This window comes from Peromyscus californicus, unplaced genomic scaffold (genome assembly GCF_007827085.1).
Source record: "Peromyscus californicus insignis strain IS unplaced genomic scaffold, ASM782708v3 Scaffold_13__1_contigs__length_99412109, whole genome shotgun sequence".
Taxonomy (NCBI): domain Eukaryota; kingdom Metazoa; phylum Chordata; class Mammalia; order Rodentia; family Cricetidae; genus Peromyscus; species Peromyscus californicus.
In genome coordinates, this window is record NW_026294424.1 from 51,883,155 (window position 1) to 52,027,333 (window position 144,179).

The window sequence follows — 144,179 nt, forward strand, 5'->3', positions numbered from 1 at the left end:
GCTTCTGGTTATGTGTAAACTTATAATTCTTTTTTTTTGCCTTTTTTGACTTTGTTTTCCACAGGTTTCAGCCATCTGTGTCCCTTCCAGCCTCCTTCCATATGTTCTGTATAACAAATCAAATACAACACAAAATAGATTCATGATATAGCATTGAGAAAACTATATTGTAAGTGATAACACAGAGAAACTACCAAAGTAAACTGTTCCATGAACAGAAAGATTTATTAGGGATCAAACTGCCAAAACCAATAGAGGAGGGGTGTCAGGAGCAGGGGACAGATGTCAGAAAAGCAAGCTAATTTTATAGACAGTTGGGAGGTGGGGATATGAGCAAGTTGTCCTATATTGATCTGATAGTAGGTACCCTTGCCAGAGGTAATTGACCTTAGGTGGAAGGTTAAGGAAGATACTTGGAGGATTATGGGGCTTCCTGATAAACAGAAACTGCCATAAGAGATCTGCTTTTCTAGTAAAGAGAAATCTTTTAATTTCTTTACCCAATCACAGTCCTTCTGTTTATCCAGCCCAAGTCCTTCTGTCTAGGACAGTGTCACCCACACTGCAATTTTGGAGGGAGGGGTTGGGCATGACAACTAGGTTTCTCCTATTTTCTTCTAAAAATATGTTTTACTGAAATACTATACATGCATACAAACACACGCAACACACAGAGAATACATATCTTATGTATTAAGGCTGTTTAGTTTTTATTTAAGGCTGAACCAGATATAAATCACCTCAAGGTTAAGAAATATGTTTCCATGTTCTTGTGCAAAGGTTTTGTGACTGGTCTTATTGTATGCTGTGTTCAGTTGATGTCCCTGAGAAGCCTACTTTTGGGGGTGGGTAGGAGGTAAGGAGGTAGATCTGCAGAAGAGGGGAGGTGGCGTGGGTACTGGAAGAAATCGAAGGAAAGGAAGTTGTGGTCAGGATGTAGTGTATGAAAGAAAAAGATAACAATTTTTAAAAGGTCTTCCCTGGGTCTCCTTGTCAGGAATCCATCCACAAGTACTAATAACTATTTCAAGTCCAAGCAATGCAGATTAGTTTCACTTAATATTTTTAAATATAATAAGAATTCTTTTTTCAATTTAAGAATATTTTTTTAATTCATTTTACATACCAACCACAGATCTCTCTCATCCTTCCTCTCTGCTGTGGGATGGTCTATGTCAAATTGCTCTCATTGGTCAATAAATAAAATACTGATTGGCCAGTGGCCAGGCAGGAAGTATAGGCGGGACTAACAGAGAGAAGAATTGAGAGAACAGGAAGGAGGGAGGAGTCACTGCCAGCTGCCACCATGACAAGCAGCATGTGAAGATGCCGGTAAGCCACGAGCCACGTGGCAAGGTATAGATTTATGGAAATGGATGAATTTAAGCTATAAGAACAGTTAGCAAGAAGCCTGCCACGGCCATACAGTTTGTAAGCAATATAAGTCTCTGTGTTTACTTGGTTGGGTCTGAGCGGCTGTGGGACTGTCAGGTGATAGAGATTTGTCCTGACTGTGGGCAAGGCAGGAAAACTCTAGTTACACCTCCCCATTTCCCCAAGCCTTCCCTCCCGACCCACCCCACTTCCCTTCCTATCTATTCTCCTCTGGGCTTGGCTTGTTTTCTTCATTACTAAATCTATAAGAGGTACACATTTTCCCTTACAGACTGGTATTTATTTTATTTAGATGGCTGTGTGAAATGTTCTTGCATAAATATTTATAACATAGCTCTCCCATTGGTGGATATTTGCAATGTATATGAGTCAGCAATTGCTATGCAGAGTATTAGTACAATAAGAAGCATTTTGCAGCCTCTTTTGTTACCTCAGTTTCAGTGGGCTAGTATTGTGGGAGTGTTTCAAAGATCTGTTATCACTCCAGGTTTCTCACATTGCCAGTCAAAACTCTGTCTCAAGATCCAATGGAGACTGAAAGTTCCACAACTCAATCTCTACTTCATGACTTTTGACAGGCCTAATTTTCTAGCCAGCTGTTAGAGATTCTGTTTACTTATCACATGGTTTCTCCATGAGATTGTTAATGTATATAAATTTGCTTCTTCTAGACATAAAAATAGGAGAATAGGCACAAGAATATAGATGAATTTCTAAACAGTCTTATTAAATAAGAAACACAGAGCCAAATACTGAGGTAATAGCCAAAGAGATCAGAGCAAATAGCCATGACTAGCCTTACCTTACCACCAACAGTAGCTTCCACAGAGAGAGCTTCTTCCTTACTGACCTGTGTTTTTATTGCCTTCTGGGCTTGCCTTCTCATTGACTGCAAGCCTAGACACATCACTTCCTTGTCACTGCCTGTCTATACAGACCTCCAGGTCTTTATGGTTGGTACTGGTATTAAAAGCTATGTCACCACACTTGGCTGTGTCCTTGACCACACAGAGACTCTGCCTGCATTGTGATCGGATTAAGGGTGTGGGCTACCACTGCCTGACTTCTGTTTTTGGATCGCTGGCCTCTGATGTAAAAGCAAATTTATTTATTAACATACAAATAAAATATCACATTTTAGCACAAATAAAATATCACCACATTTCCCCCTTTTATTCTAATAAAAAGAAAAAAGTTATAACTAATATAAGAAAAACTACATGTAATAAGTACAATAACTATACAATATATACAAGCAATAAATATCTCAACAATATCTAGTACACTGGACTTGACAAACTCAGAGAAAATATTCCATTATCTATCCTATTTTGGTAAGTAATGTACCTAAATCACTTTCTATCCTAACTTATATTACTAACAGAGAACTATCTTATAATGTCTTTCAAATTTATACGCTTATACCTCTTTTGTGAGTTTCTTTTCAAGGAAAACTATAACTGTCTAATCACAACCCCCTCAGAGAACCAAGAAGGAAATAATATTACCTAATAAAACAAGAAGTGCAAACAAGTGACTTTCAAAAAATTGTGAGTTGCCAGAAACAGCCAGCTGCCTGGACAGTCACCCAAAGTTTCTCCTCAGCATTGTGGCATCATCTTCAGCCTACAGGCTTAGCGTACCTGACAGACTCATTTGTGAAGTAGGATGTACACAAGGCCTACAGTTCAACCTCACATTTGGTGCGAGTAGTCCATATACCAGATAAACCTGAATTCCACTAGTGTCCTGTCATGATTCAGGATTTTAAATTCTGGAAATTGCTGATGTTTTTGAAATTTGGTTGTCCATTCTTCTCGGCCTGTGTGTGTGGCTTCATCTCAGCATCCTGTTTTTCTCTGCATCCCATTCTTCTCATCTTGTTGGTGGCTTCATCTCATTTATTAAATGTCAGTCTATCGTTGAGCGGTTAGACTCCGTCAACCTAGTTACTCTTTCAAGTTTAACTGTTTCAGCTACTGTTTCCCTGCACACCACAAACCATTGGTCCACTGCCTGTTCATCTGCCTTCAAAGAAAGAGGCTCTGTACCTTTTCTGGATTGCAAAGGCCACCTCAGCAATGGTGCCATGTTGTCCTAGCCTCAGAGAATACCTGCTGCTAAACTTGTCTTGGCAAGGATCAGTAGTCCTTTGTTTTGTGTTCTGTCTGTCCATTTTGTCCTGTTTGTCAGCAGTTGATTTGAGGACACTTTGTTGTCCAGTGGCTAACTTTAGCCACAATGAAAGTTAGCTCTGTATGCAGTTTCTTCAAAGACCTTACCTTCTCTAAAGTAAATTGGTGCTGCAAAGAGCCAATGTATCTCATAGTCATAAAAAAATAAAAGAAATCTAAGTTATTAAAACATTTTAAATTCCGTATTCTGTAGATCTCAGTCTATTTAAAATATATCTCTGCTTATCCATGAAAACCTAATATGACTACAAGTTCGATTATAATGTCTGACTACTAACTTTCTTTCTTTTTTTTTTTTTTTTGGTTTTTCGAGACAGGGTTTCTTTGTGTAGCTTTGTGCCTTTCCTGGAACTCACTTGGTAGCCCAGGCTGGCCTCGAACTCACAGAGATCCGCCTGGCTCTGCCTCCCGAGTGCTGGGATTAAAGGCGTGCGCCACCACTGCCCGGCTGACTACTAACTTTCATTTCTTTATGTCCTAATAGTTGGTAATAATAACATTCAAGGATTAGTAAATTGCATTACATTGTTAAATGAACTGTCTAAGTACAACATCCTGAACAAGATTAGAAAAAAATACATACAGCATTTTCTAACAATATCAATCTCAATATATATAATTTGTATATAGTATGTAAAAATCCAATCCAATGTAAAGTATTTAAAACTAGTAATTATCTTTTTTAAAGTAGATTCAATAATCTATCTTTTTTATCTATATCATATCTATATCCTCTCTTTACTTTTGAGTGTAGATTCAATAATCTACTCTCTATTCTATCATTTCTATATATCTTTTTTTCAAACAAGAAACTTAAATCTAATCTCCTTTGTTTAGCCCTTTTCCTAACTATTAACAACAACTTGTAACCAACCCTCCTAAACAATGAAAATTATCCCAGACCTGAAACCCATTGAAAGACCAAAAACTATTCACCCCACACCACCTCTTGGGGAATGTGGGTATCATGTTCTTAAAATTGCTTCTTGCTGGTTGTGGGTGAAGGCATCTTTAGGGGATTATGAAAAGAAAAATTTTGGATTAATTGTCAAATTCTAGTAAAGGTAGCTATATCATTTGTTATCCAGTCTCTGCTAATGCCAAAATTCAAGGCTTATTTCAAGTCTTTGTTCAAGTAGTCTGTGAAACTGGATCATCTCAGCTAGCCATCTCAAAAATTTTTGAGCAGTATGTAGTCCAAACCTTATCTGTGGGTGATGTTTGTCAGCTTAGTGGAATTATTATTATCCATGTGGAATTGTTGTTGGGGGGGGCCATCATTTTTCTGCAAACTTCAAATTTGATGTTTGGCTTGGTCGTGATTCCCTGCAGAAAAGTGATAGAGACTCGAACACAAAAACATGTATAGACAGCTAATTGAAGCCTTTTTTTCTAGAATTAGTTAGTACTCTATATGACCATTAATATCATAACAAAAATTAAATATATATATATATATATATATATATAAATCTTGTAAATTTTATATAGAATTCATACTTTAAGAAAAGTTTAAAGAATCAGAATAGAATCACATGCATTTTCTTTTAATCAGATATAGCACCAAAAGGGAACCTCCCAAAGTTAGTCTTGGGAAAAGATTTTTGTTTTTGTCTTTCAGGGGAATGAAGGCTAAAGAATCTGAAGAACACTCATCAAACGAGACATCTGAAGAAAAAGGACAAATCATCTAGAAAAAAATGTGCCTAGAAAAGGAGTAAATTGGCCTGTTGGTACATCATCTATAACATTTCATAAGTCTTCCTAAATGTTTGTTTCTTTGTTTCTGCTCTTCTCTAAAGACACTTAACATAAATGGTATATATATATATATATATATATATATATATATATATATATATATATATATAAACTTTGTTAAGCACATTGTAGTGCTTGTGCCCTAAGCTCCTGACACAATTAAATAAATATTATAAAAAGTCAATAGATATTAGATTAAGAGTATACACATTTAAACTGAACATAAAAAACACATATAACAAATGTCTTTGTTCTCTAGCTCATGAGAGTTTAATTTTATACACTTGATCTATTTTCTGTTCTGTTTTTGAAAATTATTTGCTAACAACAGACTTTCTTTATTTGTATTTTATTATGTTGTCCCTTATATAAATTTAAAGACTGGAAAATGTGGTAATAAAACTGATTGATGGTAGGCAGATAAGTTGGGTAGGTTAATGATACATTTAGTTGATTTTGCACATCTTCAGAATACCTCACCCCATTTGAATGACATCCTTCTAGCAGCAGCCTGAAAAGGGAAAAAAAATGAGGCTCTTCTGGTTAGAGAACAGTTTGTCTCAGGACAGAAAATATAAGAGAAATATGTGATAACATCACTTAGCATTTGAATGTCTCATTATTTTTCCATAAGTAATGATTGAATAAAGGCATATAGAAATAATAAATGGTACAAATCTTGATAAAGTTTGCTGTTCCTATAGATGATTTCATTGTATCACAATAATGAAGTATTTAAATGAAGTCAGGAAACATTATCTTGATTAAGTACCTATTCCTTTAAATTTAAATATGAAACTAAATATACTGTGAGACTTACTAACATAGCTGTTTGACTAAATCAACCTAAATAATCACTTCTACATGCTCAGAAGCAATTTTTGTGTAACTCACATATTTCATAGCAGATTTTGCATTAGGTTTATCTTTATTCTTACAGTGAAAGATGAGAGATGTGGTGGAAATTTAGAGATGATTCCATAGAATTTTTATTGAAATTGAAATGTACACAAATACACACACACAAATTGTTTTTCTATATTCCTTACAGTTTCTAAGTCCCAGACGGATTCATAGGCAATTAATTTTATTGTTCAGTATATTTTAATAGTTTGAAATTGTCTAAAAAGACTGATCAAATATCTGTCTTATAGTAAATGGTTTATTGTTGATTATAAAATGTGTATTGATGAAAGAAATGAGAATAAAATCTCTCTTCCCCATGAGAAAGCCCTGAACACTTAGACAGTGACCTTTGCCTTGTTTCTTTTTTTTTTGGGTGGGGGGTAAAAAATCATCATTTCCAATACTTGTTATAAACAAAGTATGATCTGTGAATTGAGTGTTATTAATGAGACCTAAAAGCTTGATTAAAAGTGAAGAAAGATACTGTTCCCTTAACAATGAATCATAATATGAAAAATGAAGTTGCCTGGTTATTCATATATACATTATAGTTTGAAAAGGAGTCATAAATGTCTTCTTATTATGTATTTCAGAGTCCTGAAACTTCTTAATATTGGTTATACACTCACAGAGTCTTTGATTATTTTTCTGCTTAGATATAATTTATGTCTACTTAAGAGCATAGATCTTAAGTGAATAACATAATCACTTTTGATAAGTCCATAATCATTCATATTACCAATATTATTAGAAAAGTTATTAATTTTCTCATTAACTGATACAAATACTCTGAACTTCAAGCAAACTCTTCAATGCTTTGTATCACTAATAGTTTATTTTGAATATTCTATATCATTATAACACTGAGATAATTTGGTATATATTAATTTTTGTTAGTTTTTTTCATCTAACATAAATATTTTTAGATTTTTCTATGTTGTTGAATATATGAACAATTGGTTAGCTTCCATTGCTCAGTACCATCCTGTTATGTAAATATAACACCATTTATTTACCCATTCAGTCTGTTGTAGGGTATTCAGTGTTTTCACAGTTATTGGTTGCCATAAATATTCTTGACTAGTGAGCTCTGCTAACATATGTTTTCAATTCTCTTAGGTACACACCTAGAAATAGAATTATTTCATGAATATAGATGCAGGATTAATATTATCAGTGTATTATCCTAAAAATATTAAAACACACAGACAATTAAAATGAACTGTACAGTGACCATCCCTACCTCTCAGGATCACCTGGAACTTGCACTAATATTTGATTTTCCTTTATTTGTTACATATCAATCAATTGGCTATTTTGGGTCTATGGGTCCAGCTAAGTTGTTTTTTTTTTTTTTTATAAATTACAAAGGTAATTATAATTTCCCTTTAATACTTCAAGGAGCATATAACTAGTGTCTTAGTTAATGTTCTACTGATGCAAAAAGATACCATAACAACAGCAACTCTTATAAAGGAAAACATTTGAGACTGGCTTACAGTTCAAGGTTCAGTCCATTATCATCATGGTAGGAAGCATGGTAGCATACAGACAAACATGGCACTGGATAGCTGAGAGTTCTACATCTTGATCATCAGGTAGCAAGAAAAGACATGAGCCACTGGGCCTTTCTTGAGCTTCTGAAACCTCAAAGGCTACCCCAGTGACATATTTCCTCCAACAAGGCCAAACCTCCTAATGGTACCACTCCCTATGAGTCTGTGGGAGTCATTTTTACTCAAACCACCGAACTCTACTCCCTAGCCCCCAAAGGCTTGTAGATATATCATAATGCAAAACTACATTCAGGCCAATTTCAATAGTTCCTGTCTTAGTTAGGATTTCTATTGCTGTGAAGAAACACCATGACCATACAACCCTTATAAAGGAAAACATTTAATTGGGGTGCCCCACTCACAGTTCGTTATCATCATGCAGGACATGGTGGCATGGGGACAGATACAGTGCTAGAGAAGGAGATGAGAGTTAATACATCTTGATCTAGAGTCAACAGGAAGTGGTGTGAGATATTACATGGCTTGAGCATATATGAGACCTCAAAGCCTGACTCAACAGTGACTCACTTCTTCCAACAAGGCCATACTTACTCTAATAAAGCCACACATCCCTATAGTGCCACTCCCTATGAAATTATGGGGGATGTGAGAGCTATTCTTGGCTGTTAACTTCATAATAAATGGAATTAACTGTAATACAAGAATGGAGGGCATATATGTGATCCAGATCTTGAGGCAGAAAGACAACAAGCATCCTAATCTTGAGTCTGGAAGACACAGACTTTTGATATGGTTCTTGAGGTGGGATGACACAGGCCTTTAATCCAGATCTTGAGGTGAGAAGGTACAACTTTAATCTGGGCCACCATTCTGCTAAAAGCCTTGATAAGGAATTAGAAGAAGATAGGTTTCGGTCATTCTTCATCTATTTGCTCTTGTATTGTCAGAACATCCATTCCTTCACTGGCACTGGATGCTTAATGAGCTGTACTAGTAAGAGCATGGAAAACAGTGGTGCTGAGAGTGATTTGAATGGTGAGGACCAACCAACTCAAGTGGTATCAGAGGAGAAGATTTTAGTATGTGCCCTAGTAACCATTCTTGTGATATTTTGACATCCCTTAGACCATTCTAATCTGCAGTCCCAAAGTCTGCATTTCTCCAAACAAAGGCATGTTCAGGATTATAAGAAAAATACTCTACTCCCTGGTATCAACATTCAGTTGAGGCAGGACCAAGCCCCTCCCCACTGCATCAAAGTTGAGCAAGGTGTCTGATCATAGGTAATGGTATCCAGAAAGCCAGTTTATGTATCAGGGATAGATCCTGATTACACTGCCAGAGGCCCCTCAAACAGACCCAGCTACACAACTGTCTCCTGTACACAGAGGTTCTAGTTCAGTCCCTTGCAGCTTAATACCTCAAAGCCCACCCACAGTGATACACTTCCTCCAACAAAGCCACACCTCCTAATAGAGCAACTCCCTCTAGTTTATGGGGGTCATTCTCATTCAAACCACTACAACTAGCAAATGTTATCTTTTTTTTTTTCCTGGTTTTTGCAGGGTTGCTTTGTGTAGCTCTGGCTGTCCTGGAATTAGCTCTGAAGACCAGGTTGGCCTTGAACTCACACACATATGATTGCCTCTGCCTCCTGAGTGCTAGGATTAAAGGAATGTGCCACCTGACTGCAAATGGTATTTTTACATTTATACTTTCTTATGAAATAAAATGTACACAGAATAAAATGAATACATTGGTCATGTTAGGTATAAACATATACCCATTTAATTTAAGCTTATTTTTTCCTTACTGAACATTGGTATTGTCTAGAAAATCTCTATGCTTTTATTTCTCCCAAATTGCTTTTGAGTCTTGTGGAAGTAAAATGTTCTAGAGATTTCTCTCCATCAGTCAGGTTTTTTTTTTTTGGCCTGAAAAATCCATATAAAATGGAATATAAATGTTTATTTATACAACTGTCTTACCAGTTTCTAACTTTTCTATTATTTCATTTACCTCACATTGCTCAATATTATTGTGTTTGTTAGTAATGGCTCCCTTTTCATGACTGAAGAATGTTGTCACATAACTAAATTATAAATTGACTTAGCCTTTTCACTAGTGATGCAAACTTGGGATGATCCCTCTTCTGACTATTTTTAAATAAAATAACTCAAAGTATAAACTTATTGAGACTATCTACATGATTCTTTTTACATAATTTTATTTTCATTTCTCTTTATGATATATCTAGAAATGGAATTTTTAGTCTAGAGTGGATGCATGTTTGTTTCTGACAGAACTTATTCTAAAATGATGCACTCTTACTTACATTTGGTGTTGTCAGTCTGCTTTATTTTAGTCATGCATGTGGGAGAGTAGCTATATAACACTGTAGTTTCCATTTTTCTTTATCCTGATGACTCATGATATAGAGAATTTCTTATGGGTACACTGACCATTCATGCATTCTTTATGAAGTGATTAAACAAATACACTCCCATTTAAAAATCTGGGTTCATTTTGATGACTTATTTTTTAATTATGTGGAAGACTTCCTTTGTGCATTCTGGTACATATTCTAGAAGTAATAATATAATCATTCTAGAAGTAATTTGTATCAATCACCCACTTATTTTGTTTAGACTGTCTTTCGTTAGTATTTTCAAAATTTATCTAACATAATTAAAGCTTTTATTTACATGCCTTCCAGTCAGAAGACATTGCTTTCACATTTGTTGGTTTGTTTTGTTTTATTTTTCAAGATAATGTCTTATGTAGCTTAGTTTGTCCTCAAATTATCTTGCAGTGGGAGTAGATCCTTCACTCTCATTCCTCTTGGGTCTACTTGCCAAGTTCATGGTTTTCATTCTTACAGAAGTATCACACCTAGCAACCTTAAGCCTTTTAGACTTCCTTCATGCTTTGTTCTGTGATCTATGACAGGGTGCATTGTGCACCTAATCTACAATATGAGAAAAATTCCTTTTTTGTTCCAAGTCATTATCAAGTTTTTTAGGAAACAATTTTCAGAAAATTGATGTATCTGCTTTTTGAAGTACTTTGATTTCTGTGCTAAAAATAGCTGCTTAAATAAGACCTGAACAGAAGGACCAATAGGCATGCTAATGTGGAACCAGGAAATCTTTTGGGACCTCAACCCTAGGCAAAAAAATACATGCAAGCAAGAAATGTTGAGAGCAGGAGAAATGATCCTCCCAAAGAAAGAATGCCCAAATTTGTTATCCAATACCAAGTGGTCACTCCTAAAATCATACTCTTACAAGGAACATAAATATATACATATAATAGACTGAGCAGATAGGATTTATATATTTAGGAATATATATGTATAAATAGATAGTATTTAGGCATATATTTGTATTTATAATATTTCTAGATATATAAATTTAACCAGTCCGTATACTCTATTTACATATTATATATTCCTAATTATATAATATATTGCAACAATACTTATTTATATATATACATTTTTGTAACTAGTTAAAGAAATAAATCTTCTAAATATCAGAGATAGCAAATAGAAGGCTACATGTGAAGGGTTAGAAGGAGGAAAATTAGGGGAGTAAAGATCTAATTATAGTTAATTTAAAAAATAATTTTAAAAATCGATTGATAGCATATTTGCACTGCCTTACTCTACTAAATTTACAGACATTTTAAATTTTTCATTGTTGTTAACAGCATAAGAGAACATAGCTAAACTGCTTATAATGGAAGAACCAGAAAATAACATAGAAACTCTTCCTATAGGACTTTATTTTTAATTAATCTTACTACATGCACATGAGGTAGGTGTACATTTAAGGTTATTTTTTAAAAAATAGTGAGTATATTTATGAAATATAAATTCTCAAAATGAAATTTTTATCAAATAGCCCAAAGGAAAGAATATTATAAATATATACATATATATAAATTATATAAGCATTATTTAACTTGAAATGTTCTTAACAATTCTCTGATTGCATTAACTAAAAGTATAATTTCTTGTATTTTATTTTATATATTTTTTTTTTTAAAGATTTATTTATTTATTATGTATACAGAGAAGGGTGCCAGATCTCATTACAGATGGTTGTGAGCCACCATGTGGTTGCTGGGACTTGAACTCAGGACCTCTGGAAGAGCAGACGGTGCTCTTAACCTCTGAGCCATCTCTCCAGTTTTTATTACAGTCATTATATTCAATTATCTTCACTTGTAATCAAAACAACTAAATAAATGAAAAACAGGTCTTCTTGAAATCCGATTGTGATTTTTCAGATAATGTAGAAATTATCTTGAGTGTGATATTGGAGACAGGGAGTCATGCTCAAACAATGTAAATATTAAAAAAGCTGATATAAATCAGAGCTAGTCATTCTCCTCCCACATTCTACTTTTAAAGTTAGTAATGCAGGGATTCTGTAAATTTGTACATACATGCTATGCTTAGTGTTTTTATAATCATGAAGTGGTTATCAAAGGACATTTAACCTCTAGTATTCAATGTTTTTTTGTTTTTGTTTGGTTTGGTGTAGTTTTTAGGGTATTGGAACTCAAGAACAAGGACTTTGTTCATGCTCAGCACATGGTCACTACTAAGCTATGTACCTAGAATTCAATGAATTTACTTTTGATCAGCAAAATTATTTGTATCAAAAAAGTAAAGCATTTTACTCAGAGTTATAAAATTAATAATAATGAATGGAAATTCAGATCCAAAGAACTTCCTCAGCTTAAGAGGAAAACTATAGGAACATGTATACTTTACATACATGGCTAACTTGAAGGACTTGCTTATAAATACTTTTCATGCCTCTGTATGTTTGCATGGCTGTTGTGAACCATGGAAAGCAAAAACAACCTTTTGAATTTAGAAACAAATTTCATAATTAGGTGTTATTGTTAGCTTCTGCATGAGGAAACATGAATTTCCTCCTATGGAGTGATGGTAGACTGCACTCTAAGGTAAGCCCTAGGCTTTGGAGGGGTTGGTCAAGAAAATAGACTGCATTACTTTGTGTTTGATGGTTTGGTTTGTTGTGATTTTGTATGTTTTCTGGCATAGAGAGAAAAATAAGCAGTTTAGTTGGGGGGAGTATCTGGGAGTAAAAGAATATGACCTGAATGTAGTATATGGATATGTTTAAAACTTAAGAAAAGAAAGAGAGGTTGAAAAATGATGGAAGGAGGAAAGGAGGAAACAAGGTAAGAAGGAAGAAGAAAGAAAATGGAGGAAAGGAAATAAGGGAGGAAGAAAGAAAGACAAGAACTAGGCACAAAGAAGAGGATAGATAAACAGAAGTGTGGGGTGACAGAATCAAAATAAATTATACATATGAAAATACCATAATGAAATCTATGATTTTGCATGACAATGTGTGATAATACAAAACTTTTACTTAAAAAATCTGTATTTTATGGAGCTTATTTCTATGTGTTTTATATAATTTTAAAGGTTCTATTATCTTCTGTATTTTAAAAATTATTTTTAGATAAAGCTACACTGAAACACATAGAATCATTTTCTAGCTAGTCACTAAATAATGAAAGGATTTATTTTCCTGAGATTGTCTGTAGAGATGACAATATGGTCATCACTGTTTCTGTTTTTGTTCCTGTATGAATATGATTTCTTCCTTTTATCTTATATTGCCACATTAGCCATATACAAATAATTATTCTAGGTTGATAAGCAATCATACTTAAATATTTAAATTGATATTTCATGTGATTTGTACCTTTTCATTATCAAAATATTTTCTTTCTTTTAAAATAATATTTTAATAAAATATTATTCTCTAAATTATTTACTTCCTACAAGTAATTTTGAAAATCAGAAATAATTTTTGCCACTTGAAATATAACTAGGTATCACTTAAAATAATATACTTTCATAATTTACAGAACTACTTATATTTGAGGAATGGAAAAGAAGCTGTGAATTAGAGATATTAATTTTTAATAGATTTGGTTTGAGAAATGTGTCATTAACAGAACTTTTGTGGAAAGATTTATCCATCTATACTGTCTAGCTGTGAATATTTTAATCAAATCATAAATTCAACAATGTTCCTACTTTGTTCAATAATCTGAAAACTATCTTTCATGACTTTTTTCTTTTACTCTCACAAGGATTCAAATGAAATGATTGTCAAAATTGTCTGATCCTACAGAAATCTGTCAGAGAAAAAAACTGATAAATTATCACTTGCTATTTTTTGTAAATTTTACTTATTTACTCATGTTTTATGGAAGAATGTTTGTGTTGAATGATTTTCCATTAAATGAGCAATCATATACATTGATGTTTTTAAATCTTTGATTGCAATGCATTTTTATACATTGTACATTTAATATGTGTTCATTTATCTTCTATTTCAGTTATTATTTTTGCAGAAACAACTTTCTAATTTGCTTATTTGTGAAAGGATTAGCACTTGTTTATTTTTTGTTTTCATTTAAATATGTTAGTTTCAGATTTTTCTTAATTATGTTTCTATTTTTAAGTTAAGTGCTGATGAATTTTATGGAGTTAATTATTTATTTGCTATGATATTCCCTTACTTTGCTCAATTTTTCATCTTCTTCTAGTACCCCATGATTTAACCTTACTTATAGTGTTGATATCACTCATTTCATATTTGTCAGGATTGCTTCGGCTTATGCTCAACAGTTTAAAAATGTATATTTCTTCCGATCTATTCCATTTTATAATATTTTTAATTTTTAAACATAGTTCTTTATTGATTCTTTGAAATTTCACATGATGCCCCCCAATTCTGCTCACCTCCAAGTCCTACCATATCTACTCATTACCCCTGCAGCATGCCACCCTAAATTAGTTAAAAACAAAACAATCAAAAAAAAAACCCACCTTGCTCCTCCATTTTTCTAACACCTCTTCATTCATGCTAGTGGCATTGCAATGCTGTGGTGTGTCATGCAGTATACACCTTTTGTCCAGTTAGCCCCATCCACAAAATGTCTACTGCAATGAGTCATTGGTCTGGTTCAAGGTCTCATCTCTGGGCCTCATTCTGTAGCTAAGGTTTTCTGCAAACTCATGGTTATCCACCCTGTCTCAATTCTTTTGTTACCTGGATTACAAGCTAGGCATGAACTATCACAATTGCATAAATTCTTTTCTAATGTTCAGATCACAGCACAGTTACTTATCCCATCTTGGCCTTGTATTGCTTATTCTATCTTTAAAATGTAGATGATCACTGGGTTCTCTATTTGACAAGTAAACTAACATTAATTCTTCAAGTCTTTCGTCATCAATAACCCCCTTCTTCAAATCACAAAGACCACTCTTATACAACATTTCATTCAACACTAATTTATATATGAGCAATGTTAGATGGATTAAATAGATTTTATAAGCATGTGTGCATATAAATACCAAGACACATGCATGTACATATTCAGGGCAGTAATTTAGGAGAGAGGGGCAAGCAGGCAGAGTTGAAGGAAAGGAGAAGGGATAAATATAATGGAGGTACAGTGCTCATATTTGAAGTTCTGAAAATTAGTAACTATTTTAAAAAATAAGTCTTCAAAAATATTGCCCAGCATTAAATTGACTTAGTGTTGTTTGAAATTTCAGAAAATTAGTGGCACATTAAAGAAAAAAATTTAGTCTTGTTCAACTGAAAGGGTCCATAAGCAAGCAGAGTTCATGATTTAAGTAAAGTTCATAGCTAGTATAGTTTGTGATAGGCATATCGGGATCTGAAAAGATTTGTATCTTCATAAATAAAAGAAAGGAGAAATCTATGTGTGTGTAGGATAGAGACACAATTCCATTGCAGTGTTCTGGATGATGAGTCAGAATTTGTAGGACTAGACATGGTATCCTGTGTTTCTACTTCAGGCAATATAGAAAAAAAGAGTTGTATGAAAAACTCAACTGAAATTCTCTTCATAAACACCTGCACATTTCTCCACAAGATTCTAAAATCACACATGCTCTTCTTTCATTGTGTTTTTTCCCTCGATAATAGCAGGAAGAAACTTTTCTTATTTGACTTCATTTTCTGAGTGCAGAGCAGAATAGACAAAGGGCTTTGGAACTCTGGGAAAAATAAATTCAAGTATCATCACTTCACACCATTATATTAGGAGTCATTTGTGATAGAAGCAATAGAAACAGGTCTTCCATTTATGAATATACAATGCATGCACATTTCTTGTTAATGTTAAATTAATTATTCACAACAACATTTAAAAATAATATTATGACAGGTATTGCAAATGTACCAACTTGTGAACTGTGGAGAGTTTATTTCAATTTTCATAACTACTCTAATTAGAATTATTACAATGGAGCTAAATCCTGGAAGAATCAGAAGTGAAATCTTGCCAAAACTGAATCAATCATAATTTTAACTTTAAGCCTCATAAAGTTCTATTTAAAATATGTAACAAAGAGAATTTTATAGGTATTGGGTTGGAAATGAACTCTGACTGCAATGTCATCCAGCTTAAATTAAGAACAAGGTTTAATCATAATTAGCAGATTCCAGATTTGTTTCAAAGATTTTTTTTTTTGCATGACTCACAGAAAGAACCATTGTATGGTTGCTCTATTTTCCTATCCAGATTGATTGCATGATTATTCTGCCCCTACTTGATTGGGTCCTTGCAGTCACTGAACAATCAATTAAGGACAAAAGCAACCCAGCTGTTTTCACTAGGACTTATTTTTAGGAGAAAGGATGTCTAGGAAACAATAGATAAAATAAAATTATTTCCATAACCTGTGGGGGAAAATGTATTTTAGCAAGTGAAGAAAATTCATGTAGTGGTATTTTCGCAATTAGTGATCAATGGAAGAAGACTTGCCTATGGTAGGTGGTGCCATCCTTGAGCTGGACCTGGGTTCTCTAAGAAAGCAAGCTAAGCAAACCAGAGAAATCAAGCCAGTAAGAAGCTCCCTCCCCATGACCTCTGCATCTGCTCTTGCCTCCAGGATCCTGCCGTGTTTGAATTCCTGTTCTGACTCCTTTCAGTGGTGAACAGCAATGTTGAAGTGCAAGCCAAATAAACCATTTCCTCCCCAACTTGTTTTAGGTCATGGTGTTTCGTCACAGCAAGAGAAGCCCTAACTAAGACAAGTTGGTACCAGAACTAGGGTATTGCAGTGACAGACCTGTTTTGGGGGAGAATTGTAAAAGGACTTTAGGACTTTGGGCTAGAAGATACAGTGATTTTTGACAGCTCAGTGGGATGATCTTTAGGAGCTTGGAAGACAGGAATGTTGAGAACCATTCACAAAATGGAGACTTGGCTTGTGAAGTTTCAGAGGGAAATTTAAAGACTCTATCAGGGCCACTTTTTATTTTGAATTAAGATTCTGTGGTTCTGATTAGTTGGGGCTGAAAAGTAAGCTGTGACTAACAAGACACCAGAACTATTAAAGCAAAATTTTGCTTTGATGGGATATTTGACACTGGTTGGCTGGAGGAGGTAAGAAATTAGCTATGATTAAAGGAGACCATCATCACTGAGGTGAAATCTGAGAAGTCTTTCCTGAGAGCACAGAGATGTTATGTTGCAGAAGTGGCCAGGGTTGTACCTTGTGCTGGCAGCCAGATTTGCAAAATCATGTTCCTATGTATGATTAAGGAGATGTTTATTGTAGATAAGGGGAAAAGAACAGCCAGAGGCATCTGGAAAGATCTAGACCGAATTTGCCCTGAAAGGGACAAGGTAGTGGGGAGAGTGAACGAGGAAGAGAAGAGAGAGGGGTTGGAAAGTGGACCAAGAGAAGAATTGTGAACCAAGAGGCCAAGAGAGAAGAACCAAGAGGTTAAGAGAGCACATGCAAACCAAGAGGACACACAGCCAAAAGGGATGAGTTAAATAGGAATCAGAAGCCGAGGGAAAGCAGTGAAGCCTAGCCCCTGGTGGGGGAGGTTTAGGCTACTGGGCAGGTGAGAAGTGCAGGGAAGAGCCAAGGGGAACTTGTTCCAAGTTTCTTTGGGAGCCGACCACTCTTAGCCTGCTAATTGAAAATTCAGCTTCTCTCTGCTCTTTGGAGATTATGGGATGAGACAGAAAGTTCCAGTCCTAAAACCAAATGGTTGACTGTCCAAGTATTAACTGCTGTATTAACTAGTTTTTGTCCTGACTTGACACAAAGTCAGATCTTTTTAAAAAAATGGAACCTCACTTGAGAGAATTCCCTAACCGAGTTGGCCTATAAGCAAATCTATAGTATAAGTTCTTTTCTTTTTAATTAAAATTTTTATTTATTTTACATCCCAACCGCAGTTTCCCCTCCCTCTTCTCCTCTCATCCCCTTTCCCTCAGCCTGCCCTCTGCCATGTCATCTACTCCTCCTGTTTCTGTTCAGAAAGGCACAGGCCACCCACAGGTGCCAACAAAACACAGCATATCAACTTGAGGTAGGACTAAGCTCCTCCCTTTGTATTAAGGCTGGGCAAAGCATCCCAATGTGGGGAATAGGTTCCAAAAGCCAGTTCAAGCATTAAGGACAAACCCTAATACCACTGCTAGGAGTCTCAGAAATAGACCACACTACACAACTGTCACACATATGTAGAGGACCTAGGTGGGTCCCATGCAGGTTCCTTAGCTGTTGATCCGGAGTCTGTGAGCGCCTATGAGCCCAGATTAGTTGTTTCAGTGGGTTCCCTTGTGATGACCTTGACCTCTCTGGCTCCAAGAATCCTTCCTCTCTTTCTTCAACAGGATTCCTGGAACTCAGTCCAGTGCTTGGCTGTGGATCTCTGCATTTGTCTATCAGTTACTGGATGAAGGCTCTCTGATGACAATTAGGGTAGTCAACCATCTCACTACAGGAGATAGCCAGTTCAGGTACACTCTCCACTATTGCTAGGAGTCTTAGCTAGGGTCATCCTTGTGGATTCCTGGGAGATTTCCTGGCACCAGGTTTCTCCCTAACCCCAATATACCACTCCCCATCAAGATATCTCCTTCATTACTCTCCCCCTCCACCCCACCCCCAACTCTCCCAACCTGATCCTTCATATTCTCATCCTCACTCCAACTCAAACCCAGTTTACCTAAGAGATCTCTTCTATTTCCCAGTAAAAGTTTTTAATTGATGATTGATATAGAAGGGCTCAATTCACTGAATTTACTGTAGGTTGTGCTATATATCTAGACTGTTAATCCAAAGTGCTATCTGAAAGCAGGATGAGAAAGCCATGAAAACAAAGCTAACAAGCATCATTCCTTTATAGTCTGTTTCTCTTCCTGCCTCAAAGATCTTGCCTTGAATTCCTTCCCTAACTTCTTTGTTGGAAGATGATAAAATAGAAGTGGAAGTGGACATAAATCCTTTCTTCTCCAAGTTGCTATTACTCATGGTGTTTTATCACACCAATAGAAACACAAAGTAAGACTATCTCCAACACAAGCTATCTTGCTTCTAGCCCCTCCCTAAGCAGTACCCTAGTATATAAAAAAGAAACTCTTAATTCTGGAAATTCCATGGGCTTTAGGGTCTTTATGTCAGGAAATTGGGTTTAAAAAAATGAATGTTTCACAATCCATAAATATCTATACATCTACATTCATATCTATCTATATCTACCTTTATCTATACCTATCTACATCTACCACCTACCTATACACCAGCCACAAAACTTTAAACCTACAATTTCTCCTACCTACAAGATGTGCTGGTGTAAAGGTGATGCATAAATTGGGAGAGTGGCCAACCAATGATGAATCTAGCTTGAGACCCATCCTAGGACAGAGGGCCCACCCCTGACACTACTTGGAGGGCCAGGATCCATAGGCTAGATAGCCCAGAGACATAGGATAGAACCAAATACAACTGGTGGGAAAGAAAAAAAAACGTTAATAAAATGATTCCTAATGATACTCTGTTATATTTATAGATTGGTGCCTAGTCCAATTGTCATCAGAGAGGCTTCATCCAGAAACTGATGGAAACATGCAAAGACCCCAGCCAAACATTAGGCAGAGCTCAGGGAATTCTGCTAAAGAGACTGGGAAGAGAGGAGGGAGGAGAAACTTTTTCAAAATTAGTCCTTTAGATTAAACTAAATTCTTTCAAACTAAGTGGAAAATATTTATGTTATTTTGGACACTGCTAAATGTTCATTGACACTTTGTAGTATTTTTAACTATTTCTGAGAAAGCACCCAAACTGAAGCTTAAAACCATAAATCAGAAAATAATTTCAAGTGTTATGTAGCAGAAGATAATGAATTTTATTGTTTTAGTTCATATGTAATACTTTCTTCAAAATGGGTAGTTCACTGTTATTCTTCAATGATTTTTTTAAAGATGAATTGAAAGAATGATTGAAATTGCTTTAAAATTATAGCTCCTTTTGAAATTTAATACCTATAGTATTATTAAAATATTTGCATGTACATTTTAAGTCAAAATTTTACCATTATGAACAGTTATTTTAGTTTTGAATCTAAACAAGTGGTACGTATTTTAAAGTATGACATTCTTCAGGCCTGACAAACACAGATATGTTTATATGGTACTAAATTTAGTGTTATCAAACTATGTGATAAATGGATGTTATTGCCAGTAACTACAATTCAAACATGAGTGGCATGTAAAATGTTTTCAAATAATTCAAATGACCAGCAACTGAATTTATCCTTCTTACATAATTTTAGAAACTGTATATTTATGCCTATGAAAAATGCTTATAAAAAAAGGTATTATTATAGATTCTGAGATGATATTTGAAAGATTAAAAACAAGTATGTTTTACTATTAAAAATATCCAAGTATATATTTATATTTCAACCTAGCTAATTTCCTAGATTCTTAGTATTTGAATGTTGAGTATTAAATTTCAATATAGAGATGGCAATTATATCTTGTGAAGAGAGCTTTCCATGGGGAAAATACCATGTTTGTGTGAAATATTATAAAAGAAAGATTGACTGACAATAAGACAAATGGAGTACTGCAAATCCAGAACCAAATTATCTTGGGCTTTATTTTGCCCCTTTAATAGTGTGATGGCTATTCTTGGTCTTCAACTTGACTACATCTGAAACTAACCAAAATCCAAAAATGAAGGGCAAAGTTGTGAGAGATTTTAGCTTAATTTGCAGTAGGTAGATTCACTCCTAATCCATATCTTTGAGGTAAGAAGATATAGTTTTTTAATACGGATCACAGATAACACTTTCTGCAAGGGGCTTTTATAGACCATCCCTTAGCATGGTATGTAGAAGCATAAAATCATAACATTTTCCTCTCATAATGTTTCTCTTCAAATTTCTCTGTTATTTAGATTAATGTTCAGGTACATTACAGGGTAGAGCAGCCTTTCTTTTTTCTTTCATTGAAAAACCAAATCACTTTAAGAGATATCAGTTGAAGTGACTCAAGAGGTTGCTCATCAGGTAAGAGCACTGGCTGCTCTTCCAGGACCGAGTTTGGTTCCCAGCATCCACGGGGTGACTAAAAACCATCTGCAACTCCTATTCCAAGGGATCCAACATTCCTGTGGATTCTCTGTGTTCAAGTATATGAACGGTATCCAGACAGGCATGCAGACAAAATAAAGCACACAAAATCCACACACATAAAATCAAAGTGAAGTATCAGATAAGTCACATTTTTATGTCTTGTTAGACTAAGATTTAATTCAAGACAGTGCATTCAGATTTCTTCAGGATACAAAAAAAGTGACTGTTAATTTAAGTGGAATGAAACAAGAATGTGCTATCTTCTAACATTGCAATATGTATAATTCTGAAGAGATTAAAGAATGAATGTATACGTTTTATTAATATTCTCTGTGTGGGCATGTTTGTATGGTCTATGGTTGTGTAATATGGAGGACAGGGTGTGTGTGCATATGTGTGCCTGTGAATGCCAGAGGTAAGTGTAATATGTCTTCCTCAATCACTCTCTAGCTTATTTTGTGATACAAGATGTCTCACTGAAACAAGATCTCATCAATTCAGCTGAGCTATCTGGCTTGAATGCACAGGTCCCTCTCTGTTTGTGTCTTCCCAGTTCTAGGATTACAGGTGTGTGCTGGCACACTAGGTTCATGATACGTGAGCTAAAGTTCTAAAGTCAAATCTTCAAGCTGACACTTCAACCATTTTAACAACCGAGTCATCTCACTGGCACCTGTTTCAATTAAGCTAACTACAATTAACTAGAATGTAATAGTTTTCGAATTCAATCCTGTAGTTTAACCTACAAGAAACACACACGAGACTACACTGCTTTAAATAATTGAATATTTTATGATATATAGTGTTTTTCTAGTCCAGAAGTAACTGTTAATGGACTAGACATTGTTAATGTAATTCTTGACTCTATGGATTATATATACTTATTGTATATACTTTATCTTCTATTAGTTATAAGCTTCTTTTATTATTTAGACAAAAAAGGGTAATTGTGGTGATATTGTGTCCCCCAATATATTGTGCACCCTAATAAACTTATCTGGGGTCAGAGAACAGAACAGCCACTAGAGAGACATAGAGGCCAGAAAATGGTGACATACACCCAGGAAGTGATGGCAGGAAGCAGAAATGTATATAAGGCATGAAGACCAGGAACTAGAGTCTTTTTAAGCTCTTAGGCTTTTAGCAGCAGTTCAGTTGAAATCCATTCGGATGAGAGCACAGAGGTTTCCAGTTTGAGGAAACAGGATCAGCTGAGAAGCTGGTGAGGTGAAGTTAGCTGTGGCTTGTTCTGTTTCTCTGATCTTTCAACATTCACCTCAGTACCTGGATCTGGGTTTATTTTATTGATAAGACCTTCTAAGAGTCATGTTATAAGTAATTACAGTGTTTATTAAAAATGACAGACCTTCAGCCTCTAAGTGCTTCTGTTGTTTTAAGACTAAATATTGCCATAGAAAAACATATTTATACTCAAGACTTTTAAGAAATCTTTTCCTAAAAAAAAATCATGGAAAATTTGCCTAAAATTTAACATTTATAAAGTCAAGTGACATTTTAGATTATGCTACTTGAGAAGGTCTACTTTTGACTATTGTTTAAATCTATAAAATTGCATTGAATGATATAGCAATGACTTTAATGAGAAAAATTAAATTTAGTGATAAATTATTTTGAAATAATTTCTCTGCAAACTCTTCTCAGTCAAATTCTTAGCCTGTAAACTATTAAATTAGAAAAATAATGTTTTGATACGGTGTTTAAAAGTAATTTGGCTATAATATATACCAAACACTATTCTATTTTATTAATGAAATGAAAAGATTGTATGTTGATATACTGCCCCTTTAAATGTAGATCAATCATATTATTCACATTTTCAAAATTAAATAATTATTACATAATATTCCAAAACAATGACAATTTAAGTAAATTATAAAATTATGAGGAAATAGATTCCACAGTGATTCTTATGCTGTAAAAATTGTATAGAACTCGGTTTTAATATAATTCAGTAAATTTTTGTATATCAACAGTAGATTTTAAATTAGAAGGTTCCGAGTAAAATTCTTTCTTATTGATATATAAGAATGAAACACATTAAGAAAAATGCAAATATAATATAGAATTCATGGCAATAAACAATACAGTATATATTTATAGCAGTTTTAGTATTTGTTTTACGGAGCTCCAGCCAAGAAAGAGTTACTATGAGTTGGCAAAAATATAGTTTTGAAATTAAAGATAAATTTGGCTTGCCATTTTTTTTACTACAACACCAACACATTTTGCTCTGAATTTATTATAAGAGTGCAGCCTATTTGTTTTCAGGTTCATTTCCCCTGGGATACTATGGCAGTAAGTGGATAATCCATAACTTGATTTCACACAATTAGGCATCCCAGTATGCACTGGGAATAGAGCAAATGAAAGAGTCAGGGCATTTGCAACAAAGCTCCCTGCAGGCTCATTATTGGCAGTGCCCTGAACCATTACAAGCCTTCAGACCAGAGGGCTCAGAAATGCATGCTGTGGTATACCACATTCATTGAAATACAGCATAATGCATTTTCTAATGTTCTAATCTATATTAACCTTTCCTTTTACAAAGCCATTACAATTATGTTTCACATATAGACAAGTACTAATTTACAGTATTTTCAAGAGTGAAACACCGTTGGAAATAGGAAGATGCAAATATTTGAGTAATTGAAGCTTTTAAGATCTTTTGATTCCTGATAATGTCATAACAAGTTCTATTCTCCAAATTCAAACTCAACTTAATATGAGATTTCATGTATTATTTAAGAAAAATGTAATGAAATTTACATAATGACATTATATTAGAATTTATGCCTTTGTGAGAAAATTCAACTATTAGCAATATAAAGAAATTCAATGTAGAACATTATCTTTATTCTTGTCATTCTGGCAAATAGTATACAAACAATGAATTCACAGTTCAGAAAGAAAATAAAATAAAGAAAAAAAGGTGAGAACACCAAAAGTATGGTGTCCATGATGATGCCTAAAAGTCATAAATATCATGGATATACATAGTCAATTATGAGAGGTCAATTTAACTTTAAGATAAATTTTAGCTGTGTGCACATGCATACATGTGTATGCAATTGCCACTGTAGAGCAGAAGGGGGCATCAGATACGCTGGTGCAGGAGTTAGGCATGACTATGATGGCCTGATATGAATTTAGGGGTTAAGAACTGACCTCTGGTCTTCTGCAAGAGCACAAGTATCCTTGACCATGGAACCATCTCTCCAAACACAGGACTAACCATTTTATAATGTGGATCAGAACAGTTACTTATTTACACTATCAAATTCAGGTTTGGTATGTTTAATAATGAATTTGTAAATGTCCTTTAATTAAATTAAGAAGTCTACATGAAACCAATGACATATTTATTGTAAGAAAAAACAATACAAAATGCCGTAGTAAACCACAATGTAAGTTTGTTATCAAAGGTGAAATATAGATTATGGTTCATCTACATAAAGTGACTAAATTTGTACTGACTTTTGTAACTTTTGCTTATATGTATGCTATATATACATATATATATAGATATATGTATATGTATATATACTATATGTGTCTGTGTAAGTAAATGCTATATATGTGCAGTTATCCACAGAGTCTAGAAGAGTGCATTGTCAGATCCCTTGGAACTAGACTTACTAATGAATACTGAGAACCACACTTGGGCTCTCTGGAAAACTAATACGTGCTCTTAATCACTGAGCTATCCTTCTTTTGTCCTGGTGGATAGTTATCTATTTTTACAACTATAACTTCAGCATCAGTAAATTCTATGCACCATACCTAATTTTATACCTATAAAATCTTACACACAAATATGTAGTATGCAATTAGTAAATGTGTTAACTAAATTCATATGAATTTAAAATAACCATGAACCTAAATACACAGTCTATAATTTTTCATATTATTGTATAAACTGGATCTAAAAGCACTAGAATAATGCACTGGTTTTTTTTGACGTACTGTGTAGTTTCAAACACTTGTATTGATGACTTAAATATTATCATAACAATATATACTTTACAATAGTTATGTAAAATATTGAAGGACAGAAACTGCATGCTTCATATAACCAGAAAATAATTTAATATAAATCAAGATAATTTTAGTTTTTACAATTTATATCACTTAAAACTCAAATAGTTTATAAAAGATAACAATTTTTATCTTCGACTGATTCTGTTAAGAAGGTTAGGATAGTTTTGATTCATAAAGGAAAACAGAGGGACATGCTAACAGATGCAGACTCATTGCCTAGAAGGTATTTTAAACATTATGCATCTCACACCATGGTAAATGTGTGAAGAAGCATATTCAACACTGAAAACAGTCTTAGATATTTTGTCCCAGAGTCTAGAACATCAGTTGATAGCATATGGCAAGCTCACCATATATAACTAGGAAATAATTTTTAGTAAAGACTTTGAGGAACTATGTAAGGATAAATGCAAGTATTATTTTTAAGCAAAATAATAATCAGCAAGTAGGACTGGATTTTGATATTTCTCATTTCTACTAGTCATGCCCCATTTCTGGAATTTCTTGTGTGAACAAAATTTTCCATGTACTCTCCTGAAGCTCTTAATACACTCTTGAAACAGTTATTTACTATCTTTAGAGTGACTCTCAGGCCACTAACCAAACACTAAAAGTTCACTAACATCAACTCACCATTTGTATCTATTAAAAATGTGTTATATATTGAATAAAAAAAGGCTAAACAGGATTTGGAATGCAGATAAGTGGTGGAAGTCTTATCAAGAATACATATAGCTCTAGTCTTGATCCAGAGTACTGAAACGCCAACAAAAAAGCCATATTGTATGAATGTGTATATAAATATATATGTATATATTTCAATATCATAATATGTATTAATTCAGTGTCAGGAATCTATAATGTATAGAAGATACAAATTTTCATTCTTATTTATTACACAATAAGCTGAATTATCTTCTGATAGAAGTGAAAGTGGCTGTTTTCTCTAAGTTCACCTTTAATCCTCAAGCATAATTTGATGAAATTTTGGTATCTCTGGAATAATGCATTTTAGCATTCCATCTTCACCACATGCTTAACAAGATCTATGTGTTCCGGAGCCAAAACAGAGAAACCTGCCAGAATTACTAAGTATTTGAAGTATATTGGGGGACAAGAGCCAAGTTACAAGGCAGAAATAAACACTAACCTCCCACTGTGCCAAAGAGACAACCAGGCCTATTTGCTGCACTAGTGGACTTCATAGCTATTGGGGATGAAATATTAATGAAGAAGTGCTGCCGACAACAATGCAGTGGATCTAAAGGAGGCAGTGAGTGAAAGAAAACAAAATCAAGAGAATTCATTTCATATAACGACGATTTTATGTAGTTCAAAAAAAGCAAATCTCATTGCGTGGTGATAGAAATCATAAGCAGAGTTATTTTAGGGTCTAGAGACTGGCTGGTGGCTTCCTGATGCTGGTAGTTTTCTACTTATTGACCTTCATGGTAATTAAATAGGTGTGTTTGCTTAGAGGGAATCATTTTGTCATTCATCTATAATAGCTATAATTTACAATGTATATGTTATATTCGATTTTAAAAAGAAACAAGAAAAAGAAGTAGTTCCTTTACGAGAAATGTTTTGAAGGAAAGCATTAAGCCAGCTAGTGCACACAATTACATTCAGACCTATAGCATTAGCAGCCATTAAAAAAGGATTTTCATGGAAAAGAGAAAAAAGTTCCAACAATGGAGAGTATCCATGAACTAATTCCAGAAAGAAGATATGATTTTTTTTAAATTACCAAAATTAAACATGAATAATCATATTTCACATGAAAAATTGAAACAATTTTATCTCATATTTAATATAATTTTTCAAATCATGAGATGGATATTGTGATCCTGATTGTCTAATTTTCTTCTACAATCAAAAACTTCAAGTCTGTTAGTATTCAATTCCACAGAAAAATGGGTTTTGTTTAATGTTTTTTCTCTTACTTTTGAGAACATATTATTATATACACATTTCTCCCTTCCATTTCTCCCCTCCTAACTCCTCTTTTCCTTCCTTGCTCTCTTACAAATTCATGACTTCTTTTTTCATTATTATTACACTCATATTCATATATACTATACTTAGGAATATATGTGTATACTCTACAACCTGTTTGATCTATGTAATGTTACTCGTGTGTATGTTTCCAGAGCTGACCTACTGGTATTGTCTGGTCAATTGGTGATACTATTTATACTACTGTCTCTTTAGTTGCCTGTGATTCTTTGTATAGGTTTGAGAACTTATGGACTTCCCAGCATCGTCTTTGGTACGTCCAGTGTTGTCATATTTGTTCAGTTCATGCCTAAACAGTCATGTTGGTGACACTTTATGAGTGCATCCTGTAACATGAAATTTCTAATGTTAGTAAATGCACATGGAATAAAAACAATCTAAAATAAGAATCTAGTGAAATAGTATGCATTATTTCGTGCAATTTTTTCTCCTTACATAAATTAAGAAATAAATAATACTACAAAATCACTGACTTGAGGTGATGAATTCACAGTACCCTCTCTATACCTACACAGTAGGGGACCCCACACAGTCACTGGCATGGGAAAGCACTAATGAAAAAAAAAAAAGAAAGAAAGAAATTCAAGGTTTCTATTAACAGAAGTTCATCATAGTTAATTAAGAACAATGTGTTTTATACTGAAAATCACTATGTAGATAATGACACATATAAAGTACCAAATATGTTAATTAGACAAAATTCCTAATTGCATGACATATATCAAGACAGTATGTTACATGATATATGCAAAATATTTTGGTTTTGTAAATAAATACAAAACAAAAATTAAAAAAAAGACAAACCACTTATTGGAGTTAAAAATATTTATAAAATTTTCATTTCTCTTTAAAGAATTTAAAATATAATTGCATTACTTCTTCCTCTCCCTCTAACTCCTCATGTTTCCTCTCCCGCCAACCATAACCCCTAAATCCTTCTCAAACTGATGGATTTTTCCTTAATGATTATTGTTATATATGTCTATAAATTTAAGAATATATAAAAAAATACACAAAGGAATCAAGATTGGAAAGGTAGATATGAGCCATCTGGGAAGAAAGAGAAGGAAGTAAAGAGCAGGTGTGATACAATATATTGTGAACATGCATGAAATGAACAATTTTTAAAGTATAAGTTGATGATCCAACTTCCACTCCAAGCATCTGGGACCATTTCAGAGGATACATATGTTAACAGAACAAGCATTTCATCTTCCTTTTCCTAAGCTAAGCCCCCTAATGTATTCTCAGCTCACCTGACATCTTACAGCATTTGATTTCTATGGTGTGACTGGCAGTCATTCTTATGACCTTGCCTCTGTCAGTGATTTGACCTTTTCCTCTTTCAGCTTTCAATATTCTTCCTTTATACTGTGCATTTAGGACTTCAATTAAGCTCTGTTGAAGGGGAGTTTCTTTTCCAGTCCTATCAATTTGGAATTCTGTAGGTGACCACATGAGAATAGGAAGAAGCAAAGTGCTAGAGAGGCCCACAGAAATCCACAAAGATACCCACACAACAGACTGCTGGCAGTGGTCGAGAGACAGCCGGAACTGACCTACTCTGGTGATGGGATGGCCAAACACCCTAATTGTTGTGCTAGAAACCTCATCCAACTACTGAGGGATCTGGATGCAGAGATCCATGAGGAGGGTTTATATGAGCGAGAATTGTTGAGACCAAGGTTGGATAAAGCACAGGGACAAATAGCCAAATGAATGGAAACACATGAACTGTGAACCAATGGCTGAGGGGTCCTCATTGGATCAGGCCCTCTGAATGGGTGAGACAGTTGATTGGCTTGATCTGTTTGGGAGGCATCCAGGCAGTGGGACCAGGTCCTGTGCTCATTGCATGAGTTGGCTGTTTGAAACCTGGGGCCTATGCAGGATTGCTTGGCCCGGCCTGGGAGGAGGGGACTGGACCTACCTGGACTGAGTCTACCAGGTTGATCTCAGTCCATGGGGAAGGCTTTGCCCTGGAGGAGATGGGAATGGGGGGGGGCTGGGGGGAAGGTGAGGGGTACGGGAGGGGGGAGAACAAGGGAATCTGTGGCTGATATGGAGAACGGAATTGTATTGCAAAATAAATAAATAAATAAATAAATAAATAAATAAGTATGATAAATATATACATATATAATAGGACAACTTAAAAAATCTTTTGAACATTTTCTCTAGAATATTTAACAATTTGCTAGACAAAGAATACTTCAGTAAGCCCTCTGATATCTCTGGGAATGTATTCATGAATCAAGGGAGATAGAGCATTTTCCTTCTCTGGAAAACTGTAGCTTAAAAACACAGAAGGCAAGCATTTACTGAGCTGTGTAACTGAAAACTTTACTTTCTGATGAGTTGAGTAACCAGGTTCAAGATGTGGATTTTGCCAGCAGTATTACAGTCTCTTGAACTGCAACTGGCTAAGCTTTTATAACCCCAGGCCAAATACCATGTCTCTGGCATTATCAGGCTTCCATTTGAAAAACAGTGTCAGAGGGTTCATGGAGACAGATGGATAAATGAACAAAAGCAAAATACCATCCTAATTTGTCCCTTCTTTCTTGGTCTGCTGCCAAATAGGACTATATTTCTGTAGGAAACTGGAAAAAAAAATAATGCTGGCAGAAATTTGTTTGCCCATGTCAGTTTTCCCTTTGAATTATACCTTCTCGATCTCACAGACTGTGGATTTTAGGAACTTCTTCACAGCAAGATTTTAGTATGCTTTCTCCTATTATGAATTAGTCCCTGGATGAAAGTTAATCTACATATCAACAGTTAAAATGTCTCCTGTTATAGGGTGTCTTTTGTGGGCTAAAAGGGTCATTTGTGTGAGCCCTAGCTCAGTAGACTATGTGCCTGGAAGAACAGGCTGGCTCAGAGATGCAATCAGGCAGAAGAGACCATAAAGTTCCAGGAAGACATGGACATCCACAGCAAGGGTTTTCTGAAGAAACCCCTTGTCAACATCTTGATCTCAGGTTTTAACCTTGAAAAATGTAAAAAATGAATTTTTGTTTATGCCTCCAATCTGAGGAAGTTTGTTATAGAAATCCTACAAAACACACACACACACACACACACACACACACACACACACACACACACACACACACACCTGTGATAAATTCAATTTTATATTTTGAACCTTAGTGACAGTTCTTTTTAGCATCGAATTATCTGTGTTTGTTGTCAATGACAAATTTCAAATTATTATGCCAACAGCATACCCAAAGAAGCCTCTAGTCACAAGAATGAGTTAAGAATTGTAACAGGGCATACAAGACATATTAATTTCTTGGAAGACACGAGATTGTTCAGTGATCTAAAAGTGTAATACTGCTCTTTTGTCAAAAAACATTTTTTTCTCATCTGAGATGCAAAATGTACTATCTTTTGTTAATAACAGAGACATTTACTTCAAGGGGTTGCTATGATAAAATCATGTCTGTGAAAAATACCCAAATTACTAATGATATGCCAATAATCTATATTATATTGAGTTGATCTGAAAAAGATACCTTCATAGTTACTTAACATGTTACTTTAAAAATGAAATGTGAGAAGGAAAGGAAGGTAGAGGATTTCTATTAGCATAAAAGATGCACGTGATACCAGAAAATAATCATGGTAAAAGTAACACAATAAACTTATTTATAAATGATAGGAATACAAAGAGAAGGTCTAGCATTATGTCTGAGGAACACTGAGTGGATGTGACTTCTTAGATGGAGAGGAGGGTGTTAGAAAATATTAGGATAGAGTCAGCAGCTGGAATTGGGAAGGAGAAGCAGAAGGATTTAGAAGTAATATGGAAAAGGCAGCAAAGCTTTCACAGAGGAGGATTTCATGATGAAATTAGTGTTTAAAACAGATTTGTCAGACAGTGAAGGCAATTCATTTTCTTGGTATTTTAGCTTTATGATTGTAAATCAAAGATAATGAAATATGACTTATAGGGAAATTGGGAGGATTAATTACAAAAGCTAATGTTTGTAAAGAGCTTTAAGAAATGCTGAATTTGGAGTTTTCTTGCCTCTGAGTTCATAACATTTGAATTTTCCCTCTGGTGAATGTCTGCCCATATTTTGTGCAGTTACTTCAGACTGGGCTGTAATAAAAGGGGTCTCTGGGGAGCATTTCTGAAGAAAGCATTACCCTAGCAGAGCAATGGGTGCTTTCGAGCCCCTTGGCAATAAAAGAAAGGGCAAGTTCTCATGATTGGCAAGGTCACATGGAAGAGTTTCAAAGAGAAACAGACAATCACAGTCCATTTCTCTAACTACTCATTCATCTCTCTTGTTCATTTTCATATTTCAGAGTAAAGCTTCAGGTTACCAATAGGAAAAACAGCAAGATTCAAATGGCTAATATGAAAATGATTAAAATTAGAACTAAAATTTGTTCTTAAATGTTTTTAATACATTTTATTCTTAGTAAAATAAATCAATGCTCAGGAATGGCAAATCAATTTTAAAGTGATTTAGTAACATAAAATACAATTAACGTGTTCATATACAAAGTATACTGTCTGCTAAAGTATTTATTACTCTTGCATGGAGTTTTATTTCACAGTCTTAGATCAAATATATGAAGAAAACCTTCATCAGTTTTACAAATCAATTTGCTTTCAGTGATTATCACAGCTCAAAGAAATAAAATTCTGAGAACTTTTGTAACACAAGATGATTTCAAAGTTGTCTACAAATATACACCATAGTAGCCAAAGGAAAGAGTCTGAAATCATTGTTTCATGAGGTACATTTGATCTTTTCAGTCATCTTCTCTGTACTTTGAACTTGTGACATTAGAGTAAAAACAAATTATTTCCCTCCTAATAAAGCCCTTACAAATGCAGAAAGTTACTTGGATCAAAAACTTACTAAACTATTCATCCATCTCTCCATCTACTTATTCAAAACAGAAAGTAGCTTTGCAGTCACAATGGAGAAACACATATATAAGTTTGTTATTTGTAAGAAATATGTATGAGCCCATCTATCATAATTTATAATATAAATACTGGTAAATCACAATAGATTAGAACAAACAAGATCATTGTTTATGACTGTTATTAATAATAGACTGGGGAGATAGAGAACAGGCCCTAAGAGTGAACCTACTTTTATTTCTATGCAGTCACATTGTCAAGCTTCATTTCAAATACTCATGTTTAGACTTGTAGATTTGTACTGTTCTTAACTTTAATTGCTTTCATTTTGGTTTGGGTTGTGTTTTAGTTTTAGAGTGGGAAATAGTTAATACAGAGACTTATGACTGGTCAAAGTGTTTAATATAAATGAGTTCGAGTGATCAGCTGTGGGTGGGCCATCTATATTAACATTTCACCATACAAAGCTCAGGGAACTCATGAACTGGGACAGAATGAAGGTAAGAGACACAGAAGGGGAGAAGAGCTCTTCAATGCCAACATCTGGACATGACATAATTGTTGCATGTCTCAACTCACAACACCTGTGTTATATACACAAGACTCACAAGACTGCAAAAAAAAAAATTCGAGCCAGTTGTGGGTGTGAGATAAGTCTCCAAAACTCAACTTCTATTGGAAGAGCTACTGGCAGTTGATGGCCACTGAAGGAGGAAGAGTAATTCTCTATGGGGATGTGGCAATGGATAGGTTGCTCAAGCCACTGGATGGTCGTACACCAAGATGACTATGAGCAACTTGATTTAAGGAGTTTATTAACAAGAAAAAATAAATAAAAGGGGGCACAAAACTTGAAGAAAATGTGGTAGCAGATGTTAGGTAGAATTGGAGAGAAGGAAAATTTTTCTGCTTTCCTACTTTCATAAATCTATGCATATGCATTACATCAGGAATATATTTGAGATATCAGCTCACCCAAATGGGCCTGATATCATTAAGCAGCTTAAATTAAATGGTGGAAGCCCTGTGTAATAAAATAAATGTGTTTCTCTTTCTTATTCATTATATTAAGTACAATCCTCTCTTGGGACTAAGTCATTAAATTTATTCTCTCAACCTAGAAAATAGAGTCATTAGATATTCAAGCTGATCAATACAAATTAACACAATCAGTCCTAGATAATATTCCTGTTCAAAGGATGTTCTGTTTAGTTGATATAGCAAGGCAGATTTAACAGACAGGAAATGACATTTTCTAGATTTTAAAATATATATTTATATGTAAATACATATTCAAATGTGTCCACTGTCACCAAATGATGACTGGCAAAGACACAATCAAAGTAGGTAGGATATGAGATTAGACTAGCATTGAATGAATCAAAGACAATGGAAATCAAAGAAAACAATGTTCAAATTCTTCAAAATATCATACACAAACAAAACACTGTCAGGTTTAGATACTAAAACATGCCCCTAGTACCTATAACCAAATAATCTCCAGTATTTTGTTTATCTCAGTAAATATCTGAGTAAAGATTACCCTAAAATACAGAAATCAGATTAAGGAAATCTCATGCAGTTTGATAATGAGGGTCTTGCCTAGTCTTATTCTAACTTGTTATGTTGTGTATGGTTAATATTTCTTGGAGGCATGCTTTTTTATGAAGGGAAATGGAGGAGGAGTCAATGTGGGGGAGAGGGGAGGTGGGAAGGGTTACTGAGAAGATTGGAGGGAGGGGAAACTGCCATCAGGATGGATTAAGAAAGAAAAAGAAAACTCTCTTTCAGACAGGAAGAACTTCAGGAAGGCTTCCAGGAACACAGGAAGCCTGGAAGGAGGGATGGACTTAATGGACTTCCAAGAATCACTCAAAATGCTTAAATAAACTACTTAATGTTAATCCACTTCATATGTATGAACTCTGCAAGAGAATGCATTTGTCCCCATGTATTGTTCTTGACAACGATGCTTTGTCTACAAAAATATCATTAAGATCTACCATAGAATTCAAACTGCTTTATTTATTTAATTTTTATTGTTCTTTTTGTATTTATATATTTGTGTATTTGTGTCACCATATGTGTATACACAGCTACTCAGTATGTGTGTATGTATGTGGAGGCAGAGATATTGATACTAAAAGCACAATATATTCATATATGAAGTCCTCAAACAATAAATTAAAAATCGAATAAATTTGAGGCTACTTGAGTAGTAATGCTCAAGATAAACACAGTGTACATAGCATTATTTTAGTGACAGGCAAAGGGATACATTCTAAATATTATCATAGTTTATATTATTCATATTCTTTGAATCTGTTTACATTCCTACTTTTTTAGCTGTCAGTATACCTATAAATGCATTCAACCTTAGTGTTTTCTTATAAACCTGTTACTATAATGCCTCTACAACTTTTTATGTTATGGTGTTGATTAACTTGTTACTTTTGCTGTCAATCTGGAATTTCTGGCAGTTATAAAGATTTATGAAAAGTAGGAGAGTTTTTCCAAAGGAAAGTATAATGGCATAAAAATGATTTGAAGAGTGCTGGAGACATGGCTTAGAGTTTAACAGCACTTCTGGTCTTCCAGAGGACCTGAGTTCATATGACTGTAACTGAAGCCCCAGAGAATACCACACCTTCTGGCCTCCATGGACAACCACACACAAATGGCATGCATGCCCATAAACACACACACACACACACACACACACACACACACACACACACACACACACACAAATGAAAGACTCTAAAGCGATGTTAGATTGTACCAAATAGTTCTGCTTCCATATCTCTGAAACCAATGACTACTGTTTTACTAAATTAATATGCAATATTTTTCTCTGAGATTTAAATATTCAGAAATTGTATATTCTTTGAAATACTGATACTGATAATATAATTGAAAATATTATAATTTCTGCAAACTATCTCGTTATAGAATTGAAGTGGTCAATCAGACAATTAGGGGCAAAAGGCTTAAACATATTATATGTTGTTAAATAAAATTAGCCAGACTCAAAAAGACACCATTTTGTAAAATTGACTAGAGACAAAAAGAGAGCAATTTATAATCAATTAGTTTAAAATACAGTTTTCTTGAAGGTGTCAAAGTGAATCAGATTACTTTGTACAAATAATGCATACTGATAAATAAAGAAAAGAAAACTATGAGGCTGGAGAGATATTTCCATGGTTAAGAGAATTGACCATTCTTCCAAAAGACTCAAGTTGGTTCCCAGCAGGTCACAACCACCTCTAATCCAGCTCCAGGAGATCAAATGCCCGCTTCCAGGCTCTACAGGTCCTATATACATGCGGCACACAAACATGCATGCAAGCAAAACACCTATACACGTAAAGTAAACATTATTTTTACTAAAATAAAAAAAAATTGGAGCACTAATGAAATAGAAAAACATTTCATACAGTTTATAAAGGAAAATCAGTTGTTTTTATGTTAAAATGTGTGAAGTTGCATTGTAAGATTCTCTGTTCTGCAGGAGAACCATACTACTATAGAATTTGAAATTAGGAGGTCGGGGTACTGCAGGAGTCAGAGGGGATGGAGGATACCAGAAGTTGACCTACTGAATTAACAAAGCAGGGCACAATATGAAATGCAGTAATCACTACCCATGAGCAAGGTAGTTTTGCACAGTAGCACTGACCTTATATAACATAATGATTTAGGATTAGAAATCCTCATTTCTGGCTGGGTGTCATGCCTCACATCCCAGCAATCCCTTTTAAGGGTTTGAGACAGGAGGATTGTCTCACGGGCTCACAGTGACTGACACTGAAAACACTGGGATACATGGGTCTGCACTAGGTCCGCTGTATACATTATGACTGTTTGCTTGATGTTTTGTGAGACTCCTAAGAGTGGGAACAGATGTATCTCTGACCCTTTTGCCTGCTCTTGAGATAGTTTTTCTCCTGTTGGGTTGTCTTGTTCAGCCTCCACAGGAGGGTGTCTGCCTTGGCTCATTGTATCTTGTTTTGCCCTGATTGGCTGTCATCTCTGGGAGGCCTGTTCATTTCTGAGGAGGAAGTGGAGGGAGGGTGGATCTGGAGGAGATGTGAAGTGTGTGGGAGTGAGGAGGATTGGCAGGAGGAGAAACTTGTTGGGATTTATTGTATGAGGGAAGAATCTATTTTCAATAAAAGAGAGAGAGAGAGAAATCTGAAAATAAACGAGAGAGAACGAAAGATAAAGTACATACAATCGTGATGATTTGAGTTTAGCCTCTGTTCCTATTAGGAGAGTGGTTGCACATAAGAACATAAGCAGCAAGGTGCAGTGTTGGAAATTTGTGCAAATCAGAAGAGGATTTCAGGGTTTGAGCCTGGAGGCTTTGCCAGCTAAACTGTACTGAAAATGTTCAGTTTATGGGATCCACTCCTACTACCTTTTATATTCCTTTCTGTACTATGGGGGAAGGAGATAAAGACTTTCTTTCATGTTATCTTGAAAGTATTGGTTGCAAATGACATCTAATAGGTTAGATGCATTCACTGGAGACATTAAAAGGGAAATTTAAGAGCTATTGGACTTCTCACTATATTTTGCTGCTTTTGACCAAAAGTCAGTTTTAAGGCTGTGATTTTGTTTTGGTGGCTCTTTTTTAGAGTTCAAACTTTGACTAGGCTGATATACATATATATCTCTACTGCATCAGCCACCTTCAGACTCATTAAGAAGTATGTCACACTCAGTGATTCAGTGGTGGCCTCCTGATTTCCACTCTCCACATCATGTCAGAGGTTGTATCTCCTTTGACTGGTCAATTCACCCTGCAATGCCCTGAAGTCTACTTTTCCAATAAAGGTCTCCATTAAATCCTCTTCTGTTTATACATAGTGTCATTGCTCAGTGTTAGAGAAAACAAGATGGAATTTAAAATTCCCTGTACTGCTGTACATTAAGAGAGCCTCAGAGGCATCTAAATGCATTGGTGTTTCATTCCCAAAATAAAACTGTTCCTTTGGAATAAATTAAGTAAGAGGGAATTCCATTCTGAGAGATAGTATGAAAACCTAAAGGTACAATAGAAGCTTCCTAAAATTGATACATATATGAAGGTGACCTAAATGAAATCCTCAAATAATGGGGAATCCAGAGCCCCAACTGGACTTCTCTTGTCACCAAATAAAGCTACCAGTCCAGGATGGGGTACATCTAATTTAGTTGTTGGATTAAAGTATCCCATGGGAATCCCCAAACAACCCAAACTGTTGCCAAGACGATAGGATGCCTTCCACAAACTCATGGCAAGGTCCCATTTCTGAAAGCAACACCTACATAGTTCACTGAACATGGAGCAGTCAAGCTGTTGCCTTCCTAGAGCCTTCATTTCTATGGGCTCAAGTGCTTGGTACTGGAAGGTACTCTACCCCTACCTCCTAAAGGGGAAAGAGAAACACCACCCCCCCCCCCAAACCCTTTGATCTATAACGGTGTCCTGCCTGCAAGATATGCTAGTGCAATGGTGTCACAAAACTTGTGGGTAGAACCAACCAATATTTGATTTGACTTAAGGCCCACTCTACAAACCGGGACCCATACCCCATACTGTTTGAGTAATCAAGAACTTTAGACTAGATAACCCAGGGACCTTGAGTAAAACCACATACGACTAATTCTACTAAAGGAACATAGCAATCAATTGACTTGTAAAGACATTCTAATCTATTCATCTACCAGGCCTTGCATAGCCATCATCAGAGCATCTTCCTCCTGTAGCAGATGGGAACAAATACAGTGACCCAGAGCCAGACCTGCAAAGAGTGAAAGACATTATAATAGTCATCCCTACATGGGATGTCTTCATCAAAGCTCTCTCCTCCAGGATCAGGGAACCTGGAGAGGAAGTAGAAGAGAATAAGAGGCAGAGGGAGTTGTGAGTGCCAGTGAAATAAGCCCTTCTAAACCCAACAGGTCCAAGGCATTTATGAAACTCTCAGAGACTGAGGCAGTATACACATGGCCTGCAGCAGATGGAGTCCTAGAGCAAAAAAGAGAGGTGTATACATGCCCCAACTCATAACCTAGAAGCTATTTCTAACTAAAAACCACTTGCAAATGAAAATTTAATTGTCCCCAAGAGAATCTCACTGGAGAAACAAACTACTCTTAAGGGTAGGCTGCTGGCCATGGACTTCCTTTTCTTTTCTTTCTTTTTTGAAATATTTATCTTTTTAAAATTTTAATTCCTTATATTGTCAGATTTTTTTCTTTTTAATTTCTTTATTTTTACCCATACAGGTTCTTTGCATATGTGTGTGTGTGTGTGTGTGCGTGTGTGTGTGTGTGTGTGTGTGTGTATGTATATATACATAGTGGGTTCCAGTTTTGTGGTTTTATGGGATTTATGAGTGTGCTAAAAAGTGTGTCTTTGCCTCTGTATCTGTTTCTTATGCCTTTTGGGGGGCTTTTTTCCTTCTCTTTCTTTTCTCCTACTCTTTTGTTTTTGTGTTATTTTATTATTTTTTTATTATCCCTTTAGATGCCTGCTTGTTTTCTTATGAGAGACAGAAGGGGGTTATATCTGAATGAGATGGGAGGTGGGGAGGATTTGGGAAGAGTAGAGAGAAGGAAAACCATTATCAAGATATACTATGTGAGAGAAGAATCGATTTCCAGTAAAATAAATAAATAGATTATTTCATACTTCAAACATCTTTCCTTACCATTTATCTCCATGACTCTAATCACCCTGCCTGGTCTTTTGTTGCACATTGCATTTACTGAGTTGATGATAACAACTTCATTGGTTGGGAGAAAAGTATCTTGTATGAAAAACAAAACAAAACAAAACAAAAAAAACAAAACCTCTTTCCATGATCAGTCACAAAGTTGATTGAAAACATAAATATTCATTTCCAAAGACAGTCACAATCCTCATCTGATAATTTCCAGTCACAGCAGGAAGGGTTTATTAGAAACCAGGTCTACAGTTTTGCTTCAGTCTTTTGTGCAAATGTTTCTGCTAATTACAAGACAGAAACTGTTTTGATATGGAAACCTTTCCTATTTCTTTCTTAGAATATTTAAACTGAAGAGAACTTTAAACAGTATTTCTTTAGACTGTTTATTTAATATAAAGGATTCCTTATAGAAGGAAAGGGAGTTGGGATGTGTACATATGTGCAGCCATTCATTAATAGGAGGCACCTAATCCAACTAGGGCATAGGTTCTACCACAACTGAATATCAAACTATGTGGTCTAATCACCAAACATGCATTCTGGCTACACTATGACAGAAAAAAAATATTTAAAAAGATCATTTATATAATCTATTAGCTTATGAATGTAAATGTTAAACTAGAACCTCTCAATTACAGATGTATAGAAATTAGGGAGAACTAAGGCATTTCCTAAGTGAACACACACAATTAAATGTAGATTCTGTATATTAGGAAAAGTAATCTTATACGTGTCTTGTTACTCTCCTCAGGGGAAATGCTGTCACAGAACTTGTTAAGTCTTTAAAACAGACTTATCTACACTGCTCCATGTATGTGAAGTTTTTCTCTGTTTAATATTAAACAAAATAACTGAAAGTCATCATTTCTAAGGTGATTTTTCAGAGAAGCATGATATTGAGGAGATTCCAGCTGTTCAAAGGATATGATGTTGTAAAAGCAAATTACCCCCAGGATATTTACTTTTACTAATACTCGTGGATTCACTTTCTTAATATCTTCAAGGATAAGACTGCTTAGATATTAGGAAGATAGCTGTGCGACAACATTTTAGAATTCCTCATAATTATATCTAAAATGTCAGTGCTTCCCTTGAATTCATTATCTACATGAAAAGATAGAGAAGGGTCCATGAGAAAAGCGTTAGCGTTTCAATTTCATTATAAAATGTACAAACTATTTTAATCACCTTCGTGTACCCTACAGTGTGGTTATCTCAAGTTTGTGATGAAAGTGCATTATCAAATGCATGGCATTTTTCAATTTTCTATGATAAATTTTTCATAAACAAGAACAAATATTTAGAATCTCAAGACAGATTTACAAATGTTGAAAATTTGAATAAATGTTCTCTGAGCACTATTGACATGGGACAATTTGGTCATTTGCCAAAATATACTAGTCAACAAATTCATGCATTAAGTTCACCATCTGTGTGGATAAGCTACCCAAATCAAGTGATCCTTTTAATGTGAAGGGTGTGCAGAGTAACTGCCAGGTAATTCACTAATTCTATTACTTTGACCATGTTCTGAGAACTTTCTGACCTCTGATATGAGAGAAATCATGCTCAGATGCATATGCTATGACTACAGAAAGCTCACATATCTAAATCATCCTCAGTGCAAAACCTACTTAAAAGAGTTAGCACTAATGAATCCAGCTTTTACTTTAACTTTCTCCTCTGAAAACTGGGGAACTTCCAAGAAAATGCAAAAACACCTTGTATGATAATGATTTAGGGTTAATTATTTTCTTTGGGAAAATACCATTGATATAAAATGAGAAATTTTCAATGTTATTTAAAAAGACAGTTGACAAGCTAAAAGGGGTTTATATACCAGATTATGAACTAGGTAGCCTCGTTATTAATTATGTTGTGCACATTGTAGACAGATAACACAGTACACACACACACACACACACACACACACACACACACACATACATACACATGCACACACACACGCACACAAACCACTCTATATCAAACTAAAAGGAACATAGACTTCGAGTCTGACGGAAACAGTCATCACATGTCAGATGCATTAATTTCGTCTGACTCTAAGAAAGTGTTGGAAAGTATAGCAGTCATGTGCCTGTCTTACCAGAGATGGAGAAACTCATACTCAGAATTAAAGATGTACTTGCCAAAGATAAAATAGAAATAAATAATTGGAAGAGCTAATACCCAGATATGTTTATATTCAATCTCTGTTTTCCTTCCCATGTCAATTTGGAATAAAGTAAACCCATTTTAAAACTAAGTAAATAGAAAGGTGGTGGTGTTGTTATTTATGGTATGAAAGTAAAGATGTGAAGATAAAATTTTGTGCTTCTCATCCCCAAAATTCAAACAATAGGCAGCTAAACTGGGCAAATGCTCCTGCCCTCTATCAGGACACAAGCCTGCCTTCACTTCCTCCCTTTTCTTTGCTCGGCTTTGCTCCATCTGTTGGCTTCATTCTTTATTCTTCGAGACAAAGCTCAGCTTTCTGAACTTGCCAGAAGTGATGACTACTTCACAGTCTTGTTTCACACAGTTAGTTCTCTTGTTTCCAGACTTGCCTGGATACCTGCCCACACTGCACCTTCCAACATTCTTCCAACTTCCCTTTCTTTTTTTGTTTGCCTTCTGCTTGTTTTCTTTCTTTCATTCTAGACTAGAACACAGATCAATTTGCAGATTCATCAATGGCTCCAGGGCTCTAAGCTGCCTTCCTTTCAATACAATAGTTATGTTTACCTTGACCACAAAGATTATTAGACTAGTAATCTTACAAAAATCACATGAAGAGATGTGCTTTGCTCAAATTCAAACACTTGTTAATTATATCATGTTGTCCTATAAATAATAATTACAAGAATTTGAAAGTTATGACAGTATGTTAGTACCACAATGTCTGGAAGTACATTTTTGTCTGAAAAGAGATGAAACAGCCAAAGCATCATGATTAAAGTACTATGGACAGAGAGATGTCGTCCTTCTGAGGAATAATTGTGGATCTGTATCTTACTTAAACAGAGATATTCTGGTTTAAGTCAATAGTACAATTCTATTTGCGGCATCAAGCTACAAGTTATCTGAAGAAAGCTGATACTGTAAGTTCTGTTCTCTATATAAATATTTTTGCTCTAGATCTAGGAGAACAAAGTAGTATCCTGTTATTCATTAGACTCCTGCAGACACCATAATTCACTATCGAATAGGAAGTCACAGAAACATGATTGAGATCTAGTTCTTTGTACTGCTTGTTCAATTTTACTTTCTTTATTAAGTTCCACAGTAATATCTGAAAATTTTCTTTTCTTCCATATATAAACTATAATTGTTTTCTCCTTTTAAGAGGGATATCTAAGAACTAGGAAAGACAAAGTATTTCAACTTGCAGTAACTGTTCATAACGTTGCTGTGAGTTTCACCAGCCTGTTCTTGGACAGAAGAAAGATGCCTCAGTTCATAATTTGTGCCATGTCTCTAAAGACTTAGGCAAAATAAACTACATTTTCAAGCATGAAAGAAATAATTTTTATTCCCAAAAGACACAGTCTATTTCTGATCCCTAGAGAAACCTACCTGTTAATCACAGTGCTCACGGATTGGGAACATGAAATTTCATAGGTAAACCCTTAACAATAGCAGAGTCTTAAACATTGCTAAATTTATGTGGTCATTTATGCTATTCTCATACTGGGAGAAACATCCATGCTGGAAATAGCCCTTAAGGGTAGGCAACATGCCCGCCAGTAGATGTCCAAAAGAAAATGAATTCAATGGTACCATTGGAGAATCCTTGTATCAAAGGCCATGTCAAGATTTTTCTCCTTTTAATTTTCTCTATTTTTTATTTTCATTTCTCTCTCTCTCAATCTCTCTCTCTCTACCCTATACATCTTTGGTGCATATGACATAACTTCCAGTTTTGTGTTTTGTTTTGTTTTTTTTTTTTTTTTTTTTTTTTTTTTTTTTTTTTTTTTTTTGAGACAGGGTTTCTCTGTGTAGCTTTGGGCCTTTCCTGTAACTCACTTGGTAGCCCAGGCTGGCCTCGAACTCACAGAGATCCACCTGGCTCTGCCTCCCGAGTGCTGGGATTAAAGGCATGCGCCACCACCGCCCGGCCCAGTTTTGTGTTTTTATAGTATTCTTGAGTGTGTAAACAAGTGAGTCTCTGTGTCTAGATCTGTTTCTTGTATTTTTTCTTGGGTCTTCTACTTCTATTTGTTTGTTCTGTCCTATTATGATATATTTCTTTTGTTTTATCTTATTATCTTATATTTTATTATTATCTCTTAGATGCCTGTTTACTTTCTAATGAGAGGCAGAAAGAGGGTGGATCCAGATGGGAGGAGAGTGGAGGAGGGACTGGGAGAAGTAGAGGAAGGGAAAACTGTATTCAAGATGAAAAAGTTTCTTATCTTTCTTTCTTTCTTTTTTGATAGCCTACAGAATGGGAAAAGATCTTCACCAACCCCACATCTGACAGAGGACTGGTCTCCAAAATACATAAAGAATTCAAGAAACTAGACATCAAAATACAAAACAATCCAATTAAAAAATGGCCTACACAGTTAAACAGAAAATTCTCAACAGAAGAATCTCAAATGGCTGAAAGACATTTAAGGAATTGCTCAACATCCTTAGTCATCAGGGAAATGCAAATCAAAACAACGCTGAGATACCATCTTACATTGTCAGAATGGCTAAGATCAAAAACACTGATAACAACTAATGTTGGAGAGGATGTGGAACAAGGGGAATACTCCTCCACTGTTGGTGGGAGTGTAAATTTAAACAGCCACTTTGGAAATAATATGGCAGTTTCTCAGAAAATTAGAAATCAATCTACCTAAAGACCCAGCTACAGAATTTTTGAACATATACCCAAGGAGTGTGCAATTATACCACAAGGATACTTGCTCAACTATGTTCATAACAGCATTATTCATAATAGCCAGAACCTGGAAACGACTTAGATGACCTTCAATTGAAGAATGGATAAAGAAAATGTGGCACATATACACAATGGAATACTACTCAGCTTTAAAAACAATGATAAATGAAGACCCCATGGGAATAGGAAGAAGCAGAGTGCTAGAGAGGTCCCCAGAATTCCACTATAGACTACTAGCAATGGTCGAGAGTACCTGAGTGGACCTACTCTGGTGATCAGATGGACAAACACCCTAACTGTCATGATAGAACTCTCATCCCGTGACTGATGGAAGCAGATGCAGACATCCACAGACAAGTCCCATGCAGAGCTCTAGGAGTCCAATCGCTAGAGAAAGGAGGGATTATATGAGCAAGAGATATGGAGACCATGACTGGAAAAAGCACAGGGACAAATAGCCAAACTAGTGGAAACACATGAACTGTGAACCAATAGCTGAGGAGCCACCATGGAACTGGACCAAGCCCTCTGGATAGGTGAGACAGTTTATTAGCTTGAAGTGTTTAGGAGGCCCCCAGGCAGTGGAACCAGGACCTGTCCTTGGTGCATGAGCTGGCTTTTTGGAACCTAGGGCCTATGCTGAGACACTTTGCTCAGCCTTGGTGTAGGGAGGAGGGGACTGGACCTGCCCCAACTAAATCTACCAGGCTGGGTGGACTACCCAGGGGAGACCTTGCCTTGGAGGAGGTGGGAATGGGGATTGGATTGGAGGGGAAGGTTTGGGGGTGGGAGGAGGGAGGACAGGGCAATCCGTGGCTGATATGTAAAATTAAATTAATTATAAAAAAAAATATGTTTTAAAAAAAGATTTTGAACACAAATAAACTTGTACATATTTCCAAGAAAAAGAAAAAAAATGACATCATGAAATATGTAGGCAAACAGATGGTAGAAAATATCATCCTGAGTGAGTTAACTCAGACTCAGAAGGACAAACTTGGTATGTTTTCACTCAGAAGGGGAGACTAGATGTAAAACAAGGATAAACAGACTACAACCCACAGCTCCAGAGAAGCTAGCTGACAAAGAGGACCCTAAGAGGGATGAATGGATCACCCTGGGAAGGGGAAATTGATGAGATCTCATGAGTAAACTGGGGGTGGGGGGTGACAATAGAGGGTAGAGGATAGGGGATGAGAACATATGGAAATGGGATGGTCAAGCTGGAACAGGGATGGAGTGGGAGAGCAATGAAAGAGTTACCATGATAGAGGGAGACATCATGGAGATAGGGAGAAACTGGGTAGTGAGGAAGTTCCCAGGAATCCATAAGGATGACCACAGCTTAGACTACTAGCAATAGTGGTGAGGGTGCCTGAACTGGCCTCCCCAGTAATCAGATCAGTGAATACCCTAACTGTCATCATAGAGCCTTCACCCAGTAACTGATGGAAGCAGATGCAGAGATCCACAGCCAAGCACTAGGCTGAGCTCCAGGAGTCCAGTCAAAGAGAGAGAAGAGGGATTCTATGAGCAAGGGGCATCAAGATCATGATAAGGAAACCTACAGAGACAACCAAACCAAACTAGTGGGAACTCATGAACCTTACACCAACAGCTGTGGAACCTCCACAGGACTGAACTAGGCCCTTTGCATAATCAAGACAGTTGTATAACTTGATATGCTTAAAGTGTCCCCTGGTAGTAGGATCAGGATCCATCCCTGATGCATGAGTTGGCTTTTTGGAGCCCACTGCCAATGGTGGGAAACCTTGCATAGCCTTGATGTAGGCGGAGGGTCTTGGACCTGCCTCTACTGAATGTACCAGGCTCTGCTGACTCTCCATGGGAGGCCTTACCTTGTCTAAGGAGACAACGCAGGGTGGGTTGAGGGAGGAAGGCTTGGGGGCAGGAGGAGGGAAGAGAGGGGGAATCTTTGGTGCATATGTAAAATGAATAAAAAATTTCTTAATTAAAATAAAGGAAAAATCTGTTTTCAATACAAGAAAAGAAAGCATCTCTGTTGTCAATGTGGATCAATATTTCCAAAGGATATGTCCATCATAAAAGACATTAATTGTTTTAGGTATAAATTTGAAGAAATACTACTGACACAATTATTTTGATAAACTAAACCATAAATAATAATAAATAACAAACCTTAATTTATTGTTTATCTATACATATTAAATTGACAAGTATTTGAAAAGAAGCCAGAGATTAATTTCCTTCATTGTGTTTGGTACTGTTGACTCAAGGTGGTTACTGAAAACCATACTTGGCATATGAACATCCTTGTGTTCTAAATCACTTAGGACATATTCAAATATGGACATGTTTGTGCTCCATTAGGAATATGATGGCAAATTACCATATCACCAGAATTACCATATTATTAAGTGATCCATATTTACCAGCTATTTTCTTTCATGTATTTCTAACTCTACTGTACACAGAATATGCAGATACTATGTGTTAACCTTAAAACGTCTGGAACAGGGAGCACAGCTGGTCACATTCCCTGCCTCGTAAAGTAGTCATCACAGCAAACGCACAGTTGTTTGGGATATAGACAGTACACAGAGAACTGGGTGCTGTGTAATTTTGTTTTTATACAGCCTGTGTATTTAGGTTATTAGCAGAGCAATAGTCTTTTATTCCCTGCATAGATTTCCAATTTTGATCAGTTCTTCTTTCTTCTCCTGGAAGCCCTGTGTTTATATCTAGATATCAAACTTTATCACTGTGGCTATGAGTTTTAGGAGGAAACACACGCATGTAATCCTTCCTGAGTTGTCCCTTACTTATTTTATGTGTATGGCTATTTTGCCTGTGTATATGTCTGTATGCCTCATGTATACAGTGTTTACAGAGGCCAAAAGAGGACACCAGATTCCCTGGGAATGAAGTTATAAAGAGTTGTGAGCTTCTAAGTAGGGACTGAGAATCAATCCTTGGTCCTCAAGGAGCCAGTGTTGCTAACTGGTGTGCCATTAATACCCCAGATTACCATTTCTTAAGTCACAATGTGTGTGTGTGTGTGTGTGTGTGTGTGTGTGTGTGTGTGTGTGTTGTGCTGTATGCATGCATATCTATGCAACCATCTGTGCTTATCAAGTTACTTTAATACAATGAGAAATTGATCAATATTTATTAATTGTTCTCCATAAGCTAAGCCTTTAGTTGCATGGTTAAGATAGAGTATGTGAGCAATTCCTTAAATGTCTTTCAGCCATTTGAGTTTCCTCTGTTGAGAATTCTCTGTTTAGTTCTATAGCCCATTTCTTAATTGGACTGTTGGGCATTTTGATGTCTAATTTCTTGAATTCCTTATATATTCTGGATATCAGTCCTCTGTCAGATGTGGGGTTGGTGAAGATCTTTTCCCATTCTGTAGGCTGTCGCTTTGCCTTGTTGACCATATCCTTTGCTCTACAAAAGCTTCTCAGTTTCAAGAGGTCCCATTGATTGATAGTTTCTCTCAGTGTCTGTGCTACTGGAGTTATATTTAGGAAGTGATCTCCAATGCGTTCAAGACTACTTCCTATGACGGAGAAATGGAAGAGATCTACATGAACAGCCTGGACATGAGTGGGGGTAATGAAGGGCGAGGGTCCAGGGAAAGAGAGCTTGGGGGAGCGGGAGATCCCAGCTGGATCAACAACAGAGAGGGAGAACAAGGAATAGGAGACCATGGTAAATGAAGACTACATGAGAATAGGAAGAAGCAAAGTTCTAGAGAGGCCCACAGAAATCCACAAAGATACCCCCACAACAGACTGCTGGCAATGGTCGAGATACAGCCCGAACTGACCTACTCTGGTGATGGGATGGCCAAACACCCTAACTGTCATACTAGAAACCCCATCCAATGACTGAGGGATCTGGATGCAGAGATCCATGGCTAGGTCCCAGGTGGATCTCTGGGAGTCCAATTAGCGAGAAAGAGGAGGGTTTATATGAGCGAGAATTGTTGAGACCAAGGTTGGATAAAGCACAGGGACAAATAGCCAAACAAATGGAAACACATGAACTATGAACCAATGGTTGAGGGGCCCCCAACTGGATCAGGCCCTCTGAATGGGTGAGACAGTTGATTGGCTTGATCTGTTTGGGAGGCATCCAGGCAGTGGGACCGGATCCTGTGCTCATTGCATGAGTTGGCTGTTTGAAACCTGGGGCCTATGCAGGGTCGCTTGGCTCAGCCTGGGAGGAGGGGACTGGACCTGCCTGGACTGAGTCTACCAGGTTGATCTCAGTCCTCCGGGGGAGGTTTTGCCCTGGAGGAGGGGGAATGGGGGGTGGGCTGGGGGGAAGGTGAGGGGCGCGGGAGGGGGGAGAACAAGGGAATCCGTGGCTGATATGTAGAACTGAATTGTATTGCAAAATAAAAAAAAATAAATAAAAATAAAAAATAAAGAAAAAAGAAAAAAGAAACACAGAGCCAAATACAGAGGTAATAGCCAAAGAGATCAGAGAGTCACGACTACCTAATCTTACCACCTTGCCGCCGTTGCTTCCCCAGAGAAAGAGTTTATAATGTCTGACTTGTCTTTTTATTGCCCTTCTGTTCTGCCTTCTCATTGGCTCTAAGCCCAAACACATGACTTCCTCGTCACTGCCTGTCTATACAGACCTTCAGGTCTCTATGGTTGGCACTGGGATTGAAGGTTCATATCACCATGCTTGGCTGTGTCCTTGACCACACAGAGACTCTGCCCACCATGTGATTGGATTAAGGGCATGTGCTACCACCACCTGACTCTGCTTATGGCTTGCTATGACCTCTGATCTTCAGGCAAAACTTTATTTATTAACATACAAATAAAATCACATTTCAGCACAAATAAAATATCACCATAGAACTTGTTTGCATCAAAATGGAAACTGAAGATTATATAAAGGAGTATAACTAGAAAGTTGCATTTATGCAAACTCTGAGCTTATAAGATTTATTGATTGTAAATTGACACATAACTCATATTTGGGATGCACAAAATGGAATTCTATAAAAACTTACACATTTGAATAATTTTAGTAGAAACATATAACAGGGTCAGAATTAATGGCTTAGTCTTCTGGCAAATGAAGTTAGCATCTTAAGAACTGCTGTGCACCCTTCTGTAGGTCTTTGGAGTCAGAGAATCCAATTGACTACTGCTTCACAAAGTAACTATGTCATCTTATGGTATATTGCTCTTAGGCAGCCAAGTAGCTTCATATGTTATATTTCAGATGATCATTTGCTACTTTGTTTTTCTGTTGGGTAGTATGGCTTGTGAAAAAAATGCATGTTAACAGAACTAATTGTCCAATGGTTTGATAGAATGATGAGGCATTTTTTTTTCCACAAAAAAACAACTTTCTTTGCCAGGTATCTCTGAACACATATATACTAGGTGACTTGAAAGGTGAGTTTTATTGCTTTCTGTCAACATCTAGTATGTGACCTCTCAGAATGGATATGTGTGAGATACAGGAGAGAGAGAAAGTGGGATGTGGGTGAAAAAGGAAGAGAAAGAGAAAACAGAGAGAAAGAGAGCCAGAGAGGGAATGAAAAGTAGCAATGTCTTGGACATCAGGGTATCCTATGAGGAAATATACTTCAAAATTTATGTCATTCTCTCTTTGCTTTTTCAAGAATGTTTTCTAATTACATTATTTCCCTCTTTTTTTTCCTCCCTCCAATCCCTCTCATATACCCCTCCCTTCTCTTTTTCGAATTCATGGCCTTTTATGTTCCTTTTTTAAAATTTTTTTTATTCATTTTGCATACCAACCACAGATCCCCCTCTCATCCCTCCTCCTGCTCTCCCTCAGGCTCTTCCCCCTGCCCCACTCCATCCCCTCCTCAAAAATGGTAAGGTCTCCCATGGGGAGTCAGCAAAGTCTGGTACATTCAGTTGAGGCAGGACCAAGCCCCTCCCTCTTGCATCAGGGGTGAGCAAGGCATCTCACCATAGGTAATGGGCTCCAGAAAGCCAGCTTATGCATCAGGGATATATCCTCATCCCACTGCCAGGGCCCCTCAAATAGACCAAGCTACATAACTCTCTCCCCTATGCGGAGGGCCTAGTCTGTTCCCATGCAGGTTCCACAGTTGTCAGTCTAAAGTTTGTGAGTTCCTATGAGCTTGGTTCATTTGTCTCTGTATATTTCCCCATCATGATCTTCACCCCCATTGAAAGGGAGACATTGTGGGGTAAGGGAGAAACCTGGTGCTAGGGAAATTTCCAGGAATACACAAGGATGACCCCAGGTTAGACTACTAGTAATAATGGAGAGGGTGCCTGAACTGGCCTACCCCGGTAATCAGGTTGGTGAATAACCTAACTGTCATCATAAAGACTTCATCCAGTAAATGATGGAAGCAGATGTAGGGATCCACAACCATGCACCAGACTGAGGTCTGAGAGTCCAGCCGAAGACAGAGAAGAAGGATTACATGAACAAGGGGGCTCTTATTCTTATTTTTTGTGTCCTCAAGTACAATATGCTATGGTTTCATTGCTTATTCTTCCTCCCTTCCTTTCTTCTCTCTTTCTCTCTCTCTCTCTCTCTCTCTCTCTCTCTCTCTCTCTCTCTCTCTCTCTCTCTCTCTCTTTTTCCTAATTCCTTCATGTGTGTGTGCAGTATATTAGTACTTATATATACATATATTTAAATATGTGTGTGTTCACATGAGTGCTTGCAAGGGGGAGGTCTCACTCAAAATGAACAAATATTATAGCATGATTTAGTTTCTTTTGTTTTTCAAGAATATTTACTTTAAGTTTGGTGCCCAGTTCTTCCTATTAAACCTTCTGTGACACTAATAAATACCCCAGTCCTGAAACTAAATGGTGACATTCAAACATTTTAGTTGCTAAAAATGACTAATTTTGAATATAAAATTCATGATAAGAAAACAATATATCAATTTTGTTACTTTCTGGAACTGATATGCAAATTTTTTCAGGAGAATAAAATTTCATATTCAGGAAAGAATGGAGCATTTTTACAAATACCTGGTAACTCTGACTGACATGAATATGTTTTTACCACGCTGGCACTTAGTGTTCCTTTTCCCTCGACTCAAATGCAGTCCCTCAACCTACTGGTTGTGATCCATGCTGGGTTTAAAATTTTGATACATTTTTATCATGATGATTTTGGCTTAATTTACCCATTTTTAAATATTTAGCTGAGTATTGGTTATTCGAGTTATAGATTTTTGGGCACTATCCTTTGCATTTCACATCTTAGACAAAATTATGGTTCACTGGTTACGCAGACTCTACAGTACAGTCCTGTGCACTCCCTATTTTAGCACTTGTTATAGTAAATTTACAGTTAGTCATAACAAAATCCCTAGTGGAAATCTAACATAGATACTAATGTAAATATATATACATATGCCAGACTGAGAAGAAATAGCAATAGCATAGTCCATAACATTTATTCTCCTAGTAATTTATAACTCTTGGGAATATGTTAAAACATCAAAACATATTTGAGTCAAATTCCTGCCACAACAGCAAATAGCAAAATAATAGTATTCCAAATCCAATAAAGAGTATAAAAGAAAATTTACAAGGTTTTTATAACAGTTGACAGAAACATATGAGAATTCTATTATAGAATGAGGATGTTAATTATAGATTTCTTGTCAGGAGAGATGAATGCATGTCTAACCATGATGCAACTGAGTCTCTGCATCAGCTGCATCTCTCATCCTATCTGGCAGGGTTTTTTCTTTCAAGTTTTATATTATTAATGATAAAACAAATGCAGGCCCCTGACTGTTGGTTTGCTAAATCTCATTTTAACTATTCCACAGATGTTTTGAAACAGCAAGCGACTTATGATTAATAATTCTCTCATATACCATAAATTAAGATATTGCTATTGATCCATTCTTCTTCTTGCTATCTCATCTTCTTTCTTCATGATACAACACTGTTCAATAAAAATATTAGTTTGCTGTATTCAGTTGGTTATTTCAAAATATCTGAAAGAAAATAAACACTACCTAGTCATGCTGTGAATTCAAGATTGTGGATCTGGGACAGTACTTCCCTAAATGCTTGGATTCCAATATTTAAGTATTCCAATTGATACTGCTCTATCAAAGAAGATGCCAGATTAGAAAGTGCTTGCAGTTTCCCTCACTAATACACCCACTGGCTTTATAAGAACACTCTGAGCAACTATTTCTGAACTCTGGGACCACCTGAATACTTGAAACATCATGGAATATTTTTCTTGAAGAACCATCCTTATGTCTAGCATCACTCAAAGATGTCTAATGCAGTTTTAGGCCACAATCTTAATATGAGTTACTACTGGAGGCCTGTTCCACAGGGGTTTGAGGACCTGGGATGGATGCATAGAGACAGAGCCAAGAAGAGTCTGTGACCACCTGTTGTCATTCAAACAAGTGGCCAAACTAGCTTGAGCCATCTTTATTTATACAGTTTCAATCATTGGCATGAGAAGTTTTACAAATAGTTTTTACTTCCTAAATTTCTAAAAATGGTAACAATTTTTATCATTCTGTTCCTAGTCTCTTTCCCCTTCAGCTTCCCTATTCTCTCATAGGTAGCCATTACTATTTTTTTATCTATATCTCTATTGTCAAAAGCATGAGTAGTTTCGCAAGCTACAATGGAAATTTTCTATCTATGCACACATGTAAGTAGAACAAGTGTGCCCAGTTTGGCAGCACATGTGGTTAGAGCATCACGCAAGGTGAGAGACAGTTTTGTACCTTGTGATTAATATTTACACCTGATAGAGTCTCTGTTCTCACCATCAACTCACCAGCCAGAGCCAGATCAATCCATTCTATGTTTTGTACCGCTCTATCCCCTCTAAGGGCATACCAGGTTTCTCCTCTTATCCTGAAGGCCACATGCCTAAGAATAGCAAGAGTGACTCTCCACATGGTAAGAATCTCTGGAGAGCCTGACCCAAATGGCAAGGACCACGGACAGTTCACTGTATAATTCTGTGAATGATCATATGTCCTAAGTGCTAAGTTAAGGGAGATGGATATAAAGACAAGGGACAAGGGATAGCAACTATTAAGAGTAAGTTTCCAAGTTATATTGCCTGTAGGATAAGAAGGGAGGGAGGGAGGGAGGGAGGGAGGGAGGGAGGGAGGGAGGGAGGCAGGGAGGAATGTGGTAATGAAGAGGAAGGAAGTTTGAGGACAATAAGGGAGGAACACAGCAATAACTTTTAGTCTAGAGAAGTACAGTACAGAACTCTTGTCAGAATGTTTCTGGTAGTGTAAAAGTGTGTAAGATTGGTTTTCTGGGCTTGGTGCTTACTCATTGTGCCCTCTGCTTTTTCTTCCTTAAACATATCTTGTGGTATCTTTAATGGACTTTGATCTCATCTGAGAAAAGATGATGGAGGAGGCAGCATTTTCCTCAGTTCTAGTCAGCACTTGACAGCAAGCACCATCAATTTCTCACATAAAGTGTTGGAGTATCCTTTTCTTGGAAGCTTAACAATTGACTGGTCAAATTGTAAGAAAATATTGTAAGAAAAATTGCAAGAAACAGTTTGTGGTGCCTTTGGGAAATAGACTGACTGCAGCGACAGACCTTTGAGGTTTATTACATTCTTTGTTTTAGTAGTGTGGCAATTTTTAGCACACTTTTTTCTTCTTAAAAAAATGTGTATCACATTTTGAAATAATTTGAAAGAAACAGCATCTGTTACTTTCCTCAGAAATCCATCCTTCTGAATTTATCACTCACACTGTGATACATTTTCTTTATGAACAGCCACTTTTCTAAGATTCTTACAAGCTCTTACATGCACCACAAATTCAGTCTCCTTTGGGCTCCTACCTAAATTTCCTCTCTTTTTTTGCTGTAGTGAATTCTACAAATTCTTTTTTCTATATTGTGGGAAGTATATGTGTGTGTGTGTGTGTGTGTGTGTGTGTGTGTGTGTGTGTGTGTGTGTGTGATACAACTGTGCTAAGCACAAGTTCTATGCATTTATCATGCCAAATATTTATACAACTTAATTGAATGCTTTGCATATTTTAACATTATTCTAAAATCAATAGTTTGAAAGGATGACTGAAGAATGTGAAGTTCATATTTTATATAAAAACATAATTCATTGTTTTGTAGCCCCAAAAACTTCATATGTCTTCTTGGGCAAAATTAAAACTTTTCTTCAGCTTAACTGTGAATAAATGAAGAAAAGAAAATTCACAAGACTCTTCATATTTTTGACGCTATTTTCATGAATACCTTCTCCTAATTATAGCGTCAAAATGATTAAAGGTAAAACCTGTGTGGTGTCATGGAAAAATGAAAAACTCATTGGAAGTATGGTAAATTTCTAAAGAAATTAGTTCCTGTGAAAAATATAGCCTGGGAGGAAAAGTACTAAAGGTACTTAATGCATTTTAATATTTTGAATATACAAATCTAAAATATTTCTGAGCATTTGTTTTTTAAATATAAAGACTTTAAATAACAAAATTTTGATTATTTAAGGATATTATAAAATTGATGTATTAATCTTTTAATGAATTATTTCATAAGGGGTCCTGTTTTCTACTTAAATTATTGGACTTGAATTTTGTGCACTAGAAGTCACATGTAGAAACTAAGAAACACTATAATAAAAACGTATATTTTCTGATTTTTGGAGACAATGTCTCATTCTAGAATCCAAGATAGTCTTGAATATCTAATGTAAAATGGGCTGGCCTCAAACTCAAAGAAATCCTTCTTCCTCAGCCTCCAGGAACTAGGATTACAAGTATGAAAATCTTCAAATTATATTTCTAAATTATAAAAATATCAATTTAAAAATAAAATTTCAAATATATAACCATGAATGTCAATGCATATAAAAATAATTGGTCACAATATTTTAATAGAGTATAATAAATAGTAGGGTCATCTATATCAGTAAATGATTAAGGCCTGCCAATCCCACATATGTAGTATTTTATACTTAGAATGAATCAATCATACATTATTCTGCAGAATTAGGCTTGTTAAGTGTTATATATTGATTTGAATGATGCATTTGGATGAAGTTAAATTTGAAATTGGTGAACACAGAGTCAAGTTATTACCCTCCAATGAAAGTGGGCCTTGTGCAATCAGACGAAGACTGGAATGTTAGAAAAGTGACCTGCTTCTCCAAGCAAACAAGATTACACAGTGGATTCCCACAGGAGACTGCTTCTTAAATATAACACCAGTAGCATGGACACTGTGAGCAACAATTAATAAATGGGACCTCCTGAAAATGTGTGTCTTTTTATATATACATCTTATGATACTGTTTCCCTAGAGAACTCTGACTGATATAGTCTATGAGTTTATTTAACAATATTTAATGTGCTAACAGTTTTGTAAAAGATTGATCAGGGGGAACCTTGGTAAGCACTATGATGATGTTCTTTAAATAAAATACACAGTGTTGTGATAAGTTAGGAAATAAAAATTTGGTTGGAGATGTAGATCAAATAATGTACCAGAGAAAGTAACTACTAGAAACATTCAACACTGGGGCCTGTTCCAATCACAGATATCTCCATCTTCTACCAATGAACAGAATGGTCTCTTACAGCTCTCCTTCCCATACTTTCCTCCCAGAGGCATGGTACTTCAAACACACTGAGCACATGAAAAACACCTTAGCTTTTTTATGTGTTTGATTTTAAATGATTGATTGTTGCACACTGAGAAAATTTCAGCATTGCTAAATATTTTGGAATGTCTGCCTTAAGTTATACAACCACAGGCGGCATCATGAACCACAGTTTAACAAGCACTATCACTGATTACACTTCTTCCACGTAGGGTATTGCTAGTATTAAAAAAAAAAATGCTTCCCTTTTTACAAAATAGTGCTATTCATAATTTCAGCAATGTATGTGAGCAATATATTCTGTTGTTAAAACAATATAATGAAGATGAAGTTATAATAAATGTGGTTTTCAGCCTCAAAGGTTTGGAATCATCTTTTTATTTCAAACCTCTAAGGTATGCACAGTATATATAACATTAGAATGAATACCAAGTTGTTTTTCCCTTAGAACTCTGATGCTATTTGAAATAACCCCTGGTGCATATTGTGTCAAGCCACTGTGGTGTTCCTTGATGGTGTCTCCAAATGTCAACGTTCACTATTTGAGAGTTTGTGTAATATTCACACTGAATTAGGTTCTAAATGACATCATATGTAACTCACTAGAGTTATCACATAACTAATCAATAGAAAGGGAAAATTGTCTTGAACTACTCGAGTTATTTATTTTCCTCTAGTTACAGAGGAAAACACTGGTAGCCAGATTAATTGATTTTTGTCTGTGTTATGGTTTCCTGTGTTTGTTTTCTTTTATTGTTGTTTTCTTGTAGAATATAAAACTTGGACAAAATTGTAATAAAAAGAGGAAGATATGAAATGAGAACTGAAGAAATAAACTTTGAAAATGGATTAAATGTACCAAATAGGAGGGAAAGGGATTTTATAAGTATTGCTTCAGCCATCATCACATGTATGACCCACAATTGCATTCAGCCTGCATCACATTGCATTCAGCCTGATCACACATGTATGACCCACTCCTTTCTCTCTCTCCCTTCCCCTTTCAAAAAAAAAGTCAAAATATAACACACACACAAAAATTAATATAAAACAACAAATTATCTAAGGCTTAAAAATTATAAATCAATAAGACAACAAAACAACCTGAAAAGTACATATACACACATGCAAAATGAAGTCTGTATTGTGTGAGCTAACTACTCCTGGGCACGGGTCCTGCCCTGGAGTGGTATTGAATGCCTTGTGATACCTGATGGAAGATAACTTATTTTCCTTTTTCCAGAAGTTACCAACTGCAAATACCTCCTTGGTAATGGGTAGAAGTTTGTGTCCACTTCTAGGAATATTTGTAAATTTAGTGGCAAGTAGCGTTTTCTTTGTTTATTCCTTTTTTTCTCTCTCTCTTTTATGTGTGGCATTATTATCATTGTTTCTAGTTTATCACTGCAGGGTTTAATTCTTACTCATAGAAATATATTAGCTTGCTTCTCTTAACTTTTATTAAAATATCTTCATGTATTTAACTGTTAATTCTCTGTATGTCAGGGATTGTCTAACTACATGGTAAAGTGCATGTTAAAAAAGCAAGCGAATACTTCAGCCATCATGGAACTTACAAAATTGGAAGAGATACCAGAAGACAATCAATCTTAGTAATGCTATTGTAACTATGTAGTTGGTTGATCTTCAGATACCAGATATGAATGTTCATACTTATGTATATGCATGTGTATATGTAAAGATATATAATCTACTCATTTGTGTTCCTATTGTGATAACTGGAATTAAACAAATAAAAAATAAATAAATAATAAATAAGGGAAAATATTTGAACAAAAAAGACATCTCTGGTAGAAAAAAAAAAATCACAGAAACTTCGGCAAAGGAATTCTTAAGGAAATGAGTTTCTGGAAAACATAGGCATTAAAGCACAGACAGGAGTCTGTTTGGGGCATCAGGAGCATAGGCTGTGAGTAATTTTACAAACACAAAGGAAAAGGTGCTAGTGAGAGGTGTGATGTGGAAGCATTAGCATCAACACCTCAGAAATAGAATGTCTTTATATACTTACTTGTTGCTTATTTGGTGAGTCACTTTCAAAAAGTCATAGTCTTTAGAATCTATGATGATCATAGGTATCTGGTGATTGATTAAAGTTAGAATAATAAAACTAAACACATGTAAAAGAAAAACAGGGGAGATCTACTTAAAGTCTTGATATAGGAACAGTTCCTTTGTTAAGGATCACAGAAAATGTTTGTTTTGGCATGGACTATATTGACAATGAAGGCAAGGAAACCTAAAAAAATAGTAAACACACAGGAGACAAAACCATTGCATCAATCCTAATCATTTCACCTAGCTTAGGACATAAATTGTTAACAGAAGTGCAGACAACTGTGCTAGTTTGGTTTCGTGAACTTCACACAAAGTAGAGCCATCAGGGAAGAAAGAACCTCAAATGAGAAATCACATCTAGCATACTGTCCTGTGGGCAGTTCTATAGGTACATTTCTGATTAATGTTGATGTGGGAAGGCCCAGCCTACTGTGGCAGTGTCCTGCAGATGGTACTGGGTTGGCTAAAAAAGCAAGCCGAGCAAGCCCTGGAGAGCAAGCCTGTAAAGAGTGTTCCTCTGTGACCCCTGCGACCTCTGCTTCAGTGCCTGACTTGAGTTGCTGCTTTGGCTTCCCGTGGTGATGGACTATAACCTGTAAGCTGGAATAAACCTTTTCCTTCCCTCGCTTTGTTTTCAACGGTTTTTGATCACAGAAACAAAATGCAGACCAGGACATCTACAGAGAGAAGTGTATGCAGAACATGGAGGTGGGGGACATGAATGAACTGTCATTCATTTTCATATAAGAAACATATCCATCAATTCACACTGAAGTCATTGCTGAGGTCTATACATGCAAAGTTCCAGTCTGTCTCTCAACCCTCCAAGGGTAAGTACGGTCCTAGTTTCTAATCCATCAATATCTTTCCAATTTTTGGAGTGTTATAGAGATACAATGTCACAGTATGTACTGTCTTGTATCTGACTTGCCTGACCTCTTCTTTACGGGTAATTGTATAATCTATGTCATCTTCAAAGTAGTTGTTATTATTTATTCATTGTACACCAATTGTATTAATACATCATAGAAAAATATCCATGTATCTAACATTGACAGACTTTTCATTTGTTTTTAATTTGAGGTTATTACTGCTAATGATGATAATAATATGAATATTTATGTTCACATTAGTCTTCAAAGTAAAAATACATACATGTATAACTTTGTTCAATACCTCTGGATACTATAGAATGCATATGTTCAGTAGAGCAGATGGAAAATTAGCTAGTGAAACATTTGCATCATTTTCCCTGCTCCAATAATCTATGTGTAGTTCCACATCTGTCTAGCATTGAATTTGGAGTAATATTTCAATCATAAAAATTCTGAACACATTGATTTACATGGTCTAATATTTTATTGGTTATTGTTTGTTACTTACTTCTGGGAAATGCATCCTTTTTTTGTCCATTTGGGGGTGAGAAAGGTGGATATGAATATCTTTCTCTTACCACCTTTCCCTTTCTATTGAGTAGCATTTTTTTATCATTTAGCATCCCTTTGTACATTAGCACATTTAGATAAAGTATCACAAGTATATTTTAAAGATTCCATCATGTTATATTTAAGTAAACAATACACCTACAGTTCATAATTCCATATACATTTTCTTACAGTTGCTACACTTGTGTTTATAGAAAAGTTTCTCTGATTATTTTCATTCATCACACTTTACCAGCTTTAATTTAATATCATATTTTAGGAAAGAAAGATACAGGTTAAAGGATGAGGAGAAGGGATTGGGAAATGCTGGGGAATCTGAGGCAAGGACAAAAGAGATATCTAATGAAAAGAATGGTGCATCATAAAGGACTTAGTATTTGACACACTAAGCTTCCAAGGACTCAAGCAGCTAAGTATATTTTCTGACATTTGTGGATCAGGGAGCATGAAAATGGTACAATAGATTTTGGCTTCACAATGAACAATTCTTATTAACATAATGAAAAGCACATTATAATTTCTGAAATTTCTAAATGTTAAGTATATTTTTGAAAATTCAGTTTAAAATTCCTTCCAGCTTTCCAAGAAAAATTGAGTTTTCTAGTAATTTTCTAAGAGTTTGCCTGGGTTTTATATTGATAATATCATGGCATTTGGAAAAACATCAATGCAGTTGAAAATATAAATTAAGTAGAAATTACTTGAGTACTCAGTTTCTCAATAAATATTTCAATTACCTGAGTGTTCATTGTTTTCTTATAATAAAAATGTACAACTATAACATTTAAGGCAATTATTTTCACTTATTTTCTATATCCATAAAAAACACACTGAAACATATAGATAGGTTCTTTTTCTAAAATTTGTATGCATTTGAAATTCCTTTACTTTTTTTTGTATTTGTAATACATTGGTTCTAAAAAAAAAATCTTTTGAGAAAATAATGGATAATTGAAGACCTTCCTTTTTGGATTTTTGATTATAAAATGATTTCTAGTAGAGATAATTGACCTTTTCATCAGAAAACTGATCCTTGGCATGGCAAATTGATTCACTTATACAAGAATAGTTGTATAAATTAAGAAGACCTTTAACTCCCAATTCTAAATACCAGACTGAGTTCAAAATGCTTTGGAACAGTGGTCTCAACCTGTGGGTCAGGAAAATCTTTTCACATGGTTTCCCTAAGACCTTCAGAACACAGATATTTACATCAAAATTCCTAACAATAGCAAAATTACAGTTACAAAATAACAACAAAATAATTTTATGGCTAGTGGTCAAAACAGGAACTGTATTAAAGGGCTATAGTATTAGAAAGGTTGAGAACAAATTGCTATAGGACAATAAAAGTTTTTTAAAAAAGAAACTTCTTGACTATTTTATTGCTTTAGAGAGAAAAATACTATAGAAGTCAGACTCTGAAACAAGTTCCTTGCACAGGAAATCTTAATAGATATTAATTTGCAAAGGAAGTTCTAACCGCTAACTCATCCTTTTTTATAACATGGGGTTACGTATAATCCTACAAAATAGAGTCTAAACAATGAAGGCGATGGCGTAAGGCCAATTCTGCTTTTATTTAAACATAGATGAAAAGAAAGTAACCATGCACCTCACATTGCAGAATCTAGGGACAAGAGAATCCAGCTGCTGGATGGGAACGTGGGGCTCCTTTTTCAAAATCTAATCAAAGAAAGCAGTAACCCACTCCACTCATAAGAGGTCATGATCATGTGCTTTGATTACTTTGCCAGTAAGGGATTGAAGTTTTCCTGAAATAATTTAGAAGCTATAAACACACACTAGACATAATAACATTACTAAGAATAAAGTGATCAGAAGGGCCAGGACTGTAGCTTGGTGATAGCATATTTGGCATGGGCAAGGATTTTGGTTCAAGTCCCAAAGCAGAAATAAAGAAAACAACAAGTTATACTGCTTACTCCTCAAATGATAGTAATTTTCTACATCCTAAGTAACATGAGAAATATCTAAAGATGTTGCGTGTCTGGTTACTGTTTAATTTTATGGTATTTTTCCTTAAGTTAAATATATTTTTCATTTCAGTTAGTTAGTTGGTTATTAGTTAGTTAAATAGTTAGTTAGTTAGTTAAGTCAGTTATTGCATTTTTGGAAGTGAAATTCCTCACATTGATTATATCCTCAATATAGATTTTTAGCTACATGAATATAGATCAAAGATTAACACAGAGATTGGAGCTTCAACACCGTGAATAGTTTTCCTGTGATCTACCAGGAAAGAGTAACGCATGTGCATCAGAAGTACAACTTGACTTGCAGTCTAAGATTTTACTCAAAATATAAATATTCCTATTTCAGGTTGCTATTTCCAAAGATATTCCTATTTTTCAAAGAAGCATAGCATTCTTTATTTGGAATTATCCTAAATTTTAAAACATGAGCACTGGTCAGGACTGTTATAATGTTTGGAGATCACAACCATCTTTCCAAATATTTGTGGTGATATTTTATTTGTGTACCCCAATGAAGCTTATCTGGAGATCAGAGGAAAAAGCCAGCCACTGTATTAAACATAGAAGTAAGGCAATGTTAGCACACGCCTTTAATTCTGGCATTCAGGAGGCAGAGAGTCATCAGGATCTCTGTGAGTTCAAGGCCACACTAGGAACAGAGCCAGGCATGGTGGCACACGCCTTTAATCCACAGCACTAGTTAACCATAAAGGTCTGAAGGTCTGTACAGACAGACAGGAAGCTGGGCAGAAAGAGGAAGTGATGTAGCTGGGCAGAGAGAGGAAGTGAGATGGCAAGGCAGAGAAAAAATATAGGTGTGAGTATACAGGAAGTAACTCTCTCTATGGCTGAGGATTTCCTAGTGGTAAGAACTTGGCTAGCTTCTTTCTGCTTCTCTGATCTCTCAGCTTTCACCCCAATATCTGGCTCTGGGTTTTTTATTAATAAGACCATTTGGCAATTCGTCTTTCAAATATTGACTTCATTGAGTAAACCACATCCTTAAATATGTCACTGTGGTGTCACTCCTGAGGAAGAACATTTGCTCCACATAGACCACTAGTGGGAGACCAAAGAATCAATTCCACCAAGGTCTAGTGTAGTGAACCAGTGTGTTTACTGGTATTGTTTACAGGAATCTGAGTGAGTGGTTGGTTACTTACAAGAGCATGAAGGATAACTCACAAAAGCTATATCCTCAGAGCTCCTTGTCCCAGCAATTTGGGAGTATTACAGCTCTATAAACTTCTAGTTCTGTCAACTCCCTGGTCATTGAATTTTGCTATCGAGTTTGATGGACCTCTGTTTGACTTCCAGTATGGAAGTTTTCAATTTTGAGGAAATAGATCCATAAGTGGAACCTTAACTTTTACAGGTGAAACATGACTCGAATTCAGGACTAACAAAGTGATAATGATGTAAAGCCACTATTCTCATTTCCAAATGATTCTGGATATTCCATATTGTGAAGTCTGAGTGTGGTCTTCTATTTTCTTCCAATGAGCCCTCTGTCAGTTTGAGGTAGAAGACAACAGAAAAATCTATGCTCTATTGGAGCCTCAAAGTCATGCTAAAACTGACTAAAGAATTACTGTTCCTCTAGAAATTCTTTCTCTATGTATTCTCTATTAATCTTTATGATTACAGTAGTTTTCTCCATCTCTCTTTCCATCTCTACAGTGTTAACTCTAGATTTCTGAAAATGTTTTGAGTCCCTTATGAGACAACAAGACAGAAAACACTAAGCTTTTCTGGAACAACATAAAACATCTAACAGTGCTATTTTTCTAAGGAAGAAAGCTCCTCCTCTCTTGAAACAAAGATAAGTCTTCATCAAACACACACACATACACACACACACACACACACACACACACACACACACACACACACACGTGCACAACAGACCAAAATAAAAACAACATCAGTTGTTAAGGTTCAGTTTACTAATGATCAAGATGTAAACTTGGTTTTTTGAAGCTCATTAACCTACACAGAAATCTCTCATATGAACAAACCCACATCTCAGTTACATAAACAAACAGAAAAAGAAAATCTCATCTTGTGTAATATATTGCAATAAATTTCAATAAAGATTAATTAAAATTAGTACAGCATCCTTGATTTTATCCCTGGAATGCGTTCTGAAAGTTGCTTTCTTTTGGATGATAAACCAAATATATACCAGTATTTATTCACAATTTTCAATGGAATTGCTTAAAAATTGAGGTCTAACCCACATAATATGAAAACTAGGCTGGTCACTAAAGTGGATTTAAAGCAAAACTTCAAGTCTCTTTAAATTTACTCCAAAAGATTCTGGAAAACATGTGTAGCAATATAGCAGAATCTTCATTACACATATGAAGAAACAATTTTTAATTTGAGCTGTTATTCACTGCAGCCAGTAATGGCTTTAGTAAATTAAAGTAAATTTCTGGATTGTAGTATTCTTTTAACCTTTAATTTATTTCAAGTCATGAATTAAAATCAGTTTGCACTTCTTACACATCCAATACATTGAAGAGGTCGTCGAGAGGCTCAGAAATTCATGGCAGAAGATTCCAAAGAATCAAAATTAAACTAAAGAAGTCATGCACAAACTCTCACTGATAAATAGAAATGGACAGGATGTATAGAACATGCTACAGAAGATCCATATAAAAAGCTATTTCTTTTTTAATTACTTGTTTTCTCTCCTAAATGGAAAGCAATAATGAAGACATTAATGATAACTGCAATAATAATGCCAGTAACATCAACTATTATGATAGTGAGGAATGACTATATGTAAGGAATGAAGCCACTCACTTTACTAATATTACCCCATTTAATTTTCACAGTGTGCCCATATGTAAAATCCACTCAAGCACAATCTATGAAGGAGTAACATAAATCTTCAATGTAAATATGCTACAGCCAGAAGCTTTTGAATTATTGCTTTTAATTTGGTCAATAGCTAGTTGTAATCTCATTTGTAATGTTGTAATCTCATTTATTTTTATTGGAGAGAATACCTTTGTGTCTTAAAATGTATATGTTAATATATTATTTGTCTAAATTCTATGTTTAAAAAGATATTCTAGCCTGGTGCTGCAGGAATTGACTTTTAAAACCATAAATATTATTATATTAATTTTACCATAAAATATTTCAATGCCTTACAATTAGTTATAAATTATAACAAAGGAATTTTAGCATTAAATGTACAGCCAATTGATTAGTAAATAAATGTTTATGGGAAGTTATTGTGTCAACCATTACAGGCTAAGGAGAAAGAATTTATTAATTTAACATAACACATCCAAAACTAGGTCACCATAGGGTTAGTACAATGACTCCAGTATATCATGTGACAAATTACCAAGTCTTGATTGTTCAGCTCAGGTTTTTCCAGTGAACAGCCTTCTCTCCTGACTCCTTTATGACCTAAAGCTCACAAAATAACTACATCACAGAGTCTGGAAAATACATTTAATCATAAACCTTAGCAAACAAGAAATAAACAAAGTCTATTGTTGAGGAATATTAGAAGAAAATACTAAAGTGATATCTAACAATGCCTCCAGAAACAAAAAAGAATTTTATAAATGTCAGAATTGCCCATGTCAAAAATATCATACATGATTCAGGCTGTCTCTACTATACTATCATTAGTTTCATCATACCGCAACAGTCATTCTCTGTAACCACTTCCTCAATAGTCCCCTGTGGTTGATATATTGTGCACCCCAATAAACTTATTTGGGGGGTCAGAGAACAGAACAGCCACTATATTAAACATAGAGTTTAGGCAGTGGTAGCCATGCCTTTAATCCTAGCGTTCTGGAGGCAGAGATCCATTCAGATCTCTGTGATTTCAATGTTACATTGGAAACTGAGCCAGGCACAGTGGCACACACACCTTTAATCCCAGGAAGTGATGGCAGGAAGCAGAAAGGTATATAAGGCATGAGGACCAGGAACTAGAGTTCCTTTGAGCTTTTAGTAGCAGTACAGATGAGATCCATTCAGGTGAGGATTCAGAGGCTTCCAGTTTGAGGAAAAAGGATCTGCTGAGAAGCTGGTGAGGTGAGGTTAGCTGTGGCTTGTTCTGTTTCTTGGATCTTTCAGCATTCACCCCAATACCTGGCTCTAGGTTTGTTTTTACAAATAAGATCTTTTAAGATTCGTGCTACAGTCCCCATACTTCTGCTACTGTTGTAACTGCACAGATTGTATTTATTTGCGATACAGTTTTGTTTTCTTGAAGTACTTACTTTCTGTATTTCAAGCCTTTTCTCTTTTGACAGACATTTTCATTCTTTGCATCTTCAGCTTTCAATATTTTTTTTGTTTCACATTATGTGGTAAATACCCTTATCCATATTATTTGTGAGCAGTTAATATGTCTGAATATTTAGAATATATTAATCTTGTGAATATAAAAAGTCTTCTTTCAAATGTTTAATAAAAGACCAGAACAAATAAATATATGAGCACAAATTTAATATTTCTGTTTCTATCTTAGTGAAAATCCAGTGCTTCCTTTGGCTAAATTGTCATATAATCTCTGCACTGTTGCCAAGTGATCAAATATGAATCAGAAACCACATGTTACTGACTAATTTTCTATGACTCTAAATACAATAGCTTTTAAATAATGTTAGTGTAGCACTTCAGCAGTTTCAATGAGCTATTACACAGTCTTAAGAGTCATGTGATCAGTTTGGACAGAAATGATACTACCTTGATTACTCGTTTTTTTGGGTGAGAAGTAGAGTGATTAAGAAAAATACAGGAGTATGTCACAGCCCACACATTTAATGTGAATTAAATATGTAACATTGGACTTCAAAGCAATGCTTTCTTTGTGAGTTACTTGGAATTGTTAAGAGTAAAGAGTAATAATGGGGAAGAAAGAGAGCAGTGGGTAGGGGGTCATGGAAGGATAGGAGAGAGGAGGGAATACAGGATGGGATAAGTAATACTAAAGACATTTTCTAAAAGTCATATGGAAACTTACGAGTGCAGAAAGATCTTAAAATGGCATATACATATATAGAAAGTTTATTCCGTGTATAAATTCACGAAGTGCAAATAAAATTTTTCTTTATTGAAAATGCTCCCTGGAAGTTACAAAGAACTACAAAATCCCAACATCAGACATAAGAATCCCTCTTTTGAGTTGCTAGCCAGAGTTGTCCATGGAATCCCCAAACACACAGGTGTGGTGATATTTTATTTGTGCTGAAATGTGGTGATACTTTATTTGTGCTTTAATAAATAAAGCTTGCCTGGAGGTCAGAGGAAAAAGCCAACCACAACACAGAAGTCATGCAATGTTAACACACGCCTTTAACCCTATTACTTGGCAGATAGGATCTCTGTGTGTTCAAGGCCCCACTGGAAACAGAGTCAGGTGTGATGGCACACGCCTTAAATTTCAAAACTAGTTAACCATGCAGATCTAGAAGTCTGTACAGACAGATAGGAAGTGACAGAGTTGGGTAGAAAGAGAAAGTGATGTAACTTAACATAGAGGGTAAATGAGATGGCAGAACAGCAAGGCATACAGACGTAGGTAGACAGGAAGTAACTTGCATTTGGAAGTGCAGAATTGGTGAGGTAAGGTTGGCTGGTGGCTTTTCCTATTTCCCTGATCTCTCTAAGGCTTTCACCCCTATGTTTGGCTCCATGTTTTTTTATTTAATAAGACCATTTAGAAATTCGTCTATACACAGGTTACTGCTATTGTCTTTTGTTGTCCCTCAGAGGCAGAAGTTAAGTCCCTATTGCTAAAAACACTATATTCGGCACACACAGGACCAAGAGGTCCTTTGGCTAAACTGAATAAAATATCTCCTCCTGTGAACAAGCTTTTATGGTCCCAGAAGGTGCCACATAGGCTTTCAAAAGAGGGAAGCAACCAACAATCCTACTCAGCTATGAGACCTATGAAGCACAACACAGAACAGCATAACTAAATATCCCTAGGGGTGGAGTAGTGGCATGCATAACTTGGCAGTACAAAACAGCTTTTTTGTTTTCATTTTTTCGAGACAGGGTTTCTCTGTGTAGCTTTGCGCCTTTCCTGTATCTCGCTTTGTAGACCAGGCTGGCCTCGAACTCACAAAGATCCGCCTGCCTCTGCCTCCCAAACAGCTTTTTTTTTTTTTTTTTTTTTTTTTTTTTGGTTTTTCGAGACAGGGTTTCTCTGTGTAGCTTTGCGCCTTTCCTGGAACTCGCTTTGGAGACCAGGCTGGCCTCGAACTCACAGAGATCCGCCTGGCTCTGCCTCCCGAGTGCTGGGATTAAAGGCGTGCGCCACCACCGCCCGGCCCAAACAGCTTTTTAATCATAGGTAAGACCCTCTGAACAGTAGGGAAACCATGCCTGGTGTTGGTAATGTCATGGATCTTAGAGAAGAATCTACAACCACCACCTTTACTAAACCACCTAATCCCCATCAATATTTCAAACATTTGTCTTTACATTCACAGATAAGTATTGTCCTCAATCCTAATCCAGAAAACTAATTTTTCCAACAGGCAAAGATCAATGCAGACAACCACAACCAACCAACATGCAAAGGTGAGGATCCATCCTAGTCTCAGTAGATACATCTGCAGAACAATTCTCACACCTAAGGATCAGGGATTCATTCAGAAACGGGGGCAGAAAGAGCCAGGGGATCAGGGAGTTTGCTGTGAGGTTGTATCTCCTAGTCATGTTGAAAGCTACACCCATGAAGTCTCACCAATGTGACTGCCTAAACAGGAGCTGAACTAGAGCAATAGACTGCCAGAGTAGGTTGGAGGAAAGCCACAAGGCTTAAGCCCTACACAAAGAACTGCAGTCAACTAAGGATGGCTGAGAGTGAGAGGTGCCACATTTCCTAAGTGTCACCTTTCCCAGGGAAGAGCCCTCCAATAGGTTATCCAATAACAGTGCTTCAACAACTGAGCCATCTTCCCAGATCCGACTTTGGTCATCATAAGAATTACATGGTCTGGCAGCCCCGCGGGGCCGGCTGGACTGAGCAGCGGGAGCATGGCGCTGAAACGGATCCAGAAGGAACTGACTTAGAGAGGGATCCTCCAGCTCAGTGCTCTGCAGGACCTGTAGGTGATGACTTGTTCCACTGGCAGGCCACCATCATGGGCCCAAATGACAGTCCTTACCAAGGGGATGTTTTTTTCCTGACCATCCACTTCCCTACAGATTATCCTTTCAAGCCCCCAAAGGTTGCTTTCACTACCAAAATCTATCACCCCAATATCAACAGCAATGGCAGCATCTGCCTGGACATCCTGAAGTCATAGTGGTCCCTAGCATTGGCTGTGTCCAAAGTTCTCTTGTCCATCTGCTCTCTGCTCTGTGACCCCAACCCTGATGACCCACTGGTGCCAGAAATAGCCCACACCTACAAGGCCGACAGAGAGAAATATGCGTCCTCTTTGGGTTGGCTTTGTGTGCGGTTCCTCAGGTTCCCACAGATATCTTCCTGCCCAAGCCAAGCCCGTGTACAACAGACTAGCAAGAGAGTGGACACAGAAACATGCTATGTAAGTGCCTCGAAGGCTCCATGGGAGACTATGGTGATATTTTATTTGTATTAAAATGTTATTTGTATGTTAATAAATAAAGTTGCCCGGGGGTCAGAGCTATTAGCAAGCCATAGGAAAGCAGGGCAGTGGTAGCGTATGCTTGTAATTCCAGCACTTAGTAGGCAGAGCTGGGTAAGTCTCTGTGTGTTCAGGGATACAGCCATTATTGGATACACATGCCTTTAATCTTAATACCAATCATGGAAAACCTGGAGGCCTATACAGACAGGCTGTGAGGAGGCGGTCATGTGGTTGGGTTTACAACCAATGAGAAGGCAGGACAGGAACTCTATATAAAGACTTTAACACAGGGGTAGCTCTGGTTCGGAGAGGTAGGACCACTGCAGGAGGAAGGGTAAGGTTTTGGCTCTTGGCTCTGGCCTCTTGGCTTTCTTCTTTGCATTGGTTCTGTGTTTATTGTTTGATGGGAAGGTTGGATACATCTACATTTGGCGCCCAACGTGACAAGAATTCATTAAAAACCGATTGGCTTGGCTTGGCGGCAGGTCCGGTTTCCAGCCTGGGCGGCCCGGCTGCCTAGCTTGGGCCCAGGCCTGACTGACCCACAGCTGGAACTGCTACAAACAACTCAGACCTGCCCTGCTGAACAGGGCCCCTGCCTGTAAAGCCAAGGCTTGACTCGGCTCAAGCGGCTACACTTTCTCTCTCTCTCTCTCTCTCTCTCTCTCTCTCTCTCTCTCTCTCTCTCTCTCTCGCTGGATTCACACCTCGAACACCAGGTGGCTGTGAAATTCCCTGGGATTCTACTGTTCTACCCAGACTTGGTAAGTCAATTAACATATCTATTTAAAAGAGAATTTTTTTCTACATTAAAAAAAAAAATGGGCTTTATGTGTACATTGGAAGAAAATTGGGCTTTGTTTGAAATTTTAGGCACTCTGACAATGGAACAACTATATGAAAAGATTAATATTGATCGAATTATTCAGTTTATTACTTTTCTTATCCTCATTTTACTATTTAAAAAGATCGTCAACTTAAGTGCCAGGATAACAGTCTTAGAAAAACTTGTTAAACCGGTAAAAATGAATTATAGAGAAATTCAAATTCAGACAGAAGAAATAAATAGTGAAGTTGTTTCAAAATTGGATCGTAAGGTTACAGAAAGAAAGCCAGTTTTCACACAATCACCCTTAATTTATCCAGTAGCCGTACAGCAGCTACCTGATGAAGAGAATGAACAAAATACTTGGGTTCCAGTTGAAATGTTAGACTTACGAAGATTTAAGGAGGCAATAGCATCTTATGGCATGCACTCCCCATATGTAAAGCAAATGTTAAACACCTGGTCAACTTGTAATAGGATTATACCAAAGGACTGGCGGGAATTGGCACAGGCTGTTCTTGAACCCGGACAAAATCTCCAGTGGAAAATGTGGTTCAGTAATGAGGCTAAAAATATAGAAAGACAATGGAGGGATAGCGGAATACAAGTCTGCCAGGATCAGCTTATTGGCGAAGGCCAATATGCTTCAGTACAAACACAATGTTCATATGATGTCCAAACCCTACTTCTATGTAAAACGGCAGCTTTGAATGCATGGGACAGAGTTGAAGAACCAGGAAAAAAAACTGAGTCATTTACAAAGGTTATACAGGGCCCCAAAGAATCTTTCACAGACTTCTTACAAAGATTGACTTCAGCAGTACAAAAAATGGTCCCGAATTCAGAGGCTAGTCAGATAATAATTGAATCTTTGGCCTTTGAGAATGCAAATGCAGCGTGCAAAAGAATAATTAGGCCGTTAAAGGCAAGATCTGCACCTTTGGAAGATTGGATTAGAGATACAGTTAATGTAGAGGCTTATGACCATGATGATATGTGGGTAGGAAAAGCAATTTCAAAAGGTTTGAGCAATGTTAGATGTTTTGGATGTGGAAAGCAAGGACATTTGAAAAGGGATTGTAAACAGGTCATTCCTAGAAATAATGTTTATTCAAGGAACACTGGCAACAGAATGCCCCTTCCTTCTGGAGTATGCAGAAGGTGTGGTAAGGGAAAACACTGGACTAACGAATGTAGATCAACAAGGGACAGACAGGGTAACCCTCTGCCTCGACCTTCGGGAAACTCCCAGAGGGGCCTCAGGCAGGCCCCCACAGTAAATCCAGTTCAAACCTTTCCTGCAGTTGTAGAGGAAACCCCTATTCAAAGCAACTAAATAACCAAATGTCTATTGGAATAAATCATGTTAGTCGAGATGATGAAACAGAGAAAATAGGAAATACAGGAAAAAACATAAAGAAAATTTTTTGGCAAACTTCTATTAATGAACAAAGACCAAAACTAACAATAAAAATAAATGGTGTTTTGTTGTCTGGTCTGGTAGACACAGGTGCTGACATTACCATAATTGCACCAGAATTTTGGCATCCAACTTGGCCTCTTCAGGAGGTAAACATTCAACTCTTAGGAATTGGGACATTATCTAGAGTGAAACAAAGTGTAAGATGGCTTGAATGTATAGGTCCAGAAGGACAGAAAGGAAAATTAAAACCATATATGGCTAACATAGCTATGAACCTGTGGGGTCGAGACTTGTTACAACAGTGGAATACTCAGATTAATATCCCTCCAATCTCAGAAACAAATCATAAATTAGTACATGTTTCTGAGAGAAATATTAAAAGATATTATTCTAATGAGTGCTCACCAGCCATCCATGTCATACAAGAACAGGGCACAACAACTGATAATCTTCCAAAAACATTAACAGCTCTACCTTTAAAATGGTCAACAGACAAGCCTGTATGGGTTCAGCAATGGCCTTTAACAACAGAGAAACTCCAGGCTTTACAAGAGCTGGTGGAAGAACAGTTAAATGCTCATCATATTGAAGAATCAACCAGCCCTTGGAATTCTCCTGTATTTGTTATAAAAAAAAAATCTGGTAAATGGAGAATGGTAACAGACCTTAGAGCAATTAACAAAGTAATTCAGCCAATGGGCTCTTTACAATCTGGAATTCCTTTACCTACTCTGTTACCAAAAGGCTGGCCTCTCATAGTTATTGATTTAAAAGACTGTTTCTTTTCAATACCCTTACAAGAAAAAGACAGAGAAAGATTTGCTTTCACAGTGCCTACTTATAATAATTCTCAACCGGTTAAAAGATTTCAATGGAGGGTTCTCCCACAGGGAATGTTGAATAGCCCAACTTTGTGCCAATATTTTGTAAAACAGCCATTAGAAGTGGTACGTAAAAAATTTCCTAAATCTATAATTTATCATTATATGGATGACATTTTATTAGCTGATTCAAATGCAGATACTTTAGAAAGAATGTTTGAAAAAGTAAAGAAAATTTTGCCTTGCTGGGGATTACAAATTGCTTTAGAAAAGGTACAAAGAGGAGATTCTATTAATTATTTAGGATATAAAATAGAACTTCAAAAAATTAGACCTCAAAAAGTGCAAATTAGGAGAGATCGACTACAGACTCTTAATGACTTTCAAAGATTATTTGGAGACATTTCTCATCTAAGAACTATTGTTGGGGTAAAAAATGATGAACTGAATAATTTGTTTAAAACCTTAGAAGGTGATAAGGACTTAAATAGTCCAAGAGAATTATCACCTGAAGCTGAGAAAGAATTGGCCTTGGTAGAAAAGAAAGTACATGAAGGGCACGTAGATCGTATTGATCCAAAGCTGGATTGCATTTTGGTTATTTTACCTTCTAGGCATTCCCCAACAGGAATATTAATGCAAAGGGAAGATATTATATTGGAATGGATATTTTTACCAAATAAACCAAATAAAAAATTAAAAACTTATGTGGAAAAAATCTCTGACTTGATTTGGAAAGGAAAATTGAGACTTCGTCAATTAGCAGGAATAGACCCAGCAGAAATTGTCGTACCTTTAACTAAGGAGGACATTGAAAAATTATGGATAGAAAATGAAGCTTGGCAAAAAGCTTGTAGTAATTTTTTGGGAGAAATTAACAGCAAATATCCCAAAAGCAATAGAATTGATCTTATAAAGAGAGCTGATTGGATCTTGCCTCAAATTGTGAGGAAAAAACCCATATCTGGAGTTCGTACATTTTATACAGATGCCAACAAACAAGGAAAGGCAGGTTACAAATCAGAAAATTTAAGTAAAGTGGTTCAAAGTCCTTATAATTCAGTTCAAAAATCAGAATTGTATGCTATTCTGTTGGTATTAATGGATTTTTCAGAACCTCTCAATATAGTAACTGACTCTCAGTATGCTGAAAGAGTAGTATTACATATTGAGACTGCAGAATTTATCCACGATGCTTCAGAATTAACTTCATTATTTATTCAATTACAAGATACAATCAGAAAACGGAGTCATCCTTTATATATAACTCACATCCGATCCCATACTGGTCTGCCAGGCCCTCTAGCACAAGGCAATGATGAGATTGATAAATTATTGATAGGAAATGTGCTGGAGGCCTCAGAATTTCATAAAAAACATCATGTAAATAGTAAAGGTTTAAAAAAGGATTTTTCCATAACCTGGCAACAAGCCAAAGAAATAGTAAAGAAATGTCCTACTTGTTCCTTCTACAATCAAACACCATTACCAGCAGGATGTAACCCAAAGGGTACTCAGAGGAATGAAATCTGGCAGATGGACGTGTTTCACTTTGCAGAATTTGGAAAACTGAAATATGTACACCACACTATCGATACTTATTCAGGATTTCAATGGGCAACTGCTTTGAGTTCTGAAAAAGCTGATTCTGTAATCACTCATTTGCTAGAAGTTATGGCCATTATGGGTATACCTGCACAAATCAAAACTGATAATGCTCCATCATATGTCTCTGTTAAAATGAAACAGTTTTTTGCTTATTATAATATAAACCATGTTACAGGTATACCACATAATCCTACAGGTCAAGCAGTTATAGAAAGATCAAACAGAACTCTAAAGGATATGCTAAATAAACAAAAAGGAGTAACAAAAACCCCCAGAAATAGACTACATAATGCTCTATTAACTTTGAATTTTCTCAATGCCAATGAGAAAGGAACAACAGCTGCAGAGAGACATTGGATAATAGAAAAAACTACAGAATTAAATCAACCTATATACTTTAAGGATGTGCTGACCTCAGAATGGAAACCAGGGTATGTGTTACGTTGGGGACGAGGTTTTGCTTTTATTTCTACAGGAGAAGATAAGCTGTGGGTACCATCAAAATTGATAAAGGTTCGATTTGAACAAGAGAGACCTCTTAATTAGAGGAGGTGATAGTTCATCAACTATCGTAAACATCCAATTTAAACTAACTTACACCAGTAACACATGCCTTTTCATTTAATCAGATAACTTGTCAAAAAGGAAGATCCCCAAAAAACCTTGGGGAAAGGTTTTTGTTTTTGTCTTTTAGGAGAATGAAGGTTAAGGAATTTGAAGAACACTGGACAAATGAGACAACTGAAGAAAAGGAACAAATCATCTATCCTAAGAAACAGAGTGAAATGGCGTATGGGTATGTTATCTAAAAAAAATTTTATGTCTTCCTAAATGTTTGTTTCTGCTTTTCTTTAAAGATTTAACACTATTTAACTTCTAATAGTCCCAGTTCAATTAAAATTTAAAGCTGACTTTGGAGTTGGAGAATGGCTCTCTCCTTCTTTAAACTCAAGCATGTTGTTAAAAGGAAAATGCAAACCCCCTGTATCATGCCAGAGGAAAAGAGCCATCTTCTGCTATGGGACAGGAGAAAAGCCAAATTAATTAAGGGACTATTCTATTATGAATCTCAACTCTTTGATTCTATTCTGATTCTTTAAACTTTTCTTAAAGTATGAATTTTATATCAAAATTTACAAGATCAATATATATAGATATATATACATTTTAAACTTTGTTAAGATATAAATGGTCATATAGAGTACTAACTAATTCTAAAAAGTCGCATATATAGTCTTTGTGTTCGAGTCTCTTATCAGTTTTTTGCAGGAAATCACGGTTAGGCCTAACATCAACTGAAGTCTCCAGGAAGAAGATGGGGCCCCACAACAACAACAATTCCACGTGGACAATAATAACATCACTAAGCTGACAAACATCATCTACAGATCAGCTTTGAACTACAAAGTGCTCAGAGCAATTTTGAGAAGAGCTAGCTGAGATGATCCAGTCTCAAAGACTACTTGAATAAGGATTTGAGATAAACCCTGAATTTTGGCATTATACACAGACTGGATAACGAAGGATATATTTACCTTTCCTAGAATTTGACAATTAACCTAAAATTTTTCTTTCAGGATAAAGATACCTTCGCCCATACCCAGCAGGAAGCAATTTCAAGAATACGACGCCCACATTCCCAAAGAGGTGGTGTGGGGCGGTTGGTTTTTTTGGTCTTTTAATGGGTTTTGGGTCTGGGATAATTTTCATTGATTAGGGGGGTTGGTTACAAGTTGTTGTCAAGGGTTAGGAAAAAGGCTAAGCAAAGGAGATTAGATTTAAGGTTCTTATTAAAAAAAAAAAAAGAAAGAAAGAAAGAAAAGAAAAATGTAAATACTTTACATTGGATTGGATTGTTTTATATTGTATACAAATTATATATATTGAAATTGATATTGTTAGAAAATGTTATATATATTTTTCTAATTGTACCGTTCATCTAACAATGTAATGCAATTTTCTGATCCTTGAATGTTATTACCAACTATTAGGATATAAAGAAATGAAAGTTAGTAGTTAGATATTATAATAGAACTTGTAGTTATATTAGGTATGTTTTCAAGATTGAGTAGATATATTTTAGATAGACAGGTTATCTTCAAACCCTTCAGAGATCTACAGAATATGGCATTTAAAATGTTTTAATAACTTAGAAAATTTTTCTTTTTTGTTATGACTATGAGACATGTCGACTCCTGGCAGTACCAATCTACTTCAGAGAAAATATGGGCATTGAAGAAACTGCATATGGAGTTAACTTTCATTGTGGCAAAAGTTAGCCACTGGACAACAAAGTATCCTCGAATCAACAGGACAAAATGGACAAACAGGACATAAAACAAAGGATTACTGATTCTTGCCAAAACAAGTGTGGTTATGGCTTTATCAAAAGGCATCTTCAGAGGCCAGGACAATATGGCACCATCCCTGAAGTGGCCTTCGCAATTCGAAAAAGGTACAGTGCCCTTTTCTTCGAAGGCAGCTGAACAGGCAGTGGGCCGATGGCCTCTGATGTGCAATGGAACAGCAGCTGAAACAGTTATTCTTGAAGAGTAACTAAGCTCACGCCTCTCAATAGTAGACTGGCATTTGATGGAGGGATATGGAGAAGAATGGGATGCTGAGATGAAGCCATATATACACAGCCAGGAAGAATGGACAGCTGAGTTGGAAAACCATCAGCAATTTCCAGAATTTGAAATCCTGAATCATGACATGACACTGGTGGAATTCAGGTGTTTCTGGTACATGGACTACTCTCACTCAATGTGAGGTTGAACTGTTGACCTTGTGTACATCCTGCTTCACAAATGAGTCTGTCGGATATGCTGGGCCTATAGGCTGAAGATGATGCCCCAGCACTTCGGAGAAACCTCAGGTGACTGTCCAGACAGCTGTCTGTTTCTGTCAACTCACAAATTTTTTGGAGGTTGCTTATGTGCACTTCCTGTTTTTATTTTTGTTAGCTAATATTATTTCCTTCTTGGGTCTCTGAGGGAGTTGAAGATTAGTTAGTTATAGTTGAAGGTTAGTTAGTTATAGTTGAAGATTAATTAGGATACATTTTGAACTTACCAAAATAGGATAGATAATGAAATTATTTTCTCTGAATTTGTCAAATACAAATGGACTAGACATTGTTTAGGTATTTATTACTTGTATATATTGTATATAGTTATTATCCTTTTGTATATAGTTTTTCTTATATTAGTTATAAGCTTTTTCTTTTTTTTCCTTTTTATTAAAATAGAAAAGGGGAAATATGGTGATATTTTATTTGTATTAAAATGTTATTTGTATGTTAATAAATAAAGTTGCCCGGGGGTCAGAGCTATTAGCAAGCCATAGGAAAGCAGGGCAGTGGTAGCGTATGCTTGTAATTCCAGCACTTAGTAGGCAGAGCTGGGTAAGTCTCTGTGTGTTCAGGGATACAGCCATTATTGGATACACATGCCTTTAATCTTAATACCAATCATGGAAAACCTGGAGGCCTATACAGACAGGCTGTGAGGAGGCGGTCATGTGGTTGGGTTTACAACCAATGAGAAGGCAGGACAGGAACTCTATATAAAGACTTTAACACAGGGGTAGCTCTGGTTCGGAGAGGTAGGACCACTGCAGGAGGAAGGGTAAGGTTTTGGCTCTTGGCTCTGGCCTCTTGGCTTTCTTCTTTGCATTGGTTCTGTGTTTATTGTTTGATGGGAAGGTTGGATACATCTACAGGAGACAGTGTCCAAGAGAAGCTTGCCAAGCAGAGTGGCCTTCCTGTGAAGCTCTGAGCTATTGGTTAAGGCATTCACAGAACATCCTCCGTTCACACACGTGTCGGCCATTCACGCTCTGGCTACAGCATATTGTTGGTGTCACTTTCAGCCATTGTGGCCTTGACAGTATCATACCTTTGATGCCAAATCAGCAACCATCGTTGTGATCTGCAGTCTTCCTGGTTACACTAGAATTGGTCTATGCCCCTGCTTTTCTGCTTGTCTCTGGGGAATCAAGCCATGCATGCCTCCCCTACTTGTCATCAAATGGTGCACTAGTCACTATGGCACTATACAGGGGCCCAGTCTGCTCCCTAACCACATGCTTTTTGCCTTTAGAACACAGTGCAGTCGTGAGAGGCCAGGGCAGAGTGGGCTTTCATCATACTGTCTGCCACAGAGCCATGTCCACAGGAGTCCGAGTGCATCCTGGAGGCTCCTGGGAATTGGAACAGCATCGTGAAAGTGCTTCTGCTCTCTTCCACCACCATCCTCTGTAGTGCTATATGCTGCATTTCCCTCCTCACACCAGACAGCAGCTGGGAAACATCAGGTTCTATAAAGCATGTAACACCCCAAGAAAGAAAATGTCATTATCGATGTGGAGAGACTGAGGTTGTGCTTTTGTATGTGGTGAGGCTTTCCCCACTCTTCTTCCACTGGGAATTTAATATGAAGTTCAAATATAAGCTATTCACAGATGGGAACATAAGGAAGGATAGGGACTTTAAATGCAAATAAAAATGAAATTCCCTCAGAACTAAAAAAAAAAAAAAAAAAAAAAAAGAATAATAACATGATCTACCTAGCACATTGATCCAAAGAGAATGAGCTAAGTTGACTCAAACTTCTTGTTCATGACTTGGAACCTAGTTCAAATGACTGCTTCTGATATCAGTGATCCCAAGGTAATAGACAGATACTGCAAACAAATACAGATACTAGCAGAAATTAGATGATACACTTTCTCCTTTTGCTATTTTAAATTCTGTAGCAGGCTTTCTTTGGCCCACTAACCGGCTTCCAAACAAAGACAGGAGGACTTACTATTAGTTATGGATGCTCAGCATTATCTTATGCTTGGCCCACTAACTCTTATAATTTAATTTAACCTGTTTCTCTTCATCTACATTTTGCCTCAGGGCTTTTTACCTTTCTCTCAGCATGTATGTCCTACTCTGGCTGTCTGGCCCCAGGTATCTCCTCCTCTTTCTTCCTTGTTCTCTCTCTGCCACACCTAGATTTCTTCTCCTATTTATTCTCTCTGCTTGCCAGCCCCACCTATCTCTGTACTGCCTAGCTATTGGTCATTCAGCTTTCTATTAGACCAATCAGATGCCATAGGCAGGCAAGGTAAAACGCCGAAACATCTTTACATGATTCAACAAATGCAGTAAAAACACATGTAACACATCTGGATTCAATTTGATATTTCAGATCATTAAATTAAATTTCAACAGTAAACAGCATAAATTTATTTTAAGCATAGTTGTTTTGTTTTGTTTAATTGGCACGTCATATTTCTTTACCATCAGAAAGATAGGTTCTTGTAAGAAAATAATTTTCTATCAAATGTTATTATTAGTCATGAAATATCTAATTGAATTATTCAATTCATTAATTTTCTTCTTGAAAATCTAGGAAATTTAACTAAATTCCATTATGGCCAATTTCAAAACTTGACATGAAAGTGGAAAATATTACTAAGAGTCAACAGTCCTTGGTTCTGATTCTTTATCATTTTTACTTGAGTATTTAACAATAGGCATCATAAGGTTTCACAAAGAGGAAAAACAACCTTTTGGGTTGCTCCAGGGGCACTCTTTACTATTCGTAGGAACTTCTTTGCTACTAAGACCTTAAAACTCCAGCATCTGTTCTGGAAAGACAACTAAATAGATATATGTTTTTAAAATTCAGGGAAAGAAATTGACTTCCCTTCACAGTTTCTCATCAGTATAACACCTTCATAAGATCCATATCAAACCTCTTCATAGTCCTTTTATCTTGCTCTTCTCAAGGTTATAGTTCTAAACTTGCAATGTTAAACTATATCTAATTACTGTCTCTATTTACATGATGTCATACAATCCTTGAATTGGATTTTTCAAAACATTACTCTATAGTATCATCCCATGTCAATTCTCCCACAAGCTCTATTCCCATGAATCTCCCCTAAGCACTCAGTGATGATGATTTGCTGTATCCTTGAGTGCAGCAAAACTCAAGAGGGTGTCTTGAGCAGCATCCTCAATGAATAAACCAGGCAGTCACTCCCTAAATGCCGTCTTTCCTGGTGGAGCTGGAAACCAAGGGTGTCTTGTGGCACTGCATTTAGAAAAGGTGTGGTGAAGCTCTCCGTTTCCATCATCCATCTGTTTTCTTACCCAGCGCTAAGATGCAACTTCTCAACTCATAGCCCACAGAGGTATACTTGTCCAGGAACAGTTGTCAGAATTAATACTTGAATGTATCTTTGGGGATACATTACTAGAAAGCTTTGCTTCTACCATGTTGCTGCTGACATCACTCTGCCCGAAATTAGCTTCCTAAACAAATGGCTGGTAGTTTGTTGAAATTAAAACAACTTGTGCTCAGTCTACTTAAGGTAAAAATAGATCAGCAGAAATGTAATTTTTCATAGTTTGTGCATGCATTTTAGCTGGTTCAATTTTCTATGCTATTTAGAGTAATTTTAAAAATTGAAAAGATGCACATTTTTCTAGATGTAGCCTACAAATGAAATACAATATCTCTCAAATGTGAATAATAACTACTAGAAGATCAAATGAAGTGAATATGAAAAAGCATGCAGCATTTCATAAAATTTACATTATATTAATTTTCATCCTTTGCTGTGCATTCTAATCATAACTTTATACTGTGTATCATAATACTTCAAACCAACAAAAGAAAAAATAACAATGGGCTTCCCTAATATAGTTTAATGGTCTCATTCATAAGAAGTATGCAGGGAATACAGGTTATGTTCATAGCCACTGTTGTCTCTCCGTGGTACTTTACAGAGAACTATTTTATAGTAAGTTAGAGTCTAACAAGCCAAAAGAATATTCAAAGCTACTGATGCTGTTTTATCACCATTAACATTTACCATCACCGTAATCTATGGGAAAGCAAAAAAGAAAAGAAAAAACACAGTAACACTGCTGGGTTATTATACTAGTAAAAAAAATTACAGCTCCATTGCTATAGTGTTATTTTGAAACACTGGTATTTAATTAACTTTTTAGACAAAGGAACATTTCCTCCAGGTTCCCAATTTATGTGCTGACAATCCAGAGCCAGACCTGCCAAGGGTTCTTAAACTGTTATTGAAATTGTCCCTGGCACAGGTTTTTAATGGTCAGATCCCCATGTCCTGTGACTCATGCAGGTAGAACTGCAAAGAGTGCTTCAGGTTTTGTGGGAAATGAGCTTTTGTGTAGTACAATTCCTTGTGGGAGACTAATAGTAAGGATGCTTGCTTACACTAACAATACACTAGGCATTTATATAGTACACTCTCTTGGTAATTAAATTGAGCTTTATCAAACTGAAGAATAAAATAAAATAACTAGTGATAATTGTGCTTGCATTTAATATTTTACAACAAAAATATAACATTGTAATGACTGTCTTAGGGTTTCTATTGTTGTAATGAGACAGCATGCCCAAATAGCAAGTTGGGGAGGAAAGGGCTTACTTGGTTTGCACTTCCACACTGTAGTCCCTCATTGAATGAAGCCAGGACAGGAACTCAAATCTGTCTGGAACTTGAAGGCAGGAGCTGATGCAGAGGACATGAAGGGGTGCTGCTTACTGGCTTACTCATCATGGCTTGCTTAACCTGCTTTCTTATAGAACCCAGGACAACCAGTCCAGGGATGGCACCACCCACAATGGGCTGGGCCCTCCCCTGTCAATCACTAATTAGGAAAATGTTCTACAACCAGATCTTAAGGAGAAATTTTCTCAATTGATGTTCTCTCCTTTCAGATAACCTTAGCTTGTGTCAAATTGACATGAAACTAGCCAACACACTGAGCCATTGGAAGAGCTACAATATGGGAATATTAATTTATTATGCTATTTAAAAATACATGGAAACAGTGCTACCTTAAAATCCTGGCATTAGAATAGTACTATTAAATTTATTCCATCTGAAATAAACTAAAATTGTCAACTCATTTTAATAGTATATGTCTCAAGTCCAATTTTAATGAATTCACTTCCTAAGTATGAAAAGTTGTGTCAGATAAACCTAGAAAGTGATCAAAACTGTCTTGGAGCTCAAAAATTTCATCATGGATAATATAACAACAAAATTCAGTATTTCAGTGACTTTTCTCAGTAAAAAAATATAAATTATTTTTTTTCTTTTAGTGGCAATCATCAAGCTGATTTCATTTTATTTTAACACATTATAGAAGAAAATTAAAGCATTGCTGAGCTCTGAGAAGTATGTCAGCACCACCATCCTTCTGCTCCAAAGACCCCACTGCTGTTCTACATTGCCTTGTATTACTGTGAAGTTTAGTATAAAAACAAAGCTGTATCCCTACGCTACATACAGTACTTAGTTGAAATAAGATTGTTCACCAGCATTATTTAAAATTTTGATTATTGCATTTAAAATAAAAATGCCTAACTATAAAAACCTAAATATTAATAAAATGGTTTTACAAAATGGACTCCCATGGAAACCCTCAAACAACCCAGGCTATTGCCTGTTCTATTGGTTGCCCTCCACAAACTGATAGTAAAGCCCTATAGCAGAAGACAACCCTTATGTAACTCACTGAACATGGAGAATTTGAGGTAGTGCCTACTTAGATCCTTTAGCTCTACTAACTAATGTTCATGTTATTGGAAAGCACACTGCACATTACCAGAGGAGAAAGCTGTGGTGATATATTGTGTACCCTAATAAAGTTGCCTGAGGATCAGAGGACAGTGCCAGCCACTAGATTAGACATAGAGGTCAGGCAGTGGTGGCATACACCTTTAATCCCAGCACTTGAGATCTCTTGACTTTGGTTGGGAAGCACACATGCCTTTAATCCCAAGAAGTAATATGGCAGGGCAGAGAAAGGTATATAAGGCATGAGGAAACAGGAACTTACTCTCTTTAGGCTGAGGATTTCATTGAGGTAAGAACTAGTGGCTGGCTGTTCTGCTTCTCTGATCTTTCAGCTTTCACCCTGATATCTGGCCTGGGTTTTTTGTTAAATGACCATCTAAGATTAGAACAACAGAAAGGTAAACATAACACAGCTGCAAACCTTACCATCTACAGTTGTGACCTGACCCCAAGATATACAGGTAAAGGAGTGGCACCAAAGTTCTGAGAGTAACCAACCATTATCTTACTGGAATTCAGGCTTATTCCATGAAATGGAATCCTTGTCAGCTGCAGGGAATCTAAGAAGCTGGAATTAGATAGGCAATGGACCTGAGAAAAACTAAATAATACTATTCTGCTAAAGGATCAGAGGGATCAAAGAACTGCTAATGCTATTCTTCTACACTCATATTTCAGTGCCAGGCTCATCTGTGACTAGAGAAGCTTTCTCCTGCAGTAGATTAGAACAAATACAGAAATCCACAACTGGACAATGTGCAGAGTAAGAGACCTTGCAATACTCAGCCCTAAATGGGATGTGTCCATTAACAACCCCCTCTCCCCTGCCACTGCCACAGCCCCAGGACTCAGCAAACCTTGAAGAAATTGAGGTGAAAAGATTGCAAGAGCCAGAGCGGGTGGAGGACATCATGGAAAATCGGTTTTCTAAACACAGCATCGCTGATGCACATAGGAACTCACAGGAACTGTGGCAGCATGCACAGAGCCTGCAGAGGTCTAAGCCAGGTGGAGCCCCAGTGCCGAGCCAGAAAGCAGATGCAACCCTCGTTCCTAACTCTGAAACTACCTCTAATCGATAACTTCTCACACAGGAAAAAATTAGCTTATTTCAAAAGTCTCACGGGGTATGAAAACCGCGCACATGCTTAGGCCTCATGCCCAGCAGTAGATCAACACAAAATAAAGGGAATGCTATTTTTGCTTGTTTGTTTTGTTTTGCTGTCTCATAAAGCTTTGTCTGGGCTTCCTTTTTTGCTTTATATATATATATATATATATATATATATATATATATATATATATATATGTATATATATATGTATATAATATATACATATATATATGTGTGTGTGTGTGTGTGTGTGTGTGTTTGTGTGTGTGTGTGTGTGTGTGTGTTTAGTTCTGTTTGTATGGGATTTCTGAGTGTGTGAATATGTGTCTCAATGTCTGTATGTGCTTCTTGGGCTTTTTCTTTTACTTTTCTTCCTGTCCGTGTATTTTTCCTATTCTGGTTTGTTTGTTTTTATTTAACATTATTATTATTGTCATTGCTATTATTATATGCCTTTTGTATTTTAATGAGAGAGAGAAAGAAAGCCTGGAGAATTGAGTAAGAGGAGAAGTGGGGAGGATCTGATGGAGTTGAGGGTGAGGAAACTCTGATCGGATCATATTATATGAAAAAAAATCTATTTTCAATTTCAAAAATGTATAAAGTCAAACCAAAAAACACAAAAACAAAAAGAAAAAATATTTCCTGAAGAAACCAGAAATAGAAGTACTTTTGTTTAAAAAACAGAGAACAGGTTAATGAAAGCATTTTGTAAGAAGCTAAATATAAGAAATAGTACATTAAATAAAAAATATATTATATATAGGTAAAATGTTCATCTTGTTCAATAAAATACAAGAAAAATATGTAAAAAGAAAAATAATGGTTATTTAGGATAAAGGTTCATAGAATGACAATTACAAACAGATTTTAAGGCACTATGAAACTACAAACAAACTTAACTAAGTTGGAGTACTTATCTAGAGGCATAGTATCATGAGCATGCATAAAAGTAGTCAAAGAGGTTTCAGAGACTACCAGAATATTGTGGTCAAAGATCTGGAAAAGGTATTTAATATGAAAATGTTCATTACAGTCATACTCTCTCATCTTCCAAGAAGAAATGGCTTGTCCTTCATGGACACACTTAGTGTTATCAAAATGAAAGCTTGCTTTATAGATTATTTCCATAGAATTTTCAAACAAGAATCAGTAAATAAGTATCAACTATGCAACATTCTTATTTTCAAATGATGTTTTGGGCCTAAATATATTATCTCCCAAAGTTCCTGCTTCCCATCACTGTGAAAGCCCCGTCACAGTTCATCCTTGTAAACAAGTGCCTTTTCTAATCTTTCATGCACATCAAGAACAGTTTTGTCATTTTGATTTTTTTTTATTTAGAATTCTCAATTTATTAATCATCCAAATAGAACTTGGACATTCTTGCTCTTCACTACATGGCCATGAGTGTAAGATAAATGGATTTCATTTCTTACTCAATTACCAATTCAATCTTGGTGTAATTATTAACTTTTTTGGATAAAACAAAAATTACTTACACTTTCAGCTTTCTAAGTGTCATATGGAAAAACTGAAGCTACACCATACTATTACCTAGTACATGGTATAGGTTTTGTCCCTGTACACTGTAACTATGAATTGTGGAAGGCAGAGACTAACTAGGACAACAGAAAGTGTCCTTACATCTCACAGAAATCTTCCTCAACTCAGAGCTGGAGAGATGCACTAAAGGGTAAGCACACTCTGCTCTTGCAGAGGATTCTGCTCCCAGCATGCAAGTCAGGCATCTCACAGCAAACTGCCTATAGCTGCAGTTCAAGGACCTCTGATGACCTCTTCTGGTCACAATGTGCTTCGGGACTACATATGCTATGCATATACACACACATACATGCACATAGCATTTCTTGAAAAATTTAGGAAACTCTCCTGGATTGAACAAATGCAAATGAAATCACAGGTTGGTAACTCACAGCAAAGTCCTTGGGTTACAAGAAATCTAGATACTGATTTCAAAATGTGCATCATGGGAGGCAAATGGCATTGGTGTGTAATGAAAATGATTAGTAAATAGAATTCAATATTTCTTTATCCCTGACATTTCCCAAAACAAAGTTAATGAGGTTTTCAGACAGCAAAAACCTAAGTAGAATAAATTGTCATATATTCAAAGGCGGGAAGAAGGAGGGAAGTTCACAGACACAACTCAAGCAGAGTGAAAGTGTTCATGGAGAGATGTAAGTCATACTGAAGAATAAAGCAACGGAAGACTTAAAGCTGTGCTTAGTATAAAATAATAATGTTATTTAAATAAAAAAATCTTTGTCATGTGTAAAGTATCTAAAATTGAAAAAACATTAATAAAGATGATGAAAGACAAGTAAATGTTTTGTTTATGTTTTTATAAACATAATTGTTAATAGTATATAGATTTGCATGAAAGGAAAGAAAATAAGCAATGTAGGAAAAACTTCAGATAAATCAAAATTGATACAGTATATGCTTTGTGTATGTGCCTTATCCATGTACAGAAATTATATTTGAACTGAGCATTTGAGGAGCCACTTTAAAACAACTTTTAACAAATAACATACTATAAGAATTACTGATTATTCTGTTCCTGCAAAAGTATTAGCATTAAAACCAGTATGAAACAGGCAAAAGTTTGGGGAATGTAAGAGCATAATTAGTACACTTACAAATAGTCTATAAAGCAAGTAAAAACAACACAGAAAATTTTCTGCACTGGATGATATGGAAAACACATGATATAGAAACATGTATTGTGCAGGAAATATATAGCAGTAAGAATCTACCTCAGAAGACTGAACATCAGTTATCTGTATATGCATCACGATAACTGAGAAACAGAAAGATGGAATTAATAATACCAAGGATCAAGGGAAATGCGAAAACATAAAATGACAAGAAATTGACAAAGCTAACGTTTGGTTGATGTATTAATTAGGAAAACGCTAATGCGACTGGTACCCTGCATCTCATGAGTAACTTTGTTATTTTGAGTTTCTGCCAGTTTCCTAGCAGGCACTTAAAATATCTATCTGGAAAGCAATGCTGAAGAATTCCTGCTCTTGGTAATCTACTGAAAACCTGAAGCTTTTCATTTCCTCTGAAGAAAACATCTCCCCGTCTCATCTGCTCAAAAGCTTTTTAAAAATGCTTTTCCAAGAAACAGATGACTAACATCATTATTTTGATGTGAAAACAGCTAACATCTGTGGCTCAGGGAAAAAATAAAACACCCTGCAGAAAGAACGACTTCTACGTCCTGTACAAATTCTATTATATCAGTTCTAGTACTTACAAATAATGTGCTCTAATTATTTTTCCAGCTTATGCCAAAAAGGGAAAAGAAGAAATAAGTTTAACCCTCTCTAGTCATTGCTTGCTTTTGTTAACAATGACAATTGGCCTTCAAGACTTTTATACTGAGTTATTTGAAACTGCCTATAAATTAATGTTTCAGATCTATGAACTGCCCAGTGGTTCTCTCAAACAAAATGATAAAGAACCCTTGAATTTTCCATCTGTTCTTTATATGCATTGATGGATGGATAAAACAACTTCCCTATTTTTTTTTAAAAAAAAAATCTGTGTGAAAGGGAAATACTAAATATTTTAGAATGAAAGAGAGAAGATCATTGGTAATGATCTAGCAAATATATTAATAGACTCAGAGTATGAAAATCATTATTATCTCTTAATACTGTGCTTTCTCGGTAGGTGAAGGAGGCGGGCCAGGTAAATCAAGATCAACATCATTATGCCTCCATAATATGTTCCTCAAAACTATAAAAATAAAATTAGTAAGGAACTCATTCATGGGCTTCAAATGTTATGACTGAATAAAAGATTTTTTTTAATGGATGAACAGGGTTGCCTTGAGAAGATGCCCTCACCTAGAATGTTGCTACAAAAAAAAAAAAACAACTGATAAATGATACATGGGAGCACATGAATATGAGACTAATTTCTCTGACATATCTTTAAAGGATAAAAAAGCAATGCAAGCAGATATATTTAATTTTTAATGGACTCCTAGCATTTGTATTATTTCCAAACTGAAAATTTTAGAACCTCTGATCAAAGAAATTTAGTAATCAGTTAATACCTGTTATTCTTAGTTGGCTCAATGGTATGTACTTCTTTGTTCTGGGTAAGTTTGAACCCTGAGTATGTCTCATCGAGGAATCCTGATTAATTGATATAAAAATGTTGATTTTCAATTATTAGTGACCAGGCACCTTAGGAATCATGGATGGAAAAGAATAAAAGAGTAGTATCAGAAGTCATGGACCTCAGAGTTTCCAGGGAGAAGATAAGAGAAATAAGAAAAACAAAAACAGCATCGTGGGGGACAGTAGGGAGGAGAAACTAATTTGTTAATTGAATACAAAACAGTCTTTTCTGGGTAAAGGAAAGTTAATTAGGTAAATGCAAAAGAAAAGTATGTGTAATAATAGAAAAATGGCAATGTTCATACAATAAATCCATATTTGTGGAAATACAGATAAATCAGTGTAGCTAGAATACCAGTTAATTAAGGAAAATGTGAACAGCTGAATTTTGACATGAATTAAAGATGACATTTTTTAATAAATAGAGTAAAGAACATTGCTTTAGTTATGCATGTAAGAAGGGAGCCTTTGAAGAAATTTAAGAGGACAAATTTGTGCCAATTTTTACATTAGTGTGATTACATAGACTCAAATGTGGAACCTGATCTAGATGGCCAAAGTAGAGAGTGGTAGGCAGCTGTTGAGAAAATCGCTTTGGAAATAGCAGAAGTCTGGGATGAAAGAGTAGCAGTGGAGTTACCGGGAAGTATGGTGGTGGTTTACATTAGGAGACTAGCAGGGCTTAATGATCCTTTAGATGTATGCTGTGATAGTAGAGAAGACAAAAGCAAGGTATGTGCCACGTTTATCAGGGAAAATACTAGGGGGAGGTAGAGTATTAGTTTCTGCTAAGGAAAATTATGAGAAAAAAAACACTGAAAGGAAACTGCATGTTTTTTGTGGACATATCAAAGTTTTATCAAGAGGTGATGTTCAGGAAACAGCATGCAATTATTACACAATTATATAATTATAAGGTATATTGTACAACAATACAGTATACTACTTTAGGTAAAAGATCATACTTGAGCGTACATATATTTTTGTGTGTGTGTGTGTGTGTGTGTGTGTGTGTGTGTGTGTGTGTGTGTGTGTGTGTTTTGCGACAGGTTTTTTCTGTGTAGCAGTCCTGGCTGTCCTGGCATCTGCTACATAGTGCAGGCTGGCTTCAAACTCACAGAGATCTGCCAGCCTCTACCTCCTGAGTGTTGGGATAAAAAAAAAATGTGTGCTACCACTGTCTGGCCATAGGTACATTTCTAATTGTAGACAGTTTTGATAGTAAATGCTTTACTCTAAGGTACAAAGTCTAAATGGCACAGTTTTGGAACTTAAGCAGTGACTGTATTTTAAAGAATGCTGAGTGAAAGAGAAAATTGGTAATGTACCCAAGAAAAAAATATGAAGTGGCAATACCATTATGTCACATAATCACAAAAAAGAAATAGTGTGTGCCCAAACATGGAATAATATCATGGCACATCTCTGCTAGTAGGCTACGGAGACAAGAAAGATGATAAAGAGAAGTTGAAAGGGGCGTGTAAGAGATTGGTCTTGGAAAAGTTGTAATGAGGGATCAAAGCACATGTATATATAAGAAATTCTTGATGCAGAGATAAACTAATTTTTAAGGATACGGACTGAGATATTCATGTAGCTCGGTGGTAGAATACGTAAGTCCTTGTTTTATGTGTTCGCTACTTTTGCAATTATTAATTCTCTTTCTACTTCTGGTTCATCATGATAGATCTTATATAACTGATTTACTGTCTTCTAAGATAAGTTTCTATGGCTTTAAGCTTCCCTCATAGCAGATGTTTTGACATCATGTCACAACAACATCCCCTATGAAAAGATATGGGTTAACATGCCTCTCTGAATCTGATATTTAACAGTAACCCTGTGTAATGAAGTTAACCAACAGTCTTTACCACTGAACAAACAACAGAAGTATAATGGCAGAAAAACTTTTGAAACTGGACAAACCCATTTTTTTAACAAATGGAATAACAACAAAAGGCACAAGATATGGCATAAAGCTATCAGAATGTGTGGTTATTCTTTAATAACATACAATAACAAGAACATTCACAGTACTTAAGATATAATTTGTTTATCTGTTTGGTGTCAGATCACCATTAGGTCGGGAAATATCTGTGCCATGCTTCTGTCACTCAGGATCCAAATTAATAGAACTTTTAAGTCTTGGAATTAAGAAAAGATAAAAAGAAACTAAAATTGTGCATTAAATATTAATGTTGCCTGCCCAGAAATGACGTAAATAAATTCTTTGGGGCATGTATCATAGCCAACATAAGTCAGATATTTGTACATCCATTTAAGGGGATAAAATTTTATACTTTTTAAAAAATAAAAATGTAAAACTGGAATGTTTCTGAAGTCATAAACATTAGCATGGTTTACACTAGACACCAAATATTTTGTTTATTTGTTTTTCTGATCATGGGGATTATTTATCTCACTCATAGTTTCCTTTTAGACTTGGCATTAAAGGAAATGTGCCAGTTTCTTAGGTTAAAAGTCTTTCTGTTAAAATGATAAATGCTAGTTTTATATTAACCATGGCTGACTAGAACTACTTTCATTTTGGGAATCTATGAATTTAGAAAAGCATGATCTCTGCCCACCCCCAAACATATACAAATAAACAATGAGAAAAAGAAATCATGAAAACCCACAATAAACAAATGCCATAAACGCCTTTGAAAAAGGAAAGACTGGAACTCATCAGGAGTCCATTTACACTTGTCACTCTCTTTAATGACGTTTGTATCAGACAGCAATGTTCTCTACAGATGCTGAAAATTTTTATCCCATTACTTTTTATCCAAACATAGCGAGGAATAAGAGGTTCAGCAAAAATCATTCAGGAACACTCTTATGATTCAATATGATTTTCCTTCTGCCAGCTAATTTTATTTTAAAACTTGACTTTTGCCAGTTTCATTTCTATGGGTCAGTATTTATGTATACATTTACTTTTAAAGCTATTCATTCAACAGAGAATTGATAGCCAGAATACATTAGTAACTCTATTATTGAGCATGTAAAGGGTGAATAATCAAGTCAATTAGTGAGCAAATGAAGAACTGAACAGACAAACTTTAAGTGGAGAAAAACAAACGGCCAATAAATATGAAAACTTGTTTGAAATCTTTAATCATGAGTAAAGTAAAATACAAAACTTTACAAACTCCATTTCATCATGGTCAAAAAGTTTGTTAGCAAGAAAGCAAAAATTGGCGGGAGAATGGGACCATTATGTGCTGCTGAGAGGAATCTAAATTAGTGCCTCCACTTTCTGAATCAGTGTGGAGGTCCTTTAAAATTTGAAATCAGAACTACTACATTACCAAGTTATATTAGTTATGTGTGGCACTCAGAAGAACTGAAGGTAGCCTTCTATAAAGACATTCACACACCCTTGCTTTCTGTGGCATGATTCATAACAGCCAAGTAATGGAATCAGCCTCGATGGCCATCAGTACCTATGAATGAAGAAAATTTGGTACACACACAATGCTGTTTAATCAGCCATAAAGAACAAAAATGTGTCATTTGAAGCTGAAAATAGAGAACCTTGTGATAATTGAGATAACCCACTCTCACAAACACAAGTATCTCATATTTTCTCAAAAATATGTGGAATCTGAGTAGGGAGAGGAAGCATGAAAGTAGAAGAGGAACTATTAGGGATAAAAAAGAGAGAGTGGGTGGAGAAAAGAGTGGGAATGTATTCAAAATCCAACTTACATGAGTATAGCCATGTCATGTTAAAGTCCTTTGTACCATTAATACACATAACTTAGACGTGGTAAATCATTTAACGTCACATAGCTCCAGTTACTGGCAGTGCCTTACTTCCCTTCATTTCTTTTTAAACTGACCATTTTGAGATTGTGTTTCCTTGTAATACCCTAGTAAATCTAGTGGAGAGTAGCCAGCACACTCTATCCCCTGTATTTTGATACTTCTTTGCAGTTTACACATCTGATTTGCCTTCCAAGCTGCAATAAAATATTTTGCCAAGAGAGTTGTCAAGGTACAATGTATCTTTAAATAACAGTTTTCTCTTTTCTGACCATATGGACAGTGAGACAGTGTATTCAAGTCAGTGTTTTCTTACATTAGCCACAAAGTTCTAGGAATCCATATTTATATATTTAGCAGGATATAGGTTTTGTGTTAGCAAAAAGCAACATCAAATTTTTAGAACTTAAAAGTAAAGATTTATATCCTATTCACATCTCCTTATTTTGTCTCAAATCAGTAGGAGTGTTTACTAAAGATTGCCATCACTACCAGATTTAGATTTTAAACATCTGCTTGCTAGACTACCTGTTTCTTGGCAAAAATATGAAGAATGGAGATGTTGACAATATCTGTTAAAGGTCCCTGCTCTTCCTTGTCAACTGGCAATCCTACAGTAAAGAACACAATTTTAGTCTTTCAATGATTTTTTTTCTCTATTGGCAAGCAAAGGCAATATATGGAGATGTTAATTGGACTAAATTTCATTTTTATAATTAGTTTTTAAGGCCTATATAAATAAGTAAGTTTGTGTCTTAAAAATAACTATCCTAAAGAATAAGAAACTATAAACAGGAAAGAAAAGGTATCATATCCTACAAGAACTCCCTGAAGAGACTAAAGATCGGATCTGTATATAGGAAAATCATTTTTTTTTTGGGAAAAGGAAGTAGGCATTTTTTCTTATTTTGACTAGGAGGGGCTTAATGGAGTAATGGAAAAAAAAGCAATATTAAAGATAGCAGGGAAATACAGAGTATTCAAAATGGATTCTGAGACCTAAGTTGTCCAAGAAATAAAAGTTTACCTAAAATTATTTATGTCACTTGAATCACAAGGTATTTAAAAACACAGCCAGCACTGGGGAGGTGAAAATCCACATGGTTGGGATATCATAGCCCCAGTAGACTACTCTTCAGCAGAAAATCAGTGCACAGTGTGTTTCTCATTTCCTTTCTTGGATCCATAAGAGAGAGAATGTTAACAGGGCTCTGATTTGTACAATAAATAACGAAGGGAAGATTTTCCACCATCCTGAAGCTAATGGATAAGACATTTCCAAAAATATTCTCAAATGGAAAAGCAAAAAGTAGCATGGTAATTTATTTATTATTTATATCAGACACTGTATTAAGGAGGATTCATTGATGGTTTATTTTAGTAAGGGAGATGATAAACTAGGATCATTTAAAGTATAATACTCCATAAACTGTTAATAAATTGCAAGCATCTTCATTCAATTGTTATAATATTACTTTTGACAAATGTATTCAAGTACCAAATATGGGGCTCTGCTGAGCAGTGAATTTATATGCCAGAAGGAGAGATAAGGAAAACAATTAAGAGCCTGGTGGTACGCCCAGTTTTCTGCAATCTAGACACAGTTGCATGTCTTATGTAACATGTTCTCATTCTCCAATGTAGCAAGAAGTCCAGTGTGTTTTTCACAGTATTCTTACCTTTGTCTATCTTTCTCAAATAAGGCAGCTCAAAATATTTAGTGTTTACAAAATTCAAGATGTTTTCTTGGCTTTTTTCTTACTATGTACTTGAGACTTGCTTCAAACTTCTCAAGTTCCTTTCTCCTTGGTCTCCAGTGTGCTGGAATTATAGGTATGAGCCACCATATTTATCTTCATTAATGCTTTTAATGAAATATCTGTTCTTGAGAAATTAAGAGTGTATTCACTTTACTAGGGGGGTTCTATTCCAGTACATCTCTTTCTGCTGCTGTCGGATGATTTCTGTGTTGTAAATAGATAATGGCTTTTGTTGGAAAAGCCATAGCTCATTTGAATATAGTCGAGAGCGGTGACGGTAATCTATTCCACTGTCATTCTCAGTTATCATCTCTTTCGAGAGTTCTATCGGTTATAACTATTTAATGATGTTTCATCCCTTCCACCGGACACCTCCTATATGTTTGCAAGACTGTATTTGCAGGTGCACCAGCTATCTGGAAGCTCACATTCTCAGGTGACATCTCTTATTTCAAATTTCCCCAGTTGACCAAGATGGTTTTGGTGACCCTGCAGCTCACAACAAAGTGTATCTTCCATTCAACTTAAATTGGATTTGAGGGGAAAGTCCTTTAAATGTTCCATATCTGTTTCTGAGAGAAAGGCTAAATTCCCACACCAGTCTACCAAAAAAATAAATAAATAAATCTGCCAAACAATTATTTCAGGACAATGCTGTCTACTTTTAAAATATGATAGGAAGGATTTAGTCAAATTCTTTCCCAAAGAATCTGATAAGCTTAATTACTATATCTTCCACCTAAGCAGGTTTGAATTTATAACAAATATAAATTAAATGATTGATAGTTGACAGGATGGTAGGTAGATAGACAGGTAATAGATAGATGTTAGATAGGTAGATAGATAGACAGATTGACTGATAAAATATAGATGGATAGGTGATAGATGACAGATGATAATTATATAGTTATATACATGGATGATTAATACATAAATATATAAATGGTAGATAATACTTAATAGATACAGAATATTTACATAGATGATTGTTATATAAATTAATATAAAAGATAGAAAGATAGAGTATAAAAAATAAGTTTGACTGCTTATTCTTCATGGTTCCTACTTTTCTTCCTTCTCATATGTCCTATATCTGAATAAATTTATAAGAGAGTCTATGTGGGCTCTCCTTTTATCTTGGTGATAGGTTCAAACTACACAAATAAATTTGTTCAGCCTATTAAACTCAATAAATTCTCTCAAAGTCAAGAAATACTGAGAAACACCCCCTTTCTGCATTACACCAAATTCTCTCCAGGACCACACACTGTCTTCTTTGTTGTCCCAACATTCTAATTCTTCATTTTGTAAGTAACAAATCCTCCTGTACTTATTGTTTGAGTTTGACCATTTTTCTTTACACACAAATCTAGTTTGGAGTAAGCTAGATGTCACTCTGTAGAGAAGTCTCCACAGTCCTGTGAGCAGGTCAGCAAAGGACAATCACCACTAAAAGAAGGAACGCTCTTGCCTTGCTTATGCTTGCTAATGAAGCTCTGGGTGCTTCATTATGAACTGAAATATATTTGCTGAGCATAGCAAAGCTTCAACCATAAATTTAACCAACCTAAGTTGGGGGTTTGATAATTGGCATTTAGGGATAGACATACAAGATTGGTGCCCTCCTTAAAGTGACCCTGTGCCCTGTGTCTTGCCTTCGGCCCATGTCTATGTCTTCAAATGAATAAAGTCCCCATTATAATATAAGCTGACCAGTGCTGACTGAAGGAAAATGTCTTACAGTATGACTAATTGGTTGTGTGTTACAGCCAGTGATTAGCCATGGTTTTGTTGAGCATGCTGCAGGAAACATAGCTTGAACAAGGTGGTAGTCATCTATTGGCTGGTAACTTCACGAATGAATGAAGTTTATTAAAGCATGAATGAACAGTTATAAGGGAAAAAAATACTGTATATTGTAATGAGGCCATTATGAGTCAAGGAACTACCATTGTTTGTTGATACCTGCTACTCCTGCCTATGGCATTATCATCAAAAAAGCCCTTGTTCTGTAGAATCATAGTGGAAAAAATTACAACATCCTGGACTCATAGTCAACCATTGCCGAGGGAGAGACTCTTAATTCTGATAATACTTATTCAAGCATCACTGGGAGAAAAATGTTATAAATGTGAGGAGAATAGAGTCTCCAAAAGGAAGTGAAGAAAGGACAGAAGAGAGGAGAAAGGGACAGAGAGAAAAAGAAGAGGGAAGAAGTGATAGAGGTGTGAGAGAATAAATGAAGAAAGAAGGACAGAGAGTCTAAGAGAGCCTTGGATCAAAGTTGCTAAGAACTGAATTGTATCCTTCTAAAATTCGTATGTTGAATCTGTAAATCAATATTTAGTTTCTCTATTTCCTAGAGACATTACAACACAATTTACAAATTTTACATAAGCTCATTTATAACTTTACTTGAAAATTGCCTTATTTTGCCTGGGGAGAAGCATTTACATTCTGAAGAATATCTGCTCTTTTCAAATTATAATACTGCTACTGCTCCTCGTAACACTTCCAAGAGATTCCTTCATTGCTGAGTCTTTTTCAATGCTTCTCATGCTTCCTAGTGTTTCCAGAGCATTTGTGACAGTCACAAGAAGTTTTTTATTTGTTTGTTTGTTTTTTGTTTTTGTTTTTAAACTTCTGATGAGAGAAGCTATTTTCAACAGCTCCACAGTATACACTATCGGAGCTGCAATTACCAAGTTCATCCTGTGCCCTCCTGGATAAAGGACCTCATATTATGCTGTGAGTCTGGGGCCCTCTATATCTACAATATTTTGAGTCATCATGGCAACTCCTTGTAAGAGCCAAACAACTACTCCAGCCTCTTTACTAGAGGATTAGGTAAAACTGGCCCCTCTATACATCTACCTGTATGAGAAGATGGCTTAAATCCTTGACAAAGCTGACAGTACTAGAATACATGACTCTTCCATTGCGTCTTTTGGCTTCTTAGAATCACTTATAATTAATCAGTGACCAGAAGAATATGTGCACTTTATAAAGTCACCTTCATCACATTATTGGAGCTTGATGAAATGTTACATCTTTCCGTCCCTTATTTAGGATACTCTATCTTAAGGGTAAACACAAGTGCTTGAAATCCAGGCAGTCAACTTAGTGCTTTGTACTTGACAATTTGTTTTATCTGCATACTTTTAAAAGTTTTCAGCTAATTTCAACAATATGGTCACATGATACAGCCTATGGTAGCAACCATAAGCAGGTATTCAGCCCGGTTTATTTGAAATGAAGTGTCCACACGTACCCAACTTAGAAGCTCACTTTTGTGTCTATACTTCTACTATCAAATACAGGACCTCATTCTTAACTAATTCAGAATCTTAGGTGCTATCCACAGTGACTAGAAAACTAGTTCACTTCTCAAATTCATAATGCTGTTCCATTAGTTGATTAAATTTATGAAAATTTTCATCTTTCATAGCAGTATCTGGCAACCATCCTATGTATTAAATACCTTTAAATTCAGTTCAATGAAGAACTGTAGACTTTGGAGACCATATATCATATGTGGCTTGTAAAAACAGAGTGATTCAATTGTTTTACTCAGTTTACTGGCAGCTTGGAAGGCACTTCTTCCTCCCTTCCCCCTAATTTTCACCACTAGGAAAGGGAAGACGGCCCTTATACTTCCATCATTTGCCTTATGGAAGGATCAGTCCATACACAGCAGGATCTGGTATAAGATCTTCAAAGCTGCTTGATCTGCTGGCTGCAATTAAAAGTTAGACAAACTCCCTCCCTTACTCCTAAGCTGTTTTCAGACTTAACTTTGGAGTGCCTGTGCTCTTCCCCAGAAAGCTGCATGTAAAACTTTCCTGTGCCCTCTTTTCTTTTTGTAGCACCATCAGTAGCAAGTTCTGAATTAGATGTTGACTAGGGTTCCAGCCTTGCTGTTGAAAGTAGTCACAACACTTTTAAAGACAGGTAGTGAGATAATTAAGTGATCTCTTCTTGAACTCATCATCATTTGGAACAGAGTTTGGAAAAATATGATTCAATGGCTACTTTATACTAAAGATCATTGGTGTTAAAACATCTGTATATCACCTGAGCATTGTACTAAAACATAGACTTCGACTCAGGGTAACTGCTGGAGACTAAGAATTTGAGACAGATTTTGGTAACCTCATATAGAGTTGGATGGTGGATACTTAGCTCACAGCCTGATAAAAAGCATGTGTCGGTAGAATAGTAAATTCTACAACTCTAACATGGACATGCGTATTTGAAAAGTTGTATGAAGGAAAAAAAAGGAAGTTTTAAGAAAATATACATAAAGGAGATGTAACAACAGATTCTGTGAGCAAAATGATTGATGCTTACTCCACTTGGTGAATGGATTTATTCAGATGAGTCATGCTTCAGTTACTGATTTATTTTTTTCAACAAAATGCCATTCTCTTCTTATGCTAACAGTTTCTCTTTCAAAAACTCAAAGTCTGTGCTTATTATTGCTACTACACTTGAGAAAAATCAAACCATAATATTCAGAACATTCAATGTGTCAAATCTTATCTCCACTATCATGCCACACAGGTAAGGTTTTGAATGAAATGGGGTATTGTTTTGGTACCTGTCATCCTTAGAATGTCTTTCTTGGTGATTTCATCTTTAAAAAATCAGTTACTATTTACCTCAGCCTGGTTTTTGTCAAACTCTTCAATATTTTAAATTCCATAAGGTCTCTGTAAAATGATTATAGACATAAATGATATAAGGGAGCATCCATTTACATAATCTGTTATTTGTTTACCACGCTATACGTACCATCCATGCAAGCCAAGCACTATAAGTTTACTGACATTGACCCAACTTTCTCTTACATTTGTTCAATTATTAATTGTACAACATGTGTGTGTGTTAATTTGACAGTGTTCATTTGTGCAACTCATTGCATTATTTTCTCTGATGGTATCATTGCTGGTGTTTGGTATTTTTTTGTTTAGGCCTTCCATTTTGATTCACTGTAGAAACAAGTTATTCATAACTCAGGATTTTTACTGTGCTGTGTACATATTGGACATGTGGAATTTCTAGTGTGGCCTCTTCATGTTTACTTTAATGGTATGCCCCATGATGAGGCTTTATTATAGCAATTCCTCTTCCTTCTTGAAATCCTGTCATCCAGCACAGCTTGAGTGCTTGTTGGACCCAAAAACCTTCACAACTGTCACAAACTTGAAACTAGATGCTTTGTTTATTAAAGGCCCTGGATCACTGCTAATCACTGACTTGTGTCTGGCTACTCGTTTTATTCATTCTCTTGGAGTATTTTGTATGTAAAAAGGTTAAATGTAACCTAGGATTGTCCTTAGCCCAATGATAGTAATAAGAAAACTATTTTTGACTTATTTCAATAACTTTCACTTTCTTATTGAAGTATATTTTCTCCGGGACACCTGAGATTCATAGCTAATAAATCTACTTTGTGTGATGACATAAATGTATATAGAAATACTCAGTTGCTTGTTGTCATTTGGACTTCATGTTTAACACTTGGTGGATCTGCCTCAACAAATTAAAGACATGAGACCTTTGTGGATAAAAGCACTTACTGCACAAGAGTGGCAACCTCGGTACAAACACTCAACACCCACCTAAAAAGACAGAGTGTGTGCTACAGAAGGATCCCTGGGGCTTGCTGACCAGCAACCTGGCTCCTGATTCAGTAAGAGACCTTATCTCAAGAAAAGAAGATTGAGAATGATAGAACTGTACATCCCATGGCCTCTTCTAGCATCCAGGCAAGTACAGGCACAGTTAACACACAGATGTTTGTAGATATAACACATGTCTACACCATACACACGTGCACAGGCACACACACACGCACACACACACACACACACACACACACACACACAGAGAGAGAGAGAGAGAGAGAGAGAGAGAGAGAGAGAGAGAGAGAGAGAGAGAGAGATGTACAAAATAATTGCATAAGTAACCAGTAGTATTATTTTTTCTTATTGTACCAATTGCAAAAAACAAATGTGTCAGTTCTTTAATTAAAGAGAGATAATTGCTATGCTATAAACACAGAAGGAAAATGCTATTACTTAATAAAATCTGAATTTGAGCACCATGAATTTTCCTTCAGAGATTTCTTTGATGTTATTCTTTAACTTAACTATTAATTTCAGTTCATTAAAACTCATGACTAATGTTATAGTACAAAAATTCTATAGTGCAGCCATTACTTTTGTTAGTTTCACATATTTGTATTCCTTGCATCTTATTTCTTTCTTCTCCATTTTAGGAACCTATTTGTTATTTAAAAACATCTATGAAACTAGTGAAAAGCAGGTGTAGATCTGTAATTGCAGAGAAATTAACAAATATGATTCATGTCTATGATTCCAAAATGAGGCCTCAGATATAATAAAACTACTTAGAATTTTGAAGTGTCTTGTCTTCTGTGATCTAATATTTGAAATGTTCATATTCCAAGGAAAATAATAAAAACATCTGTTAAATTAATAGCTTCAAATCAATAGCCAATATGGATGAGTTATCTAAAAAATTGCAGAGGAAAACAATGATAAACATCATATCTTCTACCCCTCCAGAGACTACAGTTACACAATCAACTACATTTTATCTACCAAGTCAACTACAAAAACCTTCCCCACCAAGATATATAATGTTAATATAGTCTTTCAAAATAAAACAAAAATGATAGGGGTTCAGCTCACAGTCATGGCTTTTGTGAATGCCTGCAGAGCTTAGATAAAGTTAATGTACCTTGTATCATACGTTAATAATGAATTTTCACATATGCACCCACATTAGTAGAAATATGACTATGAATATGTCAGTTTTCCAGCATTACAGAAAAATAATTATTCTTTTCTCTGTTATAAAAAAAAAATAGGTGTGACTCAAACATTGTAAAATGCACTTAATCTGTTTTTAATCAAATAAAATGCATTAGTGGATAAAGAAAATACTGAACATTTATTACATTTTCTAATTCTAAAGACACAAGTAAAATTTTATTTAAGCTTCTCTTAGACAGCTTCATTTTAACTGCATATATTCAATATGCAATGGGAAACATTCTCTGTGACGTAGGTACCAGCAAAAGAAACAGAAAGATATTTGTCTTCTACAAGGTGTATCATCACTCTGTATGCCACATTTTTGTTTATTGGAATATCAATCCATCTAATTTGACACTGTGACCAAAGATAAAATTTTCATTAAAACCTCTGTCACCCCACCTCCCACTGATTGACTTTCCTAGTGTCAGAAGGTGTTTACCTGATGGTGGAGAAGAAACAGTATTAAGGATCTTACCCAAATGTTAGTCATATAATGTACAATATCAATCTGTTTGGCAAGATGTATCCCTGGGTACAATAGCGGCATGATCATTTATGGTGATAACCAAGTGTTCTTTGATTAGAATTAAGGACCACTCCACAAGAGGTAAAACTTACTTTTCAATTATTAACAAGATTTAAAAGCCCATTCCTAAAGTTAAAATCAATGATGTTGTTTAGCAGAATTATAATACCAACAAGATGCCTTGTAAATATTTATATTTGTACCCGCTAACAAGTGCTATACGCAGGTTTAATCAGAGTTATCTCCTTATTAAATGAAAAGTAGTTAGTGCAAACATACATGTGTGCTCAAGGCTGAGAATAAGTGATAGTTGTTGAGTATCATTCTTAAATAACACATTTATAAAGCCTCCACTATGGTTCAGAGAACACTGTAAAAAGTAGAAAGAAGGAATGAAAGAGCCATAAGCTAAGCATAAAGACTATAAAAGGCTGTCTTCTGGTCATGTCACAGCAGCACAGTCACGATTCATGATTTCATAGCATCTATGGCTATTTATTTTGAAATCATGCAACAGTGGGCCTATTAACAATCAATCAAGAATCAGAAAGGAGCTTATAGGCCCCTTCTCCTCCCTGATGGCTAATGATGGATTTTGGGGAAAGGTAGTCATTTTGATCAGTTGTCTACCCCTGAGAAGTCTACTATATACCAGGAGACAATACCAAATTCATGGTCACACAAAAGACACAATTTGCCTTAAAAAAAATAATAACTGAGTGAGAATTTTTAAGCAATCTACAATCAATTAATTCAATTTAAATTAAATCAAACTATGAATCATTAGTGACTATTTTTTAATATTCTAATTGTTATTTATTGTGAAAAATCAGACAACTTATTTCATAGTGTCTTTACATCTTTATGCCACATAATTCCCAAAGAATTGGTCGCATCTCACAGTAAATTGACTGCACTGATGTAAAATTGAGGGAAATCAGCATCAGTCAGATTAACTCATTGTCTTAGATTCTTAGGCAACACTTTCATGACCAGCAACGTTTTAAAACTCAAATGAGGCAATAATATTTCCTGAGGGATGGAATATTGTCAGAGGAAGGAAGAGGGACGATATGATATAAATGATATCCAAACTATTGATTTGCTGACAAGAAGATGTAGAAATACTATTTCTGAAATGTGTTTTCTGATTTGTCAATATATTCATGCAAAACTTTCTGAGAGGAGAGGGCGATGAGAAGGATAAACTCAAGGTTGAGTTGAGCAGGGAACTGAGTGGACTGGAGACAGTATGTCTCGTCAGCAGAGTTGGAATTCCCTGGCAGTTGATGTTCATTAAGTTTTTGTACAGCCGGTCAACAGCCTTATTCATTTCATTTGCTGTTCAGTTTTCAAATGATTCCCTTAATGAATGAAGAAATAGATTTTCAATTTAAACTAAGACTGAATAGGGTCAAATGCACATGGTACAGGAAGATAGAGCACAGTGGTGAGATGCCATTGTAAAGTGAATAAATAGTGAATAATATTAACAATGAACCACAGAATTCAAGTGGTATAAGGAAGCAAATGGAAACAGCTGAGCTACAGGATTCTCAGGAAGTCAGATGAGCATAGGATGGAAGTATGGTAACAATGAAAAATAGGAACAAATTGGAGGAAGAGCTGCCAGGCAAATGTGCTTGCTGTCTGGGCCAATAAGAGCATGTTTGGAGGTGACCAGCTACTTTTTGATTGGATTTGAGGTCTACTTCATAAGAAGAAATGCATTGTTGGTATAAAACTGGTTAACATCCTATAGCTGGAAAGGTCACAGGGGAAACTTACTATTGATGCTACACTAATTGGACACATAGCTGAGCTGCCTTTGGAATATCTATATTTACAGTCTTAGTTTAGTGCTGCTCTCCATTTGGACAGGAGAAGCCTCTTTTACCAATAATAATACAGAGACTCATGCCCAGCCAGGGCTAAGAAAAAGCAGCTGTTTGCTGTTCATCCCTGAAGCAGATATCTTTATCACCACCTCCCTCCAAGGCCCAAACAACATCACAGAAGAAGAGGCAGAAAGATTGTAAGATCTGGAATATGGGAAGAAGTATTATGAAAAGCTGCTTTCTGGACGCAACATGACTGTTGTAAATATGAACACAGAGAAGCTCTGAGAACTTCCACAACATTTGCACAAAACAAAATGCATGACAGGGAAGACTGATTGTGAAGAATGAGTTCAGTCAGAGAGGAAGGGAATGTGAGAGAGTAATGGGGCAAAGGTGAGGGATCACAATGCACTGAAGACACGTATAAATTTGTCAAAAATTAAATCTAAAAAATTTGAGACAGAAACCATATGTTTTACTTTGCATATAAAGCCATGTTTTGAGGCTCAGTGCCAAAAATTTAAAAAATTATTTTCTTCAATTTTTCATTTCAACTAATCATTTAAAATGTATTTAAATAAAATGCTAATTAGTAGGAATCTTGAACTACATATATACTTATATGTAAAAAGTATAATATTAAGAATCACAATATTATTTCTATCAGTATTTTTATTACTCCAGTGAAAAGGAGATATTTCATGGTATTATGTGAATATCTATATTAACCAGTGTTCTAAAAAAAACAGAATTAATAGGTTATATAGACAAATAAAAAGAGATATTATGAGATGTTCCTGGACAAGATTAAGCAGGGTGAACATCTATAGCCATCTGTACCAGGAAATTCAGGAAAGTTGGGGGCTATAGGTCAACTGAAGCCCAGATTTTAAGAACAACACAAGGTGAGAAGAGGGTAAATTAGACATTAATGCCATCTTTGAGTACATCAGCCATCTTTGTCTTATGAGTCATTCATGTTTATACCTCTTATTATTTATTAAGCATCAACATCTGTATCTTGAAAAATGGCATTTTAATACATACAAATAACCATTTTCCATTCAGTACAAAGAACCGTCTTCCTAACTCTAGTGTTTGATCATAGGAAGACTATCAATCAATGACCTCACAGCTTTCACCCTGTCTCAAGGTCTAATTCCTTTTATTTCTCTCCTTGTCTCCAGTTCCCATTATAAGTGCACATAATTAATCTAATGTTCTTGCTTTTTGGGGAAAGGTAGTCATTTTCTTCAGTTGTCTACCCCTGAGAAGTCTACTATATACCAGGAGACAATACCAAATTCATGGTCACACAAAAGACACAATTTGCCTTAAAAAAAATAATAACTGAGTGAGAATTTTTAAGCAATCTACAATCAATTAATTCAATTTAAATTAAATCAAACTATGAATCATTAGTGACTATTTTTTAATATTCTAATTGTTATTTATTGTGAAAAATCAGACAACTTATTTCATAGTGTCTTTACATCTTTATGCCACATAATTCCCAAAGAATTGTTATTATTGGTTGTGCCCCAGGCCAGGTGTTTTATAATGAACAGCAAAGCTCTTGATGCATACAACCAAGGGATAAATTTAAGAAGCAAATACAGCATGATTATTAAAAGGTAAAGGGTTCTCTCTACAAAGGCCTCAGCCCCATTCTTATCTTTCCCACCCTTTTCATATTCAAAGTTCCCTCTCCCATTGATGAATGCGTCCACTTACACATTACTTAAGCTGAGTGAATACACTTACTAAGTAGATAACACTGTCTTGAATTAAGAAGATCTACAAGTGTCTTTTTTTCTTTCTATTTTTCTTGTATTAAAATAAACATTTTTATGTAATGTAACATAGTTATGGTTTTCCCTCCCCCAACTCCCCCATCCCCAAGATCTTCCTAACTCCCCCTCCCATCAAACTCCCTGTCCTTTAAGTCTCTTCTTAGAAACAAACAGGCATCTAAAGAATAATAATAAGATAAAGCAAAAGCAATCAAACCAAAATAGGACCAAGCAAGCAAACAGAAGAAAAAGAACCCCTCCCTTAAAAAAAAAAAAAAAAAAGCACAAGAAATGCAGAGACAATCACATTAGTACACATAGGAATCCAAAAAAAACAGAAATCCAGAAAAATCCAGGAGCTATAATATAAATGCAAATGGCATGTAAACAATAAATAAATGAATAAATAATAGATAAATAAAATATAAAACTGACTAAACACTTTCAAACTTTCAAGATGCTATTGAGTTTTTTTTGTGTTGGTCATCTACAGCTGGCCACAAGGCCCTCCCTTAAGAGTGATTTGTACCCTCAGTAAGATTCTGTCAGGGGAAACCAATTTTTCATTTGTTGGCTATCAACTGGAGATAGCTTCTGGGTTAGAAATGGGAGCATATGTCCACTTTTACTCTTGATACTGGTACTCCATCTGGTGCAGACCCATATAGGCCCTGTGCATGCTGCCACAGTCTCTGTGAATTCATATGTGCTTTGGTTCCCCTGTGTTCAGAAGGCCTTTTCCTGAGGTTTCCACTCCCTCTGCTTCTCCAAGGCTTTCCACCTTCACTACTGCAAGGTTATATGAGCCTGTAGAGAAGGGATTTGATGGAGACATGCCACTGAGTGTTTCAAGGTCTTCACCCTCTGCACATTGTCTGGCTGCTGGTCTCTGTATTTGTTCCCATCTACTACAACAAGAAGCTTCTCTGATGATGGTTGAACAAGGAACTGCTCTATGAGTGTAGCAGGATGTCTTCTAGGGAAGCTCCTCCAGATTCAGGAGCTCACTTGGACAGAAAGTAGGAAACAGTGTGACATTTTATGGCAACCAGCCCTGCTTGTACTCATCTATCATCCTTCAAAAGAGGGGTTGTTATTTATTCAATGCTGCGATTTCCCAGTGCAAAAAAAAAAAAGTGAATAATAAACAGGCATGTATGGAAGAAAAAGAGAAAATTGCATCTACAAAAGAGGTCAGATTGAATCCACACTGTCTAATCTTCTCCCGTTGATTAGTTTCAAAAGTATGTTTACTGTTTTGATGCATGTACTTACTGTTAGTTTAAATTTTATGGATGATTTCAAAAACTTAACCTTTTTAATAAATCTTAACTAAAATACTTGCGTGTCATATTCATGACATAAAACTTGATAACTTGGTAATATATAAATTTGCTTGTTCTTTTTTATCTTTTTACCTTGGTAAAATAAAATTTGCAATTTACCTTTAAATCTGTTGAGAATTTTTACCAAATAAAATACCTGGACATATTTCCATATATAATTAATTTCAATTTTTTTCTCATTATAAGCTAAAACTTTCCCAGTAACTAAATTGAAGAAATCTAAATACTGAATTATAAAATAATAAATTTAAGCCCATACTCTCATGCTCATAAAACTGAAATGTCAATTCATTTTCCTTTTTAATTAAAAATTGCCCATGAATATGCTGCTTTAAATGTAAATGTGAATACTCTAAATGCTTTATTAATCTAATTTTAAATCTAAAATTGGATATATAACTAGCAATTTTAGTAACAATGTATTTAGACTTTGGCAATTTTTTTAATAAATTTTTTTATTTTATAATTATTTTAATTTTACATATCAGTCATGGACAATTTACTTTTATATCAGTTGTATAACATTAAATCAACCTTCAATGATAACAATTATTATTTTTCCAAGGTTTCCTGGGCATAACAACACTGCAATGGATACCTTCCCAAGGGTCCATAGAATTACTTTAAATTAATATTCTATTTATAGCTAAAATTTACTTACACTTTCACTGTGGAATTCTTATTGATTATTTGGTTAATAAGTATAATGAATAGGTGATGGAAAATATCAAATTAATAGATAATAAGGAGAGGCATACAGATCAATATATACATACAAAAATACCTATGCAATTAGTAGCCACTTATGTATGAAGGTATCTATATTTATGAGCTAGAGCTTCTATCAGCACAACATTTCTAGGATAAATTGTTTGCTTTTCTTTTTTATTAAATTCAATGTTAGATAATATAATAAACACCATCAGTTAGCTATAAACCATAAAGTTAAACAATAAAGGTATACTGCCCTCAGAAATTTATATAATAAACTTGGTTTAAATTTTTAAGTAGAAATATATAAATTTTATTCTAATTTTTTTTTGTATTTTCCTGGCAAATACTGTGACTAATTCTGTGATGTGTTTTTCCACAATTCTAACATTATTTTTTACAGTAATACAATGGTTTTTCTGCAAAGAAAATACAGATCAGTGCATTTGCTGTTATCTGATCTAAATTGTAGATACTGTTTTAATCTCCTTGAATCAATGTTTTTCAAACCTTTTTTTCTGGAGGAACATGTAGAAAGTAAGAGAAAGATGGTCCTTGTAAACAAAAACAGATTCATTAAGCCCTGCTCTTCATCTTAAGTGCTGTTGTTAGGGCAACTAAACTTCTAAAAAATTCATGAAAGGAAAGGACATCACCTTAAGAGATGATTTAAGTAGTCATAGCAACCACCGTCTTCAAAACAAGTATCTGTGCCCAATGTTCCTTTCCTTCCTCCTGACTTAAGATTTGTAAAATATTGTTGCCCTCTTTCTACACATTTTGTTTACATGTTATAAATATAAAAAAAAATTCAGAAATGCCAAGCTGTGACCGGCAGTTTTTCTCTGACAGGAGACAGACATCAGCAAACGTGAAGATGGTGCTATTTGTAGTATTTCCTCACAGACTGTGGAACCATTATATTCAATATCTAGCTGACACTAAGAATGTACTTTGATAACATCAGCAACAGCAGTTGAAATACTAAAATGCCTTTGAGAACTCAAGAATTTGGGGTGTTGGACTTCAAGCAAGATTTAGATCTAGTAATTATTTATTATATTATCTTTGAATATATTTTTTGCTTCTTATTTTCTACTTTTATTTTTCCCTGATGTTCTTGGTTCTCTCAGGTACTACTGCAAAATAACTGTCTGCTAACTGCATACTTGACTTATGCTCCAGGAGCATCTTAACCCTACTTGATTCCCCCTGCCCCATTTCCCCTCTGTGATATATGAGGTCCAGGAACACAGATGATATCTCACAGTTCAAGATGGAAATTTTCTTGTCAAACACATTGGCACATGGATAGAATCCCAGAACCAGAGAGGCTTACACAGGAGGATTCCAAGTTTGAAATCAACATAGACAGCATAATGAGTTCAAGGCCATTGTAAGATTTATAGTGAAATCTTGTATACTTCTTGAAATTATTTAGGTCAATTTTGCTCTTTAACCATTTCACAAATGCACACTTGGTGTTTAGCTCCCTTTCCCCAGGACCTTTGCCATCTCCTCACATTCCTTCCAACCTCTTTACCCTTATCCCTGTAAATATTTTAACATATTTACTAGTTTTAGTTCCTTCCACATCCCACAGAGTTTAATCAGAGCCCTCTGTCAAATACTGAGTTTGGAATTAATGATTGGTACACAAGTGGATATAATGCTTCTCCTTCTCCAAGAAGTATGTAGTGTATCCCTTTAAATCCCTCCCCCTGACTGTAACTGAGTGTGAAGAGGGTCTGATTCCTGTGGACCCAGTGCCAGTATGCACAGCTGCTGTGAGTTCATGGTTGCTATGTACATGTCCTTCTTAGAAGATTATATTTAACAGCTCCTCTCTCCATTCTCTGGCTCTCACACTCTTACCCAATTCCATCACATATTCTGAAATGTTCCATAAGCCTTATTAATGCTGTGCAAATGTCTTGTCCAGGATTGAGACCTCAATCACAAAACTTATTTTTCAAAAACATTATATAAATATAAATATATAAATATATAGAGAGAGCATATATATGCATGTATATAATGTATATGTGAATATACATAACATATATGTGTGTATATGTATATGTGACAGCAAAGGTTTGTTTTGGACTCCTATCAAAATTTCCCTGTTTTAATGATTTCTAGCATCTGATATTCTGCAAATTCAGGAATAAGAAGGGAAAATGAACACCTCTATGTACCTCCTTACACACAGTTGCAACATGAACTCCCAAATAAAAGTGCCTTTTGATTTATTAAAATGTTACCTGATGCCAAATAAGTTGAAGTCCCATCTGGTGGGAATTTACAAGTTAAAAAGTCACAGTCCACATGAGTTGGCTTAGGCATGTAAGTGAGGGAACCCTTGTATAATGGAATGATTAAAAGTTTCTAAACGTTGTTTTAATTCAATCAATTAAAAGCATAAGCAGCATGGGTTTGATTGAGTCAATTTAAGGAACTGCACAGTAGTCAATGTGTTGTCAGCAGGAGTGAAAAATTCATGTATCACCTACACACAGCTTGAAATTTGCATCCTTCAATTGGATATATCAAACAACCTTTTACCATATCAAAGAAAGTAACTAATTTTGCAAAAGGAAAGAAGAACACAAACAAGAGACATATATTGGTAGTTATTACTACCTTACCTGTCCTCTAGCGTTTGAAATGCTTAAAAATTACCACATCTTCTTTATGAAAATTTTTTACCTTTTTCTGTAACTTCCAGTTTCATCATCACTATACAAATGTACTTGGTCTTTTCAGAATTAAAAAAAAGAAATTATTTATTAGGATTTCTGCAATATACATATGATGTGTTTACAATCATCATAAAAGTCATTGATTTGTTAGGAGTTTGCATCAATAGTAAATGTTGTTAAACCTGGAGATGCACAGCTGTAGCCAAAAGAAGATGAAATATGCTCTTACATAATTGATGTGCTGAAAAGATAACAAATATGGAAAACTCGTAAAATTTCTCAAGTTTTTGATGAATAAACTTGTCTTGAGGAGAGCAGATTCCTTTTACAGTGTTCATATTTGGTGGGAAGAAAGAAAATCAGTGGGCATAAACCAAGTAAAAAGTAACAGAAAACAATGAACAACACCAACCTGGATATGTCCATTTCACCAGTGTAAGATAGGTAAAGATTATTCCTAAAATTGTCAGAGTCTGGGTGATTTTAACAAAATTCTTCTTTACAAGCTGTAGAATTTATGTATAAATAATGAAAAGCTTTGCTCTCTCCTTGTGTCATCTAAAGTGGTATTATACTAGTCTTTAGTTTCATAACCTTACAAATCATGGAAGGCACTGTGATCTCATGGTCTAGATGGCATGAAAATAATATACAGAGGAAGTTCTGGTGAGGGCTACAAAGGACTAGGACTTCAATATTGTTATTTAATTTAGGTTTTCTAATCTGATTGTAGTAAATCCATAATAATTTATCTTAAACTGTCAGGAGCTATGTGAATATTAATTCTAAATACTGGGGGCTTTTTAAATTTTTTTTAATTTTATTTTACAATACAATTCAGTTCTACATATCAGCCATGGATTCCCTTGTTCTCCCCCCCGCCCCGCCCCTTCCCCTTCCCCCCAGCCTACCCCCTATTCCCACCTCCTCCAGGGCAAAGCCTCCCCCAAGGACTGAGATCAACCTGGTAGACTCAGTCCAGGTAGGTCCAGTCTCCTCCTCCCAGGCGAGCCAAGGGACCCTGCATAGGCCCCAGGTTTCAAACAGCCAACTCATGCAAATGAGCACAGGACCTGGTCCCACTGCCTGGATGCCTCCCAAACAGATCAAGCCAATCAACTGTCTCACCCTTTCAGAGGGCCTGATCCAGTTGGGGACCCCTCAGCCATTAGTTCATAGTTCATGTGTTTCCATTCGTTTGGCTATTTGTCCCTATGCTTTATCCAACCTTGGTCTCAACAATTCTCGCTCATATAAACCCTCCTCTTTCTTGCTAATTGGACTCCCTGAGCTCCACCCGGGGCCTAGCCCATGGATCTCTGCATCCAGATCCCTCAGAGCTACAGTAATAAAAACAGCTTGGTACTGGCATAAAAATCGACATGTGGACCAATGGAATCGAATTGAAGACCATGACATTAATCCGCACACCTATGAACATATAATTTTTGACAAAGAAGCCAAAAGTGTACAATGGAATAAAGGAAGTATCTTCAACAAATGGTGCTGGCATAACTGGATATCAACATGTAGAAGGCTGCAAATAGATCCATATCTATCACCGTGCACAAAACTTAAGTCCAAGTGGATCAAGGACCTCAACATAAATCCAGCAACTCTGAACCTGCTAGAAGAGAAAGTAGGAAGTAGTCTTGAACGCATTGGCATAGGAGATCACTTCCTAAATAGAACACCAGTAGCTCAGACACTGAGAGAAACAATCAATCAATGGGACCTCTTGAAACTGAGAAGCTTTTGTAGAGCAAAGGATATGGTCAACAAGGCAAAGCGACAGCCTACAGAATGAGAAAAGGTCTTCACCAACTCCACATCTGACAGAGGACTGATATCCAGAATATATAACGAACTCAAGAAATTAGACATCAAAATGCCCAACAGTCCAATTAAGAAATGGGCTATAGAACTAAACAGAGAATTCTCAACAGAGGAAACTCAAATGACTGAAAGACATTTAAGGAATTGCTCAACATCCCTAATTATCAGGGAAATGCAAATCAAAGCAACTCTGAGATACCACCTTACGCCTGTCAGAATGCTAAGATCAAAATCACTGAATACTCGGGGCTTTGTATCATACAATGTCTACATTTTATGAAGGGTGTATATAGACTGTGCCAACCACAGTTCCCGGTACTTCAGGGATAGGGGTGCCATCTATAATCAAATTAGGATCTTCTGTATGAAACATAGTAATAGTGCTAAAAATGAAATACTAAATATTTTGGCACCAAATAAATTCAAGTACATATACGTATATACATGCTAACTTTCAGAACTTTTAAGATTTCCAGAGATGTTGCTCTCTACACATAACAACTATTTAGAGTGAATTTTCATCAATTAAAGAGATGGAGAAATAGACCTGAAGTGAAAAGTAACATGTCCAGTTAAAAAAAAGGTGTAGGAAGTAGTGAAGCCACTATTTACATTCCAAAGACCACCTATTTGTTCCCCCCTTGCTCTTCCTTCTGTATGGTAAATAAGTATACTAAAGTGTTTCATTTCAGACAGGGAGTGTATCTTAGTATAGGGCTCTGACATGCAGGAGACCTTGAGTTCAGTCTCCAGCACCGAAGGAAAAAAGCTTCATTTTTCACCTATATTCAAACATCTCAGATTTCCTAACTTTACATGGATAAAGTATTTCACAGGAAACAAGTAGAAAAGCAACAAGTTTTGCATATGCTCATACCTAAGGAGAGTAATGGGTGCAATGATATAATATTTTTTAATTAATTTGTCATTTGGTAACTTTACAAGTGTGCACATGCACACAAACCAACCTCACCACCTCTGTCCTTTCCCATCTCCTACATTGCCTGTCAGCTCTCTTTCATACAAAATGTTTTTTTCACTTCAATATAGTTCTTCTGTTTGGGGACCCACTAAATTTAACCAGGGCTGTCCATGTGTCCATGAATCAGGAGCTATCTCTACTGGAGCCTGGTCGGCTCAGCATTCAATTTATAACTGGAGGCAACAATTCCCTGTCTTTCAGAAACTATCAACTGTTGCAGGATATTTGATCATACTGTGACACTCCAAGACCATGTTAATAAAGCTACCTTTGAATCAGGGGACAGTTGGTGGGAATTAACCATAGAGAAGCCAGAAATGTGGTTAGAGAGAACGTACAGGAAGGAGGAGGGAGAGACTTAGATTTTGAGCTCTCTTCCAGCTGGGAAGTGTGGATAGAATGACAGCTGGTAGCTCCTTTGCCACTTCTTTGATCTATCAGATTTTTATTCCATTATCTGACTCCTGAGTCTTTACTGATAATAGAGCAGCTTAGATAAACACATTTGGGGTCCAACATAGGGCACATATGTTCAAGCATAGACAAACTGGTACTCTACCTAGCAGGAGACTAGTAGAAAAGGCTTCCCACAGCATGGACACCACAGCCTCCCAGAGCTGGTCCTCTGGCTGATACAGGTGGACTTAAGGCTGTGCTCTCAAGGACCTCAGGGGGGAAAGCCTGCTGACAGCACCATGTGATAAACAGAGCTTTAGACGGAGGCTGCAGAGGCACAGAAGGGCTTTGCAACATTGTTCCGGAGTCATGGTGCTCAGATGCCACAGTTTATGCTCCTTGCTTGCAACTGCCTCTTCCTGTCTGGTCCGTCAAGACAGGTAGCCTGGCCTTTTAAGGCTTGGCTCATGTGGTAAGAAAAGGTTACAGGCATGCAAATAGCCAGGTCCAGACTGAGGAAACTTCTGAACAGGTACAGTATGCTTGAAAATGTGCTTAGAAGCCAGAGAGAGAGAGAGAGAGAGAGAGAGAGAGAGAGAGAGAGAGAGAGAGAGAGAACAGGTAAAGAAAGTCATAGAAAAATAGTTTAAAAATAATATAAGAAAATCCTCAAAGAAAGAGTAGTGTGAAACACTGTGGCCAAAGCCACTTGGGGAGGAAAGCATATATTTGACTTCCTCTTCCACATCACAGTTAACTCATCATCAAAGAAAGTCAGGACAGGAACTCAAAACAGGGCAGGAACCTGGAGGCAGGAGCTGATGAAGAGGCCACGGAGGGGTGCTGCTTACTGGCTTGCTCCCCTGGCCTTCTTTCTTATAGAACCCAATACCATCTGCCCAGGGATGGCACCACCCATCATGGACTGGGCCCTCCCACATGAGTCACTAATTAAGAAAATGCCCTACAGTCCTGCCTGCCTACAGTCTGATCTTGTGGAGATATTCTCTTAATTGAGGCTCTCTTCTCTCTGAGGACACTAGCTGTGTCAAGTTAACATACAACTAGCCAGCACACCATGTAACCAAATTGTCAGGTTTCTTGTATTGTTTTGTTAGTTTTGGTTTTCCGAGACAGGGTTTCTCTGTTTAACAGTCCTGGCTCTCTTCGTAGAGAAGGTTGGCCTCGAATTCACTGAAATCCTGCCTCTGCCTCCCAAGTGCTGGGAAGAAAGGCGTGTTCCACCACCCCTGGCTAAAATTGTCAGGTTTTAATGCCAAATTCATCAGGTAGGGAGATATTCATTCATTAATAATTCTTTTTGTCTTTATTTATGGGGTGATTCACATATGCAGATACTTCAATATTAATTTTGGAAGGACTTAAGGTAAAATACACCAAATTCTAGCTAACTTACTAAGGAGGGGACATGGCAGAATGAACCATTGAGTGGGAGGAAATTTCCGGAAGAGTTTACTGGAGCAAACCCTCTGCCACGTGTTCTATCACAACATTGAGAATATGAAAGAGGGTAGTGCTGTGGGATGGTCTGTATGTCAAATGTGTTGCTGATTGGTCAATATATAAATCACTGATTGGCAGTGGCCAGGCAGGAAGTATAGGCGGGACAAGGAGGAGAATAGAGCTGGGAAGTGAAAGGCTGAGTGAGGGAGACACTGCCAGCCGCCATCAGGACAAGGAAGATGTAAAGTACCGGTAAGCCACAAGCCACGTGGCAAGGTATAGATTAATAGAAATGGATTAATTTAAGCTGTAAGAACAGTTAGCAAGAAGCCTGCCACGGCCATACAGTTTGTAACCAATATAAGTCTCTGTGTTTATTTGATCGGGTTTGAGCGGCTTGGGACTGGCGGGTGAGAGAGATTTGTCCTGACTGTGGGCCAGGCAGGAAAACTCTAGCAACAAATGGCGTCCAACGTGGTGGCAAGAGTTTCCACCTAAAAACTGAAAAAAAGGATTCTAAAACGGAGCTAAAAACAGTTCCTAATTGTCTCTCTCAAATGAGCGGCAGCTGCCGGTTTGAGCTACTGGTAGGTTCCTAGTGTGCGCGCTCGACCTGCCGCCATATGGCGGGAATGAGGCCTCTGCAAGTGGCACATTAAGCTACATTGTGGATTTAGCCTTTGCTAGTACAAAACAAAAAAAGAGGTTTCTGGGCTACACGCTGCTTGGATAAAAGCATAGACCCACGATGGCTCCCAGAGCTGGCGGTAAGCATACTGCCGCCATGTTGGGAAGCTGAAGTGGGCGGAGCCAGCAGCCACAGCACCAGCACCGTTTCAGGCTTAGAAGGCTGCAGTTCAAAGCAATAGGCTCAAGCTAATATAAAAAAATAAGCCAGGTAAAGATGGCTACCACACAAAGAATCTGGATTATGTTCTCTTTGATATTCGTAACTAAAGAAAAACATTTGATTACAAAAGCTGTTGAGTTATGCCAAAATGTATATTTTAAAGGTACCTTGACTTCAAAATTTGGATATAAGGATATGTTGCTTTGGAAAGGAGATTCTGCTTTTGTTCCCACAGAAAGCCAGAGGCTATGGATTTGTTCCAGATTAAGACACATCAGGTTTGACCAGTCAAGACCATCTGAAAGGTCTCCGATGACACCATGGCCCAAATGATCCAACATCCAGAACCGTTTCAAAGCAACTGGCTCAGACGATACACCCTCATGGACTACTCCATAATCCTAAAATATTCTTTGTGTCCCCATAAGATACAGCGCCCCCCTCCAGCAGGAAGTAGTAAGAGAAGCTACGCCCAAATTCCCAAATATACCAAGCTGACTTTGGAGATGTGTAAAGGTTAAAATCTTCCTTTTTAAGAAAAGAAAAGGGGAGGTGCTGTGGGATGGTCTGTATGTCAAATGTGTTGCTGATTGGTCAATATATAAATCACTGATTGGCAGTGGCCAGGCAGGAAAACTCTAACAACAGGGTAGCATGAGTCTCTTGGAGAAGTTCAAGAAAAGCCTCCTGTCTGGATCCAGACTCTACTGCCTTGATAGCATCTACCCCAACCAGGACTGTCAAAGAGGATACTTTCTGATTGTGAGCCACACCATGATCTCCCACCCAGTGCCTGCTAAGATCAGGGCTATGAGGTGTCCACAGTTGGGCTTTGTGATGTCAAAGCAGCTCCACAGCCACTATTGGCTGGGGAGGATCTTGTTGACCTATCGGGACTCAGGGGTGTGGCCTTCCACTGTTCTCGATGGCTTCATAAGAAAGTGCCTCTGAGCCCTGAGCCAGACCAACCCAGGCTTCAGTATGGCGAAGGCAACTAAGAAGTCACAGGATCCTACCAAAAATATCAGGCCATCAACCTCAGGTACCAAGTCTAAGAAAGCCAAAAGTCTCCATGAGCCCAAAACCAGAACTGCTGGCAAGAAGGATGGTGAATCCAGTTCCAGAAGCTGTAGAATGGTAAGAAGGTCCAAGCCAAGTGTAGTCCTTTCTCTAGTGATTTCCACTCCTAACCCTTTCTTGGCCTAGCATTAACCCCTTCCTCAACCCACTGCCCTTCTCCTTCAGTCTCCCTCACGTATTCCATCTTCTTGAAGACCCATATGCCCTTGGCACGTTACTCTGTTGTCCTTCCAGGTGAAAATGATTACCAAGGTCAAGAAAACCCCACCAAGGAGGGCAAAGAGAAAGGCTTCTGAGAAAACTACAACCCCAACAAAAAGGAACAAAAAAGCCAGTGGGAAATTACTATATGGTCACTACCACCACCTGATGAAAGAGATGACCAGGACTGAGACTGATCAAGGGCAAAGAAGCTTGGAGAGCTGCAGTATCTCAACAAGTGACCTGGAAAGCCAATAGCCTCAGAATGCCACCAGAGACCTAGCCATCTGTTCAAAGGTCTAGCAGCTAAGCAATGTCGAACTGTGTAGGCTAAATTTTTACTACACAGTTACTTTGATGTTGATGAAAATAAAATCAATCTGATATGAAAAACAAAGAGTAGGAAATATAAAAAGAATAAGCCACGTAAGGATGGGAAATATACACGACATCTGGATCCTATATAGTGCTTTATTAACTTTAAATTTCTATTAATTAAATTTATTCATTTATTTCACATCTTGACCACATTCTCTCCTCCCATTCCCTTCCCCCACCTCCCCTACCCCCTCCAATCTTCTTCTCCTCTGCCTCCATTCAGAAAGAAGCAGGCCTCATGGTGGAAGCAGGGCCTGTCACTAACTTTAAATTTTTTTAATGCAAATGAGCAAAAAACAACAGTTGCTAAGAGACATTGGATTATTGAAACAGCTGAATTAAACTAGTCTATATATTTTAAGGATGTCTGAACTTCAGAATGGAAATGAGGAAATGTGTTGCATTGAGGGAAAGGTTATACCTTTTTTCCACAGGAAACAAAAAGCTATGGATTCCTTAAAAATTAATGAAGATTAGAGTTGACTGGAGGAGACCTATTGAAAATCTGGTGGCAAACATGAAGGAAGAAACCAAGAAAAACTATAAGACAAGTAACATATATGATGCTCCCTCTGCTATGGCAACAGCTCTGAGAGAAGGTGAGATATAATAAATCCTGTTGGCTATGTACTCCTCATGAGTTATTACATGCCATCCTTTTACATGTTGTGCATGGAGATTTACATTACAACTTGGTTATACAGTCCAAAAGATACATAAAGTTGACAGATGCCTTTTACCTGCTCAAACATAGAGCAGAGAATCAAAATCTTTAGGTGATTTCTGTACACCACACATCCCATATTTGTGTTAAGGCAAATACGTATTTTACCTTTAATAGTCTGTGGGTTTTCAGAAAAACAAGACCAGATACCAATGAAAAAGACAAGTAGGCCAGGTGATTCAGCTCTAGAATGCCTCTGTTGATATTTACTCAAAAATCTGCATCCAGAACAACTTCAAAGTGGCTAGCTGAGATGGTTCAACCTCACAGACTACTCCAGCTAGCACTTCAGTTAAGCCCTGTACTTTCCCATTGCACAGAGACTGTAGAGCAAAGGAAACAGCTAGCTCTCACAGGACATGACCACTACTCCAATTTTCTCAGTGTCCCCTAAAGTTTCTATCACCCCCAAACAACAGAAAGTAATTTTAAGAATATGATGCCTATATTCCCTAGAGGTAGGATGGGTGATTTTTGGTCATGCAGTGGGTTATGTATGTTTGTCATTGTTTAGGGAAGTTACTTGCAAGTTGTTATTGGTCACAGTCAGGGAGGAAATTAAGCAAGGGTCATTAGATTCAGGGATCTCTTTCTGAAATGGAAAAAAAAAGAAGGGGGGATATAGGAATGATAAGATAAAAGGGTAGAAAAGGGTAGATTGTTGAATCTAAGGATTTCTGTATTTTGATACAAATTTAAGGTTATTTTTGTTAGAACTTACTTTATATATGTTTCTACTCTTGATTAAATTTTTGTGTATATTGATACAAAGTTAAGATTATTTTTGTTTTTTTAATGCTGCATATATATTTATGATTATAAAGAAATGCAGGTTAGTAGTTGGTCATCTACAACAATCAAACGAATTCATGCTAGGTATGTTTTTAAAGTTAAACATATATTTTAGATAGATAGATGGTCTTCAAACTCTTCAGAGAACTACAGAATATGGTATTTAAGATGTTTTAATTACATTAGGCTTTTCATGACAGTGAGATACCTCTGATCCTGTCAGCACGAATTTACTTCAGAGAAGATGTTGGGCATCAAAGAACCTCCACATAGAGTTTGCTTTCAATGTGGCAAAAGGTAGCCACTGGGAAAGAAACTGTCCTTCTCTCAATTGCTGACAGTATACTGTCCAAACTGGAAAAAAAAAGACACAAAAGAGGATTACTGCCAAACTTTGTCAAAACAAGGTAAAACAGTCCTTCAAAATTCCTGCTTCACATAAAAGTCTGTCAGATGTTCTAGGCTTGTAGGCTGAAAATGGATATGCCAAAGTTGCAGGGAAAACTTAGATGACTGTCCAGGCAGCCAGCTGTCTCTGTCATTTCTATAGATTTGGAAGTTTTTTGCTCTACACTTTCTGTTTACTCGGTAATATTTTATCCTTCTCAGGTCTCTGATTGGTTGAAGACTAAATTATATTTAGCCTTACAGTTTTCCTCATTAACAAATTCAGAAAAGAGACATAAAGTTTATACAGTTGAGAGATATAAAAGCTCACCTTGTTTATCTAAGAAAATGCTTTAAACTCTAAAAGGATATTTTAGTTTGGTAATACAAGTTATAATAGAAAGTGGTTTAGATATAAAACTTTGGATTCCTCAAGATAGGATAGATAATAGTGTATTTTCTCACAATTTGCCAGATACAAATGGACTAGACATTGTGAATGTAATTGTTTCTATTTTATATAGTTTTACTGTGTTAGAGTTTAAACATTCCCTTTTTATTTAGACAAAAAGGGGGAAATGTTGTGTGGTATTTGCTCACAATGTGACATTCTGAGACCATGCTAATAAAGTTAACTTTGAATCAGGGAGCAGAGCCAGTGGCTAGCTGACAGGAATTAGTCATAGAGTAACCAGTAATATGAATAAATAAGATGTACAGAAAGGTGGAGGGAGGGAATGCACTCTCTTCAAGCTGGGACATGTGGAGAGGATAGCTGATCGCTCCTACACTACTTCTTTGATCTATCAGATTTTTATCCCAATATCTGACTCCTGAGTCTTTATTGGTAATAGAATAACTTAGGTAAACACATCAATTGATAATCAATCATTCAACAAAACAGATTGTTGTCAAATGTGGCTTTTCCAGTTCTAAGACTGATTATTGACAACCTGTCTTGCAAGGACCTATGTCATGTAACTCCAGTTGTGAGTTCGTGGTTCTTGTGGCTGTACTGAGTCTTTAGGATCCCCTTTCATGACCTCAACCCTAACTTTCTGCTCTTATATGCTTTCTATCACCTCTTCTGCCTTGTTTCCTGAGATTTACATGAGAGAATGTATATTATTTTTAAGGACAAGTGAGTCTTCAACACTTATTTATTCTCAGAATCTTGGGCTTCCATGAGGTTCTGCATTCACCATGATACATATAAAGAGAGGCTTCTCTGAATAAGGCTGAGAGTAGCTTTTGTCTGATAGTATAAACACACATGCAGTTTGATCTTTGCAGGCATGAATTTTGAACCAAGCATATAGTAGCAAGCCTGGATTATCTCCAATGGAGGTGTCCTCAAATTAAACCAGAGGGCACTTGGTCATTCACACACAATCATGCTCCTACTGCACAGGTGGACACATCTAACCTGGTAAACTGGGGTTTTGGTTAGTAGGGTTCACAGATGGAGAAGACCAATGTTGCCCATTGGTAACCTAAATAGTACCTTCTGAGAGTTTGAAAGAGAAAAAGTTTCCAAAATAGTGACAGCTTCTTTCTCTACATCTTGTAACCAAGATACATGCTATCATCAGCATTACAGTCTTCTTTTCTAATTCCAACACACAACTGAGAAAATTATTAAGAGACTGCTTTGTTTAATGAGCCTCTGGGAACTCCTTGACAAATCTTTGCAGAAATACCCAGAGCCAGGATTGAGAATTTCATTCAGTAACACGTTTTTAGGTTCAGGATTATTTAGCCATCCCAATCAACACTAGTGAGTTGTTTAATCTCCATGAGATTATGTGCTTTCTGTGTATTTTCTTGCTGTTGATACATAGCTTAATTCTATTGTGCTGTTGATATCTAGCTTCACTCTATTGAATTTTTCCCATTATAACTCTGTTGCAGCTAGGTCATGGCTTTACATCTATTAGTATTTGTTTTATGGAGCTGAATATACCTGTATTTGGAATGTATGCACTTAATAGTATACTATCCATTTGGTGTATTATTCCCTTAATCAGTATAAAATTACCCTCTTTATTACTTCTGATCAGTTTAAGCTTGTGGAGTATTTTGTCGAATACTATAATCACTTCTGTTTTCTAGGTCTACTTGTTTGCAGTACTTGTTTTCTGTGATTGGATTCTAGGTTGGTATCTCATTTTGATGGTGAAATTTCTTGCTGGTAGGCAGCATAAAATGGATCCTATATTCATTATAATCTTCTATTATTTGTCTTATCAGCATATTGCAACCATTAATATTCAGAGTTATTGAATGATGCTTATTAATTTCCATATTACTTTTATTTTGTGATTTTTCTTAGACTCTTTATGATTAACAGTACTGGGGTGTTTTTATTTTTCACCTGTATCCTCTTGAGATTTTCATTTTCCTAAAAGTACTCCTTCTAGTATCCTATGTTGTTCTTTCTCAGTAGTCACATTTCACATTGGTCTGTCTTCATGGAAAAGTTTTATTTGTCCTTTAATTATAAACGATAGATTTGCTGGGTATAATATTTTAGATTGGCAGTTCTGATCTTTCAGAACTTGAAATATATGTTTCTAGGTCCTTCCAAATTTAAAAATATTTACTGAATGATAAGGCAATGTGGCAGGCTGGATTGCTTTGGGGATTCTAGAGATGGTATAACCAAGACTGGTTGGGGGAGGTCTGTGTCATAATCTAGGACCTGAATGACCAAGTGAAGTGGTAGGGCCAAAAGGGAGCATGAAATCAGATATTTATGTGAAGAACCAGATGTATGGAAGTCTAGGCCTAGAGATTTCTTAACATATCTGTAGCACTCATATCACAAATGTGAAATTATATAAATGCAACAATTAAGAATTAAAATTGAATTTGTACCAGAAATGACTGTCATGTTTCAAAGCACAGATGTTCAACTAAGGCATTCATGCATCATTTAAATAACAATTTGCTTGCATGTCCCTGGAGCAAAGGTTGTAATAAAGGGATATGTGAGTCTAGTTCCTCAAGAGTAAGAGATAGGCAGGGAAGACACAATTTTGTTTGTTTAAAAATCTATGTATCTATGGGTTTTACTCAGCAAAAGCAGTTTAAGTCCCTATTGCAGGAACATTGTGACCCTTCAAAGATTTCTTATAGTTGGGGTTCTATATACTTTTAAGAGTATAAATGTTTGTGTGTATGTGTATGTGTGTGTGTATGTATGTGTGTGTGTAAAATTTAATAATATAAAGAGATCATAAATTTGAAAGACAGAGCAATGGGTGTATGTTGTAGGGACTGGAGGGAGGAAATGTAAGGCAGAAAGTGTTATAATTATATTTTAATCTCAAACATAAAGAAAAATATTTTAATGAGAAAAAACAAATGCTTAAAATCTAATGGCAAAAAAACAGTATTAAATGTTATGCCATGATTTGTTTCTAATTTTCTTAAACTTGTCTTCTAAAGATATCATTTTAAGTTTCAAACTTGCTACAATATCATATATAAAAGTACAAACCTTTAAGTAAAAAAATAGTAATTATATAATATTATATTCATGAGGTGCTTAATCACCAAATTTAGATATTTAATTACCAAACTGAGATGTCAATCAATACATGATTATATTTTCTCAAGAGACTTGAGATCATTTTATCCTTCTAAGAATATATCAATAAACATGAATATATAAATAGCATTATTTTCATCTTTACTTTTCCTATGATGGTACTGGATTATACAGGCTTTAGTCTTAACAGATATTGAGCTTGTTTTCATACTATAAATCAAAAGGTTGTATAAGATTATGAACTAGATAGATGATAGATAGATCGATAGATAGTAGATAGATAGATAGATAGATAGATAGATAGATAGATAGATAGACAACACAAGAAAATAAATATTATTTCTATACTTTTTCTTTCATATATTGTGTGTTTGGGTATGCATATCTTACAAGTGTGTGTAGGCATGCATCCCTGTGCACATGTGCATGTGTCTGAATATATATTCACGGAGGCCAGAGGAGAGTCTCTTCTACCAACATTCCAATGTATTCCCCTAAGGCATTGGGTCTAGAGAATACTGCTCTTATTTTAAACTGGCTTACCAGCAAGAGGCCCCAGAGATCCTCCTGTCTTCAATCAACCCATTCCTCAGACCTGGAGTCATAGGAGCAGGGAGCAGCATCTGGCTTTTTACATAAACTTTGGGAATCTGAACTGAACTCAGGGCCTTGTACCTGAGCAACAGGAAGTCTTAACTAATAGGTCATCTTGAAAAGTATCAATCCTATTTTTTTACAGCTCAGTGGTGGCTCAGAACTACCCAACTAGCTAAGGCCAGGCTTGGGGATTTTCAACACTGTCTTCAGAGGATATGGAAATATGTCAGCCAACTCTTCCGATGCACAATGAGGAGAAAGGTAGGAGGCTCAACCATAGAGAAGAACACTGCAAGGTACAGGTTCGTTCTATTAGTTTCCTTGTGAAACTCAAGAAGTTGATTATAATCTTACTGTGAAATGCTCTCATATCATGGTTCTCTTTGACTTTCTTCATTTTGTTTTTATTCAAATTCAATCAACTGTGCATCCCAGTCTGCCCTGAAACTCAAGGTCCTCACACATCATCTTGAGTTCCTGAGCAGGTATGGATTACTGTTTCTCCAATTTGTTTTTTTTTTTTTCTTAAATAAAAAGTTTAATTACAGAAGTCTATGAGAATAATCTTAGGGTTGAGAAAAATGACTGTACATTTTTGAAAGCTTAAAAATACCACAGAAATTATTAAACTGAAGGAAGAACCAGTTTCAATTTTATTAATTCACTGGCTAACATATCTGTTTTGCACAACACCTTGAATTTATTCCAGGTCTCTTCTTCATAGGACAATTTTGTATTTGATTTTTCCCTAGAGAAGCTACAGGGCACTCAGTTTTGTTGCATGTAATTATGGAAATTTTTTTTAATGCTTCATCTTAAGGACTCTTTCCTCATAGAAGGAATTGTAGGGAAAGTTTTAACTTTCTAGAAGGATCTGGAGTATTAAGAATTTTTCAAAGATGAGCTCTTCACTTAGGAATTTTGATCATGGTATTTCCTTGTCAACCTACAAATTCCTAATTCAAATACAAAGCTTAACTTGATTTATCTGTGTATAAACATTGTATTAGTCAACATTCTCTATAGTAACCAAATTTGCAAAATGAATATATATATATATACATATAGAGAGAGATTCATATATATAATGCATATATAATGTTACATATATATGAAAAGAAAGAGAGGAAAAGGAATTTATTAGAATGACTTACAGGCTGTGGTCTAGCTAATCCAACAATGCCTGGCTATGAATGGAAAGTCCAAGAGACATTTGATTATTAAAGAGATTGCTAATTTAAACCAGCCTATATACTTTAGAGATGTCTTGGCTTCAGAATGGAAGCTAGAAATGTATTTTGTTGAGGGAAAAGTTGTTTCTGTTTCCACAGGAAATGAAAAGCTATAAAACCTTTGAAAGATCTAATAAAGAACAGATTTGACTGAGGGAGAACTCCTGAGGATCGTAGCTACAGACATGAGGGAAGAATCCAGGAAAGAGTACAGGACAGACGACATGTGTTCTGATCCTTCGCATGAGAACAGCTCTGAGATTAGATGAAGCATGCTGAATTTTTTTTTTTTTTTTGGCTCCAGAATCCTCATGACTTATTGTTACATGCCACCCTTTCATATGGCATGAATGGAGGTTTGGTATTCAAATGGACTTATAAAGCTAATAGATACCTTTGCCTCCTAAAAAGTAAAACAGAAAATCATCTTTAGCTGACTGGTGCACACTGCATATTCCATACTTTTGTTGATGAAGATATATATGCTGCCTTTAATAGTTTATATGTTTTCAGAACAAAAGAACCAGACACCAATAAAGACAAGTAGTCCAGGTGATCCAGCCTCTCAGAATTCCTCTGCTGCTGTTTCCTCAATTTTCTACATCCAAAACAACTTCAAAGCTGCTATGGTGAGATGGTCCAACCTCACAGACTACTCCAACCAAGACTTCAGATGAGCTGTATACTTTTTCATCACAAAACAAATAATACACCTAGCTTTCCCAGGACTTGATCATTACCCCAATTTTCTCAGGATCCCATAAAGATGTCATCAACCCCAGACAACAGGAAACAGTCTAGAGAACATAATGGTCTCATTACCAAGATGTGGGGTGGGTGGTTTCTGGTAATTCAGTGGATGTTTGTCATTATTTGGGGGAAGTTAGATATAAGTTGTTACTAGTCATGGTAAAGAAAAAAAATACTAAACAAAAGAGGTTGGATTCAAGGATATTTTTATGAAAAGAAAGGGATATTATAAAAATGATAGGATAAAAGGTTAGATCATTGGATCTACTTTTAAACTAAAACACAGCTATTAATCTCAAAATATTTATATTGGCATGCATTTTTGTACATTGATATAAATTTAAGGTTATTTTTGTTATACTGTATATATGTTTCTATGCTAGTTTAATGTATAGTATCTATGCAGCTCATTTAAAAATGTAAACAAAATTTGCTTCAAAAAATGATGATGGGCATAGAAGAACCTCCATATGGAATTTGATTTCAATGTAGCAAAGCTAGCCATTTGGGCAAGAAACTGCCCTTGCCTCAACTGTTGACAATACCTGTCCAAATTGGACAAACAAGACACACAAAAAAGATGAGTGCCAAACTTTGCCAGGAAAAGGTAGCACAGTCCTTTAAAATTCTTGCTCCACAGAAAACTCTGCCAGATATTCTAGGCCTGTAGGATGAAAATGGATGCCCCAACATTGCAGAAGAACTTTGGGTGAGTGTACAGGCAGCCAGTCGTCTTTGTCATTTCTATAGTTTTGGAAATTGTTAGCTCCACACTTCCTATTGCACTCAGGCAATGTTTTATCCTTCTCAGGTCTCTGAAGGGGTTGAAGACTAAATTAAATTTAGTCTTACAGTTTTCCTTGTTAACAAATTCAGAAAAGAGGCTCACGAAAGAGTTGTAAAGTATATAAGGTCAAGAGAATAAAAGTTTAAGTTTTTAATCTAAGAAAATGTTTTGAGGTCTCAAATGATAGTTTTGGGTTAGTAATCCAACTTAGGATAGAAAGCAAACTAGGTACAACACTCACCAAGACAGAATAGATAATGGAGTATTTTCTCTGAATTTGTCAAATGCAAATATCTTGAATGTAAAATTCTTACCTGATAATTGTTCTTATTGTATATAGATTTACTTTGTTAGAGTTAGAAACTTACCTTTTTACTTAGACAAAAATGGAGAAATGCAGTGGGATATTTTGATCTTACTCTGATACTCCTGAAACTGACAATAACGTTTACCTTGAAACAGAGGGAAGAGCTACCTACTAGCTGGCCAAATTAGCCATAGACATTTTGGAGGACCAAGGAAATAGAGTAAGTAAGACACAGGAAGTTATAGGGAGCAACTTAGACAGATTCATGGCACTTTTAGTTCAATGAAGATAGAGAGTAGGTCACTGGTTACTTCTCTGATCAATCAGGTTTTTACCCTGATATCTGACTCCCAAGTTTTTATTGATAAAGAAGAATTAGATAAACGCTTCATATACATGTACGTATACATATTATATAGATAGATAGATATAGATATAGATATAGATATTTAAAGATATAGATATAGTTCTGTCCCTAAATACAACCTGCTTAATTTGTATATATGTTTTCAGGAATGACAATTTTGTATTGCATAAACAACATTTGTACTCTTTCCTGGGGAAGACTTCTCCACTGTCAACATTCCTTTGTTGCCTGTAGTTTTTTGTGTAGGGTTGAGGCCTCCTGGAATGTCTCCTGTCTAGTTTATCATGTTTATTGTTATTGTTCTTGTTCAGCTAATGTTTAACCAGTTACGTTTTTGAGAAATAAAGACACTGTATCACACCAAACTCCCTGATCTTCTGTCTCTTATAATCTTCTTGCCCCTTCTTCTGCAATGTTGCCTGAGTTACAAGTGAGGGAATTCTTTGGTGGGTGTATCCATCGGCACTGTGTTCTGCAACTGTTTGTTTTGCTAGCTTGCCATTTCCTGTAATAGTTTTGATCTGTTGCAAACAGAAGATTGCTTGATAAGGGGTAGGTACTAACTACACTTATCTGTAAGTATAAGGACAAATATTTAGAATGTACCTAGGAATTACGCTGGGTTAGTAAAGTAGTGGTTGAGGTTCTCCACTGAGATCCACAACTGTAGAAAATTTAAGATATTGAAATTATTCTCCCTTTTAAGAAATTAATGTTTGTAGATTTCTGTGGGCCTCTCTAGCACTTTGCTTCTTCCTATTCTCATGTGGTCTTCATTTACCATGGTCTCCTATTCCTTGTTCTCCCTCTCTGTTGTTGATCCAGCTGGGATCTCCCACTCCCCCAAGCTCTCTTTCCCTCGACCCTCGCCCTTCACTACCCCCACTCATGTCCAGGATGTTCATGTAGATCTCATTCCATTTCTCTGTCATTGGGCGATCCCCGCGTCTTTCTTGGGGTCCTGTTTTCCAGGTAGCCTCCCTGGTGATGTGAGTAGCAGTCCAGTCATCCTTGTTCCACATCTAGTATCCTCCTATGAGTGAGTACATACCATGTTGGTCTTTCTGAGTCTGGGTTACCTCACTCAGGATGATTTTTTCTAGATCCATCCATTTGTCTGCAAACCTCATGATGTCATTGTTTTTTCTCTGCTGAGTAGTATTCCATTGCGTATATGTACCACATTTTGTTTATCCATTCTTCAGTTGAAGGGCATCTAGGTTGTTTCCATGTTCTGGCTATTACAAACAATGCTGATATGAACATAGCTGAACAAGTGCTCTTGTGGTGTGGTTGAGCATTCCTTGGGTATATGCCCAAGAGTGGTATAGCTGGATCTTGGGGGAGATGGATTCCCAATTTTCTAAGAAAGCGCCATATTGATTAAGATACCCCCACAACAGACTGCTGGCAATGGTCGAGATACAGCCCGAACTGACCTACTCTGGTGATGGGATGGCCAAACACCCTAATTGTTGTGCTAGAAACCTCATCCAACTACTGAGGGATCTGGATGCAGAGATCCATGGCTAAGCCCCAGGTGGATCTCTGGGAGTCCAATTAGCGAGAATGAGGAGGGTTTATATGAGCGAGAATTGTTGAGACTAAGGTTGGATAAAGCACAGGGACAAATAGCCAAATAAATGGAAACACATGAACTATGAACCAATGGCTGAGGGGTCCCCAACTGGATCAGGCCCTCTGAATGGATGAGACAGTTGATTGGCTTGATCTGTTTGGGAGGCATCCAGGCAGTGGGACCGGGTCCTGTGCTCATTGCATGGGTTGGCTGTTTGAACCCTGGGGCCTATGCAGGATCGCTTGGCTCGGCCTGGGAGGAGGGGACTGGACCTGCCTGGACTGAGTCTACCAGGTTGATCTCAGTCTGCGGGGAAGGCTTTTCCCTGGAGGAGGTGGGAATGGGGGGTGGGTTGGGGAGAAGGTGAGGGGTGCGGGAGGGGGGAGAACAAGGGAATCCGTGGCTGATATGTAGAACTGAATTGTATTGCAAAATAAAAATAAAAAAAGAAATTAATGTACTGTGTCATGGAAAGTCAGCTGAGGCTAAACAGACTAAAAATAGCAAGTGGAAACTTCAAAGACAGGCTTAAAATCCCAACCTATGGTAGCATTACCCAACATTAATTTTACTTTCTCGTATTGGGATGCAGAGAATTCATGTGACTGTTGTAACCTATAACAGTGACTCTCTCAAAATGCAGACACAGTGCTTATTGTAAAATTCAGTGTTAAAACTCCCTAAAATGTGCATACTAGTAACAATTTTTAAAAGGATATTTCAATAGATATTTGCTTCTAGGCCTAGCAAGATGATGAGGAATAAAGAGCTCTTTCTGGTCTCTACCAGGTTTGTAGTAGTAGCACACAACCACAAAAACACTATGAATGGAACTCAACCATTCCAAAGAAAGTACAGGTAAGAGGTCAGTTATTCACTTTCTTACTTAAATATTTTTCAGAGAAGACATGTGATTCATCATGGTACTATTCCAGAAAGTAGATAAAAAGCAAAAAGAAAAAAAAGGCCAACGAAATATTTGGCATTATTTTTACTGGAGAAGAATACTGTGAAAAATGAGCAGATTTGTTAGATTTTTTTTGAGAATTTGCTATGTATTTGTGCTGTGTTGAATTGTTAATATCAATTTATAAGGTATCCTACAGAGAATTAAGTCCTTTGCATACAGCACTCTGCTTACAGTGTTTTCTCCATTGAATATTCACTAACTTTTACATGCTTGTAAACATTTTATTTATCAGTTTCTCATTCCAACTAGATCACAAGCTTTTTATTTATCCCCACCCTGGTGTGTTCTACATACTTACCAGTTCATTTGAAATGAAATGAAATTCTCAGTACAGGTCAATAATATCAATAATATCATGAGTACAAAGAGTGGAAAGACAGACTACTCAAAAATAATTTTAAGATGTGTATTTTTCATTGGATTATGAATGTTTTTTGAGGCGGGGTCTAGTTTAGCTCAGGTTGGCCTCAAACTTTTTATATGACTAAGGATGACCAGATCTTGCATAATGCTGGAACTACAGGATTCAATCTTTATCTCCTTTCCTAACAGAAAGGTTTGCACAAAGTGAACAGAGGAGCTTCCCTCAGAAACATTCCTTAGCTCCTATCTGCAATCTGAGTTCTTTTGAACATTTAATAATACTTTTTGATGACATCTCTAAGGGGGTAGGCCCAGTAGAAAGATGAAGAGTTTGTAGTTGTTGCATATACACATAAGAGGATTTAGCATTGTTAATGAAGAACTAGAGTGTTCTTGAAAAATCATATACTGTTGTCCCTTCTTGATTAAGATCCAGTTTTAACTTATCCCACATAATACATTACTCCAAACATTAAAACAAGTTAATTTGCAAACATTGCAAAATCCAGAGTCTGTTCTCTACAAAGACCATAGTATGTCCCTAAAAGGGTGCAAAACTTCAGCCTGATATTGTGAGGAAGCCAATTAAATTAAACTGCTTTGAGTAAATCAATAGTAAATCATAAAAATAATAAATATCAACAATTTAAAATTTTTAAAGCTATATATCAAATTTATATTCAAAGGAGCCACTAAATCTCTGTAGAAATAGTGAGAGTTAATGGCAGTGAGCCATGACTCACTCTTTCTATCAGCCCCATCTACTCAATAGAAGGTTGAAATAATTCTGTGAAATAGTTAAGATGCAGATCCTTCTCTTCTGATCTGACCTATGGCAATTTTCTAACTGGAAGAAACAGACCACCATCTTAATTTCCTTACTGCTAGATTTCAGGCTTGCTATTCCATGCTAGATTGTCATGGAACTCAGGTGTCTGTTCTACCTAGTACTCACATGCAGGTACTGGGGTCCACCAGAAGCAGGGGATTTATGTCCTTTCTTCCAGATTGTTCATGTGGTATATATTCCACATTGCAATATGTTCCTTGAGAGAACCAGGGCTATCCACTCTATCCAGTTTCCTAACTGCAGTGCTGAGCTCTCTTCCAAAACAACAAGACCTCTGTCCATTCCTCCAGCTGCAGTACAGTCATTTTCCATTAGGCAAAGAAGCAACTTAAAAAAGCAGAGATCTCTATAGCTCTTCCAAAGGAGAATGAATATTTGAAACAGAGTGTGGGAAATTCAATTGTGAGAGATCTCTCAAAAATAATGAAGAATTTGGCAGTGAATTCATTTAGAGAGAAACCAGTAGATCCAAAATAGAAAGAAGTGAAATGACAGACCCCAAAGCAAGCTTACGAGACAAATATAAAAACATCTAAGAAGAAACCTCCTGTGTCTAGATAAAGAGTGAACAGAACCTGCCTAAATAAAGACATCTCAGATGCAGACCCACAGCCAAACATTAGATGGAGTTTGGGGAATCCTGCAAAAGAGGGGGAGAAATGATGACAGGAGCCAGAGGGGTCAGGGACACCACAAAAAAAAAAAAAAAAAAAAAAAAAAAAAAAAAAAAAAAAACATAGAATCAACTAACCTGGGCTCACAGGAGCTCACTAAGACTGAAATGACCACCAGGGAGCCCTCAGGGGACTGACCTAGGCCCTCTACATGTGTGTTAGAGTTGTGTTGCTTGGTCCTCTTGTGAGACTCCTAACAGTGCAGCTAGGGACTGTCTCTGAATCTTTAACTGGCTTTTGAGACCCTGCTTTTCATACTGACTTGCCACACTGTCTGGTTTTAATACATGGGTAGGTGCTTAGTATTACTGAAACTTGATATGCTGTGCTCTGTTGATGTCCATGAGAGACCTGCCCTTTCCTGAATAGAAATGGAGGAGGAGATGGGGGATGCGGACAGAGGGGGTGGGGGAGGAGGAGCTGGGAGGAGATGAAGGAGGGGAAACTGTGGCTGGGATGTAAAATAAATACATAAATAAAATTTTTAAAAAGAATTAAGAAAAATAAATATAAAATACATTGAAATGAACATAAATAAAACAACACACTGAAACTATGGGATGCAAGAAACATGCTGAGAGGCAAGCAAGGGTGTAAAAGCATCAATTATAAAAGACACATATTTGGGTCTGGGAAGGTGACTCAGTGAGTAAGATCATTTTATACATAACCATGGGAATCGGAACTTGGATCCCCACACACACTTAAATGCTGGGTGTTGTTATTCATGCTTACTACTCTACCTCAGGTAAGCAGGCAGAGGATGGCCCAGACTTGCTTGCAAGCCAGTTTAGCCAAACTATGAGCTTCAAGTTTAGTAAGCGACACTGTTTAAAGGGAATAAAGGAGAGAGTGACAAGGGAATATGGTTCCCACACAGGCACATGTACCTATACAACATGTTTACATACATACATGCAACATAATAGCATTTAATTAATTATTAATTAAAAATAAATTTGTACAAGATAGACAAAGATGTCCTCTGACCTTCACATGGGTACATATGGCAAATGTACCTGTACACAGAAGGGACACATACATATAACTGAAGATATCAAATCAATACAATAATTTTCACTTTAAAACACGGGAAAGGAAAAGGAAAATAAGCATGTAACAAGAAAAAGAAATAAAACAGTTAAAAGAATCTAAGAAAATAGAAACCAGCCAGAAACCAGTAAGGACTATGGAATAATCAACATTTTTATGAACACGTAATTAAATTGGGAGAGAAAAGCATTGAGAGGGCATTAAATCCAATTGAAAAGTGCTTGGTTACTCCATAACATTTGTGCCACTGTTTTAACAGTGTATTTTCCAGATATGCTTTGGAGATGGGTAATGTTGATTTCTTTTTTCCACAATTAGCATACAAAGTGCCTTCTAATGTCATGGACATTAGTCAGAAGTGGTGAAGCTTATAGTTTGGAATCACCTGGATTTCTCCAAGTTGAATGATATAAGTAGGCTCTTCAACAATATGGCCTTACCTTCCAACTTGGTCATGGTGGATAATCTCTTTGATATAGTATTGGATTCTGTTTGCAAGTATTTTACTGAGAATTTTCACACCTATGTTCATAAAAGGTATTGGTCTATGCTTTTTATTTGCTTTATGTGGTTTTGGTATCTGAGTGCTGTGGGATGGTCTGTATGTCAAATGTGTTGCTGATTGGTCAATAAATAAATCACTGATTGGCCCGTGACCAGGCAGGAAGTATAGGCGGGACAAGGAGGAGAATAGGGCTGGGAAGTGGAAGGCTGAGTGGGAGAGACGCTGCCAGCCGCCATCAGGACAAGGAAGATGTAAAGTACCGGTAAGCCACAAGCCACGTGGCAAGGTATAGATTAATAGAAATGGATTAATTTAAGCTGTAAGAACAGTTGGCAAGAAGCCTGCCATGGCCATACAGTTTGTAACCAATATAAGTCTCTGTGTTTATTTGGTTGGGTCTGAATGGCTGTGGGACTGGCGGGTGTCAGAGATTTGTCCTGACTGTGGGCCAGGCAGGAAAACTCCAGCTACATCTGAGTAATAGTTTCATTTAAAAAAATTAGGAAGTGTTCCTTCAGTTTCTATATTTTGGCCAGTTATGGATTATTCTCTGAAGTTGTGGCAGAATTCTTTGCTGAATCCATCTGGCCCTGGGATACTTCTATTTTACTGAGGAATATGGGTCTGTTTAAATTACTTTTTTCATCCTGATTTAACTTTAGTATGTAATATATCTCAAGAAATTCATCCATTTCTTCTTAGTTTTCCATTTTGATGGAGTAGAGATTTTTTAAATCATGTCCTTATGATTCTCTGAATTTCCTCAGTGTCTGCTGTAATATACTCCTTTTCATCTCTAATTTTATTAATTTTGATCTTCACTCTGTGTCTTTTGGTTAATATGACTAAGGGTTTGTTGATCTTGTTTGTTTTCTCAAAGAACCAACTCTGTTTTTCATTGGTTCTTTGTATTGTTTTTTTGTTTATTTGTTTATAGGTCATTATTTTCCGCCCTGGCTTTTATAACTTCTTCCTGTCTACTCTTTTTTTGTATATCACATTTTTCATTTTGTCTAGAACATTCAGCTGTGGCATTGTGCTTTTAATATGAGATTTCTTCAGTTTTTATATAGAACACTTAGTGTATGAACTTGTCTCTTAAGGATTTTTTTTAAGGAGTATTGAGTTTCCTTCCCTGTCTCTTCTGACTAATTTTGGTTTGACATCTGTTTTGTCAGATATTAAAACTTGCATGCCTCTTGGTTCCATTTGCTTGTAATAATTTTTTTCCCATCCTTTGACCCCAAGGTGATATCTGTACTTGGTGGTTAGATGTGTTTCTTAGGAGCAGAAAGGTGGCTCCTGTTTTCTAATTCAGTACATTAGTGTGAGATAATTAAAATTGAAAGTTGTTAATAAGCAGTCTTTACTAATTCTTGCTCTTTTGCTGTGATGAGGTGGGGTTTTTAATCTCTTTTTCACTTCACTGTCCTAGGATTGCTTAGTCCTTGTGTCTTCTTAGTTGTGGTTAACCTTCCTTACCGGCGGGTTTTTCTTCAAGTGACTTCTGTAGAGTTGCATTGGGAGGTAAAAATTGCTTAAATTTGGTTCTATTGTGGATTCTTTTTCTTTCTCTGAAAAATGTGATTAATAGTTTTGCTGGATATAGTAGTCTGTATTCACAACTGCCATCTCTCAGAGCTTGCAGAACATACCTCCAGGCCCTTATGACTTTCAGATTCTCCATTGAGGTCACATGTTTTTCTAATGGGCCTGCCTTTATATGTGAATCAGACTTTTCCTTTTATTTGTTCTGTGCACTTAGTTTTGATTGGTATGTGTTGTGGGGAATTTCTTTTTTGGCCCTGACTATTTGCAGTTCTTTATTATTCTTTTTTTTTCCTGGTTTACATTCTCTTTTTTTTTTTTCTCTTTAACGTAATTTTTCTATTGATTCTTTGGGAATTTCACATCATGTACCCCAATCCCAGTCATTTCCCAGTCCTTCTATGTCTGACTTCCACTCCTGTGGCCTCCTCCCACAAAAGAAAAGAAACAATAATAATAATAAAAAAAAACACTTTGCCCCTCTGTCACATCTTCCTTTGTCATAGTGGTATTGGGAGCTGTGGTGTGTTACACAGTATACACTCTTGCCCAAACATATTTTCATGCAAATGTTCTTTGCAATGAGTCACTGGTTTGATTCAAGGTCTCTGGCTTCTGCTACACTGTCAATTCTGGTCACTCACCAAAACTCCTCTCAGATTTCCTGCTGTTGCCTCAAGTCATGGAGATCCTGCAGCTATGGATCTACAGGACCAGTCCCTTCACACTCTTCAGCAGGTCATATACACGGTAGATGTTGGGGTGGGCCAACTCAAAGCTTTGGATCTGGGTCTGGGTGGTAGCTGAGTTGGTCATCCTGGGCCTCTGCCAGGAGGTTCCCACCCCCTCTCAAGGGTCAAGGTCCGCACTCTGCTCCCAAGCCACCACCAGTGCCTCACTTCAGCTGTCAAGGGTCAGGGTCAGCTTACCTACCTATAGCCAGCGAGGGGCAGAACCAACTCTCCCAGCCGATGCCACTGGGGACAGCTTACCCACTGTACCAGCCAGTAAGGGACTGGGCCAGCTATCCCCGAGCCATTGAGGGGCAGGGCCAGCTAATTAAGGCCCTCAGACATCAACATGACTTGGGTGACAGTACAGACCACAGGCATCTATCTGCAGAGCCTTCTGTGGTAACACAGGCAGCAGACATCAACACAGACTCTGGCTGGGGTAGGGCCACAGATCCAGATATGGTCCTTGGTGACATAACAGGCCCAGAAATCACTTGGCCTTATGTGGTAGTGCCGGCCACTCACACCAGCCTTTTCCTCACCACCATCACATCTCAAATTCTGCTTTTCTCCACAGAACCGCAACTGCTCTGCGTCCCTTTCTGACCCATTTCTCCACCACATATTTGTTCATCATAGTGGCAGCCAGTGGCCCCTGCCTTCTGCCTGCCCACCTGCCAGGGGCGTACAGTGGCAGGGAGGCTGCTTTACTACTTTTACACCATCATAAGCACCTCCTCCTTTAGGGTATGGAAATTTTCTTGGATGATTTTGTTAAGTGTATTTTCAGTGCCTTTGACCTGGATTTTTCCCCTTCTCTTGTACCTATTATTCATGTCTGATCTCTTAATAGTTTTCCATACTTCCTAGATGCTCTGTGTCTGTATTTTTTTTCAGATTTAACTTTTTTGCTGTTGTTTTGTTTCATGTTTTGTTTTTTTTTTTTGTTTTTGTTTTTTGTTTCTTTCTCTGTGTAGCCCTGGCTGCCCTGGAACTATCCTTGTAGACCAGCCTGGCCTCAGATTCACAGAGATCCTCCTGCCTTTGCCTCCTGAGTGCTAGGATTAAAGGCATGCACCACTACTAGCCAGCTAGATTTAACTTTTTTCCTTGACTGAGATATCCACCTTTTCTACCTTGTCTTCCAGACCTGAAAAAGGTTCTTTTCTGTTTCTTTGAATTCATTGGTGAGGTTTTTGCTTGATTCCCTAAACCTTTCATTTTCAGCTTTATTTTAATTTGGTTTTTATTTACTGATATTATTTCTTTGTTACATTCTGCTTCCATGTCTTTAATATTTTTATTGTTTCATTCAAACATTTGTGATTTCACTGATTTAATGTATTTATTCATGAATCCCCATTAAGGTATGTGAACATATTCATAATTGCTGTTTTGAAGTCCTTGCCTTATGCTTTAACTCTATTGATTTTCTCAGAGATAATTACAGTAGGGTTTCTGGCTTCTAGAAGAGGTATGTTGTCTGGATTGTTCATGTTTGTGTTAGTGCCCTTGGATCTAGGCATCTGGTGCAATGAGTTTTGAAGTGATTCTTGGCTCTAGATATGTGTCTCTCTCTTGTTGGGTGGGTCTTCCATTCTTTGGCACCATTGCCCTCTCTGGGTCCTAGCCAAGTGTGGTGTCTGTGGCATCCCTTATCCTCAGCCAAGTGTAAAAGATATGGGCTCACTTTTAGAAAGCTGCTCTTGGGCTTTTACAAGGATTCACAAATAAGTGGAAATTGGCTAGAAGGAATGGATAAAAATGGCTGCCAGGAAAACTTAGTGGGACTCTGGGCCCTGGGTCTGCACCAAGAGTCAAAAGGGAATAGAGGTGTACTTAGAGGAGAGATTTAGGCAATGGGCAGTTTGAAATCAGTTTCAATGATATATAAAATGTAACAACAATTAATGAAAAAGAGGCCACGAATTTGAAAATGAGCAAGTGGGACTATATGGGAGGTTTTGAAGGGGAAAAAGGAAAGGGAAAAATAATGTAATTATCATATAAAAATAGATTTTTTTCAAGTGTTAATTTGGAGAGACCTGAATGGAGTACAAGACAGAGGACAAAGGTGACATACCCAAGGACCAGGCAAGGGTGGCGGCTGTATGTTCCTGGTGGAGCAATTTTCTACAAGGTCAAGGAGTGACAAGGAATGGAAATGTACTAAAAGAAATGGCAGAAAGAGGCCTCAGGGAAGGTCTAGGGGGCCCTGTGTCCACAACAGGAGACATAGTCTCAAGGGGATCTTGTTTAATGTTTGTCTTTGCAGCAAGAGCCTTATGAACTAGAAGGGAGAGATGATTCAATAGATATTATTTGTTTACTTGTACTGAAAAAATAATTTATTCATATAATATCATTTAATCATGATTTTCCCTCTCTCAACTCCTCCCAGATCATCCCCACCTCCCAATCACCAAACTCCATACACTTCCTTTTCATCCCATTTAGTAAACATATAGACAAACAAAAAATAGAATTTAAAAGTATTTTGTTTTAAATTTATTTCTTTTACATCCTGACCTCAGTTACTCCTCCCTCCTTTACTCATAGTCCCTCCCCCCCAACCTCCCCTATGCCCCTAACATCTACTCCTTTTCTATTAGAAAAGGGCAGGCCTCCATGGATATCAGCAAAACATGACATATCAAGGTGCAGTAAGACTAAGCACTTCCCCTTGTAGTAAGGCTGGGCAAGGCAACACAATATGTGGGATAGTGTCCCAAAAGCCAGAGAAAGAGCTGAAAACAGTCCCTGCTACCAGTGCTAGGAGTCCTACAAGAAGACTAAGCTAAACAGCTGTCACATATATGCAGAGGGCCCAGGTCTGTCCCTTGCAGGCTCCCTGGTTTTCAGCTCAGTCTATGTGAGCTCCTATGAGCTCAAGTTGGTTGATTCTGTGTGTTTTCCAGTGATGTCCTTGACCCCTCTGGCTTCTATAATCCTTCTTTCCTCTCTTCAGCTGGATTCCCAGAGCTCTGCCTAATGTTTGGCTGTGGGTCTTCATTGGTTTCCATCAGTTCCTGGATAAAGCCTCTCTGATGGTAATTGGGCTAAGAATGATTTTATGAGTATAACAAAATATCATTAGGCATCATTTCACAGATTTTTTTCATCAGTCATGTTTGATTCTATTCTAGATCTCTGGGTCACACAGCTTCTGGGTCCTGGTGCTCCAGGCAGTTTCATGGGTGGACTCACTCTCATGGCATGGGTCTGCAGCTGTACTAGTCATTGGTTGACCTCTTCCACAATCTCTGCACCACCCCTACCCCAGTGCATCCCATAGGCAGGACAGACAGGACCAATGTTTTGTGTCTGGTTTGGTATCCCAATCTCGCCACTGAAAGTCTTGTCTGGTCATAGGAGATGGCCACTTCAGACTACGTAAACATTATTGCTAGGAATCTTAGCTGGGGTCAATCTTGTAGATTCCTGGGAGTGTCCCTTGTACCAGGTTTCTGCCAGACCCTGAAATGAACCCGCTTTCTAGCCACGTCTTTTCCCGCCATCCCTATCCCACCTGATACCTCATGTTCCCATGCCCACTCATACCCACTCCACCCATGAGATCTCTTCTATTTCCCCTTCCCAGGGAGATCTGATTGCCCTCCCTTGAACCCTCCCTGTTACCTAGACTGTCTGCATGAGATTGTACATGGTTATTCTTTAAAGCTAATATCCACTTACAAGTGAGTATGCTGTGGGATGGTCTGTATGTCAAATGTGTTGCTGATTGGTCAATAAATAAATCACTGATTGGCCCGTGGCCAGGCAGGAAGTATAGGCGAGACAAGGAGGAGACTAGAGCTGGGAAGGAAGGCTGAGTTAGAGAGACACTGCCAGCCGCCATCAGGACAAGGAAGATGTAAAGTACCGGTAAGCCACAAGCCACGTGGCAAGGTATAGATTAATAGAAATGGATTAATTTAAGCTATAAGAACAGTTAGCAAGAAGCCTGCCACGGCCATACAGTTTGTAACCAATATAAGTCTCTGTGTTTACTTGGTTGGGTTTGAGTGGCTGTGGGACTGGCGGGTGTCAGAGATTTGTCCTGACTATGGGCCAGTCAGGAAAACTCTAGCTACATGAGTACATACCATGTTTGCCTTTCTGGGTCTGGGTTACCTCACTCAGGATGATTTTTTTATAGTTCCATCCATTTTCCTGCAAGTTTCATTATGTCATTGAAAAACAATAAAGATTTTAAAAACAAAGAGAAACCACAGCAAGCATACATACAGACACACATGTACATATTAAAACAAAACCTGTAGAAACCATAATAAACAAGCAAAAGACCAGTAAGACAAAAAAAATCCAAACAAAGCAATATGAGGGGAAATGTCTACAAAAGTACCACTAGTTTGTTTTGTATTGGTTATCTACTGCTGAACATGGAACCTATCCTTAAGAGTGGTTTGTATACTCAGTCAAACTCCATTGGAGCAAACTAAATTTTCCTTTGCAAATGGGTGTCAATTGAAAATAGTTTTAAATAAACTTTAAACCAGTATTGAAGTATTACTCCTTTATGTGTAAAATTTTATGTAACTTGGAGTTATATATGTGTTCATAGTTGTGTATATACAAATGTGTTAATATTAATCAGCATTAAATATGTACACATACATATGAGAAATATTAAAAATATAAATGCATGCATATATATTCCTCAAGTTAGTTTTATTTGTTCATTATTCATTAGCTTTTGCATTCTATAAAAACATTGCTATCTATTTTACTGAATGGTTTTTCATCTAGAAATGTCCAATTGATATGTAAAATCTCTAATGAGCTTACAGATCCTTTCCATAAATGGAGAAGAAATGGTCTTAAACAGATTCACTTAGTGACTTACGTCTCCCACTCTCTATTAAAGTGTAAACAATTCAAAAATATTTTTAAACTGTTAAAATTAAAGTGCCAAAACATTCAAGCAGTTAAACCTTAAAATGCCATACCAAACAACTTCTTGTGCATAGCCTTAGTGAGGAAAGGGACTCCACCAGACCGGAGGAATCACGGCTGCTTACCTAATTGGCCATGAACAGGTGGAAGTATCCATCTTCACAGATGGAGGAACTCAGACACAGAAGGATTAGGAAACTTACGTAGAGATCCACAGCTGTTCGAGTTAGTGCAGGCACATAGGAACCCACTGGGAAGGGGTTTTATCCTGGGATTCTTTCCTTTGATGGATCCATTACACAATCGCCTTAGACACAGCTTTCATTTCTTGTTAGCAATTTGCCACACTCAGGTAGGATTTGACTATATTAGTAAGTCAAGAACCCATAAAGTGAAAGTCTCTGGCACATTCATCTGCACTCCCAGATCAGTAGTTCCCAAAGCATTTCAACGACTTAGATGCAAGTATAGAGGTGAATGCTTTTCTTGTCTATACATATTGCCCCATTTTGTTCTGGTCCTACCGCCAGAATGACAGTCTCTCTGTTCTTATCCTTTCAGCTTCAAAGTGAACTGAGAGAATCTTCCAGTGCCTGCAGAAGGAAATCCTCCTAATCTCGGCCCAGATGCCCTCTTGTATAGCTCTGCACATGCCACTGTCTCCTGTTTCTCCACTTCAGCCTGTGTGTTAACAATGGCTATGCTTGGTTGTTTTTGTAAGTGTCTTGGCAAGGGCACATTCAGCTATGACAAGCTGTTAGGACAACACTCGGTATTAACTAAATGTAATTTCCTTAATCCACCAGTTTCTGCTTTATGTGCCCTCTATTTTATCTGTTTCCAACCCCTACCAGGATGACTTCCATTTAATATTAGCTGATGTACTAATGGGGAAAGGGAATAATGTAATTAAACTGTGATTCTGGGGATTTATTCTGAGAAACACAAGACGATCAGTTACTTTAGATTAATGTGGCCAGGTGGTTCCCAAAAGTAGGGAGCTGGACTGAAAGACAATGTGCTTTTGTGTATAAAACATGAATGTTCTGAGTTGGTCTCTGATTACATTTTGATGTGAGTAATTTTAGCATCCTTTCACTGTATATACACATTCTACTTGTAACCAAGACATGACCAAGTGTTGGATATCCCTGCCTTTGGACTTCAATACAATTTGGAAAATTCTCTCCAAATTATTGTATATATCAATATCAGAAGAATTATTTCAGCCTGATTCAAATTATATGTAATGCTAAGCTTAACTTGACAATAGATCTAAATTCTTTCACATGACATGATGACTTTTGTAACTTTAACTTCAATGTAAAAATTAACTTTCTGTTGATGTCAAGTTACTGTGAATCTTTCCACTGAGTCTCTTAGAACTTGGTATCACTCTAAAAGTACAGACTGATGTTACATAGTGTCACTGTAGAGACACAAAATATATTTCTAGAAAGCCTTTAAAGAGTATGCAAAAGATATGATTGACTACCACCTCTGCAAAATAAAACACAGTAGAAAGAAATTTTGACTAACATATTTTCATATGTAATTTTTTAAGTTGTTGCATATGTGGGCATCATTTGTGGTTAGATATGTGTATACATGAATATATATGCTATGTATTAGTCATTTTTATTTATTCTAACAAGTATACAATATACTCAGATGCTATGGGATGTCTTTCTGTGTACTGTGAATATGTTTTGCTCTGATTGGTTGATAAGTAAAGCCTCATTGGCCTATGGCAGGGCAGGAAGGATCCAGGAGGGAAAATTCAAGAGAGACAGTGAAAGGAAAATAGGAGAGACTCCAGCCTCCACCAAAGGAGCAACAAGATGCTAGCAGACAGGTAATGCCATGGCCATGTGTCAATATGTAGACTAATAGGGATGGGTTAATTTAAGATGAAAGAGCTAGCTAGCAAGAAGCTGAAACCATAAGCCAAACAGTTTGTAATTAACATAAGCCTCTGAGTAATTATAAGTGGCTGTGGGACCTGCGGGTGGGAGAGATTGGTCCGAACTGCTGGGCAAGGTAGGACTGGAGAAACTTCCGACTATATTCAGTGGCTTAAACTACATTTCTCACAGTTCTGGAAGTAAAGAGTTATCAAAATCTTGCCAGATGTCCAGTCTGCTGAGAGCCCAACTTGTAATTTATAGATTGCTACCCTTAAACTGAATTTTCATACAGAGGAGCTGACAATGAGCAGCGCTCTTTTGTCTCACAAAGGCTCCATTTTCTTAGTTCCCAAGGTACATGCCACACTATAACCTGACTGCCTATCAGTAGATCATCATAATGGGATTGGGGCCAACATAAGAATTTTAAAATAACACAAACATTATCTTACATCAGGTTTCCATAATAAATCACAAACTTAGTAACTTAAACTACAAATACTTATTCTGTAGTTTTGGAAATCCAAAACAAAGATTTTGGTAAAATAGTATCATTGTAGGACTATCTCTTTTTGCCTCCAATATAGGTGCTAATCTCCAAGCACTCATATGATTTCTTTGTACCAACAGAGTGGATGTTTACTAATGTTTTCATGAGAAAATTAATACTACCTTATATCATTATTCCTTATGACTATATGTAGCCTCCTGACTCCCCCCTTTTACTAACTAAATCACATTGAATTTGGGCCTGAAGCATCTATATTTTTACTAAAGAGATAGATAGATGACAGCCAAATGGATGAATAGGTTGATAGATAGATAGATTGAATGATTGATTTTTGATAGATTCCCAGAAAAGGTATTAGATAACACATGTGTATTAGAGAGACGATAGATAGATAGATATACATACATACATACATACATACATACATACATACATACATACATAATACACAGGTAGATAGACACATATATTAATTATTTATTTAAATAATTAATGATATAGACATAGAACTGAAAAGGCAAGTCTTTAGACTACCATGCATTTGGGCACTCACATACATAATGAAATTTGACAGAGTCATACCACTTATAAACACTTTTCAGTATCTTTCCAAAACTTTAAAACAACTGATCTTTCAGTAAGACATGAATCCTCTAACAGAAATGAAATGTGAAACTAAACGTGACATCTAGATGTTCAGAGAGAATACTGAGGGAAGTAACATAGTTGGGAAGTTTTGTTTTGTGCTCTGTTTGTTTTTGCTTTGAGTTGCGGAGTGAAAGAATAGGTAGTAGTATTGTTTTCCCTAGCACAACACCAATAACAGTCTCTTCCCTAACATGTTACTGAAGATTTTTAAAGTGACTATACTTGGATCAAAACTAGATTAGACAAGGAAGTAGATATGCAGGAATGCCCATCAGCTCATATGTGGTAGAATTTATTTTTTAAAAGAGTTTAAACACTCAAGAGAAAGATAGAAATGATGGGTTCAGGAAAATGAAATCAAAACATTCTTGTCTTTCTTCTCAGGAATGTTTAATATATGCACTATAATCATGTGAGGGAGAGTACTAAATTCAAAATCATAAAACTGCGATGATTTCCATATAAATTATTTCATAAATAAACGTGATTAAAATCTTGAAAAATTTGTTTTTTGTGTAAATTCAAACTCTTACTAACAGACAAAGGGGGATAAAACTAATAGAAGTAGCTGTTTCAGCCAAGATGAAGAAATGGTGTGAGCTCTAATAACTTACCAGTGAAGATGATCATTTTGGTCTTAATTTTCTCAATTCTGGAAAAATGAGCATTTCAGCAATAAGAAAAGAAAAGTCATTATGGAATAAAAGGTACTTCCTTCACTTTAGTTAGTCCAGAAATAGTTCTATCACCACTTTAAGGAGAATTGCTTCATTGAAAATTAGAACATAAAATCAGTTTCCACTTGGAGATATATCTCATGAAAGTTAGGTTAGTAGTTTTTTTGTTTTGTTTTGTTTTTTTGGGGGGTTGTCACTTTCATGTAACCTCCACCTAGCAGAGTGACTGAATATTGAAGGATCTCAAAATGTGTTAAACTATATTTCTGTGTTTGGCCACCCACTTTTCAAGTAGACTTTATTTTGTGTATCAAGAGGACATTATTCACTATTGATCTTGGTGACTCCTCTGTCTATTCTGGCAGAAATACAAGTGCCCAGCTGCTACTTGGCTCTCAGTTTCTTCCCCTCCTGGTTGTTCTGGCTGCTGCTCTTCTTGGCACAGGGCTTTTTGCCCTGTGTGGTTGAGGCACAATTGATTGACTCTCTGTTCACAGATATGGTTACTTCTCTCTGTGATACTGCCCATCAAAGCCTATTATACACATAATCCCCAGGAGTCCTCACTGCATGCTATAAACCACAAGAAAACAAGTTTGAATATAGCCACCATTGCCCTTCCCACTTAATTCTAGACTTGTACATGCCTAGTTAACAGAAAAATTTCACAGCTCACTTCCAACAATAACATGCTCTTCACAATTGCCTTTCACATATAGTAAGGTTATTATTCTAAAATCAGAAAACTAGCAAGTAAAGATCTTCATACTATAATTTCTGACTTCCAGATTTGAGTCCCAGTTTCACTTTACCACTAATATATTTATGCAGCCTCATAATCTGAAAATAAGAATAATTCAATACTTAAAATGTATAAGTATAAGTTAGCCTGAAATTGCAAATAAATAAAAAGTATGACTGGTAAGTGAAAAATCAGAGAAGTTTATAAACCATCCAGGCAAGTGGGGTATCTGTATCCTTCAATGAGTAGAGAGGTTGGACTACACTCACTATTGCTAACCAATGAGGAGCCCATGAAGAGACACAATTATGTCTTATTTCATAGATTCATAAGTGTCATGTAAAAATATCCTGAAAATAAAAAATATCAAATGCAGGAACTGAAATTACCCAAGAGATGAATCACAATACAAACAGAAATTCTCACTTCCAAGGTGTCTATTGTTAAAGTGACATTGACTTTGAAAGAGGGACATCTTAAAAATTGGCTTGGTAATATTTGAGAAGAGGTAGCTAGAAGTAGTCCCTAAATTCTGATGGCTGTTCTTTATGGGTGTGGAAGGTCTACTTATGCCTATTGTATGTGATTCCGCCATCCTCATCAACATTGATCTTCTCATTTCTCTCTAGCTTGAGTAAAATTGGACATTCTACTCACAGTCGGAAAAGACTCTTCACTCACAATGATATCACTTTTTCATGACTAGTTGAACGAATAGCTCTAAATTGCTTGGAAATCTTTTAATGGCTCCCCTAAAACAGTTGCCCTTTAAGATAATTCTGATTATTTACAAGACCTACTCTCATGACATTTTTTGCTATAACTACATTCAAGTATGAGCAGATTCCTAAAGTCTAATTGATTAAGAAGTACATTCTATTTCAAAGAAAACAAATTCTTATTCCCACAGATTGAAATCCTAGGAGAACATATAAAAATGGACACCAAGGATATAAGCTAATGCCAGAAGGGTGTAAAGTTAGATCAGTTTTAACTTATTGACCTTATTCACTAAGCAGAAACTCCACCTTTTACAAGTAGATCAAACAGGTGATTTTCTTCACTGGGGTGAAATATACAACAAAATATGGCCTACAAAGAGCGAAGTGGAAATGCAAGTGAACATGCCTTGGTTCAAAGTACAGGGAAATAGTTCAAAGGATGGAGACTGGAATGTTAAAGTGGGCTTGTTATTAACAATTTATTCACAAACATTATTATGGCCTAGAATGTATAGATTTAACATGTGAGGCAAAACTGAGCAACATTTAATACCTGCTTGATTGCTCATAACTGAAAGCCAGACCTTATACTGAGAAATTCAATGGCTAAATTCAGGAAGATGCTTGAAGT

The 144,179-nt window shown here is 36.4% G+C and overlaps 1 pseudogene; it reads left to right on the plus strand.

Annotated features, from left to right (window-relative positions):
* The first annotated feature begins 60,535 nt into the window (after positions 1 to 60,535).
* On the plus strand, positions 60,536 to 115,532 carry LOC128108754 (ubiquitin-conjugating enzyme E2 D4-like; annotated as a pseudogene).
* The last annotated feature ends 28,647 nt before the right edge of the window (positions 115,533 to 144,179 follow it).